This window comes from Procambarus clarkii, chromosome 10 (assembly GCF_040958095.1).
Source record: "Procambarus clarkii isolate CNS0578487 chromosome 10, FALCON_Pclarkii_2.0, whole genome shotgun sequence".
Classification (NCBI taxonomy): domain Eukaryota; kingdom Metazoa; phylum Arthropoda; class Malacostraca; order Decapoda; family Cambaridae; genus Procambarus; species Procambarus clarkii.
In genome coordinates this window covers 3414510-3558688 of record NC_091159.1, presented here as the reverse complement: position 1 = coordinate 3558688, position 144179 = coordinate 3414510, and positions in this window count along the sequence as shown.

The window sequence follows — 144179 nt, the reverse complement described above, 5'->3', positions numbered from 1 at the left end:
ATTTGTCCCAAACCCCCCCCCCCCTTGTAGTTTTCAAAATATCCCAAACATCACTATTTCGAGGTCTAAACCAAATTTTGGAGCCAAATTCTGGCTCTATGCACGTATTCGCGGTTTGAAATTACGAGATTATATACCCAACATATGCCAAGTCCTGAAAGCGGCAGTGTGTCACATTTCGCACAAACTCCCCTGCAGTTTTCGAAATATCCCAAATATCCCAATTTTGAGGCCTGAGCTATATTTTGGAGCCAAATTTTGGCTTTCTGCACGTATTCGCAGTTTAAAATTACGACTTTTTATACCCAACATATGCCAAGTACTGAAAGTGGTGTTTGGTCACATTTGTCCCAAACCTCCCTGCAGTTTTCAAAATATCCCAAACATCCCAATTTCGAGGCATGAGCCATATTTTGGAGCCAAATTCTGGCTCTCTGCACGTATTCGCAGTTTGAATGTATTAATTTATATACCAAACATATGCCAAGTACTGAAAGCGGCGTTTGGTCACATTTGTCTCAATCCCCCCTGCAGTTTTCAAAAAATCCCAAACATCCCAATTTCGAGGCCTGAGCTATATTTTGGAGCCAAGTTCTGGCTCTCTGCACGTATTCGCAGTTTGAAATTATGACTTTTAATACCCAACATATGCCAAGTACTGAATGCAGCAGTGAGTCACATTTTGCACAAACTCCCCTGCAGTTTTCGAAATATCCCAAATATCCCAATTTCGACGCCTGAGCCATATTTTTTAGCCAAATTCTGGCTCTCTGCACATATTCGCAGTTTGAAATTACGACTTTTTATACCCAATATATGCCAAGTACTGAAAGTAGCAGTGAGTCACATTTTGCACAAACTCCCCTGCAGTTTTCGAAATATCCCAAATATCCCAATTTCGAGGCCTGAGCAATATTTTGGAGCCAAATTCTGGCTCTCTGCACGTATTCGCAGTTTGAAATTACCACTTTTTTATACCCAACATATGCCAGGGACTGAAAGCGGCGTTTGGTCACATTTGTCTCAAAACTCCCTGCAATTTTCAAAATATCCCAAACATCCCAATATCGAGACCTGAGCCATATTTTGGAGCCAACGTTAGGCTCTCTGCACGAATTCACAGTTTGATATTACGACTTTTTATACCCAACATATGCCAAATACTGAAAGTGGCACTGAGTCACATTTTGCGCAAACTCTCCTGCAGTTTTCAAAATATCCAAAACATCCCAATATCGAGACCTGAGCCAAATTTTGTAGCCAAATTCTGGCTCTCTGCACGTATTCGCAGTGTGAAATTACGACTTTTTATACTCAACATATGCCAAGTACTGAAAGCAGCAGTGAGTCACATTTAGCAAAAACTCCCCTACAGGTTTCAAAATATCCCAAATATCCCAAATTCGACGCTTGAGCCATATTTTGGAGCCAAATTCTGGCTCTCTGCACTTATTCGCAGTTTGATATTACGACTTTTTATACTCAACATATGCCAAGTACTGAAAGCAGCAGTGAGTCACATTTAGCAAAAACTCCCCTACAGGTTTCAAAATATCCCAAATATCCCAAATTCGACGCCTGAGCCATATTTTGGAACCAAATTCAAGCTCTCTGCACATATTAGCAATTTGAAATTACGACTTTTTATACCAAACATGTGCCAAGTTCTGAAAGCGGAATTTGGTCATATTTGTCCGAAACCCCCCTGCAGTTTTCAAAATATCCTAAATATCGCAATTTCGAGGCCTGAGCCATATTTTGGAGCCAAATTCTGGCTCTCTGTAGGTATTCGCAGTTTGAAATTACGAATTTTTTATACCCAACATATGCCAAGTACTGAATGCGGCGTTTGGTTACATTTGTACCAAACCTTCTTGCAGTTTTCAAAATATCCCAAACATCTCAATATCGAGGCCTGAGCCATATTTTGGAGCCAAATTCTGGCTCTCTGCACGTATTCGCATTTTGATATTACGATTTTTATACCCAACATATGCCAAGTACTGAAAGAAGCAGTGAGTCACATTTTGCACAAACTCCCCTGCAGTTTTCGAAATATCCCAAACATCCGAATTTCGAGGCCTGAGCCATATTTTGGAGCCAATTTCTGGCTCTCTGCACGTATTCGCAGTTAGAAATTACGAATTTTATATACCCAATATATGCCAAGTACTGAAAGCGGCGTTTGGTAATATTTGTCCCAAACCCCCCCTGCAGTTTTCAAAATATCCCAAACATCCCAATTTCGAGGTCTGAGCCATATTTTGGAGCCAAATTCTGGCTCTATGCACGTATTCGTGGTTTGAAATTACGACATTTTATACCCAAAATATGCCAAGTCCTGAAACCGGCAGTGAGTCACATTTCGCACAAACAGCACTGCAGTTTTCGAAATATCCCAAATATCCTAATTCCGAGGCCTGAGCAATATTTGGGAGCCAAATTCTGGCTCTCTGCACGTATTCGCAGTTTGAAATTACGATTTTTTATGCCCAACATATGCCATGTACTGAAAGTGGCGTTTGGTCACATTTGTCCCAAACCCGAATGCAGTTTTCAAAATATCCCAAACATCCCAATTTCGAGGCCAGAGCCATATTTTGGAGCCAAATTCTGGCTCTCTGCATGTATTCGCAGTGTGAAATTACGACTTTTTATACTCAACATATGCCAAGTACTGAAAGCTGCGTTGGTCACATTTGCCCCCCCTGCAGTATTCAAAATATCCCAAACATCTCAATTTCGAGGCCTGAGCCATATTTTGGAGCCAAACTCTGGCTCTCTGGACGTATTCGCAGTCTGAAATAACGAATTTATATACCCAACATATGCCAAGTACTGAACGCGACGTTTGGTCATATTTGTCCCAAACCTCACTGCAGTTTTCAAATTATCCCAAAATCCCAATTTCGACGCCTGAGCCATATTTTGGAGCCAAATTCTGGCTCTCTGCACGTATTCGCAGTTTGAAATTACGACTTTTTATACCCAACATATGTCAAGTCCTGTAATCAGCAGTGAGTCACATTTAGCACAAACTCCCCGGCAGTTTTCGAAATATCCTAAATATCGCAATTTCGAGGCCTGAGCCATATTTTGGAGCCAAATTCTGGCTCTCTGCAGGTATTCGCAGTTTGAAATTACGAATTTTTTATACCCAACATATGCCAAGTACTGAATGCGTCATTTGGTTACATTTGTCCCAAACCTCCCTGCAGTTTTCAAAATATCCCAAACATCCCAATTTCGAGGCCTGAGCAATATTATGGAGCCAAATTCTGACTCAATGCACGTATTCGCGGTTTGAAATTACGATATTTTATACGCAACATATGCCAAGTACTGAAAGCGACGTTTGGTAATATATGTCCCAAACCTCACTGCAGTTTTCAAAATATCCCAAACATCCCAATTTCGACGCCTGAGCCATATTTTTGAGCCAAATTCTGGCTCTCTGCACGTATTCGCAGTTTGAAATTACTACTTCTTATACCCAACATATGCCAAGTACTGAAAGCAGCAGTGAGTCACATTTTGCACAAACTCCCCTGCAGTTTTCAAAATATCCCAAATATCCAAATTTCGACAACTGAGCCATAGTTTGGAGCCAAATTCTGGCTCTCTGCACGTATTCGCAGTTTGAAATTACTACTTCTTATACCCAACATATGCCAAGTACTGAAAGCAGCAGTGAGTCACATTTCACACAAACTCACCTGCAGTTTTCGAAATATCCCAAATATCCCAATTTTGAGACCTGATCCATATTTTGGAGCCAAATTCTGGCTCTCACACGTATTATAAGTTTGATATTACCTCTATTTTATACCCAACATATGCCAGGTACTGAAAGCTGCGTTTGGTCACATGTGTCCCAAACCCCCTGCAGTTTTCAAAATATTCCAAACATCCCAATTTCGAGTCCTGAGCCTTATTTTGGAGCCAAATTCTGGCTCTATGCACGTATTCGCGGTTTGAAATTACGACATTTTATACCCAACATATGCCAAGTCTTGAAAGCGGCAGTGAGTCACATTTTGCACAAACTCCCCTGCAGTTTTCGAAATATCCCAAATATCCCAATTTCGAGGCATGAGCCATATTTTGGAGCCAAATGCTGGCTCTCTGCACGGATTCGCAGTTTGAAATTACGAATTTTTATACCCAACATATGCCAAGTACTGAAAGCGGTGTTTGGTCACATGTGTCCCAAATCTCCCTGCAGTTTTCAAAATATCCCAAACATCCTAATTTCGTGGCCTGAGCCGTATTTTGGAGCCAAATTCTGGCTCTCTGCACGTATTCACAGTTTGAAATTACGACTTTTTATACCCAACATATGCCAAGTACTGAAAGCAGCAGTGAGTCACATTTTGCACAAACTCCCCTGCAGTTTTCAAAATATCCCAAATATCCAAATTTCGACAACTGAGCCATAGCTTGGAGCCAAATTCAAGCTCTCTGCACGTATTAGCAGTTTGAAATTACGACTTTTATACCCAACATATGCCAAGTTCTGAAAGCCGCGTTTGGTCATATTTGTCCCAAACCCCCCTGCAGTTTTCAAAATATCCCAAACATCCCAATTTCGTGGACTGAGCAATAATTTGGAGCCAAATTCTGGCTCTATGCACGTATTCCCAGTTTGAAATTACGACTTTTTATACCCAACATATGACAAGTCCTGAAAGCGGCAGTGAGTCACATTTTGAACAAACTCCCTTGCAGTTTTCGAAATATCCTAAATATCGCAATTTCGAGGCCTGAGCCATATTTTGGAGCCAAATTCTGGCTCTCTGCAGGTAATCTCAGTTTGAAATTACGAATTTTTTATACCCAACATATGCCAAGTACTGAATGCGTCGTTTGGTTACATTTGTCCCAAACCTCCCTGCAGATTTCAAAATAATAAAAACATCCCAATTTCGAGGCCTGAGCAATATTATGGAGCCAAATTCAAGCTCTATGCACGTATTCTCAGTTTGAAATTTCCTCTATTTTATACCCAACATATGCCAAGTACTGAATGCGTCGTTTGGTCACATTTGTCTCAATCCCCCCTGCAGTTTTCAAAATATCCCAAACATACCAATTTCGATGCCTGACCTATATTTTGGAACCAAATTCTGGCTCTCTGCACGTATTCGCAGTTTGAAATTACGACATTTTTATACCCAACATATACTAAGTAATGAAAGTGGCGTTTGGTCACATTTGTCCCAACCCCCCCCCCCCGCAATTTTCAAAATATCCCAAACATCCCAATTTCGAGTCCTGAGCCTTATTTTGGAGCCAAATTCTGGCTCTATGCACGTATTCGCGGTTTGAAATTACGACATTTTATGCCCAACATATGCCAAGTCTTGCAAGCGGCAGTGAGTCACATTTTGCACAAACTCCCCTGCAGATTTCGAAATATCCCAAATATCCCAATTTCGAGGCCTGAGCCATATTTTGGAGCCAAATTCTGGCTCTCTGCACGTATTCGCAGTTTGAAATTACGACTTTTTTATGCCAAACATATGCCATGTACTGAAAGTGGCGTTTGGTCACATTTGTCCCAAACCCGCCTGCAGTTTTCAAAATATCCCAAACATCCCAATTTCGAGGCCTGAGCCATATTTTGGAGCCAAATTCTGGCTCTCTGCACGTATTCGCAGTGTGAAATTACGACTTTTTATACTCAACATATGCCAAGTACTGAAAGCTGCGTTGGTCACATTTGCCCCCCCTGCAGTATTCAAAATATCCCAAACATCTCAATTTCGAGGCCTGAGCCATATTTTGGAGCCAAACTCTGGCTCTATGCACGTATTCGCAGTCTGAAATTACGACTTTATATACCCAACATATGCCAAGTACTGAACGCGACGTTTGGTCATATTTGTCCCAAACCTCACTGCAGTTTTCAAAATATTCCAAAATCCCAATTTCGACGCCTGAGCCATATTTTGGAGCCAAATTCTGGCTCTCTGCACGTATTGCCTGTTTGAAATTACGACTTTTTATACCCAACATATGTCAAGTCCTGTAAGCAGCAGTGAGTCACATTTTGCACAATCTCCCTTCCAGTTTTTGAAATACCCCAAATATCCAAATTTCGACAACTGAGCCATAGTTTGGAGCCAAATTCTGGCTGTCTGCACGTATTCGCAGTTTGATATTACGACTTTTTATACCCAACATATGTCAAGTCCTGTAAGCAGCAGTGAGTCGTATTTAGCACAAACTCCCCTGCAGTTTTCGAAATATCATAAATATCGCAATTTCGAGGCCTGAGCAATATTATGGAGCCAAATTCTGACTCTATGCACGTATTCGCGGTTTGAAATTACGACATTTTATACGCAACATATGCCAAGTACTGAAAGCGACGTTTGGTAATGTATGTCCCAAAACCTCACTGCAGTTTTCAAAATATCTCAAATATCCCAATTTTGAGGCCTGATCCATATGTTGGAGCCAAATTCTGGCTCTCTGCACATATTCTCAGTTTGAAATTACGACTTTATATACCCAACATATGCCAAGTACTGCAAGCGACGTTTGGTCATATTTGTCCCAAAACCTCACTGCAGTTTTCAAAATATCTCAAACATCCTAATTTCGACGCCTGAGCCATATTCTAGAGCCAAATTCTGGCTCTCTGCACGTATTCGCAGTTTGAAATTATAAATTTATATACCTAACATATGCCAAGTACTGAAAGCGGCGTTTCGTCACATTTGTCCCAAACCTCCCTGCAGTTTTCAAAATATCCCAAATATCCCAATTTCGAGGCCTGAGCCGCATTTTGGAGCCAAATTCTGGCTCTATGCACGTATTCGCAGTTTGAAATTACGAATTTTTATACCCAACATATGCCAAGACCTGAGAGCGGCATTGAGTCACATTTTGCACAAACCCCCCTGCAGTTTTCAAAATATCCAAAACATCCCAATTTTGCGGCCTGAGCCATATTTTGGAGCCAAATTCTGGCTCTATGCACGTATTCGCAGATTGAATTTACCACTTTTTATACCCAACATATGCCTAGTCCTGAAAGCAGCAGAGTCACATTTTGCACAAACTCCCTTGCAGTTTTCGAAATATCCCAAATATCCCAATTTCGACGCCTGAGCCATATTTTGGCGCCAAATTTTGGCTCTCTGCAAGTATTCGAAAATTGATATTACGATATTTACACCCAACATATGCGATGTACTGAAAGCGGCGTTTGGTCACATTTGTCCCAAACCTCCCTTCAGTTTACAAAATATCCCAAATATCCGAATTTCGAGGCCTGAGCCATATTTTGAAGCCAAATTCTGTCTCTCTGCACGTATTCGCAGTTTGAAATTACGACTTTTTTATACCTAACATATGCCAAGTACTGAAAGAGACGTTTGGTCACATTTGTCCCAAACCTCCCTGCAGTTTTCAAAATATCCCAAACATCCCAATATAGAGGCCTGAGCCATATTTTAGAGCCATATTCTGGCTCTCTAAACGTATTCGCAGTTTGATATTCCGATTTTTATACCTAACATATACCAAGTATTGAAAGCTGCAGTGAGTCACATTTTGCACAAACTCCCCTGCAGTTTTCGAAATATCCCAATTTCGAGGCCTGAGCCATATTTTGAAGCCAAATTCTGGCTCTCTGCACGTATTCGCAGTTTAAAATTACGACTTTGTTATACCCAACATATGCCAAGTACTGGAAGCGGCGTTTGGTAACATTTGTCCCAAACCCCCTCCCTGCAGTTTTCAAAATATCCCAAACATCCCAATTTCGAGGACTGAGCCATATTTTGAAGCCATATTCTGGCTCTATGCTCGTATTCGCGGTATGAAATTACGACATTTTATACCCAACATATCCCAAGTCCTGATAACGGCAGTGAGTCACATTTCGCACAAACTCCCCTGCAGTTTTCGAAATATCCCAATTTCGAGGCCTGAGCCATAATTTGGAGCCAAATTCTGGCTTTCTGCACGTATTCGCAGTTTGAAATTACGACTTTTTTATACCCAACATATGCGAAGTACTGAAAGCGGCGTTTTGTCACATTTGTCCCAAACCTCCCTGCAGTTTTCAAAATATCCCAAACATCCCAATATCGAGGGCTGAGCCATATTTTGGAGCCAACGTCTGGCTCTCTGCACGTATTCATATTTTGATATTACGACTTTTTATACCCAACATATGCCAAGTACTGAAAGTGGCAGTGAGTCACATTTTGCGCAAACTCCCCTGTACTTTTCAAAATATCCCAAACATCCCAATTTCGAGTCCTTAGCCATATTTTGGAGGCAAATTTTGGCTCTATGCACGTATTCGCGGTTTGAAATTACGACATTTTATAACCAACATATGCCAAGTCCTGAAAGCGACAGTGAGTCACATTTCGCACAAACTCCCCTGCAGTTTTCGAAATATCCCAAATATCCCAATTTTGAGGCCTGAGCTATATTTTGGAGCCAAATTCTATCTCTTTGCAGGTATTCACAGTTTGAAATTACGACTTTTTTATACCCAACATATGCCAAGTACTGATAATAGCGTTTGGTGACATTTGTCGCAAACCCCCCTGCAGTTTTCAAAATATCCCAAACATCCCAATTTCGAGGCCTGAGCCATATTTTGGAGCCAAATTCTGGCTCTATGCACGTACTCGCAGTTGAAGTTATGACTTTTTATACCCAACATATGCCAATTCCTGAGAGCGGCATTGAGTCACATTTGGCACAAACTCCCCTGCAGTTTTCAAAAATATCACAAATATCCCAATTTCGAGTCCTGAGCCATATTTTGGAGGCAAATTCTGGCTCCCAGCACGTATTTACAGTTTGAAATTACGACTTTTTAAACCCAACAAATGCCAAGTACTGAAAGCGGCGTTTGGTCACATTTGTCCTAAACTTCCCTGCAGTTTTCAAAATATCCCAAACATGCTAATTTCGAGGCCTGAGCCATAGTTTGGAGCAAAACTCTGGCTCTCTGCACGTATTGGCACTTTGAAATTACGACTTTATTTACCAAACATATGCCAAGTACTGAAAGCGGCGTTTGGTCACATTTGTCCGAAACCTCCCTGCAGTTTTCAAAATATCCCAAATATCCAAATTTCGAGGCCTGAGGCATATTTTGGAGCCAAATTCTGGCTCTCTGCACGAATTCGCAGATTGAAATTACGACTTTTTATGCCCAACATATGCCAAGTACTGAAAGCGGCGTTTGGTAACATTTGTCCCAAACCTCCCTGCAGTTTTCAAAATATCCCAAACATCCCAATTTCGACGCCTGAGCCATATTTTGGAGCCAAATTCTGGCTCTCTGCACGTATTCGCAGATTGAAATTACGACTTTTTATGCCCAACATATGCCAAGTACTGAAAGCGGCGTTTGGTAACATTTGTCCCAAACCTCCCTGCAGTTTTCAAAATATCCCAAATATCCCAAAATCGAGGCCTGAGCCATATTTTGGAGCCAAATTCTGGCTCTATGCACTTATTCGCAGATTGAATTTTTGACTTTTTATATCCAACATATGCCAAGTCCTGAAAGTGGCAGTGAGTCACATTTTGAACAAACTCCCCTGCAGTTTTCGAAATATCCCAAATATCCCATTTTCGAGGCCTGAGCCATATTTTGGCTCTCTGCATGTATTCGCTGTTTGAAATTACGAATTTTTATACCCAATATATGCCTAGTACTGAAAGCAGCAGTGAGTCACATTTTGCACAAACTCACCTGCAGTTTTTAAAATATCACAAATATCCATATTTCGAGGCCTTAGCCATGTTTTGGAGCCAAATTCTGGCTCTCTGCACGTATTCGCAGTTTGAAATTACGACTTTTTATACCCAACATATGTCAAGTCCTGTAAGCAGCAGTGAGTCACATTTTGCACAATCTCCCTTCCAGTTTTTGAAATACCCCAAATATCCAAATTTCGACAACTGAGCCATAGTTTGGAGCCAAATTCTGGCGGTCTGCACGTATTCGCAGTTTGATATTACGACTTTTTATACCCAACATATGTCAAGTCCTGTAAGCAGCAGTGAGTCGTATTTAGCACAAACTCCCCTGCAGTTTTCGAAATATCCTAAATATCGCAATTTCGAGGCCTGAGACATATTTTGGAGCCAAATTCTGGCTCTCTGCAGGTAATCGCAGTTTGAAATTACGAATTTTTTATACCCAACATATGCCAAGTACTGAATGCGTCGTTTGGTTACATTTGTCCCAAACCTCCCTGCAGTTTTCAAAATATCCAAAACATCCCAATTTCGAGGCCTGAGCAATATTATGGAGCCAAATTCTGACTCTATGCACGTATTCGCGGTTTGAAATTACGACATTTTATACGCAACATATGCCAAGTACTGAAAGCGACGTTTGGTAATGTATGTCCCAAACCTCACTGCAGTTTTCAAAATATCCCAAACATCCCAATTTCGACGCCTGAGCCATATTTTGGAGCCAAATTCTGGCTCTCTGCACGTATTCGCAGTTTGAAATTACTACTTTTTATACCCAACATATGCCAATTACTGAAAGCAGCATTGAGTCACATTTCACACAAACTCCCCTGCAGTTTTCGAAATATCCCAAATATCCCAATTTTGAGGGCTGATCCATATTTTGGAGCCAAATTCTGGCTCTCGCACGTATTCTCAGTTTGAAATTACTTCTATTTTATACCCAACATATGCCAGGTACTGAATGCGGCGTTTGGTCACATTTGTCTCAATCCCCCCTGCAGTTTTCAAAATATCCCAAACATACCAATTTTGATACCTGAGCTATATTTTGGAACCAAATTCTGGCTCTCTGCACGTATTCGCAGTTTGAAATTACGACATTTTTATACCCAACATATACTAAGTAATGAAAGTGGCGTTTGGTCACATTTGTCCCAAACCCCCCCCGCAGTTTTCAAAATATCCCAAACATCCCAATTTCGAGTCCTGAGCCTTATTTTGGAGCCAAATTCTGGCTCTATGCACGTATTCGCGGTTTGAAATTACGACATTTTATGCCCAACATATGCCAAGTCTTGAAAGCGGCAGTGAGTCACATTTTGCACAAACTCCCCTGCAGTTTTCGAAATATCATAAATATCCCAATTTCGATGCCTGAGCCATATTTTGGAGCCAAATTCTGGCTCTTTGCACGTATTCGCATTTTGATATTACGATTTTTATACCCAACATATGACAAGTACTGAAAGCAGCAGTGAGTCACATTTTGCACAAACTCCCCTGCAGTTTTCGAAATATCCCAAACATCCCAATTTCGAGGCCTGAGCCATATTTTGGAGCCAAATTCTGGCTCTCTGCACGTATTCGCATTTTGATATTACGATTTTTATACCAAACATATGTTAAGTACTGAAAGCAGCAGTGAGTCACATTTTGCACAAACTCCCCTTCAGTTTTCGAATTATCCCAAACATCCCAATTTCGAGGCCGGAGCCATATTTTGGAGGCAAATTCTGGCTCTCTGCACGTATTCGCAGTGTGAAATTACGACTTTTTATACTCAACATATGCCAAGTACTAAAAGCTGAGTTGGTCACATTTGCCCACGCTGCAGTTTTCAAAATATCCCAAACATCTCAATTTCGAGGCCTGAGCCATATTTTGGAGCCAAATTCTGGCTCTATGCACGTATTCGCAGTTTGAAATTACGACTTTATATACCCAACATATGCCAAGTACTGAAAGCGGCGTTTGGTCATATTTGTCCCAAACCTCCCTGCAGTTTTCAAAATATCCCAAACATCCTAATTTCGTGGCCTGAGCCATATTTTGGAGCCAAATTCTGGCTCTATGCACGTATTCCCAGTTTGAAATTACGACTTTTTATACCCAACATATGCCAAGACCTGAAAGCAGCAGTGAGTCACATTTTGCACAAACTCCCCTGCAGTTTTCGAAATATCCTAAATATCGCAATTTCGAGGCCTGAGCCATATTTTGGAGCCAAATTCTGGCTCTTTGCAGGTATTCGCAGTTTGAAATTGCGAATTTTTTACACCCAACATATGCCAAGTACTGAATGCGGCGTTTGGTTTCATTTGTCCCAAACCTCCCTGCAGTTTTCAAAATATCCCAAACAACACAATATCGAGGCCTGAGCCACATTTTGGAGCCAAATTCTGACTCTATGCACGTATTCGCGGTTTGAAATTACGAGATTTTATACCCAACATATGCCGTGTCCTGAAAGCGGCAGTGAGTCACATTTCGCACAAACTGCACTGCAGTTTTCAAAATATCCCAAATATCCCAATTTCGAGGCCTGAGCAATATTTGGGAGCCAAATTCTGGCTCTCTGCACGTATTCGCAGTTTGAAATAACGACTTTTTTATGCCCAATATATGCCAAGTATTGAAAGAGGCGTTTGGTCACATTTGTCCCAAACCCCCCCTGCAGTTTTCAAAATATCCCAAACATCCTAATTTCGAGGCCTGAGCAATATTATGGAGCCAAATTCTGGCTCCATGCACGTATTCGCGGTTTGAAATTACGACATTTTATACGCAACATATGCCAAGTCCTGAAAGCGGCAGTGAGTCACATTTCGAACAAACTACACTGCAGTTTTCAAAATATTCCAAATATCCCAATTTCGACGCCTGAGCCATATTCTAGAGCCAAATTCTGGCTCTCTGCACGTATTCGCAGTTTGAAATTATAAATTTATATACCTAACATATGCCAAGTACTGAAAGCGGCGTTTCGTCACATTTGTCCCAAACCTCCCTGCAGTTTTCAAAATATCCCAAATATCCCAATTTCGAGGCCTGAGCCGCATTTTGGAGCCAAATTCTGGCTCTATGCACGTATTCGCAGTTTGAAATTACGAATTTTTATACCCAACATATGCCAAGACCTGAGAGCGGCATTGAGTCACATTTTGCACAAACCCCCCTGCAGTTTTCAAAATATCCAAAACATCCCAATTTCGCGGCCTGAGCCATATTTTGGAGCCAAATTCTGGCTCTATGCACGTATTCGCAGATTGAATTTACCACTTTTTATACCCAACATATGCCTAGTCCTGAAAGCAGCAGAGTCACATTTTGCACAAACTCCCTTGCAGTTTTCGAAATATCCCAAATATCCCAATTTCGACGCCTGAGCCATATTTTGGCGCCAAATTTTGGCTCTCTGCAAGTATTCGAAAATTGATATTACGATATTTACACCCAACATATGCGATGTACTGAAAGCGGCGTTTGGTCACATTTGTCCCAAACCTCCCTGCAGTTTTCAAAATATCCCAAACATCCCAATATCGAGGCCTGAGCCATATTTTAGAGCCATATTCTGGCTCTCTAAACGTATTCACAGTTTGATATTCCGATTTTTATACCTAACATATACCAAGTATTGAAAGCTGCAGTGAGTCACATTTTGCACAAACTCCCCTGCAGTTTTCGAAATATCCCAATTTCGAGGCCTGAGCCATATTTTGAAGCCAAATTCTGGCTCTCTGCACGTATTCGCAGTTTAAAATTACGACTTTGTTATACCCAACATATGCCAAGTACTGGAAGCGGCGTTTGGTAACATTTGTCCCAAACCCCCTCCCTGCAGTTTTCAAAATATCCCAAACATCCCAATTTCGAGGACTGAGCCATATTTTGAAGCCATATTCTGGCTCTATGCTCGTATTCGCGGTATGAAATTACGACATTTTATACCCAACATATCCCATGTCCTGATAACGGCAGTGAGTCACATTTCGCACAAACTCCCCTGCAGTTTTCGAAATATCCCAATTTCGAGGCCTGAGCCATAATTTGGAGCCAAATTCTGGCTTTCTGCACGTATTCGCAGTTTGAAATTACGACTTTTTTATACCCAACATATGCGAAGTACTGAAAGCGGCGTTTTGTCACATTTGTCCCAAACCTCCCTGCAGTTTTCAAAATATCCCAAACATCCCCATTTCGAGGCCTGAGCCATATTTTGGAGCCAACGTCTGGCTCTCTGCACGTATTCATATTTTGATATTACGACTTTTTATACCCAACATATGCCAAGTACTGAAAGTGGCAGTGAGTCACATTTTGCGCAAACTCCCCTGTACTTTTCAAAATATCCCAAACATCCCAATTTCGAGTCCTTAGCCATATTTTGGAGGCAAATTTTGGCTCTATGCACGTATTCGCGGTTTGAAATTACGACATTTTATAACCAACATATGCCAAGTCCTGAAAGCGACAGTGAGTCACATTTCGCACAAACTCCCCTGCAGTTTTCGAAATATCCCAAATATCCCAATTTTGAGGCCTGAGCTATATTTTGGAGCCAAATTCTCTCTCTTTGCAGGTATTCACAGTTTGAAATTACGACTTTTTTATACCCAACATATGCCAAGTACTGATAATAGCGTTTGGTGACATTTGTCGCAAACCCCCCTGCAGTTTTCAAAATATCCCAAACATCCCAATTTCGAGGCCTGAGCCATATTTTGGAACCAAATTCTGTCTCTATGCACGTATTCGCAGATTGAATTTATGACTTTTTATACCCAATATATGCCTAGTCCTGAAAGTGGCAGTGAGTCACATTTTGCACAAACTCCCCTGCAGTTTTCGAAATATCCCAAATATCCCAATTTCGAGGCCTGAGCCATTTTTTGGAGCCAAATTCTGGCTCTCTGCACGTATTCGCAGTTTGAAATTACGACTTTTTCTACCCAATATATGCCTAGTACTGAAAGCAGCAGTGAGTCACATTTTGAACAAACTCCCCTGCAGTTTTTAAAATATCCTATATATCCCAATTTCGAGGCCTTAGCCATGTTTTACAGCCAAATTCTGGCTCCTTACACGTATTCGCAGTTTGAAATTGCGACTTTTTTATACCCAACATATGCCAAGTACTGAAAGCGGCGTTTGGTCACATTTGTCCCAATCCTCCCTGCAATTTTCTAAATATCCCAAACATCCCAATATCGAGGCCTGAGTCATAATTTGGAGCCAACGTCTGGCTCTCTGCACGTATTCATATTTTGATATTACGACTTTTTATACCCAACATATGCCAAGTACTGAAAGTGGCAGTGAGTCACAATTTGCGCAAACTCCCCTGCAGTTTTCAAAATATCCCAAACATCCCAATTTCGAGGCCTGAGCCATATTTTGTAGCCAAATTCTGGCTCTCTGCACGTATTCGCATTTTGAAATTACGAATTTTTTATACCCAACATATGCCAATGCGTTTGGTCACATTTGTCTCAATACCCCCTGCAGTTTTCAAAATATCCCAAACATCCCAATTTCGAGGCCTGAGCCATATTTTGGAGCCAAATTCTGGCTCTCTGCATGTATTCGCAGTTTTAAATTATGGCTTTATATACCCAACATATGCCAAGTACTGAAAGCGGCGTTTGGTCATATATGTCCCAAACCTCCCTGCAGTTTTCAAAATATCCTAAACATCCCAATTTCGAGGCCTGAGCCATATTTTGGAGCAAAATTCTTGCTCTATGCACGTATTCGCAGTTTGAAAACACGACTTTTTTATACCCAACATATGCCAAGTACTAAAAGCGGCAGTGAGTCACATTTTGCACAAACTCCCCTGCATATTTTGGTGCCAAATTCTGGCTCTCTGCACGTATTCGCAGTTTGAAATTACGACTTTTTTATACCAAACATATGCCATTGCGTTTGGTCACATTTGTCTCCTTCCCCCCTGCGGTTTTGAAAATATAAAAAACATCCCAATTTCGAGGCCTGAGCCATATTTTGGAGCCAAATTCTGGCTCTCTGCACGTATTCGCAGTTTGAAATTACGACTTTTTATACCCAACTTATGCCAAGTACTGAAAGCGGCGTTTGGTCACATTTGTCCCAAAGCTCCCTGCAGTTTTCAAAATATCCCAAACATGCTAATTTCAAGGCCCGAGCCATATTTTGGAGCCAAATTCTGGCTCTCTGCACGTATTCGCAGTTTGATATTACGGTTTTATATACCCAACATATGCCAAGTACTGAAAGCGACGTTTGGTCATATTTGTCCCAAACCTCCCTGCAGTTTTCAAAATATTGCGAACATCCCAATTTCGAGGCCTGAGCCATATTTTGGAGCCAATTTCTGGCTCTATGCACGTATTCGCACATAGAATTTATGACTTTTTATACCCAACATATGCCAAGTCCTGAAAGTGGCAGTGTGTCACATTTTGCACAAACTCCCCTGCAGTTTTCGAAATATCCCAAATATCCCAATTTCGAGGCCTTAGCCATGTTTTGGAGCCAAATTCTGGCTCTTTGCACGTATTCGCAGTTGGAAATTGCGACTTTTTTATGCCCAACATATGCCAAGTACTGAAAGCGACGTTTGGTAACATTTGTCCCAAACCTCCCTGCAATTTTCGAAACATCATCGAGGCCTGAGTCATATTTTGGAGCCAACGTCTGGCTCTCTGCACGTATTCATATATTGATATTACGACTTTTTATACCCAACATATGCCAAGTACTGAAAGTGCAGTGAGTCACATTTTGCGCAAACTCCCCTGCAGTTTTCAAAATATCCCAAACATCCCAATTTCGAGGCCTGAGCCATATTTTGTAGCAAAATTCTGGCTCTCTGCACGTATTCGCAGTTTGAAAATGCGACTTTTTATACCCAACATATGACAAGTACTAAAAGTGGCGTTTGGTCACATCTGTCCCAATCCCCCCTGAAGTTTTCAAAATATCCCAAACATCTCAATTTCAAGGCCTGAGCCATATTTTGGAGCCAAATTCTGGCTCTGTGCACGTATTTGCAGATTGAAATTACGACTTTTTATACCCAACTTATGCCAAGTACTGAAAGCAGCGTTTGGTCACATTTGTCCCAAAGCTCCCTGTAGTTTTCAAAATATCCCAAACATCCCAATTTCGATGCCTGAGCCATATTTTGTAGCCAAATTCTGGCTCTCTGCACGTATTCGCAGTATGAAATTACGGTGTTATATACCCAACATATGCGAAGTACTGAAAGCGACGTTTGGTCATATTTGTCCCAAACCTCCCTGCAGTTTTCAAAATATCCCAAACATCCCAATTTCGAGGCCTGAGCCATATTTTGTAGCCAAATTCTGGCTCTCTGCACGTATTCGCAGTTTGAAATTACGACTTTTAATACCCAACATATGCAAAGTACTAAAAGCGGCGTTTGGTCACATCTGTCCCAATCCTCCCTGCAGTTTTCAAAATATCCTAAACATCTCAATTTCGAGGCCTGAGCCATATTTTGGAGCCAAATTCTGGCTCTCTGCACGTATTCGTAGTTTGAAATTACGACTTTTTATACCCAACATATGCCAAGTCCTGAAAGCGGCAGTGAGTCACATTTTGCACAAACTCCCCTGCAGTTTTCGAAATATTCCAAATATCCCAATTTCGAGGCCTGAGCCATATTTTGGAGCCAAATTCTGGCTCTCTGCATGTATTCGCAGTTTGAAATTGCGACTTTTTTATGCCCAACATATGCCAAGTACTGAAAGCGGCGTTTGGTCACATTTGTCCCAAACCTCCCTGCAGTTTTCTAAATATCCCAAACATCCCAATATCGAGGCCTGAGTCTTATTTTGGAGCCAACGTCTGGCTCTCTGCACGTATTCATATTTTGATATTACGACTTTTTATACCCAACATATGCCAAGTACTGAAAGTGGCAGTGAGTCACATTTTGCGCAAACTCCCCTGCAGTTTTCAAAATATCCCAAACATCCCAATTTCGAGGCCTGAGCCATATTTTGTAGCCAAATTCTGGCTCTCTGCACGTATTCATATTTTGATATTACGACTTTTCATACCAAACATATGACAAGTACTGAAAGTGGCAGTGAGGCACATTTTGCGCAAACTCCCCTGCAGTTTTCAAAATATCCCAAACATCCCAATTTCGAGGCCTGAGCCATATTTTGTAGCCAAATTCTGGCTCTCTGCACGTATTCGCATTTTGAAATTACGACTTTTTTATACCCAACATATGCCAATGCGTTTGGTCACATTTGTCTCAATCCCCCCTGCAGTTTTCAAAATATCCCAAACATCCCAATTTCGAGGCCTGAGCCATATTTTGGAGCCAAATTCTGGCTCTCTGCACGTATTCGCAGTTTGAAATTACGGCTTTGTATACCCAACATATGCCAAGTATTGAAAGCGGCGTTTGGTCATATTTGTCCCAAACCTCCCTGCAGTTTTCAAAATATCCTAAACATCCCAATTTCGAGGCCTGAGCCATATTTTGCAGCCAAATTCTTGCTCTATGCACGTATTCGCAGTTTGAAAACACGACTTTTAAATACCCAACATATGCCAAGTGCTGAAAGAAGCAGTGAGTCACATTTTGCACAAACTCCCCTGCAGTTTTCGAAATATTCCAAATATCCCAATTTCGAGGCCTGAGCAATATTTTGGAGCCAAATTCTTGCTCTATGCACGTATTCGAAGTTTGAAAACACGACTTTTTATACCCAACATATGCCAAGTACTGAAAGCAGCAGTGAGTCACATTTTGCACAAACTCCCCTGCAGCTTTCAAAATATCCCAAATATCCCAATTTCGAGGCCTGAGCCATATTTTGGAGCCAAATTCTGGCTCTCTGCACGTATTCGCAGTTTGACATTACGACTTTTTTATACCCAACATATGCCAATGCATTTGGTCACATTTGTCTCCTTTACCCCTGCAGTTTTGAAAATATTCCAAACATCCCAATTTCGAGGCCAGAGCCATATTTTGGAACCAAATTCTGGCTCTCTGCCCGTATTCGCAGTTTGAAATTACGACTTTTTATACCCAACATATGCCAAGTCTTGAAAGCGGCAGTGAGTCACATTTTGCACAAACTCCCCTACAGTTTTCGAAATATTCCAATTATCCCAATTTCGAGGCCTGAGCCATATTTTGGAGCAAAATTCTGGCTCTCTGCACGTATTCGCAGTTTGAAATTTCGACTTTTTTATACCCAACATATGCCAAGTACTGAAAGCGGCGTTTGGTCACATTTGTCCCAAACCTCCCTGCAGTTTTCTAAATATCCCAAACATTCCAATATCGAGGCCTGAGTCATATTTTGGAGCCAACGTCTGGCTCTCTGCACGTATTCATATTTTGATATTACGACTTTTTATACCCAACATATGCCAAGCACTGAAAGTGGCAGTGAGTCACATTTTGCGCAATCTCCCCTGCAGTTTTCAAAATATCCCAAACATCCCAATTTCGAGGCCTGAGCCATATTTTGTAGCCGAATTCTGGCTCTCTGCACGTATTCATATTTTGATATTACGACTTTTTATACCCAACATATGCCAAGTACTGAAAGTGGCTGTGAATCACATTTTGCGCAAACTCCCCTGCAGTTTTCAAAATATCCCAAACATCCCAATTTCGAGGCCTGAGCCATATTTTGTAGCCAAATTCTGGCTTTCTGCACGTATTCGCAGTTTGAAAATGCGACTTTTTATACCCAACATATGCCAAGTACTAAAAGCAGCGTTTGGTCACATCTGTCCCAATCCCCCCTGCAGTTTTCAAAATATCCCAAAAATCTCAATTTCAAGGCCTGAGGCATATTTTGGAGCCAAATTCTGGCTCTGTGCATGTACTCGCAGTTTGAAATTACGACTTTTTATACCCAACATATGCCAAGTACTGAAAGCGACGTTTGGTCATATTTGTCCCAAACCTCCCTGCAGTTTTCAAAATATCCCGAACATCCCAATTTCGAGGCCTGAGCCATATTTTGGAGCCAAATTCTGTCTCTATGCACGTATTCGCAGATTGAATTTATGACTTTTTATACCCAATATATGCCAAGTCCTGAAAGTGGCAGTGAGTCACATTTTGCACAAACTCCCCTGCAGTTTTCGAAATATCCCAAATATCCCAATTTCGAGGCCTGAGCCATATTTTGTAGCCAAATTCTGGCTCTCTGCACGTAGTCGCAGTTTAACATTACGACTTTTTATACCCAACATATGCCAAGTACTGAAAGTGGCAGTGAGTCACATTTTGCGCAAACTCCCCTGCAGTTTTCAAAATATCCCAAACATCCCAATTTTGAGGCCTGAGCCATATTTTGGAGCCAAATTCTGGCTCTCTGCACGTATTCGCATTTTGAAATTACGACTTTTTTATACCCAACATATGCCAATGCGTTTGGTCACATTTGTCTCAATCCCCCCTGCAGTTTTCAAAATATCCCAAACATCCCAATTTCGAGGCCTGAGCCATATTTTGGAGCCAAATTCTGGCTCTCTGCACGTATTCGCAGTTTGAAATTACGGCTTTGAATACCCAACATATGCCAAGTTCTGAAAGCGGCGTTTGATCATATTTGTCCAAAACCCTCCCTGCAGTTTTCAAAATATCCTAAACATCCCAATTTCGAGGCCTGAGCCATATTTTGGAGCCAAATTCTTGCTCTATGCACGTATTCGCAGTTTGAAAACACGACTTTTTAATACCCAACATATGCCAAGTACTGAAAGAGGCAGTGAGTCACATTTTGCACAAACTCCCCTGCAGTTTTCGAAATATTCCAAATATCCCAATTTCGAGGCCTGAGCTATATTTTGGAGCCAAATTCTTGCTCTATGCACGTATTCGCAGTTTGAAAACACGACTTTTTATACCCAACATATGCCAAGTACTGAAAGCAGCAGTGAGTCACATTGTGCACAAACTCCCCTGCAGCTTTCAAAATATCCCAAATATCCCAATTTCGAGGCCTGAGCCATATTTTGGAGCCAAATTCTGGCTCTCTGCACGTATTCGCAGTTTGAAATTACGACTTTTTTATACCCAACATATGCCAATGCATTTGGTCACATTTGTCTCCTTCCCCCCCCTGAAGTTTTCAAAATATCCCAAATATCCCAATTTCGAGGCCTGAGCCATATTTTGGAGCCAAATTCTGGCTCTCTGCACGTATTCGCAGTTTGAAATTACGACTTTTTTATACCCAACATATGCCAATGCATTTGGTCACATTTGTCTCCTTCCCCCCCTGCAGTTTTCAAAATATCCCAAACATCTCAATTTCGAGGCCTGAGCCATATTTTGGAGCCAAATTCTGGCTCTCTGCACGTATTCGCAGTTTGAAATTACGACTTTTTATACCCAACATATGCCAAGTCCTGAAAGCGGCAGTGAGTCACATTTTGCACAAACTCCCCTGCAGTTTTCGAAATATTCCAAAAATCCCAATTTCGAGGCCTGAGCCATATTTTGGAGCAAAATTCTGGCTCTCTGCACGTAGTCGCAGTTTGAAATTATGACTTTTTATACCCAACATATGCCAAGTACTGAAAGCAGCAGTGAGTCACATTTTGCACAAACTCCCCTGCAGTTTTCAAAATATACAAAATTTCAAAATTTCGAGGCCTTAGCTATGTTTTGGAGCCAAATTCTGGCTCTCTGCACGTAATCGCAGTTTGAAATTGCGACTTTTTTATGCCCAACATATGCCAAGTACTGAAAGCGGCGTTTGGTCACATTTGTCCCAAACCTCCCTGCAGTTTTCTAAATATCCCAAACATCCCAATATCGAGGCCTGAGTCTTATTTTGGAGCCAACGTCTGGCTCTCTGCACGTATTCATATTTTGATATTACGACTTTTTATACCCAACATATGCCAAGTACTGAAAGTGGCAGTGAGTCACATTTTGAGCAAACTCCCCTGCAGTTTTCAAAATATCCCAAACATCCCAATTTCGAGGCCTGAGCCATATTTTGTAGCCAAATTCTGGCTCTCTGCACGTATTCATATTTTGATATTACGACTTTTTATACCCAACATATGACAAGTACTGAAAGTGGCAGTGAGTCACATTTTGCGCAAACTCCCCTGCAGTTTTCAAAATATCCCAAACATCCCAATTTCGAGGCCTGAGCCATATTTTGTAGCCAAATTCTGGCTCTCTGCACGTATTCGCATTTTGAAATTACGACTTTTTTATACCCAACATATGCCAATGCGTTTGGTCACATTTGTCTCAATCCCCCCTGCAGTTTTCAAAATATCCCAAACATCCCAATTTCGAGGCCTGAGCCATATTTTGGAGCCAAATTCTGGCTCTCTGCACGTATTCGCAGTTTGAAATTACGGCTTTGTATACCCAACATATGCCAAGTACTGAAAGCGGCGTCTCAAACCTCCCTGCAGTTTTCAAAATATCCTAAACATCCCAATTTCGAGGCCTGAGCCATATTTTGGAGCCAAATTCTTGCTCTATGCACGTATTCGCAGTTTGAAAACACGACTTTTTAACACCCAACATATGCCAAGTACTGAAAGCGGCAGTGAGTCACATTTTGCACAAACTCCCCTGCAGTTTTCGAAATATTCCAAATATCCCAATTTCGAGGCCTGAGCCATATTTTGGAGCCAAATTCTTGCTCTATGCACGTATTCGCAGTTTGAAAACACGACTTTTTAACACCCAACATATGCCAAGTACTGAAAGCGGCAGTGAGTCACATTTTGCACAAACTCCCCTACAGTTTTCGAAATATTCCAATTATCCCAATTTCGAGGCCTGAGCCATATTTTGGAGCAAAATTCTGGCTCTCTGCACGTATTCGCAGTTTGAAATTTCGACTTTTTTTTACCCAACATATGCCAAGTACTGAAAGCGGCGTTTGGTCACATTTGTCCTAAACCTCCCTGCAGTTTTCTAAATATCCCAAACATTCCAATATCGAGGCCTGAGTCATATTTTGGAGCCAACGTCTGGCTCTCTGCACGTATTCATATTTTGATATTACGACTTTTTATACCCAACATATGCCAAGTACTGAAAGTGGCAGTGAGTCACATTTTGCGCAATCTCCCCTGCAGTTTTCAAAATATCCCAAACATCCCAATTTCGAGGCCTGAGCCATATTTTGTAGCCAAATTCTGGCTCTCTGCACGTATTCATATTTTGATATTACGACTTTTTATACCCAACATATGCCAAGTACTGAAAGTGGCTGTGAATCACATTTTGCGCAAACTCCCCTGCAGTTTTCAAAATATCCCAAACATCCCAATTTCGAGGCCTGAGCCATATTTTGTAGCCAAATTCTGGCTTTCTGCACGTATTCGCAGTTTGAAAATGCGACTTTTTATACCCAACATATGCCAAGTACTAAAAGCAGCGTTTGGTCACATCTGTCCCAATCCCCCCTGCAGTTTTCAAAATATCCCAAAAATCTCAATTTCAAGGCCTGAGGCATATTTTGGAGCCAAATTCTGGCTCTGTGCATGTACTCGCAGTTTGAAATTACGACTTTTTATACCCAACATATGCCAAGTACTGAAAGCGACGTTTGGTCATATTTGTCCCAAACCTCCCTGCAGTTTTCAAAATATCCCGAACATCCCAATTTCGAGGCCTGAGCCATATTTTGGAGCCAAATTCTGTCTCTATGCACGTATTCGCAGATTGAATTTATGACTTTTTATACCCAATATATGCCAAGTCCTGAAAGTGGCAGTGAGTCACATTTTGCCCAAACTCCCCTGCAGTTTTCGAAATATCCCAAATATCCCAATTTCGAGGCCTGAGCCATATTTTGGAGCCAAATTCTGGCTCTCTGCACGTAGTCGCAGTTTAACATTACGACTTTTTATACCCAACATATGCCAAGTACTGAAAGTGGCAGTGAGTCACATTTTGCGCAAACTCCCCTGCAGTTTTCAAAATATCCCAAACATCCCAATATCGAGGCCTGAGCCATATTTTGGAGCCAAATTCTGGCTCTCTGCACGTATTCGCATTTTGAAATTACGACTTTTTTATACCCAACATATGCCAATGCGTTTGGTCACATTTGTCTCAATCCCCCCTGCAGTTTTCAAAATATCCCAAACATCCCAATTTCGAGGCCTGAGCCATATTTTGGAGCCAAATTCTGGCTCTCTGCACGTATTCGCAGTTTGAAATTACGGCTTTGTATACCCAACATATGCCAAGTTCTGAAAGCGGCGTTTGATCATATTTGTCCAAAACCCTCCCTGCAGTTTTCAAAATATCCTAAACATCCCAATTTCGAGGCCTGAGCCATATTTTGGAGCCAAATTCTTGCTCTATGCACGTATTCGCAGTTTGAAAACACGACTTTTTAATACCCAACATATGCCAAGTACTGAAAGAGGCAGTGAGTCACATTTTGCACAAACTCCCTTGCAGTTTCCGAAATATTCCAAATATCCCAATTTCGAGGCCTGAGCCATATTTTGGAGCCAAATTCTTGCTCTATGCACGTATTCGCAGTTTGAAAACACGACTTTTTATACCCAACATATGCCAAGTACTGAAAGCAGCAGTGAGTCACATTTTGCACAAACTCCCCCTGCAGCTTTCAAAATATCCCAAATATCCCAATTTCGAGGCCTGAGCCATATTTTGGAGCCAAATTCTGGCTCTCTGCACGTATTCGCAGTTTGAAATTACGACTTTTTATACCCAACATATGCCAAGTCCTGAAAGCGGCAGTGAGTCACATTTTGCACAAACTCCCCTGCAGTTTTCGAAATATTCCAAATATCCCAATTTCGAGGCCTGAGCCATATTTTGGAGCAAAATTCTGGCTCTCTGCACGTAGTCGCAGTTTGAAATTATGACTTTTTATACCCAACATATGCCAAGTACTGAAAGCAGCAGTGAGTCACATTTTGCACAAACTCCCCTGCAGTTTTCAATATATACAAAATTTCAAAATTTCGAGGCCTTAGCTATGTTTTGGAGCCAAATTCTGGCTCTCTGCACGTATTCGCAGTTTGAAATTGCGACTTTTTTATGCCCAACATATGCCAAGTACTGAAAGCGGCGTTTGGTCACATTTGTCTCAAACCTCCCTGCAGTTTTCTAAATATCCCAAACATCCCAATATCGAGGCCTGAGTCTTATTTTGGAGCCAACGTCTGGCTCTCTGCACGTATTCATATTTTGATATTACGACTTTTTATACCCAACATATGCCAAGTACTGAAAGTGGCAGTGAGTCACATTTTGAGCAAACTCCCCTGCAGTTTTCCAAATATCCCAAACATCCCAATTTCGAGGCCTGAGCCATATTTTGTAGCCAAATTCTGGCTCTCTGCACGTATTCATATTTTGATATTACGACTTTTTATACCCAACATATGACAAGTACTGAAAGTGGCAGTGAGTCACATTTTGCGCAAACTCCCCTGCAGTTTTCAAAATATCCCAAACATCCCAATTTCGAGGCCTGAGCCATATTTTGTAGCCAAATTCTGGCTCTCTGCACGTATTCGCATTTTGAAATTACGACTTTTTTATACCCAACATATGCCAATGCGTTTGGTCACATTTGTCTCAATCCCCCCTGCAGTTTTCAAAATATCCCAAACATCCCAATTTCGAGGCCTGAGCCATATTTTGGAGCCAAATTCTGGCTCTCTGCACGTATTCGCAGTTTGAAATTACGGCTTTGTATACCCAACATATGCCAAGTACTGAAAGCAGCGTTTGATCATATTTGTCTCAAACCTCCCTGCAGTTTTCAAAATATCCTAAACATCCCAATTTCGAGGCCTGAGCCATATTTTGGAGCCAAATTCTTGCTCTATGCACGTATTCGCAGTTTGAAAACACGAATTTTTAACACCCAACATATGCCAAGTACTGAAAGCGGCAGTGAGTCACATTTTGCACAAACTCCCCTGCAGTTTTCGAAATATTCCAAATATCCCAATTTCGAGGCCTGAGCCATATTTTGGAGCCAAATTCTTGCTCTATGCACGTATTCGCAGTTTGAAAACACGACTTTTTAACACCCAACATATGCCAAGTACTGAAAGCGGCAGTGAGTCACATTTTGCACAAACTCCCCTGCAGTTTTCTTAATATTCTAAATATCCCAATTTCGAGGCCTGAGCCATATTTTGGAGCCAAATTCTGGCTCTCTGCACGTATTCGCAGTTTGAAATTACGACTTTTTTATACCCAACATATGCCAAGTACTGAAAGCGGCGTTTGGTCACATTTGTCCCAATCCTCCCTGCAATTTTCTAAATATCCCAAACATCCCAATATCGAGGCCTGAGTCATAATTTGCAGCCAACGTCTGGCTCTCTGCACGTATTCATATTTTGATATTACGACTTTTTATACCCAACATATGCCAAGTACTGAAAGTGGCAGTGAGTCACAATTTACGCAAACTCCCCTGCAGATTTCAAAATATTCCAAACATCCCTATTTCGAGGCCTGAGCCATATTTTGGAGCCAAATTCTGGCTCTCTGCACGTATTCGCATTTTGAAATTACGACTTTTTTATACCCAACATATGCCAATGCGTTTGGTCACATTTGTCTCAATCCCCCCTGCAGTTTTCAAAATATCCCAAACATCCCAATTTCGAGGCCTGAGCCATATTTTTGAGCCAAATTCTGGCTCTCTGCACGTATTCGCAGTTTGAATTTACGGCTTTGTATACCCAACATATGCCAAGTACTGAAAGCGGCTTTTGGTCATATTTGTCCCAAACCTCCTTGCAGTTTTCAAAATATCCTAAACATCCCAATTTCGAGGCCTGAGCCATATTTTGGAGCCAAATTCTTGCTCTATGCACGTATTCGCAGTTTGAAAACACGACTTTTTAATACCCAACATATGCCAAGTACTGAAAGCGGCAGTGAGTCACATTTTGCACAAACTCCCCTGCAGTTTTCGAAATATTCCAAGTATCCCAATTTCGAGGCCTGAGCAATATTTGGAGCAAAATTCTGGCTCTCTGCACGTATTCGCAGTTTGAAAACACGACTTTTTATACCCAACATATGCCAACAGCAGTGAGTCACATTTTGCACAAACTCCCCTGCAGTTTTCAAAATATCCCAAATATCCCAATTTCGAGGCCTGAGCCATATTTTGGAGCCAAATTCTGGCTCTCTGCACGTAGTCGCAGTTTAACATTACGACTTTTTATACCCAACATATGCAAAGTACTGAAAGCAGCAGTGAGTCACATTTTGCACAAACTCCCCTGCAGTTTTCAAAATATACAAAATTTCCCATATTCGAGGCCTTAGCCATGTTTTGGAGCCAAATTCTGGCTCTCTGCACGTATTCGCAGTTTGAAATTGCGACTTTTTTATGCCCAATATATGCCAAGTATTGAAAGCGGCGTTTGGTCACATTTGTCCCAAACCTCCCTGCAGTTTTCTAAATATCCCAAACATCCCAATATCGAGGCCTGAGTCTTATTTTGGAGCCAACGTCTGGCTCTCTGCACGTATTCATATTTTGATATTACGACTTTTTATACCCAACATATGCCAAGTACTGAAAGTGGCAGTGAGTCACATTTTGCGCAAACTCCCCTGCAGTTTTCAAAATATCCCAAACATCCCAATTTCGAGGCCTGAGCCATATTTTGGAGCCAAATTCTTGCTCTATGCAAGTATTCGCAGTTTGAAAACACGACTTTTTATACCCAACATATGCCAAGTACTGAAAGCAGCAGTGAGTCACATTTTGCACAAACTCCCCACCAGTTTTCAAAATATCCCAAATATCCCAATTTCGAGGCCTGAGCCATATTTTGGAGCCAAATTCTGGCTCTCTGCACGTATTCGCAGTTTGAAATTACGACTTTTTTATACCCAACATATGCCAATGCGTTTGGTCACATTTGTCTCCTTCCCCCCCCCCCTGCAGTTTTCAAAATATCCCAAACATCCCAATTTCGAGGCCTGAGCCATATTTTGTAGCCAAATTCTGGCTCTCTGCACGTATTCGCAGTTTGATATTATGATATTTATACCCAACATATGCCAAGTACTGAAAGCGGAAGTGAGTCGCATTTTGCACTAACTCCCCTGCAGTTTTCAAAATATCCCAAACATCCCAATTTCGAGGCCTGAGCCATATTTTGGAGCCAAATTCTGTCTCTCTGCACGTATTCGCAGTTAAAGTCGCTCCAAAATATAGTTCAGGCCTCGAAATTGGGATGTTTGGGATATTTCGAAAATGGCTGGGAGGTTTAGGACAAATCTGACCAAACGCCGCTTTCAGTACTTGGCATATGTTGGGTGTAAAAAAGTCGCAATTTCAAACTGCGAATACGTGCAGAGAGCCAGAATTTGGCTCAAAAATATGGCTCAGGCCTCGAAATTGGGAAGTTTAGGATATTATGAAAACTGCAGGGGGGATTGGGACAAATGTGACCAAACGCCGCTTTCAGCACTTGGCATATGTTTGGTATAAAAAAGTCGCAATTTCAGACTGCGAATACGTGCAGTGAGCCAGAATTTGGCTCCAAAATATGGCTCAGGCCTCGAAATTGGGATGTTTGGGATATTTTAAAAACTGCAGGGGGGTTTGGGACAAATATGACCAAACACAGCTTTCATTACTTGGCATATGTTCCGTATAAAAATTCGTAATTTCAAACTGCGAAAACGTGCAGAGAGCCAGAATTTGGCTCCAAAATATGGCTCAGGCCTCGGTATTGGGATGTTTGGGATATTTTAAAAAACTGCAGGGAGGTTTGAGACAAATGTGACCAAACACCGCTTTCAGTACTTCGCATATGTTGGGTATAAAAAAGTCGTAATTTCAAACTGCGAATACGTGCAGATAGCCAGAATTTGGCTCCAAAATATGGCTCAAGCCTCGAAATTGGGATGTTTGTTATATTTTGAATATTGCAGGGAGGTTTGGAACAAATGTGACGAAACGCCGCTTTCACTACTTGGCATATGTTGGGTATAAAAAAGTCGCAATTTCAAACTGTAAATACGTGCAGAGAGCTTGAATTTGGCTCCAAAATATGGCTCAGGCCACAAAATTGGAATGTTTGGGAATTTTTGAAAACTGCAGAGGAGTTTGTGCAAAATGTGACTCATTGCTGCTTTCAGTACTTGGCATATGTTGGGTATAATAAGTCGTATTTTCAAACTGCGAATATTTGCAGAGAGCAAGAATTTGGCTCCAAAATATGGCTCAAGCCTCGAAATTGGGATGTTTGGGATATTTTGAAAACTACAGGGGGGTTTGGGACAAATATGACCAAACGCTGCTTTCATTACTTGGCATATGTTCCGTATAAATATTCGAAATTTTAAACTGCGAATACGTGCAGAGAACCAGAATTTGGCTCCAAAATATGGCTCAAGCCTCAAAATTGGGCTGTTTGGGATATTTTGAAAATTGCTGGGAGGTTTGGGACAAATGTGACCAAACGCCGCTTTCAGTACTTGGCATTTGTTGGGTATAAAAAAGTCGTAATTTCAAACTGCGAATACGTGCAGAGAGCCAGAATTTGGCTCCAAAATATGGTTCAGGCCTCGAAATTGGGAAGTTTGGGATATTTTGAAAACTGCAGGGGAGTTCGTGCAAAATGTGACTCACTGCCGCTTTCAATACTTGGCACATGTTCGGTATAAAAATTCAAAATTTCAAACTGCGAATACGTGCAGAGAGCCTGAATTTGGCATCAAAATATGGCTCAGGACACAAAATTGGGATGTTTGGGATTTTTTGAAAACTGCAGGGGAGTTTGGGCAAAATGTGACTCATTGCCGCTTTCAGTAATAGGGATATTTTGGGTAAAATAGGTCGTAATTTCAAACTGCGAATACGTGCAGAGAGCCAGAATTTGGCTCCAAAATATGGCTCAGGCTTCGAAATTGGGATGTTTGGGATATTTTGAAAACTGCAGGGAGGTTTGGGACAAATGTGACCAAACGCCGCTTTCAGTACTTGGCATATGTTGGGTATAAAAAGTCGCAATTTCAAACTGCGAATACGTGCAGAAAGCCAGAATTTGGCTCCAAAATATGGCTCAGGCCTCGAAATTGGGATATTTGGGATATTTCGAAAACTGCAGGGGAGTTTGTGCAAAATGTAACTCACTGCCGCTTTAAGGACTTGGCATATGTTGGGTATAAAAAGTCGTAATATCAAACTGCGAATACGTGCATAGAGCCCGAATTTTTCTCCAAAATATGGCTCAGGCCTCGAAATTGGGATGTTTGGAATATTTTGAAAACTGCAGGGAGGTTTGGGACAAATCTGACCAAATGCCGCTTTTAGTACTTGGCATATGTTGGGTATAAAAAGTCGCAATTTCAAACTGCGAATACGTGCAGAGAGCCAGAATTTGGCTCCAAAATATGGCTCAGGCCTCGAAATTGGGATATTTGGGACATTTCGAAAACTGCAGGGGAGTTTGTGCAAAATGTGACTCACTGCCACTTTCAGGACTTTGCATATTTTGGGTATAATAATTCGTAATTTCAAACTGCGAATACGTGTATAAAGCCAGAATTTGGCTCCAAAATATGGCTCAGGCCTCGAAATTTGGATGTTTGGGATGTTTTGAAAACTGCAGGGAGGTTTGGGACAAATGTGACTAAACGCCGTTTTCCTCTCTGGGACTTGTTGTCAACGTACATTTGCGCCCCTGCTCGGGGAGGCGTCCATTAGGGAGGCTCTCGCCTCCCCCGATGCTGTGAGTCCCTGGGTAGCTGCAGTGAGCACAGACTGGCCCAAAAAAGCCAGCTGAATTCAAAGATGAGCTCCAGGCGAGGTGTGGAAAGAAAGTCCTGCCTGGAGCGTTCAAACTGCGCGTCTAGATGGCCGACCTTTCGGGCGGGAATCTCCTCCACAACGAAATCTTTTATTGTAGAGCTGTTGACAACATACTTATATCTCAACTTAAGTTTTCGCCACGCATATTTTTTTCTCATATGGAAAATACATTATCATCTTCACTATAAATGACTACTGTAGCGTGTCATTTCTGCTCACACTCATCTCTAAATGAAATGATTACAAATATTTCCCAAGACATGAACTGCCTCCTCCAGCCCGCCTCTTCCCTCATTCCAAATCCACAAACCCACCAACAATCCTCCAACTTCATGGGAAGGTCAAGCTTCCCATGACCTTGGAGTCATTGGATATGGGTTTGTGGATGACCTATCCTTGCAGTTTATGCCTTTGGGGAGATCTCCCCCCCCCTGGCATATGCATTAATGATATATAATGCATATGCCAGCCAGTCCAAGTCTAATCTTAAGATTATTCTCCTATCTCTCAATTTATTCTTTACCTACTCTTCACAGCAAGTCTTTGTCACCCACATTGAACAATATTCTAAGTCTTCACTACCCCAAAACTTGCCTCGCCACCCAGCTTTTACCTTATCATACATTTTTGCTACCCATCATTTGGTTTGTATTAAACATTCAAGGTTAAATGTTTGCCCTTGATCACCTAGCAGCAATTGAGGATACAGATGTAAGCTGATTGGATAGTCGCGTTCTGAGTGTAAACTAGTAGAAAGTAAGTCAAGAAACTGCAGATGGCCTATTGTCCGGCACGTGGCACTTCCTATTTATACGTGATCCAGTAGTATGATCCACAATCGATTTGAGAATGGTCCAGGCCGGACCGAAACGTCGTTGTCCCTTCACGTTCTAGTGTGTGGTCTGGTCAACATACTTCAGCCACGTTAATGTGACTCGTCGTCTGCACATGATCCAGTAATTTGTTCCACAAATCCACAACCCAGTTACCAAACCAGTATTTACCCAGGTATTTCCTAAATCTGAACTTATCTTCATTTAAAGCCTTATCAATAGCTTCATTGTTATGCCAGTCATCCACTTGTTTTTCATTCAGTTAAGGTTTTTCCAACATCTCTTCATACGGAAGCTTTCTAATTTGCGGGATTAACTTTGTCATCCTAACTGACGTGTTCTAGTGAATTATGTCCATTCTTTAGCATGGCGATCAAAACTGAACGGCATAATCTAAATGGGACCTAAAAACCATACGTTAATAAACCCAGCCGACTTATTGCTAACTCTTCTATAAATAAATCTATGGGAAAGAAAAGCTCTCAGCCTGCTAACAAGAGTGTACAAATCCACAAGGGCCGGGACGAGGATTCAAACCTGCATCCGAGAGCATCCCAGACGCTGCCGTAATCGACTGAGCTACGGCATGGTCAAAAGGAGTTGAAACCGAAGTTCTACTGAAATTACTGGATCCTGCAGCCTCTCCGTGGCACAAACCAAGTGTTAGTGTAACAAGAATGTGAAGTTTTCTACGTCCATCTAGTTCCACCCGCTCCTCCCCAGAACTAGTTGTTAACTTTACCTTGACTCCTCTGATCCAATACTTGTCCACACGTGCCACACTCCTGAAAAAATATTTTTTACATATACTAAGGGCAAGTATAAGTAATTATCAAAAGAATGCACCAAACCAGTTAGACTATGTAGCACCAGGGTAAGTATAAACAGTTTATTTCAAATACAATCGAGTAGGAAAATACAATTATGAATTTCAAGAACACTGGAACCAATCACTGGAATAGGTGAAATTGCAATGGAGATTAATTACAGATTGTATCAACAATAGCGAGTAGGCAAGACTGATAAGACTGCAATAGCCTAACGGAATACATTTTGGTCTCCGACTCATGAGGCTATGGTAAATCATCAATGTTCTTTTAAAGTTACATAGAAACACATTACCTTATTAGGGTCTTCCACTAAAACAAACCTTTAGCTAACCTTAGATAAAAGTACTGTGTATTATTAATTTATATAGCTGTCTATTGGCCTAAATTATATAAATAACATGTTTAAACCTCTTAAGTACAGTGTATGGTCTCTGAGCACTAAACTAACGCTAGAAGCCAAGTAATTACATTGTCAAAAATGACCATTTACAGGTGAATTCATTTTACATCGCAGTGTAAACAAGATGCAAACAATTAACATCTTCCATCTATTAGATAAACAATTATCTAGTCGTCCCTTCACTTTCTAGTGTGTGGTTTGGTCAACATATTTCAGCCCCCGTTATTGTGACTCCTCGTCTGCAATTATCTTCCCCATTTATCTGCACAATTGCTATCCTGCTATGACCACTCCATCGCCCTAGTCGTTAACACTAAACAATCTAGGGCGACTTGTTGCTGAACATTATATGCCACCTTTAGCTTAGCTACAAGACACCGTGTACATATTATGAAACTACCTTTAATGTCATAATGCAGCAGTTTGCGCGCTCAAAATACAGATTGACAAACTCCTCAGGAACCGTAGGGGAACTTTTGACAAACCGCCGGTTTCCTGTTGCCGTAGATGGCACCATGGAGAAATGGTGGCCCTCTGGTAAATTTAAGTAAATATTACCTAGGAGTTATGATGTACCAGCCATTAAACATCTGGGACTCACAGTTAATATGAAAACAATCCTTAAGAATAGTTAAACGAATCATTGACTTAAACGAACAACATTCAATATTGAACTGTAAGAGTCTCTTGAGTCTCTTGAATCTCTTGAGTCTCTTGAATCTGGCCTACTGTGTCCTAATATGGAAACCTCACTTCAAAAACACATCAATGATTTTCGGCTTTGGATAAAGTTCAAGACAGCAACAACAATCATACCAGAACTTGTTCAACTGTCACTACCTCGAATCTTTGAAGGACTAACACTATAAAAGTTTAAATTGTTATAGATTTAGATAGATTAGCCAATAAATTTTCCTAGAAATTACCTACTTAATATTATCTGTTAAATTAAGGACCTGCCCGAAGTCCTATGCGTACTAGTTGCTTTACAAGAATTTAAACACTTAGGGCTATGTACTCCTTGTCACCTGTCCTCTTAAAAATAGCGTCGCTTTTGGCCGTTTACCCGTATGGCCGAATATGGACATAATTTGAAAATGAAAACAAAATGAAAATAAATTTGGGATTTTTTTTGTCAACAACAATAAGTTAAGGGTCCTCTGATAGGCTAGGTGGGCAGGAAAATCTCATAAAGTTTCAAAACGTTATGAAAAATGTTAATGGAAAGAATCCTCTTCTAAGTTTGCCGAGTAAGCCGGACAACTCAAACAGAAAACGGAACAGTGCGTCACTTTTGTGAGTCGATTTAATTTCAAATTACGTCCAAATTTGGCCATAGCGCCGCGCATACCAGCTAAAAGTGACGTTAGTTTTAAGAGGACGGGTTGATCAGAAACCCAATATAACTTGTAGTTATATAAATAAATAAATAACAGCCGAGGCCTTTGTAATACTGACCAAGTTGGAGGTCATTAATACAGACCACTTCTCAAAAATGTCATATTTGACACAGACAGGCTGGGCAACAGCTTCAAGCTCAATAAGCCACAATGTAACACAGACAATAGGGGTGTTGTTTCCCTCAAAGGATTATTAACCAATGAACCCGCTTAACCACTCAAGTCTGAAATGCCGAGTCATTCCTCTTGTTCCCAATATACACAAGACAAATCCTCAATAAAATAAAGGGGAGGGGGGGGGGGTAGGATGGCTGAACTTTGACAAGGCGCCGTCGTCTTGTCCCCGTCGAGGCCACTGTAGGTGGTGGCCCTTAGGTCAATTCATCATAGGAGCCCTTCTCCTTCCATCATGCTGAATCATGCTCATCATATTAACCTGCACCCCCTCAATCCCCCCCCCCCCCCTCCACCATCTTCACACAATCTGTGGCCAACATTTTCCGTTTCATTCAGATTTTCATCAAAATATGTCGAAGATTTCTCTGTGGGTTGTTTTAAGGGCATGACAGCCGAGTGGACAGCGCTTCGGATTCATAATCCTGAGGTTCCGGGTTCGATCCCCCGTTGGAGGCTGAAACAAATGGGCACTTTCTTTCACCCTGATGACCCTGTTTACCTATCAGTAAATAAGTACCTGGGAGTTAGACAGCTGCTATGGGCTGCTTCCTGGGGATGTGTAAGAAAAAGAAGGCCTGGTCGAGGACAGGGCCGTGGGGGACGCTAAGCCCCGAAGTCATCTCAAGATAACCTTAAGATTGCTGGCTAACTACTGGCATGGCTATTAAGGCCACCACAAACGCACTAATGACTTAACTAGCGGGTACACCTATGGCTGCCACCTGACAGTCACCTCTATATTTTGTCTAAATACATATAATATACGAAATAATACGAAGTGGGATTCCCAGACGCGCAACTCACCCTTACTTCACCATAATATCTAAACTGTCAACCTCTAATACAGTTAAGCATGTGACCACCAGAGGCGCTAATGCTCCCCTATTATTACGCCATCCATATAATGATTGTTCTCATTATTCATTGTTGCAACGTGTAAATACATTCATGTTCTGTAGTGACAGTGTCAGACCTCGAAGGAAGAATTGAAACACCCTTCTGAAGATGTATTATTAATTACGAAAATACTTAAGGAAATTCCTGTTTCAATTCTTCCTTCGTGGTCTGACACTGTCACATTTTCATCACGTGTTAATTGTCGTGATTTACACGCAGATTTTGTAGTGTATATACGACAACTTCAGGAAAGTAATGAGTAGCGGATTTAGTCTAAACAATAATATATGCGTTTTGTTTTAAGTGCCAAATTATCTGGCAAATATAAATTTGGAGATGTAGCTCAATCCTTCCTGTAGCCCAATCTTTCCTGTAGCCCAATCCTTCTTGTAGCCCAATCCTTCCTGTAGACCAATCCTTCCTGTAGCCCAATCCTTGCTGTAGCCCAATCCTTCCTTCCAAATCCGATTTGTAATATAATATTATTGGAGGTGTTGTGGTTTCTGTTCTAGGCTCAGGATTGTACCTGGTCCAGGTGTCATCTTATGTCGCGTTTATTTCTTTGTTGCTATATCCATTGTTCACCAACACTTCAGTTAACTTTCAAACTTCCTACTCACGTTGCTCCATTCTGAACAGTGGGTAAGGACTCGACGAATATATGTGTTTAGAACACTGGCTTTGTGTCTTTGGGGGCACTCACTCCTACTGTTTAGGCATAATCCGATGTTTGTAGGCTTAGTATATACGCTACTGCTTAGAGATGCTCCTGTTAAATTGTGTGTTTATTTGTCTACTTATACTGAATCCTTTTAAAGTTTGTCCTTATCTGTCATTTGCATCAAACCTCATCCCTCCCACTTACCTGTTTGGCAGTGAGTTCTGCTAATCGTGGATTGCTGTTACGTAGCTCATTTGGCTTCATAATAGTTGGATGGCTGAAATAAAAAGGCTTCAATTAAACAGAGCAGAAATTTATGAGAATGATGTTCAAAAATACCAAATAGTTATTATTTTTTCTGTAGAAAACAATGTCTTATAGACAGGGTAAAAAAAAAATGAATGTAATGAAACATCATTTACTTGGCGAGAGCCAGAGGCTCCCTGGAGCTATCCAGGCTGATATGGATGTACTAGATTTTGGCATCAGTCAGTGTGAATGGAGTTCTACTGAATTGCAATCTCTCAGCAAATTAATTTTTTTTCACCCTCATTGTTTGGCGTGATCGCCAACATGGTATTTAGAAAAAGTTGATCTGCTGCTGACCTCTTGCTAAATCTCTCCACTAAGTGACATTAAACACTGGATGAATCATAGATCAGCAGTGTTGTTGATATAAATATAGCAGGTGCATCTGAGTGGGTTTGGATTAGTAGGAAAGCATCACGCACTAGCCCCAGTCACCATTCTGCAATATAAAAAAAATCCCCCATGCTTTCCACATCACTTTATTATACCCAACATATGCCAAGTACTGAAAGCGGCGTTTGGTCATATTTGTCCCAAACCTCCCTGCAGTTTTCAAAATATCCCAAACATCCTAATTTCGTGGCCTGAGCCATATTTTGGAGCCAAATTCTGGCTCTCTGCACGTATTCGCAGTTTGAAATTACGACTTTTTATACCAAACATATGCCAAGTACTGATAGCAGCAGTGAGACACATTTAGCACAAACTCCCCTGCAGTTTTCAAAATATCCCAAATATCCCAATTTCGACGCCTGAGCCATATTTTGGAGCCAAATTCTGGCTCTCTGCACGTATTCGCAGTTTGAAATTACGAATTTTTTTATACCCAATATATGCCAAGTACTGAAAGCGGCGTTTGGTAACATTTGTCCCAAACCCCTCCTGCAGATTTCAAAATATCCCAAACATCCCAATTTCGAGGCCTTAGCCATATTTTGGAGCCAAAATCTGGCTCTATGCACGTATTCGCAGTTTGAAATTACGACATTTTTTACCCAACATATGCCAAGTACTGAGCGTGGCAGTGAGTCACATTTCGCACAAACTCCCCTGCAGTTTACGAAATATCCCAAATATCCCAATTTCGAGGCCTGAGCAATATTTTGGAGCCAAATTCTGGCTCTGCACGTATTCGCAGTTTGAAATTACGAATTTTATGCCCAACATATGCCAAGTACTGAGAGCGGCGTTTGGTCACATTTGTCCCAAACCCCCACTGCAGTTTTCAAAATATCCCAAACATCCCAATTTCGAGGCATGAGCAATATTTTGGATCCAAATTCTGGCTCTATGCACGTATTCGCGGTTTGAAATTTCGACATTTTATACACAACATATGCCAAGTCCTGAAAGCGGCAGTGAGTCACATTTCGCACAAACTCCCCTGCAGTTTTCGAAATATCCCAAATATCCCAATTTTGAGGCCTGATCCATATTTTGGAGCCAAATTCTAGCTCTCTGCACTTATTCGCAGTTTGAAATTATGATTTTTATACCCAACATATGCCAAGTCCTGAAAGTGGCCTTGAGTCACATTTTGAACAAACTCCCCTGCAGTTTTCAAAATATCCCAAACATCCCACTTTCGAGGCCTGAGCCATATTTTGGAGACAAATTCTGGCTCTCTGCACGTATTCGCAGTTTGAAATTACGACTAATTATACCCAACATATGCCAAGTACTGATAGCAGCAGTGAGTCACATTTAGCACAAACTCCCCTGCCGTTTTCAAAATATCCCAAATATCCCAATTTCGACGCCTGAGCCATATTTTGTAGCCAAATTCTGGCTCTCTGTACGTATTCGCAGTTTGAAATTACGACTTTTTATACCCAAAATATGCCAAGTACTGAAAGCAGCAGTGAGTCACAATTTGCACAAACTCCCCTGCAGTTTTCGAAATATCCCAAACATCCCAATTTCGAGGCCTGAGCCATATTTTGCAGCCAAACTCTGGCTCTCTGCACGTATTCGCAGTTTGAAATTACGATTTTTTTATACCCAATATATGCCAAGTACTGAAAGCGGTATTTGGTAACATTTTTCCCAAACCCCCCCTGCAGATTTCAAAATATCCCAAACATCCCAATTTCGAGGCCTTAGCCATATTTTGGAGCCAAAATCTGGCTCTATGCACGTATTCGCAGTTTGAAATTACGACATTTTTTACCCAATATATGCCAATTACTGAGAGTGGCAGTGAGTCACATTTCGCACAAACTCCCCTGCAGTTTACGAAATATCCCAAATATCCCAATTTCGAGGCCTGAGCAATATTTTGGAGCCAAATTCTGGCTCTCTGCACGTATTTGCAGTTTGAAATTACGACTTTTTTATGCCCAACATATGCCAAGTACTGAGAGCGGCGTTTGGTCACATTTGTCCCAAACCCCCACTGCAGTTTTCAAAATATCCCAATCATCCCAATCTCGAGGCATGAGCAATATTTTAGATCCAAATTCTGGCTCTATGCACGTATTCGCGGTTTGAAATTTCGACATTTTATACATAACATATGCCAAGTCCTGAAAGCGGCAGTGAGTCACATTTCGCACCAATTCCCCTGCAGTTTTCGAAATATCCCAAATATCCCAATTTCGAGGCCTGTGCCATAATTTGGAGCCAAATTCTGGGTCTCTGAACGTATTCGCAGTTTGAAATTACGACTTTTTATACCCAACATATGCCAAGTACTGAAAGCGGCGTTTAGTCACATGTGTCCCAAATCTCCCTGCAGTTTTCAAAATATCCCAAACATCCTAATTTCGTGGCCTGAGCCATATTTTGGAGCCAAATTCTGGCTCTCTGCACGTATTCGCAGTTTGAAATTACGACTTTTTATACCCAACATATGCCAAGTAATGAGAGCAGCAGTGAGACACATTTAGCACAAACTCCCCTGCAGTGTTCGAAATCTCCCAAATATCCCAATTTCGAGGCCTGAGCCATATTTTAGATCACATTCTGGCTCTCTGCACGTATTCGCAGTTTGAAATTACGACTTTTTTATACCCAACATATGCCAAGTACTGAAAGCGGCATTTGGTCACATTTGTCTGAATCCCTCCTGCAGTTTTCAAAATATCCCAAACATCCCAATTTCGAGGACTGAGTCATTGTTTGGAGCCAAATTCTGGCTCTATGCACGTATTCGCAGTTTGAAATTACGATTTTTATACCCAACATATGCCAAGTCCTGAAAGCAGCAGTGAGTCACATTTTGAACAAACTCCCCTGCAGTTTTCGAAATATCCCAAATATCCTAATTTCGACGCCTGAGCCATATTTTGGAGCCAAATTCTGGCTCTCTGCACGTATTCGTAGTTTGAAATTACGACTTTTTATACCCAACATATGCCAAGTACTGAAAGCAGCAGTGAGTCACATTTTGCACAAACTCCACTGCAGTTTTCAAAATATCCCAAACATCCCACTTTCGAGGCCTGAGCTATATTTTGGAGTCAAATTCTGGCTCTCTGCACGTATTCGCAGTTGAAAATTACGACTTTTTATACCCAACATATGCCAAGTACTGATAGCAGCAATGAGTCACATTTAGCACAAACTCCCCTGCAGTTTTCAAAATATCCCAAATATCCGAATTTCGACGCCTGAGTCATATTTTGGAGCCAAATTCTCTCTCTCTGCACGTATTCGCAGTTTGAAATTACGACTTTTTATGCCCAACATATGCCAAGTACTGAAAGCAGCAGTGAGTCACATTTTGCACAAACTCCCCTGCAGTTTTCAAAATATCCCAAACATCCCACTTTCGAGGCCTGAGCCATATTTTGGAGCCAAATTCAAGCTCTCTGCACGTATTCGCAGTTTGAAATTACGACTTTTTATACCAAACATATGCCAAGTTCTTAAAGCGGCGTTTGGTCGTATTTGTCCCAAACCCTCCTGCAGTTTTAAAAATATCCCAAACATCCCAATTTCAAGGACTGAGCAATATTTTGGAGCCAAATTCTGGCTCTATGCACGTATTCGCATTTTGATATTACGATTTTTATGCCCAACATATGATAAGTACTGAAAGCATCAGTGAGTCACATTTTGCACAAACTCCCCTGCAGTTTTCGAAATATCCCAAACCTCCTAATTTCGAGGCCTGAGCCATATTTTGCAGCCAAACTCTGGCTCTCTGCACGTATTCGCAGTTTGAAATTACGAATTTTTTATACCCAATATATGCCAAGTACTGAAAGCGGCGTTTGGTAACATTTGTCACAAACCCCCCCCTGCAGATTTCAAAATATCCCAAACATCCCAATTTCGAGGCCTTAGCCATATTTTGGAGCCAAAATCTGGCTCTATGCACGTATTCGCAGTTTGAAATTACGACATTTTTTACCCAACATATGCCAAGTACTGAGAGTGGCAGTGAGTCACATTTCGCACAAACTCCCCTGCAGTTTACGAAATATCCAAATATCCCAATTTCGAGGCCTGAGCAATATTTTGGAGCCAAATTCTGGCTCTCTGCACGTATTCGCAGTTCGAAATTACGACTTTTTTATGCCCAACATATGCCAAGTACTGAGAGCGGCGTTTGGTCACAGTTGTCCCAAACCCCCACTGCAGTTTTCAAAATATCCCAAACATCCCAATCTCGAGGCATGAGCAATATTTTGGATCCAAATTCTGGCTCTCTGCACGTATTCGCGGTTTGAAATTTCGACATTTTATATATAACATATGCCAAGTCGTGAAAGTGGCAGTGAGTCACATTTCGAACAAATTCCCCTGCAGTTTTCGAAATATCCCAAATATCCCAATTTTGAGGCCTGATCCATATTTTGGAGCTAAATTCTGGCTCTCTGCCCGTATTCACAGTTTGAAATTACCACTTTTTTATACCCAACATATGCCAGTTACTGAAAGCGGCAGTGAGTCACATATTGCACAAACTCACCTGCAGTGTTCGAAATCTCCCAAATATCCCAATTTCGAGGCCTGAGCCATATTTTGGAGCCAAATTCTGGCTCTCTGCACGTATTCGCAGTTTGAAATTACGACTTTTTACACCCAACATATGCCAAGTACTGAAAGCATCAGTGAGTCACATTTAGCACAAACTCCCCTGCAGTTTTCAAAATATCCCAAATATCCGAATTTCGACGCCTGAGCCATATTTTGGAGCCAAATTCTGGCTCTCTGCACGTATTCGCAGTTTGAAATTACGACTTTTTATACCCAACATATGCCAAGTACTGAAAGCAGCAGTGAGTCACATTTTGCACAAACTCTCCTGCAGTTTTCAAAATATCCCAAACATCCCACTTTCGAGGCCTGAGCCATAGTTTGGAGCCAAATTCAAGCTCTCTGCACGTATTCGCAGTTTGAAATTACGACTTTTTATACCCAACATATGCCAAGTACTGAAAGCAGCAGTGAGTCACATTTCGCACAAACTCCCCTGCAGTTTACGAAATATCCCAAAAATCCCAATTTCGAGGCATGAGCAATATTTTGGAGCCAAATTCTGGCTCGCTGGACGTATTCGCAGTTTGAAATTACGAATTTTTTATGCCCAACATATGCCATGTACTGAGAGCAGCGTTTGGTCACATTTGTCCCAAACCCCCACTGCAGTTTTCAAAATATCCCAAACATCCCAATCTCGAGGCATGAGCAATATTTTGGATCCAAATTCTGGCTCTATGCACGTATTCGCGGTTTGAAATTTCGAAATTTTATACATAACATATGCCAAGTCCTGAAAGCGGCAGAGAGTCACATTTCGCACAAACTCCCCTGCAGTTTTCGAAATATCCCAAATATCCCAATTTTGAGGCCTGATCCATATTTTGGAGCCAAATTCTGGCTCTCTGCACGTATTCGCAGTTTGAAATTACCACTTTTTTATACCCAACATATGCCAGGTACTGAAAGCGGCAGTGAGTCACATATTGCACAAACTCCCCTGCAGTGTTCGAAATCTCCCAAATATCCCAATTTCGAGGCCTGAGCCATATTTTGGATCAAATTCTGGCTCTCTGCACGTATTCGCAGTTTGAAATTACGATATTTTTATACCCAACATATGCCAAGTACTGAAAGCGGCATTAGGTCACATTTGTCTCAATCCCTCCTGCAGTTTTCGAAATATCCCAAATATCCCAATTTCGACGCCTGAGCCATATTTTGGAGCCAAATTTTGGCTCTCTGCACGTATTCGCAGTTTGAAATTACGACTTTTTATACCCAACATATGCCAAGTACTGAAAGCAGCAGTGAGTCACATTTTGCACAAACTCGCCCTGCAGTTTTCAAAATATCCCAAACATCCCACTTTGGAGGCCTGAGCCATAATTTGGAGCCAAATTCTGGCTCTCTGCACGTATTCGCAGTTAGAAATTACGACTTTTTATACCCAACATATGCCAAGTACTGATAGCAGCACTGAGTCACATTTAGCACAAACTCCCCTGCAGTTTTCAAAATATCCCTAATATTCCAATTTCGACGCCTGAGCCATATTTTGGAGCCAAATTCTGGCTCTCTGCACGTATTCGCAGTTTGAAATTACGTCTTTTTGTACCCAACATATGCCAAGTACTGAAAGCAGCAGTGAGTCACATTTTGCACAAACTCCTCTGCAGTTTTCGAAATATCCCAAACATCCCAATTTCGAAGCCTGAGCCATATTTTGCAGCCAAACTCTGGTTCTGCACGTATTCGCAGTTTGAAATTACGAATTTTTTATACCCAATATATGCCAAGTACTGAAAGCGGCGTTTGGTAACATTTGTCCCAAACCCCCCCTGCAGATTTCAAAATATCCCAAACATTCTAATTACGAGGACATAGCCATATTTTGGAGCCAAAATCTGGCTCTATGCACGTATTCGCAGTTTGAAATTACGACATTTTTTACCCAACATATGCCAAGTTCTTAAAGCGGCGTTTGGTCATATTTGTCCCAAACCCTCCTGCAGTTTTCAAAATATCCCTAACATCCCAATTTCGAGGACTGAGCAATATTTTGGAGCCAAACTCTGGCTCTATGCACGTATTCGCATTTTGATATTACGATTTTTATACCCAACATATGCCAAGTACTGAAAGCATCAGTGAGTCATATTTTGCACAAACTCCTCTGCAGTTTTCGAAATATCCCAAACATCCCAATTTCGAGGCCTGAGCCATATTTTGCAGCCAAACTCTGGCTCTGCACGTATTCGCAGTTTGAAATTACGAATTTTTTATACCCAATATATGCCAAGTACTGAAAGCGGCGTTTGGTAACATTTGTCCCAAACCCCCCTGCAGATTTCAAAATATCCCAAACATCCTAATTTCGAGGGCTTAGCCATATTTTGGAGCCAAAATCTGGCTCTATGCACGTATTCGCAGTTTGAAATTACGACATTTTTTACCCAACATATGCCAAGTACTGAGAGTGGCAGTGAGTCACATTTCGCACAAACTCCCCTGCAGTTTACGAAATATCCCAAATATCCCAATTTCGAGGCATGAGCAATATTTTGGAGCCAAATTCTGGCTCTCTGCACGTATTCGCAGTTTGAAATTACGACTTTTTTATGCCCAACATATGATAAGTACCGAGAGCGGCGTTTGGTCACATTGGTCCCAAACCCCCACTGCAGTTTTCAAAATATCCCAACCATATCAATCTCGAGGCATGAGCAATATTTTGGATCCAAATTCTGGCTCTATGCACGTATTCGCGGTTTGAAATTTCGACATTTTATACATAACATATGCCAAGTCCTGAAAGCGGCAGTGAGTCACATTTCGCACAAACTCCCCTGCAGTTTTCGATATATCACAAATATCCCAATTTTGAGGCCTGATCCATATTTTGGAGCCAAATTCTGGCTCTCTGCACGTATTCGCAGTGTGAAATTACCACTTTTTTATACCCAACATATGCCAGGTACTGAAAGCTGCATTTGGTTACATTTGTCTCAATCCCTCCTGCAGTTTTCAAAATATCCCAAACATCCCAATTTCGAGGACTGAGTCATATTTTGGAGCCAAAACTCTGGCTCTATGCACGTATTCGCAGTTTGAAATTACGATTTTTATACCCAACATATGCCAAGTACTGAAAGCGGCGTTTGGTCACATGTGTCCCAAATCTCCCTGCAGTTTTCAAAATATGCCAAACAACCTAATTTCGAGGCCTGAGCCATATTTTGGAGCCAAATTCTGGCTCTCTGCACGTATTCGCAGTTTGAAATTACGACTTTATATACCCAACATATGCCAAGTACTGAAAGCGGCGTTTGGTCATATTTGAACCAAACCTCCCTGCAGTTTTCAAAATATCCCAAACAATCTAATTTTGTGGCCTGAGCCATATTTTGGAGCCAAATTCTGACTCTCTGCACGTATTCGCAGTTTGAAATTACGACTTTTTATACCCAACATATGCCAAGTACTGAGAGCAGCAGTGAGACACATTTAGCACAAACTCGCCTGCAGTTTTCAAAATATCCCAAATATCCCAATTTTGACCCCTGAGCCATATTTTGGAGCCAAATTCTGGCTCTCTGCACGTATTCGCAGTTTGAAATTGCGACTTTTTATACCCAACATATGCCAAGTACTGAAAGCAGCAGTGAGTCACATTTTGCACAAACTCCCCTGCAGTTTTCAAAATATCCCAAACATCCCACTTTCGAGTCCTGAGCCATATTTTGGAGCCAAATTCAAGGTCTCTGCACGTATTCGCAGTTTGAAATTACGACTTTTTATACCAAACATATGCCAAGTTCTTAAAGCGGCGTTTGGTGGTATTTGTCCCAAACCCTCCTGCAGTTTTAAAAATATCCCAAACATCCCAATTTCAAGGACTGAGCAATATTTTGGAGCCAAATTCTGGCTCTATGCACGTATTCGCATTTTGATATTACGATTTTTATGCCCAACATATGATAAGTACTGAAAGCATCAGTGAGTCACATTTTGCACAAACTCCCCTGCAGTTTTCGAAATATCCCAAACCTCCCAATTTCGAGGCCTGAGCCATATTTTGCAGCCAAACTCTGGCTCTCTGCACGTATTCGCAGTTTGAAATTACGAATTTTTTATACCCATTATATGCCAAGTACTGAAAGCGGCGTTTGGTAACATTTGTCACAAACCCCCCCTGCAGATTTCAAAATATCCCAAACATCCCAATTTCGAGGCCTTAGCCATATTTTGGAGCCAAAATCTGGCTCTATGCACGTATTCGCAGTTTGAAATTACGACATTTTTTACCCAACATATGCCAAGTACTGAGAGTGGCAGTGAGTCACATTTCGCACAAACTCCCCGGCAGTTTACGAAATATCCAAATATCCCAATTTCGAGGCCTGAGCAATATTTTGGAGCCAAATTCTGGCTCTCCTCACGTATTCGCAGTTCGAAATTACGACTTTTTTATGCCCAACATATGCCAAGTACTGAGAGCGGCGTTTGGTCACAGTTGTTCCAAACCCCCACTGCAGTTTTCAAAATATCCCAAACATCCCAATCTCGAGGCATGAGCAATATTTTGGATCCAAATTCTGGCTCTCTGCACGTATTCGCGGTTTGAAATTTCGACATTTTATATATAACATATGCCATGTCGTGAAAGTGGCAGTGAGTCACATTTCGCACAAACTCCCCTGCAGTTTTCGAAATATCCCAAATATCCCAATTTTGAGGCCTGATCCATATTTTGGAGCTAAATTCTGGCTCTCTGCACGTATTCACAGTTTGAAATTACCACTTTTTTATACCCAACATATGCCAGTTACTGAAAGCGGCACTGAGTCACATATTGCACAAACTCCCCTGCAGTGTTCGAAATCTCCCAAATATCCCAATTTCGAGGCCTGAGCCATATTTTGGAGCCAAATTCTGGCTCTCTGCACGTATTCGCAGTTTGAAATTACGACTTTTTACACCCAACATATGCCAAGTACTGAAAGTAGCAGTGAGTCACATTTTGCACAAACTCCACTGCTGTTTTCAAAATATCCCAAACATCCCACTTTCGAGGCCTGAGCCATAATTTGGAGCCAAATTCTGGCTATCTGCACGTATTCGCAGTTAGAAATTACGACTTTTTATACCCAACAAATGCAAAGTACTGATAGCATCAGTGAGTCACATTTAGCACAAACTCCCCTGCAGTTTTCAAAATATCCCAAACATCCGAATTTCGACGCCTGAGCCATATTTTGGAGCCAAATTCTGGCTCTCTGCACGTATTCGCAGTTTGAAATTACGACTTTTTATACCCAACATATGCCAAGTACTGAAAGCAGCAGTGAGTCACATTTTGCACAAACTCTCCTGCAGTTTTCAAAATATCCCAAACATCCCAATTTCGAGGCCTGAGCCATAGTTTGGAGCCAAATTCAAGCTCTCTGCACGTATTCGCAGTTTGAAATTACGACTTTTTATACCCAACATATGCCAAGTACTGAAAGCAGCAGTGAGTCACATTTCGCACAAACTCCCCTGCAGTTTACGAAATATCCCAAATATCCCAATTTCGAGGCATGAGCAATATTTTGGAGCCAAATTCTGGCTCGCTGGACGTATTCGCAGTTTGAAATTACGAATTTTTTATGCCCAACATATGCCATGTACTGAGAGCAGCGTTTGGTCACATTTGTCCCAAACCCCCACTGCAGTTTTCAAAATATCCCAAACATCCCAATCTCGAGGCATGAGCAATATTTTGGATCCAAATTCTGGCTCTATGCACGTATTCGCGGTTTGAAATTTCGAAATTTTATACATAACATATGCCAAGTCCTGAAAGCGGCAGAGAGTCACATTTCGCACAAACTCCCCTGCAGTTTTCGAAATATCCCAAATATCCCAATTTTGAGGCCTGATCCATATTTTGGAGCCAAATTCTGGCTCTCTGCACGTATTCGCAGTTTGAAATTACCACTTTTTTATACCCAACATATGCCAGGTACTGAAAGCGGCAGTGAGTCACATATTGCACAAACTCCCCTGCAGTGTTCGAAATCTCCCAAATATCCCAATTTCGAGGCCTGAGCCATATTTTGGATCAAATTCTGGCTCTCTGCACGTATTCGCAGTTTGAAATTACGACATTTTTATACCCAACATATGCCAAGTACTGAAAGCGGCATTTGGTCACATTTGTCTCAATCCCTCCTGCAGTTTTCGAAATATCCCAAATATCCCAATTTCGACGCCTGAGCCATATTTTGGAGCCAAATTTTGGCTCTCTGCACGTATTCGCAGTTTGAAATTACGACTTTTTATACCCAACATATGCCAAGTACTGAAAGCAGCAGTGAGTCACATTTTGCACAAACTCGCCCTGCAGTTTTCAAAATATCCCAAACATCCCACTTTGGAGGCCTGAGCCATAATTTGGAGCCAAATTCTGGCTCTCTGCACGTATTCGCAGTTAGAAATTACGACTTTTTATACCCAACATATGCCAAGTACTGATAGCAGCACTGAGTCACATTTAGCACAAACTCCCCTGCAGTTTTCAAAATATCCCTAGTATTCCAATTTCGACGCCTGAGCCATATTTTGGAGCCAAATTCTGGCTCTCTGCACGTATTCGCAGTTTGAAATTATGTCTTTTTGTACCCAACATATGCCAAGTACTGAAAGCAGCAGTGAGTCACATTTTGCACAAACTCCTCTGCAGTTTTCGAAATATCCCAAACATCCCAATTTCGAAGCCTGAGCCATATTTTGCAGCCAAACTCTGGTTCTGCACGTATTCGCAGTTTGAAATTACGAATTTTTTATACCCAATATATGCCAAGTACTGAAAGCGGCGTTTGGTAACATTTGTCCCAAACCCCCCCTGCAGATTTCAAAATATCCCAAACATCCTAATTTCGAGGCCTTAGCCATATTTTGGAGCCAAAATCTGGCTCTTTGCACGTATTCGCAGTTTGAAATTATGACTTTTTATACCCAACTTATGCCAAGTACTGAAAGCGGCGTTTGGTCACATTTGTCCCAAAGCTCCTTGCAGTTTTCAAAATATCCCAAACATGCTAATTTCGAGGCCTGATCCATATTTTGGAGCCAAATTCTGGCTCTCTGCACGTATTCGCAGTTTGAAATTCCGGTGTTATATACCCAACATATGCGAAGTACTGAAAGCGACGATTGGTCATATTTGTCCCAAACCTCCCTGCAGTTTTCAAAATATCCCGAACATCCCAATTTCGAGGCCTGAGCCATATTTTGGAGCCAAATTCTGTCTCTATGCACGTATTCGCAGATTGAATTTATGACTTTTTATACCCAATATATGCCTAGTCCTGAAAGTGGCAGTGAGTCACATTTTGCACAAACTCCCCTGCAGTTTTCGAAATATTCCAAATATCCCAATTTCGAGGCCTGAACCATATTTTGGAGCCAAATTCTGGCTCTCTGCACGTATTCGCAGTTTGAAATTACGACTTTTTATTCCCAATATATGCCTAGTACTGAAAGCAGCAGTGAGTCACATTTTGAACAAACTCCCCTGCAATTTTTAAAATATCCCATATATCCCAATTTCGAGGCCTTAGCCATGTTTTGGAGCAAAATTCTGGCTCCTTACACGTATTCGCAGTTTGAAATTGCGACTTTTTTATACCCAACATATGCCAAGTACTGAAAGTGGCGTTTGGTCACATTTGTCCCAATCCTCCCTGCAATTTTCTAAATATCATAAACATCCCAATATCGAGGCCTGAGTCATAATTTGGAGCCAACGTCTGGCTCTCTGCACGTATTCATATTTTGATATTACGACTTTTATACCCAACATATGCCAATTACTGAAAGTGGCAGTGAGTCACAATTTGCGCAAACTCCCCTGCAGTTTTCAAAATATCCCAAACATCCCAATTTCGAGGCCTGAGCCATATTCTGTAGCCAAATTCTGGCTCTCTGCACATATTCGCATTTTGAAATTACGACTTTTTTATACCCAACATATGCCAATGCGTTTGGTCACATTTGTCTCAATACCCCCTGCAGTTTTCAAAATATCCCAAACATCCCAATTTCGAGGCCTGAGCCATATTTTGGAGCCAAATTCTGGCTCTCTGCATGTATTCGCAGTTTGAAATTATGGCTTTATATACCCAACATATGCCAAGTACTTAAAGCGGCGTTTGGTCATATTTGTCCCAAACCTCCATGCAGTTTTCAAAATATCCTAAACATCCCAATTTCGAGGCATGAGCCATTTTTTGGAGCAAAATTCTTGCTCTATGCACGTATTCGCAGTTTGAAAACACGACTTTTTTATACCCAATATATGCCAAGTACTAAAAACAGCAGTGAGTCACATTTTGCACAAACTCCCCTGCAGTTTTCGAAATACTCCAAATATTCCAATTTCGAGGCCTGATCCATATTTTGGTGCCAAATTCTGGCTCTCTGCACGTATTCGCAGTTTGAAATTACGACTTTTTTATACCAAACATATGCCATTTCGTTTGGTCACATTTGTCTCCTTCCCCCCTGCGGTTTTCAAAATATCAAAAACATCCCAATTTCGAGGCCTGAGCCATATTTTGGAGCCAAATTCTGGCTCTCTGCACGTATTCGCAGTTTGAAATTACGACTTTTTATACCCAACTTATGCCAAGTACTGAAAGCGGCGTTTGGTCACATTTGTCCCAAAGCTCCCTGCAGTTTTCAAAATATCCCAAACATGCTAATTTCGAGGCCCGAGCCATATTTTGGAGCCAAATTCTGGCTCTCTGCACGTATTCGCAGTTTGAAATTACGGTTTTATATACCCAACTTATGCCAAGAACTGAAAGCGACGTTTGGTCATATTTGTCCCAAACCTCCCTGCAGTTTTCAAAATATTGCGAACATCCCAATTTCGAGGCCTGAGCCATATTTTGGAGCCAAATTCTGGCTCTATGCATGTATTCGCACATAGAATTTATAACTTTTTATACCCAATATATGCCTAGTACTGAAAGCAGCAGTGAGTCACAATTTGCACAAACTCACCTGCAGTTTTTAAAATATCCCAAATATCCCAATTTCGAGGCCTTAGCCATGTTTTGGAGCCAAATTCTGGCTCTTTGCACGTATTCGCAGTTTGAAATTGCGACTTTTTTATACCCAACATATGCCAAGTACTGAAAGCGGCGTTTGGTCACATTTGTCCCAATCCTCCCTGCAATTTTCTAAATATCCCAAACATCCCAATATCGAGGCCTGAGTCATAATTTGGAGCCAACGTCTGGCTCTCTGCACGTATTCATATTTTGATATTACGACTTTTTATACCCAACATATGCCAAGTACTGAAAGTGGCAGTGAGTCACAATTTGCGCACACTTCCCTGCAGTTTTTTAAAATATCCCAAACATCCCAATTTCGAGGCCTGAGCCATATTTTGTAGCCAAATTCTGGCTCTCTGTACGTATTCGCAGATTGAATTTACGACTTTTTATACTGAACATATGCCAAGTCCTGGAAGCGGCAGTGAGTCTCATTTTGCACAAACTCCCCTGCAGTTTTCGAAATATTCCAAATATCCCAATTTTGAGACCAGAGCCATATTTTGTAGCCAAATTCTGGCTCTCTGCACGTATTCGCAGTTTGAAATTACGACTTTTTATACCCACCATATGCCAATTACTGAAAGCAGCAGTGAGTCACATTTTGCACAAACTCCCCTGCAGTTTTCAAAATATCCCAAATATCCCAACTTCGAGGCCTTGAGCCATATTTTGGAGACAAATTCTGGCTCTCTGCACGTATTCGCAGTTTGAAATTACGACTTTTTTATTCCCAACATATGCCAATGCGTTTGGTCACAATTGTCTCAATCCCCCCTGCAGTTTTCAAAATATCCCAAACATCCCAATTTCGAGGCCTGAGCCATATTTTGTAGCCAAATTCTGGCTCTCTGCACGTATTCGCAGTTTGAAATTACGACTTTTTATTCCCAACATTTGCCATGTATTAAAAGCGGCGATTGGTCACATCTGTCCCTATCCCCCCTGCAGTTTTCAAAATATCCCAAACATCTCAATTTCGAGGCCTGAGCCATATTTTGGAGCCAAATTCTGGCTCTCTCCACGTATCCGCAGTTTGAAATTACGAGTTTTATACCCAACATATGCCAAGTACTGAAAGTGGCAGTGAGTCACATTTTGCGCAAACTCCCCTGCAGTTTTCAAAATATCCCTAACATCCCAATTTCGAGGCCTGAGCCATATTTTGTAGCCAAATTCTGGCTCTCTGCACGTATTCGCAGTTTGAAATTACTACTTTTTATACCCAACATATTCCAAGTCCTGAAAGCGGCAGTGAGTCACATTTTGCACAAACTCCCCTGCAGTTTTCGAAATATTTCAAATATCCCAATTTCGAGGCCTGAGCCATATTTTGGAGCCAAATTCTGGCTCTCTCCACGTATCCGCAGTTTGAAATTACGAGTTTTATACCCAACATATGCCAAGTACTGAAAGCAGCAGTGAGTCACATTTTGCACAAACTCCCCTGCTTTTTCAAAATATCCCAAATATCCCAATTTCGAGGCCTTAGTCATGTTTTGGAGCCAAATTGTGGCTCTCTGCACGTATTCGCAGTTGGAAATTGCGACCTTTTTATGCCCAACATATGCCAAGTCCTGAAAGCGGCAGTGAGTCACATTTTGCACAAACTCCCCTGCAGTTTTCGAAATATTCCAAATATCCCAATTTCGAGGCCTGAGCCATATTTTGGAGCAAAATTCTGGCTCTCTGCACGTAGTCGCAGTTTGAAATTACGACTTTTTATACCCAACATATGCAAAGTACTGATAGCAGCAGTGAGTCACATTTTGCATAAACTCCCTTGCAGTTTTCAAAATATACAAAATTTCCCAATTTCGAGGCCTTAGCCATGTTTTGGAGCCAAATTCTGGCTCTCTGCACGTATTCGCAGTTTGAAATTGCGACTTTTTTATGCCCAACAAATGCCAAGTACTGAAAGCGGCGTTTGGTCACATTTGTCCCAATCCTCCCTGCAATTTTCTAAATATCCCAAACATCCCAATATCGAGGCCTGAGTCATAATTTGGAGCCAACGTCTGGCTCTCTGCACGTATTCATATTTTGATATAACGACTTTTTATACCCAACATATGCCAAGTACTGAAAGTGGCAGTGAGTCACAATTTGAGCAAACTCCCCTGCAGATCTCAAAATATTCCAAACATCCCTATTTCGAGGCCTGAGCCATATTTTGTAGCCAAATTCTGGCTCTCTGCACTTATTCGCAGTTTGAAATTACGACTTTTATACCCAACATCTTCCAAGTACTGAAAGCAGCAGTGAGTCACATTTTGCACAAACTCCCCTGCAGTTTTCAAAATATCCCAAATATTCTAATTTCGATGCCCGCGCCATATTTTGGAGCCAAATTCTGGCTCTCTGCACGTATTCGCATTTTGAAATTACGACTTTTTTAAACCCAACATATGCCATGCGTTTGGTCACATTTGTCTCAATCCCCCCTGCAGTTTTCAAAATATCCCAAACATCCCAATTTCGAGGCCTGAGCCATATTTTGGAGCCAAATTCTGGCTATCTGCACGTATTCGCAGTTTGAAATTACGGCTTTGTATACCCAACATATGCCATGTACTGAAAGCGGCTTTTGGTCATATTTGTCCCAAACCTCCCTGCAGTTTTCAAAATATCCTAAACATCCCAATTTCGAGGCTTGAGCCATATTTTGGAGCCAAATTCTTGCTCTATGCACGTATTCGCAGTTTGAAAACACGAATTTTTAATACCCAACATATGCCAAGTACTGAAAGCGGCAGTGAGTCACATTTTGCACAAACTCCCCTACAGTTTTCGAAATATTCCAAATATCCCAATTTCGAGGCCTGAGCCTATTTTGGAGCAAAATTCTGGCTCTCTGCACGTATTCGCAGTATGAAAAAACGACTTTTTATACCCAACATATGCCAACAGCAGTGAGTCACATTTTGCACAAACTCCCCTGCAGTTTTCAAAATATCCCAAATATCCCAATTTCGAGGCCTGAGCCATATTTTGGAGCCAAATTCTGGCTCTCTGCACGTAGTCGCAGTTTAACATTACGACTTTTTATACCCAACATAAGCAAAGTACTGAAAGCCGCAGTGAGTCACATTTTGCACAAACTCCCCTGCAGTTTTCAAAATATACAAAATTTCCCAATTTCGAGGCCTTAGCCATGTTTTGGAGCCAAATTCTGCTCTCTGCACGTATTCGCAGTTTGAAATTGCGACTTTTTTATGCCCAACATATGCCAAGTACTGAAAGCGGCGTTTGGTCACATTTGTCCCAAACCTCCCTGCAGTTTTCTAAATATCCCAAACATCCCAATATCGAGGCCTGAGTCTTATTTTGGAGCCAACGTCTGGCTCTCTGCACGTATTCATATTTTGATATTACGACTTTTTATACCCAACATATGCCAAATACTGAAAGTGGCAGTGAGTCACATTTTGCGCAAACTCCCCTGCAGTTTTCAAAATATCCCAAACATCCCAATTTCGAGGCCTGAGCCATATTTTGTTGCCAATTCTGGCTCTCTGCACGTATTCGCATTTTGAAATTACGACTTTTTTATACCCAACATATGCCAAGTTCTGAAAGCGGCGTTTGGTCATATTTGTCCAAAACCCTCCCTGCAGTTTTCAAAATATCCTAAACATTCCAATTTCGAGGCCTGAGCCATATTTTGGAGCCAAATTCTTGCTCTATGCACGTATTCGCAGTTTGAAAACACGACTTTTTAATACCCAACATATGCCAAGTACTGAAAGAGGCAGTGAGTCACATTTTGCACAAACTCCCCTGCAGTTTTCGAAATATTCCAAATATCCCAATTTCGAGGCCTGAGCCATATTTTGGAGCCAAATTCTTGCTCTATGCACGTATTCGCAGTTTGAAAACACGACTTTTTATACCCAACATATGCCAAGTACTGAAAGCAGCAGTGAGTCACATTTTGCACAAACTCCCCTGCAGCTTTCAAAATATCCCAAATATCCCAATTTCGAGGCCTGAGTCATATTTTGGAGCCAAATTCTGGCTCTCTGCACGTATTCGCAGTTTGAAATTACGACTTTTTTATACCCAACATATGCCAATGCATTTGGTCACATTTGTCTCCTTCCCCCCCTGAAGTTTTCAAAATATCCCAAATATCCCAATTTCGAGCCCTGAGCCATATTTTGGAGCCAAATTCTCTCTCTCTGCACGTATTCGCTGTTTGAAATTACAACTTTTTTATACCCAACATATGCCAATGCATTTGGTCACATTTGTCTCCTTCCCCCCCTGCAGTTTTCAAAATATCCCAAACATCTCAATTTCGAGGCCTGAGCCATATTTTGGAGCCAAATTCTGGCTCTCTGCACGTATTCGCAGTTTGAAATTACGACTTTTTATACCCAACATATGCCAAGTCCTGAAAGCGGCAGTGAGTCACATTTTGCACAAACTCCCCTGCAGTTTTCGAAATATTCCAAATATCCCAATTTCGAGGCCTGAGCCATATTTTGGAGCAAAATTCTGGCTCTCTGCACGTAGTCGCAGTTTGAAATTACGACTTTTTATACCCAACATATGCCAAGTACTGAAACAGCAGTGAGTCACATTTTGCACAAACTCCCCTGCAGTTTTCAAAATTTTCAAAATTTCAAAATTTCGAGGCCTTAGCTATGTTTTGGAGCCAAATTCTGGCTCTCTGCACGTATTCGCAGTTTGAAATTGCGACTTTTTTATGCCCAACATATGCCAAGTACTGAAAGCGGCGTTTGGTCACATTTGTCCCAAACCTCCCTGCAGTTTTCTAAATATCCCAAACATCCCAATATCGAGGCCTGAGTCATATTTTTGGAGCCAACGTCTGGCTCTCTGCACGTATTCATATTTTGATATTACGATTTTTATACCCAACATATGCCAAGTACTGAAAGTGGCAGTGAGTCACATTTTGCGCAAACTCCCCTGCAGTTTTCAAAATATCCCAAACATCCCAATTTCGAGGCCTGAGCCATATTTTGTAGCCAAATTCTGGCTCTCTGCACGTATTCATATTTTGATATTACGACTTTTTATACCCAACATATGCCAAGTACTGAAAGTGGCAGTGAATCACATTTTACGCAAACTCCCCTGCAGTTTTCAAAATATCCCAAACATCCCAATTTCGACGCCTGAGCCATATTTTGGAGCCAAATTCTGGCTCTCTGCACGTATTCGCAGTTTGAAATTACGGCTTTGTATACCCAACATATGCCAAGTACTGAAAGCGGCAGTGAGTCACATTTTGCACAAACTCCCCTGCAGTTTTCGAAATATTCCAAATATCCCAATTTCGAGGCCTGAGCCATATTTTGGAGACAAATTCTTGCTCTATGCACGTATTCGCAGTTTGAAAACACGACTTTTTATACCCAACATATGCCAAGTACTGAAAGCAGCAGTGAGTCACATTTTGCACAAACTCCCCTGCAGTTTTCAAAATATCCCAAATATCCCAATTTCGAGGCCTGAGCCATATTTTGGAGCCAAATTCTGGCTCTCTGCACGTATTTGCAGTTTGAAATTACGACTTTTTTATACCCAACATATGCCAAGTACTGAAAGCGGCGTTTGGTCACATTTGTCCCAATCCTCCCTGCAATTTTCTAAATATCCCAAACATCCCAATATCGAGGCCTGAGTCATAATTTGGAGCCAACGTCTGGCTCTCTGCACGTATTCATATTTTGATATTACGTCTTTTTATACCCAACATATGCCAATGCGTTTGGTCACATTTGTCTCAATCCCCCCCTGCAGTTTTCAAAATATCCCAAACATCCCAATTTCGAGGCCTGAGCCATATTTTGGAGCCAAATTCTGGCTCTCTGCACGTATTCGCAGTTTGAAATTACGGCTTTGTATACCCAACATATGCCAAGTACTGAAAGCGGCTTTTGGTCATATTTGTCCCAAACCTCCTTGCAGTTTTCAAAATATCCTAAACATCCCAATTTCGAGGCCTGAGCCATATTTTGGAGCCAAATTATTGCTCTATGCACGTATTCGCAGTTTGAAAACACGACTTTTTAATACCCAACATATGCCAAGTACTGAAACCGGTAGTGAGTCACATTTTGCACAAACTCCCCTGCAGTTTTCGAAATATTCCAAATATCCCAATTTCGAGGCCTGTGCAATATTTTGGAGTAAAATTCTGGCTCTCTGCACGTATTCGCAGTTTGAAAACACGACTTTTTATACCCAACATATGCCAACAGCAGTGAGTCACATTTTGCACAAACTCCCCTGCAGTTTTCAAAATATCCCAAATATCCCAATTTCGAGGCCTGAGCCATATTTTGGAGCCAAATTCTGGCTCTCTGCACGTAGTCGCAGTTTAACATTACGACTTTTTATACCCAACATATGCAAAGTACTGAAAGCAGCAGTGAGTCACATTTTGCACAAACTCCCCTGCAGTTTTCAAAATATACAAAATTTCCCATATTCGAGGCCTTAGCCATGTTTTGGAGCCAAATTCTGGCTCTCTGCACGTATTCGCAGTTTGAAATTGCGACTTTTTTATGCCCAACATATGCCAAGTATTGAATGCGGCGTTTGGTCACATTTGTCCCAAACCTCCCTGCAGTTTTCTAAATATCCCAAACATCCCAATATCGAGGCCTGAGTCTTATTTTGGAGCCAACGTCTGGCTCTCTGCACGTATTCATATTTTGATATTACGACTTTTTATACCCAACATATGCCAAGTACTGAAAGTGGCAGTGAGTCACATTTTGCTCTCTGCACGTATTCGCATTTTGAAATTACGACTTTTTTATACCCAACATATGCCAATGCGTTTGGTCACATTTGTCTCAATCCCCCCTGCAGTTTTCAAAATATCCCAAACATCCCAATTTCGAGGCCTGAGCCATATTTTGGAGCCAAATTCTGGCTCTCTGCACGTATTCGCAGTTTGAAATTACGGCTTTGTATACCCAACATATGCCAAGTACTGAAAGCGGCGTTTGATCATATTTGTCCCAAACCTCCCTGCAGTTTTCAAAATATCCTAAACATCCCAATTTCGAGGCCTGAGCCATATTTTGGAGCCAAATTCTTGCTCTATGCACGTATTCGCAGTTTGAAAACACGACTTTTAAACACCCAACATATGCCAAGTACTGAAAGCGGCAGTGAGTCACATTTTGCACAAACTCCCGTGCAGTTTTCGAAATATTCCAAATATCCCAATTTCGAGGCCTGAGCCATATTTTGGAGCAAAATTCTGGCTCTCTGCACGTACTCGCAGTTTGAAAACACGACTTTTTATACCCAACATATGCCAACAGCAGTGAGTCACATTTTGCACAAACTCCCCTGCAGTTTTCAAAATATCCCAAATATCCCAATTTCGAGGCCTGAGCCATATTTTGTAGCCAAATTCTGGCTCTCTGCACGTATTCGCAGTTTGAAATTACGACTTTTTATACCCATCATATGCCAAGTACTAAAAGCGGCGTTTGGTCACATCTGTCCCAATCCTCCCTGCAGTTTTCAAAATATCCTAAACATCTCAATTTCGAGGCCTGAGGCATATTTTGGAGCCAAATTCTGGCTCTCTGCACGTATTCGCAGTTTGAAATTTCGACTTTTTATACCCAACATATGCCAAGTCATGAAAGCGGCAGTGAGTCACATTTTGCACAAACTCCCCTGCAGTTTTCGAAATATTCCAAATATCCCAATTTCGAGGCCTGAGCCATATTTTGGAGCAAAATTCTGGCTCTCTGCACGTAGTCGCAGTTTGAAATTACGACTTTTTTATTCCCAACATATGCCAATGCGTTTGGTCACATTTGTCTCAATCCCCCCTGCAGTTTTCAAAATATCCCAAACATCCCAATTTCGAGGCCTGAGCCATATTTTGTAGCCAAATTCTGGCTCTCTGCACGTATTCGCAGTTTGAAATTACGACTTTTTATACCCAACATTTGCCATGTAGTAAAAGCGGCGATTGGTCACATCTGTCCCAATCCCCCCTGCAGTTTTCAAAATATCCTAAACATCCCAATTTCGAGGCATGAGCCATACTTTGTAGCAAAATTCTTGCTCAATGCACGTATTCGCAGTTTGAAAACACGACTTTTTTATACCCAACATATGCCAAGTACTAAAAACAGCAGTGAGTCACATTTTGCACAAACTCCCCTGCAGTTTTCGAAATATTCCAAATATTCCAATTTCGAGGCCTGATCCATATTTTGGTGCCAAATTCTGGCTCTCTGCACGTATTCGCAGTTTGAAATTACGACTTTTTTATACCAAACATATGCCATTTCGTTTGGTCACATTTGTCTCCTTCCCCCCTGCGGTTTTCAAAATATCAAAAACATCCCAATTTCGAGGCCTGAGCCATATTTTGGAGCCAAATTCTGGCTCTCTGCACGTATTCGCAGTTTGAAATTACGACTTTTTATACCCAACTTATGCCAAGTACTGAAAGCGGCGTTTGGTCACATTTGTCCCAAAGCTCCCTGCAGTTTTCAAAATATTCCAAACATGCTAATTTCGAGGCCCGAGCCATATTTTGGAGCCAAATTCTGGCTCTCTGCACGTATTCGCAGTTTGAAATTACGGTTTTATATACCCAACATATGCCAAGAACTGAAAGCGACGTTTGGTCATATTTGTCCCAAACCTCCCTGCAGTTTTCAAAATATTGCGAACATCCCAATTTCGAGGCCTGAGCCATATTTTGGAGCCAAATTCTGGCTCTATGCACGTATTCGCACATAGAATTTATGACTTTTTATACCCAACATATGCCAAGTCCTGAAAGTGGCAGTGTGTCACATTTTGCACAAACTCCCCTGCAGTTTTCGAAATATCCCAAATATCCCAATTTCGAGGCCTGAGCCATATTTTGGAGCCAAATTCTGGCTCTCTGCACGTATTTGCAGTTTGAAATTATGACTTTTTATACCCAATATATGCCTAGTACTGAAAGCAGCAGTGAGTCACATTTTGCACAAAATCCCCTGCAGTTTTCAAAATATCCCAAATATCCCAATTTCGAGGCCTTGAGCCATATTTTGGAGACAAATTCTAACTCTCTGCACGTATTCGCAGTTTGAAATTACGACTTTTTTATTCCCAACATATGCCAATGCGTTTGGTCACATTTGTCTCAATCCCCTCTGCAGTTTTCAAAATATCCCAAACATCCCAATTTCGAGGCCTGAGCCATATTTTGTAGCCAAATTCTGGCTCTCTGCACGTATTCGCAGTTTGAAATTACGACTTTTTATACCCAACATTTGCCATGTAGTAAAAGCGGCGATTGGTCACATCTGTCCCAATCCCCCCTGCAGTTTTCAAAATATCCCAAACATCTCAATTTCGAGGTCTGAGCCATATTTTGGAGCCAAATTCTGGCTCTCTGCACGTATTCGCAGTTTGAAATTACTACTTTTTATACCCAACATATTCCAAGTCCTGAAAGCGGCAGTGAGTCACATTTTGCACAAACTCCCCTGCAGTTTTCGAAATATTTCAAATATCCCAATTTCGAGGCCTGAGCCATATTTTGGAGCCAAATTCTGGCTCTCTCCACGTATCCGCAGTTTGAAATTACGAGTTTTATACCCAACATATGCCAAGTACTGAAAGCAGCAGTGAGTCACATTTTGCACAAACTCCCCTGCTTTTTCAAAATATCCCAAATATCCCAATTTCGAGGCCTTAGTCATGTTTTGGAGCCAAATTGTAGCTCTCTGCACGTATTCGCAGTTAGAAATTGCGACTTTTTTATGCCCAACATATGCCAAGTCCTGAAAGCGGCAGTGAGTCACATTTTGCACAAACTCCCCTGCAGTTTTCGAAATATTCCAAATATCCCAATTTCGAGGCCTGAGCCATATTTTGGAGCAAAATTCTGGCTCTCTGCACGTAGTCGCAGTTTGAAATTACGACTTTTTATACCCAACATATGCAAAGTACTGATAGCAGCAGTGAGTCACATTTTGCATAAACTCCCCTGCAGTTTTCAAAATATACTAAATTTCCCAATTTCAAGGCCTTAGCCATGTTTTGGAGCCAAATTCTGGCTCTCTGCACGTATTCGCAGTTTGAAATTGCGACTTTTTTATGCCCAACATATGCCAAGTACTGAAAGCGGCGTTTGGTCACATTTGTCCCAAACCTCCCTGCAGTTTTCTAAATATCCCAAACATCCCAATATCGAGACCTGAGTCTTATTTTGGAGCCAACGTCTGGCTCTCTGCACGTATTCATATTTTGATATTACGACTTTTTATACCCAACATATGCCAAGTACTGAAAGTGGCAGTGAGTCACATTTTGCGCAAACTCCCCTGCAGTTTTCAAAATATCCCAAACATCCCAATTTCGAGGCCTGAGCCATATTTTGTAGCCAAATTCTGGCTCTCTGCACGTATTCATATTTTGATATTACGACTTTTTATACCCAACATATGACAAGTACTGAAAGTGGCAGTGAGTCACATTTTGCGCAAACTCCCCTGCAGTTTTCAAAATATCCCAAACATCCCAATTTCGAGGCCTGAGCCATATTTTGTAGCCAAATTCTGGCTCTCTGCACGTATTCGCATTTTGAAATTACGACTTTTTTATACCCAACATATGCCAATGCGTTTGGTCACATTTGTCTCAATCCCCCCTGCAGTTTTCAAAATATCCCAAACATCCCAATTTCGAGGCCTGAGCCATATTTTGGAGCCAAATTCTGGCTCTCTGCACGTATTCGCAGTTTGAAATTACGGCTTTGTATACCCAACATATGCCAAGTACTAAAAGCGGCGTTTGGTCATATTTGTCCCAAACCTCCCTGCAGTTTTCAAAATATCCTAAACATCCCAATTTCGAGGCCTGAGCCATATTTTGGAGCCAAATTCTTGCTCTATGCACGTATTCGCAGTTTGAAAACACGACTTTTTAATACCCAACATATGCCAAGTGCTGAAAGAGGCAGTGAGTCACATTTTGCACAAACTCCCCTGCAGTTTTCGAAATATTCCAAATATCCCAATTTCGAGGCCTGAGCCATATTTTGGAGCCAAATTCTTGCTCTATGCATGTATTCGAAGTTTGAAAACACGAATTTTTATACCCAACATATGCCAAGTACTGAAAGCAGCAGTGAGTCACATTTTGCACAAACTCCCCTGCAGCTTTCAAAATATCCCAAATATCCCAATTTCGAGGCCTGAGCCATATTTTGGAGCCAAATTCTGGCTCTCTGCACGTATTCGCAGTTTGACATTACGACTTTTTTATACCCAACATATGCCAATGCATTTGGTCACATTTGTCTCCTTCCCCCCTGCAGTTTTCAAAATATTCCAAACATCCCAATTTCGAGGCCTGAGCCATATTTTGGAGCCAAATTCTGGCTCTCTGCACGTATTCGCAGTTTGAAATTACGACTTTTTATACCCAACATATGCCAAGTCTTGAAAGCGGCAGTGAGTCACATTTTGCACAAACTCCCCTGCAGTTTTCGAAATATTCCAAATATCCCAATTTCGAGGCCTGAGCCATATTTTGGAGCAAAATTCTGGCTCTCTGCACGTATTCGCAGTTTGAAATTTCGACTTTTTTTTGCCCAACATATGCCAAGTACTGAAAGCGGCGTTTGGTCACATTTGTCCCAAACCTCCCTGCAGTTTTCAAAATATCCCAAACATCCCAATTTCGAGGCCTGAGCCATATTTTGTAGCCAAATTCTGGCTCTCTGCACGTATTCATATTTTGATATTACGACTTTTTATACCCAACATATGCCAAGTACTGAAAGTGGCTGTGAATCACATTTTGCGCAAACTCCCCTGCAGTTTTCAAAATATCCCAAACATCCCAATTTCGAGGCCTGAGCCATATTTTGGAGCCAAATTCTGGCTATCTGCACGTATTCGCAGTTTGAAATTAAGGCTTTGTATACCCAACATATGCCAAGTACTGAAAGCGGCTTTTGGTCATATTTGTCCCAAACCTCCCTGCAGTTTTCAAAATATCCTAAACATCCCAATTTCGAGGCTTGAGCCATATTTTGGAGCCAAATTCTTGCTCTATGCACGTATTCGCAGTTTGAAAACACGAATTTTTAAGACCCAACATATGCCAAGTACTGAAAGCGGCAGTGAGTCACATTTTGCACAAACTCCCCTACAGTTTTCGAAATATTCCAAATATCCCAATTTCGAGGCCTGAGCCTATTTTGGAGCAAAATTCTGGCTCTCTGCACGTATTCGCAGTTTGAAAAAACGAATTTTTATACCCAACATATGCCAACAGCAGTGAGTCACATTTTGCACAAACTCCCCTGCAGTTTTCAAAATATCCCAAATATCCCAATTTCGAGGCCTGAGCCATATTTTGGAGCCAAATTCTGGCTCTCTGCACGTAGTCGCAGTTTAACATTACGACTTTTTATACCCAACATAAGCAAAGTACTGAAAGCCGCAGTGAGTCACATTTTGCAAAAACTCCCCCTGCAGTTTTCAAAATATACAAAATTTCCCAATTTCGAGGCCTTAGCCATGTTTTGGAGCCAAATTCTGCTCTCTGCACGTATTCGCAGTTTGAAATTGCGACTTTTTTATGCCCAACATATGCCAAGTACTGAAAGCGGCGTTTGGTCACATTTGTCCCAAACCTCCCTGCAGTTTTCTAAATATCCCAAACATCCCAATATCGAGGCCTGAGTCTTATTTTGGAGCCAACGTCTGGCTCTCTGCACGTATTCATATTTTGATATTACGACTTTTTATACCCAACATATGCCAAGTACTGAAAGTGGCAGTGAGTCACATTTTGCGCAAACTCCCCTGCAGTTTTCAAAATATCCCAAACATCCCAATTTCGAGGCCTGAGCCATATTTTGTAGCCAAATTCTGGCTCTCTGCACGTATTCGCATTTTGAAATTACGACTTTTTTATACCCAACATATGCCAAGTTCTGAAAGCGGCGTTTGGTCATATTTGTCCAAAACCCTCCCTGCAGTTTTCAAAATATCCTAAACATTCCAATTTCGAGGCCTGAGCCATATTTTGGAGCCAAATTCTTGCTCTATGCACGTATTCGCAGTTTGAAAACACGACTTTTTAATACCCAACATATGCCAAGTACTGAAAGAGGCAGTGAGTCACATTTTGCACAAACTCCCCTGCAGTTTTCGAAATATTCCAAATATCCCAATTTCGAGGCCTGAGCCATATTTTGGAGCCAAATTCTTGCTCTATGCACGTATTCGCAGTTTGAAAACACGACTTTTTATACCCAACATATGCCAAGTACTGAAAGCAGCAGTGAGTCACATTTTGCACAAACTTCCCTGCAGCTTTCAAAATATCCCAAATATCCCAATTTCGAGGCCTGAGCCATATTTTGGAGCCAAATTCTGGCTCTCTGCACGTATTCGCAGTTTGAAATTACGACTTTTTTATACCCAACATATGCCAATGCATTTGGTCACATTTGTCTCCTTCCCCCCCTGAAGTTTTCAAAATATCCCAAATATCCCAATTTCGAGGCCTGAGCCATATTTTGGAGCCAAATTCTCTCCCTCTGCACGTATTCGCAGTTTGAAATTACGACTTTTTTATACCCAACATATGCCAATGCATTTGGTCACATTTGTCTCCTTCCCCCCCTGCAGTTTTCAAAATATCCCAAACATCTCAATTTCGAGGCCTGAGCCATATTTTGGAGCCAAATTCTGGCTCTCTGCACGTATTCGCAGTTTGAAATTACGACTTTTTATACCCAACATATGCCAAGTCCTGAAAGCGGCAGTGAGTCACATTTTGCACAAACTCCCCTGCAGTTTTCGAAATATTCCAAATATCCCAATTTCGAGGCCTGAGCCATATTTTGGAGCAAAATTCTGGCTCTCTGCACGTAGTCGCAGTTTGAAATTACGACTTTTTATACCCAACATATGCCAAGTACTGAAACAGCAGTGAGTCACATTTTGCACAAACTCCCCTGCAGTTTTCAAAATATTCAAAATTTCAAAATTTCGAGGCCTTAGCTATGTTTTGGAGCCAAATTCTGGCTCTCTGCACGTATTCGCAGTTTGAAATTGCGACTTTTTTATGCCCAACATATGCCAAGTACTGAAAGCGGCGTTTGGTCACATTTGTCCCAAACCTCCCTGCAGTTTTCTAAATATCCCAAACATCCCAATATCGAGGCCTGAGTCATATTTTTGGAGCCAACGTCTGGCTCTCTGCACGTATTCATATTTTGATATTACGATTTTTATACCCAACATATGCCAAGTACTGAAAGTGGCAGTGAGTCACATTTTGCGCAAACTCCCCTGCAGTTTTCAAAATATCCCAAACATCCCAATTTCGAGGCCTGAGCCATATTTTGTAGCCAAATTCTGGCTCTCTGCACGTATTCATATTTTGATATTACGACTTTTTATACCCAACATATGACAAGTACTGAAAGTGGCAGTGAGTCACATTTTACGCAAACTCCCCTGCAGTTTTCAAAATATCCCAAACATCCCAATTTCGACGCCTGAGCCATATTTTGGAGCCAAATTCTGGCTCTCTGCACGTATTCGCAGTTTAAAATTACGGCTTTGTATATTCAACATATGCCAAGTCCTGAAAGCGGCAGTGAGTCACATTTTGCACAAACTCCCCTGCAGTTTTCGAAATATTCCAAATATCCCAATTTCGAGGCCTGAGCCATATTTTGGAGCCAAATTCTTGCTCTATGTACGTATTCGCAGTTTGAAAACACGACTTTTTATACCCAACATATGCCAAGTACTGAAAGCAGCAGTGAGTCACATTTTGCACAAACTCCCCTGCAGTTTTCAAAATATCCCAAATATCCCAATTTCGAGGCCTGAGCCATATTTTGGAGCCAAATTCTGGCTCTCTGCACGTATTTGCAGTTTGAAATTACGACTTTTTTATACCCAACATATGCCAAGTACTGAAAGCGGCGTTTGGTCACATTTGTCCCAATCCTCCCTGCAATTTTCTAAATATCCCAAACATCCCAATATCGAGGCCTGAGTCATAATTTGGAGCCAACGTCTGGCTCTCTGCACGTATTCATATTTTGATATTACGTCTTTTTATACCCAACATATGCCAATGCGTTTGGTCACATTTGTCTCAATCCCCCCTGCAGTTTTCAAAATATCCCAAACATCCCAATTTCGAGGCCTGAGCCATATTTTGGAGCCAAATTCTGGCTCTCTGCACGTATTCGCAGTTTGAAATTACGGCTTTGTATACCCAACATATGCCAAGTACTGAAAGCGGCTTTTGGTCATATTTGTCCCAAACCTCCTTGCAGTTTTCAAAATATCCTAAACATCCCAATTTCGAGGCCTGAGCCATATTTTGGAGCCAAATTCTTGCTCTATGTACGTATTCGCAGTTTGAAAACACGACTTTTTAATACCCAACATATGCCAAGTACTGAAACCGGTAGTGAGTCACATTTTGCACAAACTCCCCTGCAGTTTTCGAAATATTCCAAATATCCCAATTTCGAGGCCTGTGCAATATTTTGGAGTAAAATTCTGGCTCTCTGCACGTATTCGCAGTTTGAAAACACGACTTTTTATACCCAACATATGCCAACAGCAGTGAGTCACATTTTGCACAAACTCCCCTGCAGTTTTCAAAATATCCCAAATATCCCAATTTCGAGGCCTGAGCCATATTTTGGAGCCAAATTCTGGCTCTCTGCACGTAGTCGCAGTTTAACATTACGACTTTTTATACCCAACATATGCAAAGTACTGAAAGCAGCAGTGAGTCACATTTTGCACAAACTCCCCTGCAGTTTTCAAAATATACAAAATTTCCCATATTCGAGGCCTTAGCCATGTTTTGGAGCCAAATTCTGGCTCTCTGCACGTATTCGCAGTTTGAAATTGCGACTTTTTTATGCCCAACATATGCCAAGTATTGAATGCGGCGTTTGGTCACATTTGTCCCAAACCTCCCTGCAGTTTTCTAAATATCCCAAACATCCCAATATCGAGGCCTGAGTCTTATTTTGGAGCCAACGTCTGGCTCTCTGCACGTATTCATATTTTGATATTACGACTTTTTATACCCAACATATGCCAAGTACTGAAAGTGGCAGTGAGTCACATTTTGCGCAAACTCCCCTGCAGTTTTCAAAATATCCCAAACATCCCAATTTCGAGGCCTGAGCCATATTTTGTAGCCAAATTCTGGCTCTCTGCACGTATTCATATTTTGATATTACGACTTTTTATACCCAACATATGCCAAGTACTGAAAGTGGCAGTGAGTCACATTTTGCGCAAACTCCCCTGCAGTTTTCAAAATATCCCAATTTCAAGGCCTGAGCCATATTTTGTAGCCAAATTCTGGCTCTGCACGTATTCGCATTTTGAAATTACGACTTTTTTATACCCAACATATGCCAATGCGTTTGGTCACATTTGTCTCAATCCCCCCTGCAGTTTTCAAAATATCCCAAACATCCCAATTTCGAGGCCTGAGCCATATTTTGGAGCCAAATTCTGGCTCTCTGCACGTACTCGCAGTTTGAAATTGCGGCTTTGTATACCCAACATATGCCAAATACTGAAAGCGGCGTTTGATCATATTTGTCCCAAACCTCCCTGCAGTTTTCAAAATATCCTAAGCATCCCAATTTCGAGGCCTGAGCCATATTTTGGAGCCAAATTCTTGCTCTATGCACGTATTCGCAGTTTGAAAACACGACTTTTTAACACCCAACATATGCCAAGTACTGAAAGCGGCAGTGAGTCACATTTTGCACAAACTCCCGTGCAGTTTTCGAAATATTCCAAATATCCCAATTTCGAGGCCTGAGCCATATTTTGGAGCCAAATTCTTGCTCTATGCACGTATTCGCAGTTTGAAAACACGACTTTTTATACCCAACATATGCCAAGTAATGTAAGCAGCAGTGAGCCACATTTTGCACAAACTCCCCTGCAGTTTTCAAAATATCCCAAATATCCCAATTTCGAGGCCTGAGCCATATTTTGGAGCCAAATTCTGGCTCTCTGCACGTATTCGCACTTTGAAATTACGACTTTTTTATACCCAACATATGCCAATGCGTTTGGTCACATTTGTCTCCTTCCCCCCCCCCCTGCAGTTTTCAAAATATCCCAAACATCCCAATTTCGAGGCCTGAGCCATATTTTGTAGCCAAACTCTGGGTCTCTGTACGTATTCGCAGTTTGAAATTACGACTTTTTATACCCAACATATGCCAAGAACTAAAAGCGGCGTTTGGTCACATCTGTCCCAATCCCCCCTGCAGTTTTCAAAATATCCCAAACATCTCAATTACGAGGCCTGAGCCATATTTTGGAGCCAAATTCTGGCTCTCTGCACGTATTCGCAGTTTGAAATTACGACTTTTTATACCCAACATATGCCAAGTCTTGAAAGCGGCAATGAGTCACATTTTGCACAAACTCCCCTGCAGTTTTCAAAATATTCCAAATATCCCAATTTCGAGGCCTGAGCCATATTTTGGAGCAAAATTCTGGCTCTCTGCCCGTATTCGCAGTTTGAAATTTCGACTTTTTTATGCCCAACATATGCCAAGTACTGAAAGCGGCGTTTGGTCACATTTGTCCCAAACCTCCCTGCAGTTTTCTAAATATCCCAAACATTCCAATATCGAGGCCTGAGTCATATTTTGGAGCCAACGTCTGGCTCTCTGCACGTATTCATATTTTGATATTACGACTTTTTATACCCAACATATGCCAAGTACTGAAAGTGGCAGTGAGTCACATTTTGCGCAAACTCCCCTGCAGTTTTCAAAATATCCCAAACATCCCAATTTCGAGGCCTGAGCCATATTTTGTAGCCAAATTCTGGCTCTCTGCACGTATTCATATTTTGATATTACGACTTTTTATACCCAACATATGCCAAGTACTGAAAGTGGCTGTGAATCACATTTTGCGCAAACTCCCCTGCAGTTTTCAAAATATCCCAAACATCCCAATTTCGAGGCCTGAGCCATATTTTGTAGCCAAATTCTGGCTTTCTGCACGTATTCGCAGTTTGAAAATGCGACTTTTTATACCCAACATATGCCAAGTACTAAAAGCAGCGTTTGGTCACATCTGTCCCAATCCCCCCTGCAGTTTTCAAAATATCCCAAAAATCTCAATTTCAAGGCCTGAGCCATATTTTGGAGCCAAATTCTGGCTCTGTGCATGTACTCGCAGTTTGAAATTACGACTTTTTATACCCAACATATGCCAAGTACTGAAAGCGACGTTTGGTCATGTTTGTCCCAAACCTCCCTGCAGTTTTCAAAATATCCCGAACATCCCAATTTCGAGGCCTGAGCCATATTTTAGAGCCAAATTCTGTCTCTATGCACGTATTCGCAGATTGAATTTATGACTTTTTATACCCAATATATGCCAAGTCCTGAAAGTGGCAGTGAGTCACATTTTGCACAAACTCCCCTGCAGTTTTTGAAATATCCCAAATATCCCAATTTCGAGGCCTGAGCCATATTTTGGAGCCAAATTCTGGCTCTCTGTACGTATTCGCAGTTTGAAATTATGATTTTTATACCCAATATATGCCTAGTACTGAAAGCAGCAGTGAGTCACATTTTGAACAAACTCCCCTGCAGTTTTCAAAATATCCCAAATATCCCAATTTCGATGCCCGCGCCATATTTTGGAGCCAAAGTCTGGCTCTCTGCACGTATTCGCATTTTGAAATTACGACTTTTTTATACCCAACATATGCCATGCGTTTGGTCACATTTGTCTCAATCCCCCCTGCAGTTTTCAAAATATCCCAAACATCCCAATTTCGAGGCCTGAGCCATATTTTGGAGCCAAATTCTGGCTATCTGCACGTATTCGCAGTTTGAAATTACGGCTTTGTATACCCAACATATGCCAAGTACTGAAAGCGGCTTTTGGTCATATTTGTCCCAAACCTCCCTGCAGTTTTCAAAATATCCTAAACATCCCAATTTCGAGGCTTGAGCCATATTTTGAGCCAAATTCTTGCTCTATGCACGTATTCGCAGTTTGAAAAAACGACTTTTTATACCCAACATATGCCAACAGCAGTGAGTCACATTTTGCACAAACTCCCCTGCAGTTTTCAAAATATCCCAAATATCCCAATTTCGAGGCCTGAGCCATATTTTGGAGCCAAAGTCTGGCTCTCTGCACGTAGTCGCAGTTTAACATTACGACTTTTTATACCCAACATATGCAAAGTACTGAAAGCAGCAGTGAGTCACATTTTGCACAAACTCCCCTGCAGTTTTCAAAATATCCCAAACATCCCAATTTCGAGGCCTGAGCCATATTTTGGAGCCAAATTCTGGCTCTCTGTACGTATTCGCAGTTTGAAATTGCGACTTTTTTATGCCCAACATATGCCAAGTACTGAAAGCGGCGTTTGGTCACATTTGTCCCAAACCTCCCTGCAGTTTTCTCAATATCCCAAACATCCCAATATCGAGGCCTGAGTCTTATTTTGGAGCCAACGTCTGGCTCTCTGCACGTATTCATATTTTGATATTACGACTTTTTATACCCAACATATGCCAAGTACTGAAAGTGGCAGTGAGTCACATTTTGCGCAAACTCCCCTGCAGTTTTCAAAATATCCCAAACATCCCAATTTCGAGGCCTGAGCCATATTTTGTAGCCAAATTCTGGCTCTCTGCACGTATTCGCATTTTGAAATTACGACTTTTTTATACCCAACATATGCCAAGTTCTGAAAGCGGCGTTTGGTCATATTTGTCCAAAACCCTCCCTGCAGTTTTCAAAATATCCTAAACATCCCAATTTCGAGGCCTGAGCCATATTTTGGAGCCAAATTCTTGCTCTATGCACGTATTCGCAGTTTGAAAACACGACTTTTTAATACCCAACATATGCCAAGTACTGAAAGAGGCAGTGAGTCACATTTTGCACAAACTCCCCTGCAGTTTTCGAAATATTCCAAACATCCCAATTTCGAGGCCTGAGCCATATTTTGCAGCCAAACTCTGGCTCTCTGCACGTATTCGCATTTTGATATTGCGATTTTTATACCCAACATATGCCAAGTACTGAAAGCATCAGTGAGTCACATTTTGCACAAACTCCCCTGGAGTTTTCGAAATATCCCAAACATCCCAATTTCGAGGCCTTAGCCATATTTTGGAGGCAAATTCTGGCTCTCTGCACGTATCGCAGTTTTAAATTACGACTTTTTTATGCCCAACATATGCCAAGTACTGAGAGCGGCGTTTGGTCACATTTGTCCCAAACCCCCACTGCAGTTTTAAAAAAAAACAAACATCCCAATCTCGAGGCATGAGCAATATTTTGGATCCAAATTCTGGCTCTATGCACGTATTCGCGGTTTGAAATTTCGACATTTTATACATAACATATGCCAAGTCCTGAAAGCAGCAGTGAGTCACATTTCGCACAAACTCCCCTGCAGTTTTCCAAATATCCCAAATATCCCAATTTTGAGGCCTGATCCATATTTTGGAGCCAAATTCTGGCTCTCTGCACGTATTCGCAGTTTGAAATTACCACTTTTTTATACCCAACATATGCCAGGTACTGAAAGCGGCAGTGAGTCACATATTGCACAAACTCCCATGCAGTGTTCGAAATCTCCCAAATATCCCAATTTCGAGGCCTGAGCCATATTTTGGATCAAATTCTGGCTCTCTGCACGTATTCGCAGTTTGAAATTACGACTTTTTTATACCCAACATATGCCAAGTACTGAAAGCGGCATTTGGTCACATTTGTCTCAATCCCTCCTGCAGTTTTCAAAATATCCCAAATATCCCAATTTCGAGGACTGAGTCATATTTTGGAGCCAAATTCTGGCTCTATGCACGTATTCGCAGTTTGAAATTACGATTTTTATACCCAACATATGCCAAGTCCTGAAAGTGGCCTTGAGTCACATTTTGAACAAACTCCCCTGCAGTTTTCGAAATATCCCAAATATCCCAATTTCGAGGCCTGAGCCATAATTTGGAGCCAAATTCTGGGTCTCTGCACGTATTCGCAGTTTGAAATTACGACTTTTTATACCCAACATATGCCAAGTACTGAAAGCGGCGTTTGGTCACATGTGTCCCAAATCTCCCTGCAGTTTTCAAAATATCCCAAACAACCTAATTTCGAGGCCTGAGCCATATTTTGGAGCCAAATTCTTGCTCTCTGCACTTATTCGCAGTTTGAAATTATGACTTTATATACCCAACATATGCCAAGTACTGATAGCGGCGTTTGGTCATATTTGTCCCTAACCTCCCTGCAGTTTTCAAAATATCCCAAACATCCTAATTTCGTGGCCTGAGCCATATTTTGGAGCCAAATTCTGGCTCTCTGCACGTATTCGCAGTTTGAAATTACGAGTTTTTATACCCAACATATGCCAAGTACTGAGAGCAGCAGTGAGACACGTTTAGCACAAACTTGCCTGCAGTTTTCAAAATATCCCAAATATCCCAATTTCGACCCCTGAGCCATATTTTGGAGCCAAATTCTGGCTCTCTGCACGTATTCGGAGTTTGAAATTACGACTTTTTATACCCAACATATGCCAAGTACTGATAGCAGCAGTGAGTCACATATAGCACAAACTCCTCTGCAGTTTTCAAAATATCCCAAATATCCCAATTTCGACACCTGAGCCATATTTTGGAGCCAAATTCTGGCTCTCTGCACGTATTCGCAGTTTGAAATTACGACTTTTTATACCCAACATATGCCAAGTACTGAAAGCTGCAGTGAGTCACATTTTGCACAAACTCCCCTGCAGTTTTCAAAATATCCCAAACATCCCACTTTCGAGGCCTGAGCCATATTTTGGAGCCAAATTCAAGCTCTCTGCACGTATTCGCAGTTTGAAATTATGACTTTTTATACCAAACATGCCAAGTTCTTAAAGCGGCGTTTGGTCATATTTGTCCCAAACCCTCCTGCAGTTTTCAAAATATCCCAAACATCCCAATTTCGAGGACTGAGCAATATTTTGGAGCCAAATTCTGGCTCTATGCACGTATTCGCATTTTGATATTACGATTTTTATACCCAACATATGCCAAGTACTGAAAGCATCAGCGAGTCACATTTGGCACAAACTCCCCTGCAGTTTTCGAAATATCCCAAACATCTCAATTTCGAGGCCTGAGCCATATTTTGCAGCCAAACTCTGGCTCTCTGCACGTATTCGAAGTTTGAAATTACGATTTTTTTATACCCATTATATGCCAAGTACTGAGAGCGGCGTTTGGTAACATTTGTCCTAAACCCCCCCTGCAGATTTCAAAATATCCCAAACATCCCAATTTCGAGGCCTTAGCCATATTTTAGAGCCAAAATCTGGCTCTATGCACGTATTCGCGGTTTGAAATTACGACATTTTTTACCCAACATATGCCAAGTACTGAGAGTGGCAGTGAGTCACATTTCGCACAAACTCCCCTGCAGTTTACGAAATATCCCAAATATCCCAATTTCGAGGCCTGATCCATATTTTGGAGCCAAATTCTGGCTTTCTGCACGTATTCGCAGTTTGAAATTACCACTTTTTTATACCCAACATATGCCAGGTACTGAAAGCGGCGTTTGGTCACATTTGTCATAATCCCCCCTGCTGTTTTCAAAATATCCCAAATATCTCAATTTCGAGGCCTGAGCAATATTTTGGAGCCAAATTTTGGCTCTCTGCACGTATTCGCAGTTTGAAATTACGACTTTTTTATGCCCAACATATGCCAAGTACTGAGAGCGGCGTTTGGTCACATTTGTCCCAAACCCCCACTGCAGTTTTCAAAATATCCCAAACATCCCAATCTCGAGGCATGAGCAATATTTTGGATCCAAAATCTGGCTCTATGCACGTATTCGCGGTTTGAAATTTCGACATTTTATACATAACATATGCAAAGTCCTGAAAGCGGCAGTGAGTCACATTTCGCAAAAACTCCCCTTCAGTTTTCGAAATATCCCAAATATCCCAATTTTGAGGCCTGATCCATATTTTGGAGCCAAATTCTGGCTCTCTGCACGTATTCGCAGTTTGAAATTACTACTTTTTTATACCCAACATATGCCAGGTACTGAAAGTGGCGTTTGGTCACATTTGTCATAATCCCCCCAGCTGTTTTCAGAATATCCCAAATATCTCAATTTCGAGGCCTGAGCCATATTTTGGAGCCAAATTCTGTCTCTCTGCACGTATTCGCTGTTTGAAATTACGACTTTTTATACCCATCATATGCCAAGTACTGAAAGCAGCAGTGAGTCACATTTTGCACAAACTCCCCTGCAGTTTTCGAAATATCCCAAACATCCCAATTTCGAGGCCTTAGCCATATTTTGGAGCCAAAATCTGGCTCTATGCACGTATTCGCAGTTTGAAATTACGACATTTTTTACCCAACATATGCCAAGTACTGAGAGTGGCAGTGAGTCACATTTCGCACAAACTCCCCTTCAGTTTACGAAATATCCCAAATATCCCAATTTCGTGGCCTGAGCAATATTTTGGAGCCAAATTCTGGCTCTCTGCATGTATTCGCAGTTTTAAATTACGATTTTTTTATGCCCAACATATGCCAAGTACTGAGAGCGGCGTTTGGTCACATTTGTCCCAAACCCCCACTGCAGTTTTCAAAATATCCCAAACATCCCAATCTCGAGGCATGAGCAATATTTTGGATCCAAATTCTGGCTCTATGCACGTATTCGCGGTTTGAAATTTCGACATTTTATACATAACATATGCCAAGTCTTGAAAGCAGCAGTGAGTCACATTTCGCACAAACTCCCCTGCAGTTTTCCAAATATCCCAAATATCCCAATTTTGAGGCCTGATCCATATTTTGGAGCCAAATTCTGGCTCTCTGCACGTATTCGCAGTTTGAAATTACCACTTTTTTATACCCAACATATGCCAGGTACTGCAAGCGGCAGTGAGTCACATATTGCACAAACTCCCATGCAGTGTTCGAAATCTCCCAAATATCCCAATTTCGAGGCCTGAGCCATATTTTGGATCAAATTCTGGCTCTCTGCACGTATTCGCAGTTTGAAATTACGACTTTTTTATACCCAACATATGCCAAGTACTGAAAGCGGCATTTGGTCACATTTGTCTCAATCCCTCCTGCAGTTTTCAAAATATCCCAAACATCCCAATTTCGAGGACTGAGTCATATTTTGGAGCCAAATTCTAGCTCTATGCACGTATTCGCAGTTTGAAATTACGATTTTTATACCCAATATATGCCAAGTCCTGAAAGTGGCCTTGAGTCACATTTTGAACAAACTCCCCTGCAGTTTTTGATATATCCCAAATATCCCAATTTCGAGGCATGAGCCATAATTTGGAGCCAAATTCTGGGTCTCTGCACGTATTCGCAGTTTGAAATTACGACTTTTTATACCGAACATATGCCAGGTACTGAAAGCGGCGTTTGGTCATATTTGTCCCAAACCTCCCTGCAGTTTTCAAAATATCCCAAACATCTTAATTTCGTGGCCTGAGCCATATTTTGGAGCCAAATTCTGGCTCTCTGCACGTATTCGCAGTTTGAAATTACGACTTTTTATACCCAACATATGCCAAGTACTGAAAGCAGCAGTGAGACACATTTAGCACAAACTCGCCTGCAGTTTTCAAAATATCCCAAACATCCCAATTTCGACCCCTGAGCCATATTTTGGAGCCAAATTCTGGCTCTCTGCACGTATTCTGAGTTTGAAATTACGACTTTTTATACCCAACATATGCCAAGTACTGATAGCAGCAGTGAGTCACATTTAGCACAAATTCCTCTGCAGTTTTCAAAATATCCCAAATATCCCAATTTCGACACCTGAGCCATATTTTGGAGCCAAATTCTGGCTCTCTGCACGTATTCGCAGTATGAAATTACGACTTTTTAAACCCAACATATGCCAAGTACTGATAGCAGCAGTGAGTCACATTTAGCACAAACTCCTCTGCAGTTTTCAAAATATCCCAAATATCCCAATTTCGACACCTGAGCCATATCTTGGAGCCAAATTCAAGCTCTCTGCACGTATTCGCAGTTTGAAATTACGACTTTTTATACCAAACATATGCCAAGTTCTTAAAGCGGCGTTTGGTCATATTTGTCCCTAACCCTCCTGCAGTTTTCAAAATATCCCAAACATCCCAATTTCGAGGACTGAGCAATATTTTGGAGCCAAATTCTGGCTATATGCACGTATTCGCATTTTGATATTACGATTTTTATACCCAACATATGCCAAGTACTGAAAGCATCAGTGAGTCACATTTGGCACAAACTCCCCTGCAGTTTTCGAAATATCCCAAACATCTCAATTTCGAGGCCTGAGCCATATTTTGCAGCCAAACACTGGCTCTCTGCACGTATTCGAAGTTTGAAAATACGAATTTTTTATACCCAATATATGCCAAGTACTGAAAGCGACGTTTTGTAACATTTGTCCCAAACCCCCCCTGCAGATTTCAAAATATCCCAAACATCCCAATTTCGAGGCCTTAGCCATATTTTGGAGCCAAAATCTGGCTCTATGCACGTATTCGAGGTTTGAAATTACGATATTTTTTACCCTACATATGCCAAGTACTGAGAGTGGCAGTGAGTCACATTTCGCACAAACTCCCCTGCAGTTTACGAAATATCCCAAATATCCCAATTTCGAGGCCTGATCCATATTTTGGAGCCAAATTCTGGCTCCCTGCACGTATTCGCAGTTTGAAATTACCACTTTTTTATACCCAACATATGCCAGGTACTGAAAGCGGCGTTTGGTCACATTTGTCATAATCCCCCCTGCTGTTTTCAAAATATCCCAAATATCTCAATTTCGAGGCCTGAGCAATATTTTGGAGCCAAATTCTGGCTCTCTGCACGTATTCGCAGTTTGAAATTACGACTTTTTTATGCCCAACATATGCCAAGTACTGAGAGCGGCGTTTGGTCACATATGTCCCAAACCCCCACTGCAGTTTTCAAAATATCCCAAACATCCCAATCTCGAGGCATGAGCAATATTTTGGATCCAAAATCTGGCTCTATACACGTATTCGCTGTTTGAAATTTCGACATTTTATACATAACATATGCCAAGTCCTGAAAGCGGCAGCGAGTCACATTTCGCAAAAACTCCCCTGCAGTTTTCGAAATATCCCAAATATCCCAATTTTGAGGCCTGATCCAAATTTTGGAGCCAAATTCTGGCTCTCTGCACGTATTCGCAGTTTGAAATTACTACTTTTTTATACCCAACATATGCCAGGTACTGAAAGTGGCGTTTGGTCACATTTGTCATAATCCCCCCTGCTGTTTTCAAAATATCCCAAATATCTCAATTTCGAGGCCTGAGCCATATTTTGGAGCCAAATTCTGTCTCTCTGCACGTATTCGCAGTTTGAAATTACGACTTTTTATACCCATCATATGCCAAGTACTGAAAGCAGCAGTGAGTCACATTTTGCACAAACTCCCCTGCAGTTTTCAAAATATCCCAAATATCCCAATTACGATGCCTGAGCCATATTTTGGAGCCAAAATCTGGCTCTATGCACGTATTCGCAGTTTGAAATTACGACATTTTTTACCCAACATATGCCAAGTACTGAGAGTGGCAGTGAGTCACATTTCGCACAAACTCCCCTTCAGTTTACGAAATATCCCAAATATCCCAATTTCGACACCTTAGCCATATTTTGGAGCCAAATTCTGGCTTTCTGCACGTATTCGCAGTTTGAAATTACGACTTTTTATACCCAACATATGCCAAGTACTGAAAGCAGCAGTGAGTCACATTTTGCACAAACTCCCCTTCAGTTTTCAAAATGTCCCAAACATCCCACTTTCGAGGCTTGAGCCATATTTTGGAGCAAAATTCAAGCTCTCTGCACGTTTTCGCAGTTTGAAATTACGACTTTTTATAACAAACATATGCCAAGTTCTGAAAGCGGCGTTTGGTCATATTTGTCCCAAACCCTCCTGCAGTTTTCAAAATATCCCAAACATCCCAATTTCGAGGACTGAGCAATATTTTGGAGCGAAATTCTGGCTCTATGCACGTATTCGCAGTTTGAAATTACGACATTTTATACATAACATATGCCAAGTTCTGAAAGCGGCAGTGAGTCACATTTCGCACAAACTTCCCTGCAGTTTTCGAAATATCCCAATTTTGAGGCCTGATCCATATTTTGGAGCCAAATTCTGGCTCTATGCACGTATTCGCAGTTTGAAATTACGACTTTTTATACCCAACATATGCCAAGAACTGAAAGCAGCAGTGAGTCACATTTTGCACAAACTCCCCTGCAGTTTTCAAAATATCCCAAATATCCCAATTTCGACGCCTGAGCCATATTTTGGCGGCAAATTATGGCTCTCTGCACATATTCGCAGTTTGAATTTACGACTTTTTATACACAACATATTACAAGTACTGAAAGCAGCATTTAGTCACATTTTGCACAAACTCCCCTGCAGTTTTCAAAATATCCAAAACATCCCACTTTCGAAGCTTGAGCCATATTTTGGAGCAAAATTCAAGCTCTCTGCACGTATTCGCAGTTTGAAATTACGACTTTTTATACCCAACATATGCCATGTACTGAAAGCGGCGTTTGGTCACATTTGTCCCAAACCCCCCTGCAGTTTTCAAAATATCCCAAACATCCCAATATCGAGACCTGAGCCATATTTTGGAGCCACCGTTTGGCTCTCTGCACGAATTCACAGTTTGATATTACGACTTTTTATACCCAACATATGCCAAGTACTGAAAGTGGCACTGAGTCACATTTTGCGCAAACTCCCCTTCAGTTTTCAAAATATCCCAAACATCCCAATTTCAAGGCATGAGACATATTTTGTAGCCAAATTCTGGCTATCTGCACGTATTTGCAGTGTGAAATTACGACTTTTTATACTCAACATATGCCAAGTACTGAAAGCGGCGTTGGTCACATTTGTCCCAATCCCCTCTGCAGTTTTCAAAATATCCAAAACGTCCCAATTTCGAGGACTAAGCAATATTTTTGAGCCAAATTCTGGCTCTATGCACGTATTCGCAGTTTGAAATTACGACTTTTTATACCCAACATATGCCAAGAACTGAAAGCAGCAGTGAGTCACATTTTGCACAAACTCCCCTGCAGTTTTCAAAATATCACAAATATCCCAATTTCGACGCCTGAGCCATATTTTGGCGCCAAATTATGGCTCTCTGCACATATTCGCAGTTTGAATTTACGAATTTTTTTACACAACATATTACAAGTACTGAAAGCAGCAGTTAGTCACATTTTGCACAAACTCCCCTGCAGTTTTCAAAATAACCCAAACATCCCACTTTCGAGGCTTGAGCCTTATTTTGGAGCAAAATTCAAGCTCTCTGCACGTATTCGCAGTTTGAAATTACGACTTTTTATACCCAACATATGCCAAGTACTGAAAGCGGCGTTTGGTCACATTTGTCCCAAACCCCCCTGCAGTTTTCAAAATATCCCAAACATCCCAATATCGAGACCTGAGCCATATTTTGGAGCCAACGTTTGGCTCTCTGCACGAATTCACAGTTTGATATTATGACTTTTTATACCCAACATATGCCAAGTACTGAAAGCGGCGTTTGGTCACATTTGTCCCAATCCCCCCTGCAGTTTTCAAAATATCCTACACATCCCAATTTCGAGACTGAGCAATATTTTTGAGCCAAATTCTGGCTCTATGCACGTATTCGCAGTTTGAAATTACGACTTTTTATACCCAACATACGCCAAGTCCTGAAAGTGGCAGTAAGTCACATTTTGCAAAAACTCCTCTGCAGTTTTCGAAATATCCCAAACATCCCAATTTCGAGGCCTGAGCCATATTTTGCAGCCAAACTCTGGCTCTCTGCACGTATTCGAAGTTTGAAATTACGAATTTTTTATACCCAATATATGCCAAGTACTGAAGGCGACGTTTGGTAACATTTGTCCCAAACCCCCCCTGCAGATTTCAAAATATCCCAAACATCCCAATTTCGAGGCCTTAGGCATATTTTGGAGCCAAAATCTGGCTCTATGCACGTATTCGCGGTTTGAAATTACGACATTTTTTAACCAACTTATGCCAAGTACTGAGAGTGGCAGTGAGTCACATTTCGCACAAACTTCCCTGCAGTTTACGAAATATCCCAAATATCCCAATTTCGAGGCTTGATCCATATTTTGGAGCCAAATTCTGGCTCTCTGCACGTATTCGCAGTTTGAAATTACGACTTTTATACCCAACATATGCCAGGTACTGAAAGCGGCGTTTGGTCACATTTGTCATAATCCCCCCTGCTGTTTTCAAAATATCCCAAATATCTCAATTTCGAGGACTGAGCAATATTTTGTAGCCAAATTCTGGCTCTCTGCACGTATTCGCAGTTTGAAATTACGACTTTTTTATGCCCAACATATTCCAAGTACTGAGAGCGGCGTTTGGTCACATTTGTCCCAAACCCCCACTGCAGTTTTCAAAATATCCCAAACATCCCAATCTCGAGGCATGAGCAATATTTTGGATCCAAAATCTGGCTGATGCACGTATTCGCGGTTTGAAATTTCGACATTTTATACATAACATATGCCAAGTCCTGAAAGCGGCAGTGAGTCACATTTCGCAAAAACTCCCCTGCAGTTTTCGAAATATCCCAAATATCCCAATTTTGAGGCCTGATCCATATTTTGGAGCCAAATTCTGGCTCTCTGCACGTATTCGCAGTTTGAAATTACCACTTTTTTATACCCAACATATGCCAGGTACTGAAAGCGGCGTTTGGTCACATTTGTCATAATCCCCCCCTGCTGTTTTCAAAATATCCCAAATATCTCAATTTCGAGGCCTGAGCCATATTTTGGAGCCAAATTCTGTCTCTCTGCATGTATTCGCAGTTTGAAATTACGACTTTTTATACCCATCATATGCCAAGTACTGAAAGCAGCAGTGAGTCACATTTTGCACAAACTCCCCTGCAGTTTTCAAAATATCCCAAATATCCCAATTACGATGCCTGAGCCATATTTTGGAGCCAAATTCTGGCTCTCTGCACGTATTCGCAGTTTGAAATTACGACTTTTTTATACCCAACATATGCCAAGTCCTGAAAGCGGCAGTGAGTCACATTTTGCACAAACTCCCTTGAAGTTTTCGAAATATCCAAAATATCCCAATTTCGACACCTTAGCCATATTTTGGAGCCAAATTCTGGCTCTCGGCACGTATTCGCAGTTTGAAATTACGAATTTTTATACCCAACATATGCCAAGTACTGAAAGCAGCAGTGAGTCACATTTAGCACAAACTCCCCTGCAGTTTTCAAAATATCCCAAATATCCCAATTTCGACACCTGAGCCATATTTTGGAGCCAAATTCTAACTCTCTACACGTATTCGCAGTTTGAAATTACGAATTTTTATACCAATCATATGCCAAGTTCTGAAAGCGGCATTTGGTCATATTTGTCCCAAACCCTCCTGCAGTTTTCAAAATATCCCAAACATCCCAATTTCGAGGACTGAGCAATATTTTGGAGCCAAATTCTGGCTCTCTGCACGAATTCACAGTTTGATATTACGACTTTTTATACCCAACATATGCCAAGTACTGAAAGTGGCACTGAGTCACATTTTGCGCCAACTCCCCTGCAGTTTTCAAAATATCCCAAACATCCCAATTTCAAGGCATGAGACATATTTTGTAGCCAAATTCTGGCTATCTGCACATATTCGCAGTGTGAAATTACGACTTTTAATACTCAACATATGCCAAGTACTGAAAGCGGCGTTGGTCACATTTGTCCCAATCCCCCCTGCAGTTTTCAAAATATCCCAAACATCTCAATTTCGAGGCCTGAGCCATATTTTGGAGCCAAACTCTGGCTCTCTGCATGTATTCGCAGTTTGAAATTACGAATTTATATACCCAACATATGCCAAGTACTGAAAGCGACGTTTGGTCATATTTGTCCCAAACCTCACTGCAGTTTTCAAAATATCCAAACCATCCCAATTTCGGCGCCTGAGCCATATTTTGGAGCCAAATTCTGGCTCTCTGAAGGTATTCGTAGTTTGAAATTACGACTTTTTATACCCAACATATGCCAAGTCTTGAAAGCGGCAGTGAGTCACATTTTGCACAAACTCCCTTGCAGTTTTCGAAATATCCGAAATATCCCAATTTCGACACCTGAGCCATATTTTGGAGCCAAATTCTGGCTCTCTGCACGTATTCGCAGTTTGAAATTACGATTTTTTATACCCAACATATGCCAAGTCATGAAAGCAGCAGTGAATCACATTTAGCACAAACTCCCCTGCAGTTTTCGAAATATCCCAAATATCCTAGTTTCGACGCCTGAGCCATATTTTGGAGCCAAATTCTGGCTCTCTGCACGTATTCGCAGTTTGAAATTACGACTTTTTATACCGAACATATGCCCAGTTCTGAAAACGGCGTTTGGTCATATTTGTCCCAAACCCCTCTGCAGTTTTCAAAATATCCCAAACATCCCAATTTCGAGGACTGAACAATATTTTGGAGCCAAATTCTGGCTCTATGCACGTATTCCTAGTTTTAAATTACGACTTTTTATACCCAACATATGCCAAGTCCTGAAAGTGGCAGTGATTCACATTTTGCACAAACTCCCCTGCAGTTTTCGAAATATCCAAAATATCGCAATTTCGAGGCCTGAGACATATTTTGGAGGCAAATTCTGGCTCTCTGCAGGTATTCGCAGTTTGAAATTACGAATTTTTTATACCCAACATATGCCAAGTACAGAATGCGGCGTTTGGTTACATTTGTCCCAAAACCTCCCTGCAGTTTTCAAAATATCCCAAACAACACAATATCGAGGCCTGAGCCACATTTTGGAGCCAAATTCTGGCTCTATGCACGTATTCGCAGTTTGAAATTACGAGATTTTATACCCAACATATGCCGTGTCCTGAAAGCAGCAGTGAGTCACATATCGCACAAACTGCACTGCAGTTTTCAAAATATCCCAAATATCCCAATTTCGAGGCCTGAGCAATATTATGGACCCAAATTCTGGCTCTATGCACGTATTCGCGGTTTGATATTACGACATTTTATAAACAACATATGCCAAGTCCTGAAAGCGGCAGTGAGTCACATTTCAAACAAACTCCCCTGCAGTTTTCGAAACATCCCAAATATCCCAATTTCGAGGCCTGAACCATAATTTGGAGCCAAATTCTGGGTCTCTGCACGTATTCGCAGTTTGAAATTGCAAATTTTATACTCAGCATATGTGAAGTCCTGAAAGCGGCGTTTGGTCACATATGTCACAATCGCCCCTGCAGTTTTCAAAATATCCTAAACATCCCAATTTCGAGACTGAGCAATATTTTGGAGCCAAATTCTGGCTCTCTGCACGTATTCGCAATTTTAAATTAGGACTTTTTATACCCAACATATGCCAAGTACTTAAAACGGCAGTGAGTCATATTTTGCATAAACTCAACTGCAGTTTTCAAAATATCACATATATTCCAATTTCGAGGCCTGAGCCATATTTTGGAGCCAAATTCTGGCTCTCTGCACGTATTCGCAATTTTAAATTACGACTTTTTATACCCAACATATGCCAAGTACTGAAAGCGGCATTTGGTCACATTTGTTCCAATCCCCCCTGCAGTTTTCAAAATATCCCAAACATCTCAATTTCGAGGCCTGAGCCATATTTTGGAGCCAAACTCTGGCTCTATGCACATATTCGCAGGTTGAAATTACGAGTTTTTTATACCCAACATACGCCAAGTCCAGAAAGCGGCAGTGAGTCACATATTGCACAAACTCCCCTGCAGTGTTCGAAATCTCCCAAATATCCCAATTTCGAGGCCTGAGCCATATTTTGGATCAAATTCTGGCTCTCTGCACGTATTCGCAGTTTGAAATTACGACTTTTTTATACCCAACATATGCCAAGTACTGAAAGCGGCGTTTGGTCACATTAGTCTCAATCCCTCTTGCAGTTTTCAAAATATCCCAAACATCCCAATTTCGAGGACTGAGTCATATTTTGGAGCCAAATTCTGGCTCTATGCACTTATTCGCAGTTTGAAATTACGATTTTTATACCCAACATATGCCAAGTCCTGAAAGTGGCCTTGAGTCACATTCTGAACAAACTCCCCTGCAGTTTTCAAAATATCCCAAATATCCCATTAACGATGCCTGAGCCATATTTTGGAGTCAAATTCTGGCTCTCTGCAAGTATTCGCACTTTGAAATTACGAATTTTTTATACCCAACATATGCCTAGTACTGAAAGCGGCGTTTGGTCACATTTGTCCTAAACCTCCCTGCAGTTTTCAAAATATCCCAAACATCTCAATATCGAGACCTGAGCCATATTTTGGAGCCAACGTTTGGCTCTCTACACGAATTCACTGTTTGATGTTACGACTTTTTAAACCCAACATTTGCCAAGTACTGAAAGTGGCAGTGAGTCACATTTTGCGCAACTCCCCTGCAGTTTTCAAAATATCCCAAATATCTCAATTTCGAGGCCGGAGCCATATTTTGGAGCCAAATTCTGGCTCTCTGCACGTATTCACAGTTTGAAATTACGACTTTTTGTACCCAAAATATGCCAAGTCCTGAAAGCGGCAGTGAGTCACATTTTGCACAAACTCCCTAGCAGTTTTCGAAGTAACCCAAATATCCCAATTTCGGCACCTTAGCCATATTTTGGAGATAAATTCTGGCTCTCTGCACGTATTCGCTGTTTGAAATTATGACATTTTATACATAACATATGCCAAGTCATAAAAGCGGTAGTGAGTCACATTTCGTACAAACTCCCCTGCCGTTTTCGAAATATCCCAAATATCCCAATTTCGAGGCCTGAGCCATATTTTGGAGACAAATTCTGGCTCTCTGCACGTATTCGCAGTTTGAAATTACGACTTTTTTATACCCAACATATACCATGTACTGAAAGCGGCGTTTGGTCAAATTTGTCCCAAACCCCCCCTGCAGTTTTCAAAATATCCCAAACATCCCAATTTCGAGGACTGAACAATATTTTGGAGCCAAATTCTGGCTCTCTGCACGTATTCGCAGTTTGAAATTACGACTTTTTATACCCAACATATGCCAATAACTGAAAGCAGCAGTGAGTCACATATTGCACAAACTCCCCTGCAGTTTTCAAAATATCCCAAATATCCCAATTTCGACGCCTGAGCCATATTTTGGCGCCAAATTCTGGCTCTCTGCACATATTCGCAGTTTGAAATTACGACTTTTTATACACAACATATTACAAGTACTGAAAGCAGAAGTTAGTCACATTTTGCACAAACTCCCCTGCAGTTTTCAAAATATCCCAAACATCCCACTTTCGAGGCTTGAGCCATATTTTGGAGCAAAATTCAAGCTCTCTGCACATATTCGCAGTGTGAAATTACGACTTTTTATACCCAACATATTCCAAGTACTGAAAGCAGCGTTTGGTCAAATTTGTCCCAAACCCCCTCTGCAGTTTTCAAAATATCCCAAACATCCCAATTTCGAGGACTGAGCAATATTTTGGAGCCAAATTCTGGCTCTATGCACGTTTTCGCAGTTTGAAATTACGACTTTTTATACCCAACATATGCCAAGTACTGAAAGCGACGTTAGGTCATATATGTCCCAAACCTCACTGCAGTTTTCAAAATATCCAAAACATCCCAATTTCGGCGCCTGAGCCATATTTTGGAGCCAAATTCTGGCTCTCTGCACGTATTCGTAGTTTGAAATAACGATTTTTATACCCAACATATGCCAAGTCTTGAAAGCGGCAGTGAGTCACATTTTGCACAAGTTCCCTTGCAGTTTTCGAAATATCCGAAATATCCCAACTTCGACACCTGAGCCATATTTTGGAGCCAAATTCTGGCTCTCTGCACATATTCGCAGTTTGAAAAAACGATTTTTATACCCAACATATGCCAAGTCCTGAAAGCAGCAGTGAATCACATTTAGCACAAACTCCCCTGCAGTTTTCGAAATATCCCAAATATCCTAATATCGACGCCTGAGCCATATTTTGGATCCAAATTCAAGCTCTCTGCACGTATTTGCAGTTTGAAATTACGACTTTTTATACCCAACATATGCCAAGTTCTGAAAGCGGCGTTTGGTCATATTTGTCCCAAACCCCTCTGCAGTTTTCAAAATATCCCAAACATCCCAATATTGAGACCTGAGCCATATTTTGGAGCCAACGTTTGGCTCTCTGCACGAATTCACAGTTTGATATTACGACTTTTTATACCCAACATATGCCAAGTACTGAAAGTGGCACTGAGTCACATTTTGCGCCAACTCCCCTGCAGTTTTCAAAATATCCCAAACATCCCAATTTCAAGGCATGAGACATATTTTGTAGCCAAATTCTGGCTATCTGCACATATTCGCAGTGTGAAATTACGACTTTTAATACTCAACATATGCCAAGTACTGAAAGCGGCGTTGGTCACATTTGTCCCAATCCCCCCTGCAGTTTTCAAAATATCCCAAACATCTCAATTTCGAGGCCTGAGCCATATTTTGGAGCCAAACTCTGGCTCTCTGCACGTATTCGCAGTTTGAAATTACGAATTTATATACCCAACATATGCCAAGTACTGAAAGCGACGTTTGGTCATATTTGTCCCAAACCTCACTGCAGTTTTCAAAATATCCAAACCATCCCAATTTCGGCGCCTGAGCCATATTTTGGAGCCAAATTCTGGCTCTCTGAAGGTATTAGTAGTTTGAAATTACGACTTTTTATACCCAACATATGCCAAGTCTTGAAAGCGGCAGTGAGTCACATTTTGCACAAACTCCCTTGCAGTTTTCGAAATATCCGAAATATCCCAATTTCGACACCTGAGCCATATTTTGGAGCCAAATTCTGGCTCTCTGCACGTATTCGCAGTTTGAAATTACGATTTTTTATACCCAACATATGCCAAGTCATGAAAGCAGCAGTGAATCACATTTAGCACAAACTCCCCTGCAGTTTTCGAAATATCCCAAATATCCTAGTTTCGACGCCTGAGCCATATTTTGGAGCCAAATTCTGGCTCTCTGCACGTATTCGCAGTTTGAAATTACGACTTTTTATACCCAACATATGCCCAGTTCTGAAAACGGCGTTTGGTCATATTTGTCCCAAACCCCTCTGCAGTTTTCAAAATATCCCAAACATCCCAATTTCGAGGACTGAACAATATTTTGGAGCCAAATTCTGGCTCTATGCACATATTCCTAGTTTTAAATTACGACTTTTTATACCCAACATATGCCAAGTCCTGAAAGTGGCAGTGATTCACATTTTGAACAAACTCCCCTGCAGTTTTCGAAATATCCAAAATATCGCAATTTCGAGGGCTGAGCCATATTTTGGAGGCAAATTCTGGCTCTCTGCAGGTATTCGCAGTTTGAAATTACGAATTTTTTATACCCAACATATGCCAAGTACAGAATGCGGCGTTTGGTTACATTTGTCCCAAAACCTCCCTGCAGTTTTCAAAATATCCCAAACAACACAATATCGAGGCCTGAGCCACATTTTGGAGCCAAATTCTGGCTCTATGCACGTATTCGCAGTTTGAAATTACGAGATTTTATACCCAACATATGCCGTGTCCTGAAAGCAGCAGTGAGTCACATATCGCACAAACTGCACTGCAGTTTTCAAAATATCCCAAATATCCCAATTTCGAGGCCTGAGCAATATTATGGACCCAAATTCTGGCTCTATGCACGTATTCGCGGTTTGATATTACGACATTTTATAAACAACATATGCCAAGTCCTGAAAGCGGCAGTGAGTCACATTTCAAACAAACTCCCCTGCAGTTTTCGAAACATCCCAAATATCCCAATTTCGAGGCCTGAACCATAATTTGGAGCCAAATTCTGGGTCTCTGCACGTATTCGCAGTTTGAAATTGCAAATTTTATACTCAGCATATGTGAAGTCCTGAAAGCGGCGTTTGGTCACATATGTCACAATCACCCCTGCAGTTTTCAAAATATCCTAAACATCCCAATTTCGAGACTGAGCAATATTTTGGAGCCAAATTCTGGCTCTCTGCACGTATTCGCAATTTTAAATTAGGACTTTTTATACCCAACATATGCCAAGTACTTAAAACGGCAGTGAGTCATATTTTGCATAAACTCAACTGCAGTTTTCAAAATATCACATATATTCCAATTTCGAGGCCTGAGCCATATTTTGGAGCCAAATTCTGGCTCTCTGCACGTATTCGCAATTTTAAATTACGACTTTTTATACCCAACATACGCCAAGTCCAGAAAGCGGCAGTGAGTCACATATTGCACAAACTCTCCTGCAGAGTTCGAAATCTCCCAAATATCCCAATTTCGAGGCCTGAGCCATATTTTGGATCAAATTCTGGCTCTCTGCACGTATTCGCAGTTTGAAATTACGACTTTTTTATACCCAACATATGCCAAGTACTGAAAGCGGCGTTTGGTCACATTAGTCTCAATCCCTCTTGCAGTTTTCAAAATATCCCAAACATCCCAATTTCGAGGACTGAGTCATATTTTGGAGCCAAATTCTGGCTCTATGCACTTATTCGCAGTATGAAATTACGATTTTTATACCCAACATATGCCAAGTCCTGAAAGTGGCCTTGAGTCACATTCTGAACAAACTCCCCTGCAGTTTTCAAAATATCCCAAATATCCCATTAACGATGCCTGAGCCATATTTTGGAGTCAAATTCTGGCTCTCTGCAAGTATTCGCACTTTGAAATTACGAATTTTTTATACCCAACATATGCCTAGTACTGAAAGCGGCGTTTGGTCACATTTGTCCTAAACCTCCCTGCAGTTTTCAAAATATCCCAAACATCTCAATATCGAGACCTGAGCCATATTTTGGAGCCAACGTTTGGCTCTCTACACGAATTCACTGTTTGATGTTACGACTTTTTAAACCCAACATTTGCCAAGTACTGAAAGTGGCAGTGAGTCACATTTTGCGCAACTCCCCTGCAGTTTTCAAAATATCCCAAATATCTCAATTTCGAGGCCGGAGCCATATTTTGGAGCCAAATTCTGGCTCTCTGCACGTATTCACAGTTTGAAATTACGACTTTTTGCACCCAAAATATGCCAAGTCCTGAAAGCGGCAGTGAGTCACATTTTGCACAAACTCCCTAGCAGTTTTCGAAGTAACCCAAATATCCCAATTTCGGCACCTTAGCCATATTTTGGAGATAAATTCTGGCTCTCTGCACGTATTCGCTGTTTGAAATTATGACATTTTATACATAACATATGCCAAGTCATAAAAGCGGCAGTGAGTCACATTTCGCACAAACTCCCCTGCAGTTTTCGAAATATCCCAAATATCCCAATTTTGAGGCCTGATCCATATTTTGGAGCCAAATTCTGGCTCTCTGCACGTATTCGCAGATTGAAATTACGACTTTTTTATACCCAACATATACCATGTACTGAAAGCGGCGTTTGGTCAAATTTGTCCCAAACCCCCCCTGCAGTTTTCAAAATATCCCAAACATCCCAATTTCGAGGACTGAACAATATTTTGGAGCCAAATTCTGGCTCTCTGCACGTATTCGCAGTTTGAAATTACGACTTTTTATACCCAACATATGCCAATAACTGAAAGCAGCAGTGAGTCACATATTGCACAAACTCCCCTGCAGTTTTCAAAATATCCCAAATATCCCAATTTCGACGCCTGAGCCATATTTTGGCGCCAAATTCTGGCTCTCTGCACATATTCGCAGTTTGAAATTACGACTTTTTATACACAACATATTACAAGTACTGAAAGCAGAAGTTAGTCACATTTTGCACAAACTCCCCTGCAGTTTTCAAAATATCCCAAACATCCCACTTTCGAGGCTTGAGCCATATTTTGGAGCAAAATTCAAGCTCTCTGCACATATTCGCAGTGTGAAATTACGACTTTTTATACCCAACATATTCCAAGTACTGAAAGCAGCGTTTGGTCAAATTTGTCCCAAACCCCCTCTGCAGTTTTCAAAATATCCCAAACATCCCAATTTCGAGGACTGAGCAATATTTTGGAGCCAAATTCTGGCTCTATGCACGTTTTCGCAGTTTGAAATTACGACTTTTTATACCCAACATATGCCAAGTACTGAAAGCGACGTTAGGTCATATATGTCCCAAACCTCACTGCAGTTTTCAAAATATCCAAAACATCCCAATTTCGGCGCCTGAGCCATATTTTGGAGCCAAATTCTGGCTCTCTGCACGTATTCGTAGTTTGAAATAACGATTTTTATACCCAACATATGCCAAGTCTTGAAAGCGGCAGTGAGTCACATTTTGCACAAGTTCCCTTGCAGTTTTCGAAATATCCGAAATATCCCAACTTCGACACCTGAGCCATATTTTGGAGCCAAATTCTGGCTCTCTGCACATATTCGCAGTTTGAAATAACGATTTTTATACCCAACATATGCCAAGTCCTGAAAGCAGCAGTGAATCACATTTAGCACAAACTCCCCTGCAGTTTTCGAAATATCCCAAATATCCTAATATCGACGCCTGAGCCATATTTTGGATCCAAATTCAAGCTCTCTGCACGTATTCGCAGTTTGAAATTACGACTTTTTATACCCAACATATGCCAAGTTCTGAAAGCGGCGTTTGGTCATATTTGTCCCAAACCCCTCTGCAGTTTTCAAAATATCCCAAACATCCCAATATTGAGACCTGAGCCATATTTTGGAGCCAACGTTTGGCTCTCTGCACGAATTCACAGTTTGATATTACGACTTTTTATACCCAACATATGCCAAGTACTGAAAGTGGCACTGAGTCACATTTTGCGCCAACTCCCCTGCAGTTTTCAAAATATCCCAAACATCCCAATTTCAAGGCATGAGACATATTTTGTAGCCAAATTCTGGCTATCTGCACATATTCGCAGTGTGAAATTACGACTTTTAATACTCAACATATGCCAAGTACTGAAAGCGGCGTTGGTCACATTTGTCCCAATCCCCCCTGCAGTTTTCAAAATATCCCAAACATCTCAATTTCGAGGCCTGAGCCATATTTTGGAGCCAAACTCTGGCTCTCTGCACGTATTCGCAGTTTGAAATTACGAATTTATATACCCAACATATGCCAAGTACTGAAAGCGACGTTTGGTCATATTTGTCCCAAACCTCACTGCAGTTTTCAAAATATCCAAACCATCCCAATTTCGGCGCCTGAGCCATATTTTGGAGCCAAATTCTGGCTCTCTGAAGGTATTCGTAGTTTGAAATTACGACTTTTTATACCCAACATATGCCAAGTCTTGAAAGCGGCAGTGAGTCACATTCTGCACAAACTCCCTTGCAGTTTTCGAAATATCCGAAATATCCCAATTTCGACACCTGAGCCATATTTTGGAGCCAAATTCTGGCTCTCTGCACGTATTCGCAGTTTGAAATTACGATTTTTTATACCCAACATATGCCAATTCATGAAAGCAGCAGTGAATCACATTTAGCACAAACTCCCCTGCAGTTTTCGAAATATCCCAAATATCCTAGTTTCGACGCCTGAGCCATATTTTGGAGCCAAATTCTGGCTCTCTGCACGTATTCGCAGTTTGAAATTACGACTTTTTATACCCAACATATGCCCAGTTCTGAAAACGGCGTTTGGTCATATTTGTCCCAAACCCCTCTGCAGTTTTCAAAATATCCCAAAGATCCCAATTTCGAGGACTGAACAATATTTTGGAGCCAAATACTGGCTCTATGCACGTATTCCTAGTTTTAAATTACGACTTTTTATACCCAACATATGCCAAGTCCTGAAAGTGGCAGTGATTCACATTTTGCACAAACTCCCCTGCAGTTTTCGAAATATCCAAAATATCGCAATTTCGAGGCCTGAGCCATATTTTGGAGGCAAATTCTGGCTCTCTGCAGGTATTCGCAGTTTGAAATTACGAATTTTTTATACCCAACATATGCCAAGTACAGAATGCGGCGTTTGGTTACATTTGTCCCAAAACCTCCCTGCAGTTTTCAAAATATCCCAAACAACACAATATCGAGGCCTGAGCCACATTTTGGAGCCAAATTCTGGCTCTATGCACGTATTCGCAGTTTGAAATTACGAGATTTTATACCCAACATATGCCGTGTCCTGAAAGCAGCAGTGAGTCACATATCGCACAAACTGCACTGCAGTTTTCAAAATATCCCAAATATCCCAATTTCGAGGCCTGAGCAATATTATGGACCCAAATTCTGGCTCTATGCACGTATTCGCGGTTTGATATTACGACATTTTATAAACAACATATGCCAAGTCCTGAAAGCGGCAGTGAGTCATATTTCAAACAAACTCCCCTGCAGTTTTCGAAACATCCCAAATATCCCAATTTCGAGGCCTGAACCATAATTTGGAGCCAAATTCTGGGTCTCTGCACGTATTCGCAGTTTGAAATTGCAAATTTTATACTCAGCATATGTGAAGTCCTGAAAGCGGCGTTTGGTCACATATGTCACAATCACCCCTGCAGTTTTCAAAATATCCTAAACATCCCAATTTCGAGACTGAGCAATATTTTGGAGCCAAATTCTGGCTCTCTGCACGTATTCGCAATTTTAAATTAGGACTTTTTATACCCAACATATGCCAAGTACTTAAAACGGCAGTGAGTCATATTTTGCATAAACTCAACTGCAGTTTTCAAAATATCACATATATTCCAATTTCGAGGCCTGAGCCATATTTTGGAGCCAAATTCTGGCTCTCTGCACGTATTCGCAATTTTAAATTACGACTTTTTATACCCAACATATGCCAAGTACTGAAAGCGGCATTTGGTCACATTTGTTCCAATCCCCCCTGCAGTTTTCAAAATATCCCAAACATCTCAATTTCGAGGCCTGAGCCATATTTTGGAGCCAAACTCTGCCTCTATGCACATATTCGCAGGTTGAAATTACGAGTTTTTTATACCCAACATACGCCAAGTCCAGAAAGCGGCAGTGAGTCACATATTGCACAAACTCCCCTGCAGTGTTCGAAATCTCCCAAATATCCCAATTTCGAGGCCTGAGCCATATTTTGGATCAAATTCTGGCTCTCTGCACGTATTCGCAGTTTGAAATTACGACTTTTTTATACCCAACATATGCCAAGTACTGAAAGCGGCGTTTGGTCACATTAGTCTCAATCCCTCTTGCAGTTTTCAAAATATCCCAAACATCCCAATTTCGAGGACTGAGTCATATTTTGGAGCCAAATTCTGGCTCTATGCACTTATTCGCAGTTTGAAATTACGATTTTTATACCCAACATATGCCAAGTCCTGAAAGTGGCCTTGAGTCACATTCTGAACAAACTCCCCTGCAGTTTTCAAAATATCCCAAATATCCCATTAACGATGCCTGAGCCATATTTTGGAGTCAAATTCTGGCTCTCTGCAAGTATTCGCACTGTGAAATTACGAATTTTTTATACCCAACATATGCCTAGTACTGAAAGCGGCGTTTGGTCACATTTGTCCTAAACCTCCCTGCAGTTTTCAAAATATCCCAAACATCCCAATTTCGAGGCCTGAGCCATATTTTGGAGACAAATTCTGTCTCTCTGCACGTATTCGCAGTTTGAAATTACGACTTTTTTATACCCAACATATACCATGTACTGAAAGCGGCGTTTGGTCAAATTTGTCCCAAACCCCCCCTGCAGTTTTCAAAATATCCCAAACATCCCAATTTCGAGGACTGAACAATATTTTGGAGCCAAATTCTGGCTCTCTGCACGTATTCGCAGTTTGAAATTACGACTTTTTATACCCAACATATGCCAATAACTGAAAGCAGCAGTGAGTCACATATTGCACAAACTCCCCTGCAGTTTTCAAAATATCCCAAATATCCCAATTTCGACGCCTGAGCCATATTTTGGCGCCAAATTCTGGCTCTCTGCACATATTCGCAGTTTGAAATTACGACTTTTTATACACAACATATTACAAGTACTGAAAGCAGAAGTTAGTCACATTTTGCACAAACTCCCCAGCAGTTTTCAAAATATCCCAAACATCCCACTTTCGAGGCTTGAGCCATATTTTGGAGCAAAATTCAAGCTCTCTGCACATATTCGCAGTGTGAAATTACGACTTTTTATACCCAACATATTCCAAGTACTGAAAGCAGCGTTTGGTCAAATTTGTCCCAAACCCCCCCTGCAGTTTTCAAAATATCCCAAACATCCCAATTTCGAGGACTGAGCAATATTTTGGAGCCAAATTCTGGCTCTATGCACGTTTTCGCAGTTTGAAATTACGACTTTTTATACCCAACATATGCCAAGTACTGAAAGCGACGTTAGGTCATATATGTCCCAAACCTCACTGCAGTTTTGAAAATATCCAAAACATCCCAATTTCGGCGCCTGAGCCATATTTTGGAGCCAAATTCTGGCTCTCTGCACGTATTCGTAGTTTGAAATAACGATTTTTATACCCAACATATGCCAAGTCTTGAAAGCGGCAGTGAGTCACATTTTGCACAAGTTCCCTTGCAGTTTTCGAAATATCCGAAATATCCCAACTTCGACACCTGAGCCATATTTTGGAGCCAAATTCTGGCTCTCTGCACATATTCGCAGTTTGAAATAACGATTTTTATACCCAACATATGCCAAGTCCTGAAAGCAGCAGTGAATCACATTTAGCACAAACTCCCCTGCAGTTTTCGAAATATCCCAAATATCCTAATATCGACGCCTGAGCCATATTTTGGATCCAAATTCAAGCTCTCTGCACGTATTCGCAGTTTGAAATTACGACTTTTTATACCCAACATATGCCAAGTTCTGAAAGCGGCGTTTGGTCATATTTGTCCCAAACCCCTCTGCAGTTTTCAAAATATCCTAAATATCGCAATTTCGAGGCCTGAGCCATATTTTGGAGCCAAATTCTGGCTCTCTGCAGGTATTCGCAGTTTGAAATTACGAATTTTTTATACCCAACATATGCCAAGTACTGAATTCGGCGTTTGGTTACATTTGTCCCAAACCTCCCTGCAGTTTTCAAAATATCCCAAACAACACAATATCGAGGCCTGAGCCACATTTTGGAGCCAAATTCTGGCTCTATGCACGTATTCGCGGTTTGAAATTACGAGATTTTATACCCAACATATGCCGTGTCCTGAAAGCAACAGTGAGTCACATTTCGCACAAACTGCACTGCAGTTTTCAAAATATCCCAAATATCCCAATTTCGAGGCCTGAGCAATATTTGGGAGCAATATTCTGGCTCTCTGCACGTATTCGCAGTTTGAAATTACGACTTTTTTATGCCCAATATATGCCGAGTACTGAAAGTGGCGTTTGGTCACATTTGTCCCAAACCCCCCTGCAGTTTTCAAAATATTCCAAACATCCCAATTTCGAGGTCTGAGCAATATTATGGAGCCAAATTCTGGCTCTATGCACGTATTCGCGGTTTGAAATTACGACTTTTTTATACCCAACATATGCCAAGTACTGAAAGCGGCGTTTGGTTACATTTGTCCCAAACCTTCTTGCAGTTTTCAAAATATCCCAAACATCACAATATCGAGGCCTCAGCCATATTTTGGAGCCAAATTTTGACTCTCTGCACGTATTCGCAGTTTGATATTACGATTTTTATACCCAACATGTGCCAAGTACTGAAAGCGGCAGTCAGTCACATTTTGCACAAACTCCCCTGCAGTTTTCGAAATATCCCAAATATCCCAATTTCGAGGCCTGAGCCATATTTTGGAGCCAAGTTCTGGCTCTCTGCACGTATTCGCAGTTTGAAATTACGACTTTTTTATACCCAACATATACCAAGTACTGAAAGCGGCGTTTGGTCACATTTGTCCCAAACCCTCCCTGCAGTTTTCAAAATATCCCAAACATCCCAATTTCGAGGCCTGAGCCATATTTTGGACCCAAATTCTGGCTCTATGCACGTATTCGCGGTTTAAAATTACGAGATTTTATACCAAACATATGCCAAGTTCTGAAAGCGGCAGTGAGTCACATTTCACACAAACTCCCCTGCAGTTTTCGAAATATCCCAAATATCCCAATTTTGAGGCCTGAGCCATATTTTGGAGCCAAATTCTGGCTCTCTGCACGTATTCGCAGTTTAAAATTACGACTTTTTATACCCAACATATGCCAAGTACTGAAAGTGGCGTTTGGTCACATTTGTCCCAAACCTCCCTGCAGTTTTCAAAATATCCCAAAAAACCTCAATTTCGAGGCATGAGCCATATTCTGGAGCTAAATTCTGGCTCTCTGCACGTATTCGCAGTTTGAAATTATAAATTTATATACCTAACATATGCCAAGTACTGAAAGCGGCGTTTGGTCACATTTGTCCCAAACTTCCCTTCAGTTTACAAAATATCCCAAATATCCGAATTTCGAGGCCTGAGCCATATTTTGAAGCCAAATTCTGTCTCTCTGCACGTATTCGCAGTTTGAAATTACGACTTTTTTATACTTAACATATGCCAAGTACTGAAAGAGACGTTTGGTCACATTTGTCCCAAACCTCCCTGCAGTTATCAAAATATCCCAAACATCCCAATATCGAGGCCCGAGCCATATTTTAGAGCCATATTCTGGCTCTCTAAACGTATTCGCAGTTTGATATTCCGATTTTTATACCCAACATATACCAAGTACTGAAAGCTGCAGTGAGTCACATTTTGCACAAACTCCCCTGCAGTTTTCGAAATATCCCAATTTCGAGGCCTGAGCCATATTTTGAAGCCAAATTCTGGCTCTCTGCACGTATTCGCAGTTTAAAATTACGACTTTTTTATACCCAACATATGCCAAGTACTGTAAGCGGCGTTTGGTAACATTTGTCCCAAACCCCCTCCCTGCAGTTTTCAAAATATCCCAAACATCCCAATTTCGAGGACTGAGCCATATTTTGAAGCCATATTCTGGCTCTATGCTCGTATTCGCGGTTTGAAATTACGACATTTTATACCCAACATATGCCAAGTCCTGATAACGGCAGTGAGTCACATTTCGCACAAACTCCCCTGCAGTTTTCGAAATATCCCAATTTCGAGGCCTGAGCCATAATTTGGAGCAAAATTCTGGCTCTCTGCACGTATTGGCACTTTGAAATTACGACTTTATTTACCCAAATTATGCCAAGTACTGAAAGCGCCGTTTGGTCACATTTGTCCGAAACCTCCCTGCAGTTTTCAAAATATCCCAAATATCCCAATTTCGAGGCCTGAGGCATATTTTGGAGCCAAATTCTGGCTCTCTGCACGTATTCGCAGATTGAAATTACGACTTTTTATGCCCAACATATGCCAAGTACTGAAAGCGGCGTTTGGTAACATTTGTCCCAAACCTCCCTGCAGTTTTCTAAATATCCCAAACATCCCAATATCGCGGCCTGAGTCATATTTTCGAGCCAACGTCTGGTTCTCTGCACGTATTCATATTTTGATATTACGACTTTTTATACCCAACTTATGCCAAGTACTGAAAGCTGCGTTTGGTCACATTTGTCCCAAAGCTCCCTGCAGTTTTCAAAATATCCCAAACATGCTAATTTCGAGGCCCGAGCCATATTTTGGAGCCAAATTCTGACTCTCTGCACGTATTCGCAGTTTAAAATTATGGTTTATATACCCAACATATGCCAAGTACTGAAAGCGACGTTTGGTCATATTTGTCCCAAACCTCCCTGCAGTTTTCAAAATATCCCGAACATCCCAATTTCGAGTCCTGAGCCATATTTTGGAGCCAAATTCTGGCTCTATGCACTTATTCGCAGATTGAATTTATGACTTTTTATACCCAACATATGCCAAGTCCTGAAAGTGGCAGTGAGTCACATTTTGCACAAACTCTCCTGCAGTTTTCGAAATATCCCAAATATCCCATTTTCGAGGCCTGAGCCATATTTTGGAGCCAAATTTTGGCTCTCTGCAAGTATTCGAAGTTTAATATTACGATATTTACACCCAACATATGCGATGTACTGAAAGCGGCGTTTGGTCACATTTGTCCCAAACCTCCCTTCAGTTTATAAAATATCCCAAATATCCCAATTTCGAGGCCTGAGCCTTATTTTGAAGCCAAATTCTGTCTCTCTGCACGTATTCGCAGTTTGAAATTACGACTTTTTTATACCTAACATATGCCAAGTACTGAAAGAGACGTTTGGTCACATTTGTCCAAAACCTCCCTGCAGTTTTCAACATATCCCAAACATCCCAATATCGATGCCTGAGTCATATTTTGGAGCCAACGTCTGGCTCTCTGCACGTATTCGCAGTTTGAAATTACGACTTTTTATACCCAACATATGCCAAGTACTAAAAGCGGCGTTTGGTCACATCTGTCCCAATCCCCTCTGCAGTTTTCAAAATATCCCAAACATCTCAATTTCAAGGCCTGAGCCATATTTTGTAGCCAAATTCTGGCTCTCTGCACGTATTCGCAGTTTGAAATTACGACTTTTTATACCCAACTTATTCCAAGTACTGAAAGCGGCGTTTGGTCACATTTGTCCCAAAGCTTCCTGCAGTTTTCAAAATATCCCAAACATGCTAATTTCGAGGCCTGAGCCATATTTTGGAGCCAAATTCTGGCTCTCTGCACGTATTCGCAGTTTGAAATTACGGTTCTATATACCCAACATATGCCAAGTACTGAAAGCGACGTTTGGTCATGTTTGTCCCAAAACTCCCTGCAGTTTTCAAAATATCCCGAACATCCCAATTTCGAGGCCTGAGCCATATTTTTGAGCCAAATTCTGGCTCTATGCACGTATTCGCTGATTGAATTTATGAATTTTATACCCAACATATGCCAAGTCCTGAAAGTGACAGTGAGTCACATTTTGCACAAACTTCCCTGCAGTTTTCGAAATATCCCAAATATCCCAATTTCGAGGCCTGAGCCATATTTTGGAGCCAAATTCTGGCTCCCTGCATGTATTCGCAGTTTGAAATTACGAATTTTTATACCCAATATATGCCTAGTACTGAAGGCAGCAGTTAATCACATTTTGCACAAACTCCCCTGCAGTTTTTAAAATATCCCAAATATCCCAATTTCGAGGCCTTAGCCATGTTTTGGAGCCAAATTCTGGCTCTTTGCACGTATTCGCAGTTTGAAATTGCGACTTTTTTATACCCAACATATGCCAAGTACTGAAAGCGGCGTTTGGTCACATTTGTCCCAAACCTCCCTGCAGTTTTCTAAATATCCCAAACATCCCAATATCGAGGCCTGAGTCATATTTTCGAACCAACGTCTGGCTCTCTGCACGTATTCATATTTTGATATTACGACTTTTTATACCCAACTTATGCCAAGTACTGAAAGCTGCGTTTGGTCACATTTGTCCCAAAGCACCCTGCAGTTTTCAAAATATCCCAAACATGCTAATTTCGAGGCCTGAGCCATATTTTGGAGCCAAATTCTGGCTCTATGCACGTATTCGCAGATTGAATTTATGACTTTTTATACCCAACATATGCCAAGTCCTGAAAGTGGCAGTGAGTCACATTTTGCACAAACTCCCCTGCAGTTTTCGAAATATCCCAAATATCCCATTTTCGAGGCCTGAGCCATATTTTGGAGCCAAATTCTGGCTCTTTGCACGTATTCGCAGTTTGAAATTACGAATTTTTATACCCAATATATGCCTAGTACTGAAAGCAGCAGTGAGTCACATTTTGCACAAACTCACCTGCAGTTTTTAAAATGTCCCAAATATCCATATTTCGAGGCCTTAGCCATGTTTTGGAGCCAAATTCTGGCTCTCTGCACGTATTCGCAGTTTGAAATTACGACTTTTATACCCAACATCTTCCAAGTACTCAAAGCAGCAGTGAGTCACATTTTGCACAAACTCCCCTGCAGTTTTCAAAATACCCCAAATATCCCAATTTCGAGGCCTGCGCCATATTTTGGAGCCAAATTCTGGCTCTCTGCACGTATTCGCATTTTGAAATTACGGCTTTTTTGCCCAACATCTTCCAAGTACTGAAAGCAGCAGTGAGTCACATTTTGCACAAACTCCCCTGCAGTTTTCAAAATATCCCAAATATCCCAATATCGAGGCCTGAGCCATATTTTGGAGCCAAATTCTGGCTCTCTGCACGTATTCGCAGTTTGAAATTACGACTTTTATACCCAACATCTTCCAAGTACTCAAAGCAGCAGTGAGTCACATTTTGCACAAACTCCCCTGCAGTTTTCAAAATACCCCAAATATCACAATTTCGAGGCCTGCGCCATATTTTGGAGCCAAATTCTGGCTCTCTGCACGTATTCGCATTTTGAAATTACGACTTTTTTATACCCAACATATGCCAATGCGTTTGGTCACATTTGTCTCAATCCCCCCTGCAGTTTTCAAAATATCCCAAACATCCCAATTTCGAGGCCCGAGCCATATTTTGGAGCCAAATTCTGGCTCTCTGCACGTATTCGCAGTTTGAAATTATGGCTTCATATACCCAACATATGCCAAGTACTGAAAGCGGCGTTTGGTCATATTTGTCCCAATCCTCCCTGCAGTTTTCAAAATATCCTAAACATCCCAATTTCGAGGCCTGAGCCATATTTTGCAGCCAAATTCTGGCTCTATGCACGTATTCGCAGATTGAATTTACGACTTTTTACACCCAACATATGCCAAGTCCTGAAAGCGGCAGTGAGTCACATTTTGCACAAACTCCCCTGCAGTTTTCGAAATATTCCAAATATCCCAATTTCGAGGCCTGAGCCATATTTTGTAGCCAAATTTTGGCTCTCTGCACGTATTCGCAGTTAGAAATTACGACTTTTTATACCCAACATATGCCAAGTACTGAAAGCAGCAGTGAGTCACATTTTGCACAAACTCCCCTGCAGTTTTCAAAATATCCCAAATATCCCAATTTCGAGGCCTGAGCCGTATTTTGGAGCCAAATTCTGGCTCTCTGCACGTATTCGCAGTTTGAAATTACGACTTTTTTATACCCAACATATGCCAATGCGTTTGGTCACATTTGTCTCAATCCCCCCTGCAGTTTTCAAAATATCCCAAACATCCCAATTTCGTGGCCTGAGCCATATTTTGTAGCCAAATTCTGGCTCTCTGCACGTATTCGCAGTTTGAAATTACGACTTTTTATACCCAACATATGCCAAGTAGTCAAAGCGGCGTTTAGTCACATCTGTCCCAATCCCCCCTGCAGTTTTCAAAATATCCCAAACATCTCAATTTCAAGGCCTGAGCCATATTTTGGAGCCAAATTCTGGCTCTCTGCACGTATTCGCAGTTTAAAATTGCGACTTTTTTATGCCCAACATATGCCAAGTACTGAAAGCGGCGTTTGGTAACATTTGTCCCAAACCTCCCTGCAGTTTTCTAAATATCCCAAACATCCCAATATCGAGGCCTGAGTCATATTTTCGAGCCAACGTCTGGCTCTCTGCACGTATTCATATTTTGATATTACGACTTTTTATACCCAACTTATGCCAAGTACTGAAAGCTGCGTTTGGTCACATTTGTCCCAAAGCACCCTGCAGTTTTCAAAATATCCCAAACATGCTAATTTCGAGGCCTGAGCCATATTTTGGAGCCAAATTCTGGCTCTATGCACGTATTCGCAGATTTATTTTATGACTTTTTATACCCAACATATGCCAAGTCCTGAAAGTGGCAGTGAGTCACATTTTGCACAAACTCCCCTGCAGTTTTCGAAATATCCCAAATATCCCATTTTCGAGGCCTGAGCCATATTTTGGAGCCAAATTCTGGCTCTTTGCACGTATTCGCAGTTTGAAATTACGAATTTTTATACCCAACATATGCCGTGTCCTGAAAGCAACAGTGAGTCACATTTCGCACAAACTGCACTGCAGTTTTCAAAATATCCCAAATATCCCAATTTCGAGGCCTGAGCAATATTTGGGAGCAATATTCTGGCTCTCTGCACGTATTCGCAGTTTGAAATTACGACTTTTTTATGCCCAATATATGCCGAGTACTGAAAGTGGCGTTTGGTCACATTTGTCCCAAACCCCCCTGCAGTTTTCAAAATATTCCAAACATCCCAATTTCGAGGTCTGAGCAATATTATGGAGCCAAATTCTGGCTCTATGCACGTATTCGCGGTTTGAAATTACGACTTTTTTATACCCAACATATGCCAAGTACTGAAAGCGGCGTTTGGTTACATTTGTCCCAAACCTTCTTGCAGTTTTCAAAATATCCCAAACATCACAATATCGAGGCCTCAGCCATATTTTGGAGCCAAATTTTGACTCTCTGCACGTATTCGCAGTTTGATATTACGATTTTTATACCCAACATGTGCCAAGTACTGAAAGCGGCAGTCAGTCACATTTTGCACAAACTCCCCTGCAGTTTTCGAAATATCCCAAATATCCCAATTTCGAGGCCTGAGCCATATTTTGGAGCCAAGTTCTGGCTCTCTGCACGTATTCGCAGTTTGAAATTACGACTTTTTTATACCCAACATATACCAAGTACTGAAAGCGGCGTTTGGTCACATTTGTCCCAAACCCTCCCTGCAGTTTTCAAAATATCCCAAACATCCCAATTTCGAGGCCTGAGCCATATTTTGGACCCAAATTCTGGCTCTATGCACGTATTCGCGGTTTAAAATTACGAGATTTTATACCAAACATATGCCAAGTTCTGAAAGCGGCAGTGAGTCACATTTCACACAAACTCCCCTGCAGTTTTCGAAATATCCCAAATATCCCAATTTTGAGGCCTGAGCCATATTTTGGAGCCAAATTCTGGCTCTCTGCACGTATTCGCAGTTTAAAATTACGACTTTTTATACCCAACATATGCCAAGTACTGAAAGTGGCGTTTGGTCACATTTGTCCCAAACCTCCCTGCAGTTTTCAAAATATCCCAAAAAACCTCAATTTCGAGGCATGAGCCATATTCTGGAGCTAAATTCTGGCTCTCTGCACGTATTCGCAGTTTGAAATTATAAATTTATATACCTAACATATGCCAAGTACTGAAAGCGGCGTTTGGTCACATTTGTCCCAAACTTCCCTTCAGTTTACAAAATATCCCAAATATCCGAATTTCGAGGCCTGAGCCATATTTTGAAGCCAAATTCTGTCTCTCTGCACGTATTCGCAGTTTGAAATTACGACTTTTTTATACTTAACATATGCCAAGTACTGAAAGAGACGTTTGGTCACATTTGTCCCAAACCTCCCTGCAGTTATCAAAATATCCCAAACATCCCAATATCGAGGCCCGAGCCATATTTTAGAGCCATATTCTGGCTCTCTAAACGTATTCGCAGTTTGATATTCCGATTTTTATACCCAACATATACCAAGTACTGAAAGCTGCAGTGAGTCACATTTTGCACAAACTCCCCTGCAGTTTTCGAAATATCCCAATTTCGAGGCCTGAGCCATATTTTGAAGCCAAATTCTGGCTCTCTGCACGTATTCGCAGTTTAAAATTACGACTTTTTTATACCCAACATATGCCAAGTACTGTAAGCGGCGTTTGGTAACATTTGTCCCAAACCCCCTCCCTGCAGTTTTCAAAATATCCCAAACATCCCAATTTCGAGGACTGAGCCATATTTTGAAGCCATATTCTGGCTCTATGCTCGTATTCGCGGTTTGAAATTACGACATTTTATACCCAACATATGCCAAGTCCTGATAACGGCAGTGAGTCACATTTCGCACAAACTCCCCTGCAGTTTTCGAAATATCCCAATTTCGAGGCCTGAGCCATAATTTGGAGCAAAATTCTGGCTCTCTGCACGTATTGGCACTTTGAAATTACGACTTTATTTACCCAAATTATGCCAAGTACTGAAAGCGCCGTTTGGTCACATTTGTCCGAAACCTCCCTGCAGTTTTCAAAATATCCCAAATATCCCAATTTCGAGGCCTGAGGCATATTTTGGAGCCAAATTCTGGCTCTCTGCACGTATTCGCAGATTGAAATTACGACTTTTTATGCCCAACATATGCCAAGTACTGAAAGCGGCGTTTGGTAACATTTGTCCCAAACCTCCCTGCAGTTTTCTAAATATCCCAAACATCCCAATATCGCGGCCTGAGTCATATTTTCGAGCCAACGTCTGGTTCTCTGCACGTATTCATATTTTGATATTACGACTTTTTATACCCAACTTATGCCAAGTACTGAAAGCTGCGTTTGGTCACATTTGTCCCAAAGCTCCCTGCAGTTTTCAAAATATCCCAAACATGCTAATTTCGAGGCCCGAGCCATATTTTGGAGCCAAATTCTGACTCTCTGCACGTATTCGCAGTTTAAAATTATGGTTTATATACCCAACATATGCCAAGTACTGAAAGCGACGTTTGGTCATATTTGTCCCAAACCTCCCTGCAGTTTTCAAAATATCCCGAACATCCCAATTTCGAGTCCTGAGCCATATTTTGGAGCCAAATTCTGGCTCTATGCACTTATTCGCAGATTGAATTTATGACTTTTTATACCCAACATATGCCAAGTCCTGAAAGTGGCAGTGAGTCACATTTTGCACAAACTCTCCTGCAGTTTTCGAAATATCCCAAATATCCCATTTTCGAGGCCTGAGCCATATTTTGGAGCCAAATTTTGGCTCTCTGCAAGTATTCGAAGTTTAATATTACGATATTTACACCCAACATATGCGATGTACTGAAAGCGGCGTTTGGTCACATTTGTCCCAAACCTCCCTTCAGTTTATAAAATATCCCAAATATCCCAATTTCGAGGCCTGAGCCTTATTTTGAAGCCAAATTCTGTCTCTCTGCACGTATTCGCAGTTTGAAATTACGACTTTTTTATACCTAACATATGCCAAGTACTGAAAGAGACGTTTGGTCACATTTGTCCAAAACCTCCCTGCAGTTTTCAACATATCCCAAACATCCCAATATCGATGCCTGAGTCATATTTTGGAGCCAACGTCTGGCTCTCTGCACGTATTCGCAGTTTGAAATTACGACTTTTTATACCCAACATATGCCAAGTACTAAAAGCGGCGTTTGGTCACATCTGTCCCAATCCCCTCTGCAGTTTTCAAAATATCCCAAACATCTCAATTTCAAGGCCTGAGCCATATTTTGTAGCCAAATTCTGGCTCTCTGCACGTATTCGCAGTTTGAAATTACGACTTTTTATACCCAACTTATTCCAAGTACTGAAAGCGGCGTTTGGTCACATTTGTCCCAAAGCTTCCTGCAGTTTTCAAAATATCCCAAACATGCTAATTTCGAGGCCTGAGCCATATTTTGGAGCCAAATTCTGGCTCTCTGCACGTATTCGCAGTTTGAAATTACGGTTCTATATACCCAACATATGCCAAGTACTGAAAGCGACGTTTGGTCATGTTTGTCCCAAAACTCCCTGCAGTTTTCAAAATATCCCGAACATCCCAATTTCGAGGCCTGAGCCATATTTTTGAGCCAAATTCTGGCTCTATGCACGTATTCGCTGATTGAATTTATGAATTTTATACCCAACATATGCCAAGTCCTGAAAGTGACAGTGAGTCACATTTTGCACAAACTTCCCTGCAGTTTTCGAAATATCCCAAATATCCCAATTTCGAGGCCTGAGCCATATTTTGGAGCCAAATTCTGGCTCCCTGCATGTATTCGCAGTTTGAAATTACGAATTTTTATACCCAATATATGCCTAGTACTGAAGGCAGCAGTTAATCACATTTTGCACAAACTCCCCTGCAGTTTTTAAAATATCCCAAATATCCCAATTTCGAGGCCTTAGCCATGTTTTGGAGCCAAATTCTGGCTCTTTGCACGTATTCGCAGTTTGAAATTGCGACTTTTTTATACCCAACATATGCCAAGTACTGAAAGCGGCGTTTGGTCACATTTGTCCCAAACCTCCCTGCAGTTTTCTAAATATCCCAAACATCCCAATATCGAGGCCTGAGTCATATTTTCGAACCAACGTCTGGCTCTCTGCACGTATTCATATTTTGATATTACGACTTTTTATACCCAACTTATGCCAAGTACTGAAAGCTGCGTTTGGTCACATTTGTCCCAAAGCACCCTGCAGTTTTCAAAATATCCCAAACATGCTAATTTCGAGGCCTGAGCCATATTTTGGAGCCAAATTCTGGCTCTATGCACGTATTCGCAGATTGAATTTATGACTTTTTATACCCAACATATGCCAAGTCCTGAAAGTGGCAGTGAGTCACATTTTGCACAAACTCCCCTGCAGTTTTCGAAATATCCCAAATATCCCATTTTCGAGGCCTGAGCCATATTTTGGAGCCAAATTCTGGCTCTTTGCACGTATTCGCAGTTTGAAATTACGAATTTTTATACCCAATATATGCCTAGTACTGAAAGCAGCAGTGAGTCACATTTTGCACAAACTCACCTGCAGTTTTTAAAATGTCCCAAATATCCATATTTCGAGGCCTTAGCCATGTTTTGGAGCCAAATTCTGGCTCTCTGCACGTATTCGCAGTTTGAAATTACGACTTTTATACCCAACATCTTCCAAGTACTCAAAGCAGCAGTGAGTCACATTTTGCACAAACTCCCCTGCAGTTTTCAAAATACCCCAAATATCCCAATTTCGAGGCCTGCGCCATATTTTGGAGCCAAATTCTGGCTCTCTGCACGTATTCGCATTTTGAAATTACGGCTTTTTTGCCCAACATCTTCCAAGTACTGAAAGCAGCAGTGAGTCACATTTTGCACAAACTCCCCTGCAGTTTTCAAAATATCCCAAATATCCCAATATCGAGGCCTGAGCCATATTTTGGAGCCAAATTCTGGCTCTCTGCACGTATTCGCAGTTTGAAATTACGACTTTTATACCCAACATCTTCCAAGTACTCAAAGCAGCAGTGAGTCACATTTTGCACAAACTCCCCTGCAGTTTTCAAAATACCCCAAATATCACAATTTCGAGGCCTGCGCCATATTTTGGAGCCAAATTCTGGCTCTCTGCACGTATTCGCATTTTGAAATTACGACTTTTTTATACCCAACATATGCCAATGCGTTTGGTCACATTTGTCTCAATCCCCCCTGCAGTTTTCAAAATATCCCAAACATCCCAATTTCGAGGCCCGAGCCATATTTTGGAGCCAAATTCTGGCTCTCTGCACGTATTCGCAGTTTGAAATTATGGCTTCATATACCCAACATATGCCAAGTACTGAAAGCGGCGTTTGGTCATATTTGTCCCAATCCTCCCTGCAGTTTTCAAAATATCCTAAACATCCCAATTTCGAGGCCTGAGCCATATTTTGCAGCCAAATTCTGGCTCTATGCACGTATTCGCAGATTGAATTTACGACTTTTTACACCCAACATATGCCAAGTCCTGAAAGCGGCAGTGAGTCACATTTTGCACAAACTCCCCTGCAGTTTTCGAAATATTCCAAATATCCCAATTTCGAGGCCTGAGCCATATTTTGTAGCCAAATTTTGGCTCTCTGCACGTATTCGCAGTTAGAAATTACGACTTTTTATACCCAACATATGCCAAGTACTGAAAGCAGCAGTGAGTCACATTTTGCACAAACTCCCCTGCAGTTTTCAAAATATCCCAAATATCCCAATTTCGAGGCCTGAGCCGTATTTTGGAGCCAAATTCTGGCTCTCTGCACGTATTCGCAGTTTGAAATTACGACTTTTTTATACCCAACATATGCCAATGCGTTTGGTCACATTTGTCTCAATCCCCCCTGCAGTTTTCAAAATATCCCAAACATCCCAATTTCGTGGCCTGAGCCATATTTTGTAGCCAAATTCTGGCTCTCTGCACGTATTCGCAGTTTGAAATTACGACTTTTTATACCCAACATATGCCAAGTAGTCAAAGCGGCGTTTAGTCACATCTGTCCCAATCCCCCCTGCAGTTTTCAAAATATCCCAAACATCTCAATTTCAAGGCCTGAGCCATATTTTGGAGCCAAATTCTGGCTCTCTGCACGTATTCGCAGTTTAAAATTGCGACTTTTTTATGCCCAACATATGCCAAGTACTGAAAGCGGCGTTTGGTAACATTTGTCCCAAACCTCCCTGCAGTTTTCTAAATATCCCAAACATCCCAATATCGAGGCCTGAGTCATATTTTCGAGCCAACGTCTGGCTCTCTGCACGTATTCATATTTTGATATTACGACTTTTTATACCCAACTTATGCCAAGTACTGAAAGCTGCGTTTGGTCACATTTGTCCCAAAGCACCCTGCAGTTTTCAAAATATCCCAAACATGCTAATTTCGAGGCCTGAGCCATATTTTGGAGCCAAATTCTGGCTCTATGCACGTATTCGCAGATTTATTTTATGACTTTTTATACCCAACATATGCCAAGTCCTGAAAGTGGCAGTGAGTCACATTTTGCACAAACTCCCCTGCAGTTTTCGAAATATCCCAAATATCCCATTTTCGAGGCCTGAGCCATATTTTGGAGCCAAATTCTGGCTCTTTGCACGTATTCGCAGTTTGAAATTACGAATTTTTATACCCAATATATGCCAAGTACTGAAAGCAGCAGTGAGTCACATTTTGCACAAACTCACCTGCAGTTTTTGAAATGTCCTAAATATCCATATTTCGAGGCCTTAGCCATGTTTTGGAGCCAAATTCTGGCTCTTTGCACGTATTCGCAGTTTGATATTGCGACTTTTTTATACCCAACATATGCCAAGTACTGAAAGCGGCGTTTGGTCACATTTGTCCCAATCCTCCCTGCAATTTTCTAAATATCCCAAACATCCCAATATCGAGGCCTGAGTCATAATTTAGAGCCAACGTCTGGCTCTCTGCACGTATTCATATTTTGATATTACAATTTTTTATACCCAACATATGCCAAGTACTGAAAGTGGCAGTGAGTCACAATTTGCACAAACTCCCCTGCAGTTTTCAAAATATCCCAAACATCCCAATTTCTAGGCCTGAGCCATATTTTGTAGCCAAATTCTGGCTCTCTGCACGTATTCGCAGTTTGAAATTCCGAATTTTATACCCAACATCTTCCAAGTACTGAAAGCAGCAGTGAGTCACATTTTGCACAAACTCCCCAGCAGTTTTCAAAATATCCCAAATATCCCAATATCGAGGCCTGAGCCATATTTTGGAGCCAAATTCTGGCTCTCTGCACGTATTCGCATTTTGAAATTACGACTTTTTTATACCCAACATATGCCAATGCGTTTGGTCACATTTGTCTCAATCCCCCCTGCAGTTTTCAAAATATCCCGAACATCCCAATTTCGAGGCCTGAGCCATATTTTGGAGCCAAATTCTGGCTCTATGCACGTATACGCTGATTGAATTTATGACTTTTTATACCCAACATAAGCCAAGTCCTGAAAGTGACAGTGAGTCACATTTTGCACAAACTCCCCTGCAGTTTTCGAAATATCTCAAATATCCCAATTTCGAGGCCTGATCCATATTTTGGAGCCAAATTCTGGCTCTCTGCACGTATTCGCAGTTTGAAATTACGACTTTTTATACCCAACATATGCCTAGTACTGAAAGCAGCAGAGTCACATTTTGCACAAACTCCCCTGCAGTTTTTAAAATATCCCAAATATCCCAATTTCGAGGCCTTAGCAGTGTTATGGAGCCAAATTCTGGCTCTTTGCGCGTATTCGCAGTTTGAAATTGCGACTTTTTTATACCCAACATATGCCAAGTACTGAAAGCGGCGTTTGGTCACATTTGTCCCAATCCTCCCTTCAATTTTCTAAATATCCCAAACATCCCAATATCGAGGCCTGAGTCGTAATTTGGAGCCAACGTCTGGCTCTCTGCACGTATTCATATTTTGATATTACGAATTTTTATACCCAACATATGCCAAGTACTGAAAGTGGCAGTGAGTCACAATTTGCGCAAACTCCCCTACAGTTTTCAAAATATCCCAAACATCCCAATTTCGAGGCCTGAGCCATATTTTGTAGCCAAATTCTGGCTCTCTGCACGTATTCGCAGTTTGAAATTACGGCTTTTTTACCCAACATCTTCCAAGTACTGAAAGCAGCAGTGAGTCACATTTTGCACAAACTCCCATGCAGTTTTCAAAATATCCCAAATATCCCAATTTCGAGGCCTGAGCCATATTTTGGAACCAAATTCTGGCTCTCTGAACGTATTCGCAGTTTGAAATTACGACTTTTATACCCAACATCTTCCAAGTACTCAAAGCAGCAGTGAGTCACACTTTGCACAAACACCCCTGCAGTTTTCAAAATACCCCAAATATCCCAATTTCGAGGTCTGAGCCATATTTTGGAGCCAAATTCTGGCTCTCTGCACGTATTCGCATTTTGAAATTACGACTTATTTATACCCAAATATGCCAATGCGTTTGGTCGCATTTGTCTCAATCCCCCCTGCAGTTTTCAAAATATCCCAAACATCCCAATTTCGAGGCCTGAGCCATATTTTGGAGCCAAATTCTGGCTCTCTGCACGTATTCGCAGTTTGAAATTATGGCTTTATATACCCAACATATGCCAAGTACTGAAAGCGCCATTTGGTCATATTTGTCCCAAACCCCCCTGCAGTTTTCAAAATATCCTAAACATCCCAATTTTGAGGCCTGAGCCATATTTTGCAGCCAAATTCTGGCTCTATGCACTTATTCGCAGTTTGAAATTACGACTTTTTATACCCAACATATGCCAAGTCCTGAAAGCGGCAGTGAGTCACATTATGCACAAACTCCCCTGCAGTTTTCGAAATATTCCAAATATCCCAATTTCGAGGCCTGAGCCATATTTTGTAGCCAAATTTTGGCTCTCTGCACGTATTCGCAGTTTGAAAATACGACTTTTTATACCCAACATATGCCAAGTCCTGAAAGCGGCAGTGAGTCACATTTTGCACAAACTCCCCTGCAGTTTTCAAAATATCCCAAATATCCCAATTTCGAGGCCTTTGTCATGTTTTGGAGCCAAATTCTGGCTCTCTGCACGTATTCGCAGTTTGAAATTGCGACTTTTTTATGCCCAACATATGCCAAGTACTGAAAGCGGCGTTTGGTAACATTTGTCCCAAACCTCCCTGCAGTTTTCTAAATATCCCAAACATCCCAATATCGAGGCCTGAGTCATAATTTGGAGCCAACGTCTGGCTCTCTGCACGTATTCTTATTTTGATATTACGACTTTTTATACCCAACATATGCCAGGTACTGAAAGTGGCAGTGAGTCACAATTTGCACAACTACCCTGCAGTTTTCGAAATATCCCAAATATCCCAATTTCTAGGCCTGAGCCAAATTTTGTAGCCAAATTCTGGCTCTCTGCACGTATTCGCAGTTTGAAATTACGACTTTTATACCCAACATCTTCCAAGTACCGAAAGCAGCAGTGAGTCACATTTTGCACAAACTCCCCTGCAGTTTTCAAAATATCCCAAATATCCCAATATCGAGGCCTGAGCCATATTTTGGAGCCAAATTCTGGCTCTCTGCACGTATTCGCATTTTGAAATTACGACTTTTTTATACCCAACATATGCCAATGCGTTTGGTCACATTTGTCTCAATCCCCCCTACAGTTTTCAAAATATCCCAAACTTCACAATTTCGAGGCCTGAGCCATATTTTGGAGCCAAATTCTGGCTCTCTGCACGTATTCGCAGTTTGAAATTATGGCTTTATATACCCAACATATGCCAAGTCAACCCGTTCTCGCAAATTTAATAAGTCAATATTGACTTATTAAATATGTGCATATGTGTCATACTTAACATAATAGATACCCTTAAAAAGATTCATAGAAAACACCGACCTTACCTAACCTTGTTAGTATCTTAAGATAAACATCTTATTGCTTCGTAATTACAATTATTACCTAACCTATAATAGGTATAGGTTAAGTAATAATTGTAATTACGAAGCAATAAGATGCTTATCTTAAGATTCTAACAAGGTTAGGTAAGGTCGGTGTTTTCTATGAATTTTTTTAAGGGTATCTATTATGTTTAGTATATCACCTATGCACGTAGTTAATAAGTCAATATTGACTTTACGAATTTGCGAGAACGGGTTGGCCAAGTACTGAAAGCGGCGTTTGGTCATATTTGTCCCAAACCTCCCTGCAGTTTTCAAAATATCCTAATCCTCCCAATTTCGAGGCCTGAGCCATATTTTGCAGCCAAATTCTGGCTCTATGCACGTATTCGCAGATTGAATTTACGGCTTTTTATACCCAACATATGCCAAGTCCTGAAAGAGGCAGTGAGTCACATTTTGCACAAACTCCCCTGCAGTTTTCGAAATATTCCAAACATCCCAATTTCGAGGCCTGAGCCATATTTTGGAACCAAATTTTGGCTCTCTGCCCGTATTCGCAGTTTGAAGTTACGAATTTTTATACCCAACATATGCCAAGTACTGAAAGCGGCAGTGTTTCACATTTTGCTAAACTCCCTTGCAGTTTTCAAAATATCCCAAACATCCCAATTTCGAGGCCTGAGCCATATTTTGTAGCCAAATTCTGGCTCTCTGCACGTATTCGCAGTTTGAAATTACGACTTTTTATACCCAACATATGCCAAGTACTGAAAACGTTGTTTGGTCACATTTGTCCCAAGCCCCCCTGCAGTTTTCAAAATATCCCAAACATCCCAATTTCGAGGCCTGAGCCATATTTTGGAGCCAAATTCTGGCTCTCTGCACGTATTCGCAGTTTGAAATTACGACTTTTTATACCCAACATATGCCAAGTACTGAAAACGTTGTTTGGTCACATTTGTCCCAAACCCCCCTGCAGTTTTCAAAATATCCCAAACATCCCAATTTCGAGGCCTGAGCCATATTTTGCAGCCAAATTCTGGCTCTATGCACGTATTCGCAGATTGAATTTACGACCTTTTATACCCAACATATGCCTAGTCCTGAAAGCAGCAGTGAGTCACATTTTGCACAAACTCCCCTGCAGTTTTCGAAATATCCCAAATATCCCAATTTCGACGCCTGAGCCATATTTTGGAGCCAAATTTTGGCTCTCTGCAAGTATTCGAAGTTTGATATTACGATATTTACACCCAACATATGCGATGTACTGAAAGCGGTGTTTGGTCACATTTGTCCACAACCTCCCTCCAGTTTACAAAATATCCCAAATATCCCAATTTCGAGGCCTGAGCCATATTTTGAAGCCAAATTCTGTCTCTCTGCACGTATTCGCAATTTGAAATTACGACTTTTTTATACCTAACATATGCCAAGTACTGAAAGAGACGTTTGGTCACATTTGTCCAAAACCTCCCTGCAGTTTTCAAAATATCCCAAATATCCCAATATCGAGGCCTGAGTCATATTTTGGAGCCAACGTCTGGCTCTCTGCACTTATTCATATTTTGATATTGCGACTTTTTATACCCAACATATGCCAAGTACTGAAAGTGGCAGTGAGTCACAATTTGCGCAAACTCCCCTGCAGTTTTCAAAATATCCCAAACATCCCAATTTCGAGGCCTGAGCCATATTTTGTAGCCAAATTCTGGCTCTCTGCACGTATTCGCAGTTTGAAATTACGACTTTTTTACCCAACATCTTCCAAGTACTGAAAGCATCAGTGAGTCACATTTTGCACAAACTCCCCTGCAGTTTTCACAATATCCCAAACATCTCAATTTCAAGGCCTGAGCCATATTTTGTAGCCAAATTCTGGCTCTCTGCACGTATTCACAGTTTGAAATTACGACTTTTTATACCCAACTTATGCCAAGTACTGAAAACGGCGTTTGGTCACATTTGTCCCAAAGCTCAATGCAGTTTTCAAAATATCCCAAACATGCTAATTTCGAGGCCTGAGCCATATTTTGGAGCCAAATTCTGGCTCTCTGCACATATTCGCAGTTTGAAATTACGACTTTTTATACCCAATATATGCCTAGTACTGAAAGCAGCAGTGAGTCACATTTTGCACAAACTCCCCTGCAGTTTTCGAAATATCCCAAATATCCCAATTTCGAGGCCTGAGCCATATTTTGGAGCCAAATTCTGGCTCTCTGCACATATTCGCAGTTTGAAATTACGACTTTTTATACCCAATATATGCCTAGTACTGAAAGCAGCAGTGAGTCACATTTTGCACAAACTCACCTGCAGTTTTGAAAATATCCCAAATATCCATATTTCGAGGCCTTAGCCATGTTTTGGAGCCAAATTCTGGCTCTTTGCACGTATTCGCAGTTTGAAATTGCGACTTTTTTATACCCAACATATGCCAAGTACTGAAAGCGGCGTTTGGTCACATTTGTCCCAATCCTCCCTGCAATTTTCTAAATATCCCAAACATCCCAATATCGAGGCCTGAGTCATTATTTGGAGCCAACGTCTGGCTCTCTGCACGTATTCATATTTTGATATTACGACTTTTTATACCCAACATATGCCAATGCGTTTGGTCACATTTGTCTCAATCCCCCCTGCAGTTTTCAAAATATCCCAAACATCCCAATTTCGAGGCCTGAGCCATATTTTGGAGCCAAATTCTGGCTCTCTGCACGTATTCGCAGTTTGAAATTATGGCTTTATATACCCAACATATGCTAAGTACTGAAAGCGGCGTTTGGTGACATTTGTCCCAAACCCCCCCTGCAGTTTTCGAAATATCCCAAACATCCCAATTTCGAGGCCTGAGCCATATTTTGGAGCCAAATTCTGGCTCTATGCACGTGTTCGCTGTTTGAAATTACGACATTTTATCCAACATAAGCCAAGTCCTGAATGCGGCAGTTAGTCACATTTCGCACAAACCCCCCTGCAGTTTTCGAAATATCCCAAAAATCCCAATTTCGAGGCCTGAGCCATATTTTGGAGCCAAATTTTGGCTCTCTGCACGTACTCACAGTTTGAAATTACGACTTTTTATATCCAACATATGCCAAGTACGTTGAAGCAGCGTTTGGTCACAAATGTCCCAAACCTCCCTGCAGTTTTTAAAATATCCCAAATATCCCAATTTCGAGGCCTGAGGCATATTTTGGAGCCAAATTCTGGTTCTTTGCACTTATTCGCAGTTTGAAATTGCGAATTTTATACTCATAATATGCTAAGTACTGAAAGCGGCGTTTGGTCACATTTGTCCCAATCTCCCCTGCAGTTTTCAAAATATCCTAAACATCTCAATTTCGAGGCCTGAACCATATTTTGGAGGCAAATTCTGGCTCTCAGCACGTATTCGCAGTTTGAAATTACGACTTTTTATACCCAACAAATGCCAAGTACTGAAAGCGTCGTTCGGTCACATTTGTCCGAAACCTCTCTGCAGTTTTCAAAATATCCCAAATATCCCAATTTCGAGGCCTGAGGCATATTTTGGAGCCAACGTCTGGCTCTCTGCACGTATTCATATTTTGATATTGCGACTTTTTATACTCAACATATGCCAAGGACTGAAAGCGGCAGTGAGTCACATTTTGCACAAACTCCCCTGCAGTTTTCGAAATATCCCAAATATCCCAATTTCGAGGCCTGAGCCATATTTTGGAGCCAAATTCAGGCTCTCTGCACGTATTCGCAGTTTGAAATTGCGAATTTTTTATGCCCAACATATGCCAAGTACTGAAAGCAGCGTTTGGTCACATTTGTCCCAAACCTCCCTGCAGTTTTCTAAATATCCCAAACATCCCAATATCGAGGCCTGAGTCATATTTTGGAGCCAACGTCTGGCTCTCTGCACGTATTCATATTTTGATATTGCGACTTTTTATACCCAACATATGCCAAGGACTGAAAGTGGCAGTGAGTCACAATTTGCGCAAACTCCCCTGCAGTTTTCAAAATATCCCAAACATCCCAATTTCGAGGCCTGAGCCATATTTTGTAGCCATATTCTGGCTCTCTGCACATATTCGCAGTTTGAAATTACGACTTTTTTACCCAACATCTTCCAAGTACTGAAAGAAGCAGTGAGTCACATTTTGCACAAACTCCCCTGCAGTTTTCAAAATATCCCAAATATACCAATTTCGAGGCCTGAGCCATATTTTGGAACCAAATTCTGGCTCTCTGCACATATTCGCAGTTTGAAATTACGACTTTTTATACCCAACATATGCCAAGTACTAAAAGCGGCGTTTGGTCACATCTGTCCCAATCCCCCCTACAGTTTTCAAAATATCCCAAACATCTCAATTTCAAGGCCTGAGCCATATTTTGTAGCCAAATTCTGGCTCTCTGCACATATTCGCAGTTTGAAATTACGACTTTTTATACCCAATATATGCCTAGCACTGAAAGCAGCAGTGAATCACATTTTGCACAAACTCCCCTGCAGTTTTTAAAATATTCCAAATATCCCAATTTCGAGGCCTTAGCCATGTTTTGGAGCCAAATTCTGGCTCTTTGCATGTATTCGCAGTTTGAAATTGCGACTTTTTTATACCCAACATATGCCAAGTACTGAAAGCGGCATTTGGTCACATTTGTCCCAATCCTCCCTGCAATTTTCTAAATATCCCAAACATCCCAATATCGAGGCCTGAGTCATAATTTGGAGCCAACGTCTGGCTCTCTGCACTTATTCATATTTTGATATTACGACTTTTTATACCCAACATATGCCAAGTACTGAAAGTGGCAGTGAGTCACAATTTGCGCAAACTCCCCTGCACTTTTCAAAATATCCCAAACATCCCAATTTCGAGGCCTGAGCTATATTTTGTAGCCAAATTCTGGCTCTCTGCACGTATTCGCAGTTTGAAATTACGACTTTTTTACCCAACATCTTCCAAGTACTGAAAGCAGCAGTGAGTCACATTTTGCGCAAACTCCCATGCAGTTTTCAAAATATCCCAAACATCCCAATTTCGAGGCCTGAGCCATATTTTGTAGTCAAATTTTGGCTCTCTGCACGTATTCATATTTTGATATTACGACTTTTTATACCCAACATATGCCAAGTACTGAAAGTGGCAGTGAGTCACATTTTGCGCAAACTCCCCTGCAGTTTTCAAAATATCCCAAACATCCCAATTTCGAGACCTGAGCCACATTTTGTAGCCAAATTCTGGCTCTCTGCACGTATTCGCAGTTTGAAATTATGGCTTTATATAACCAACATATGCCAAGTACTGAAAGCGGCGTTTGGTCATATTTGTCCCAAACCTCCCTGCAGTTTTCAAAATATCCTAAACCTCTCAATTTCGAGGCCTGAGCCATATTTTGCAGCCAAATTCTGGCTCTATGCATGTATTCGCATATTGAATTTACGACTTTTTATACCCAACATACGCCAAGTCCTGAAAGCGGCAGTGAGTCACATTTTGCACAAACTCCCCTGCAGTTTTCGAAATATTCCAAACATCCCAATTTCGAGGCCTGAGCCATATTTTGGAACCAAATTTTGGCTCTCTGCACGTATTCGCAGTTTGAAGTTACGACTTTTTATACCCAACATATGCCAAGTACTGAAATCGGCAGTGACTCACATTTTGCTAAACTCCATTGCAGTTTTCAAAATATCCCAAACATCCCAATTTCGAGGCCTGAGCCATATTTTGTAGCCAAATTCTGGCTCTCTGCACGTATTCGCAGTTTGAAATTACGACTTTTTATACCCAACATATGCCAAGTACTGAAAACGTTGTTTGGTCACATTTGTCCCAAACCCCCCCCCCCCAGTTTTCAAAATATCCCAAACATCCCAATTTCGAGGACTGAGTCATATTTTGGAGCCAAATTCTGGCTCTATGCACGTATTCGCAGTTTGAAATTACGACTTTTTATACCCAACATATGCCAAGTACTGAGAGCGGCATTGAGTCACATTTTGCACAAACCCCCCTGCAGTTTTCAAAATATCCAAAACATCCCAATTTCGCGGCCTGAGCCATATTTTGAAGCCAAATTCTGGCTCTATGCACGTATTCGCAGATTGAATTTACGACTTTTTATACCCAACATATGCCAAGTAATGAAAGCAGCAGTGAGTCACATTTTGCACAAACTCCCCTGCAGTTTTCGAAATATCCCAAATATCCCAATTTCGACGCCTGAGCCATATTTTGGAGCCAAATTTTGGCTCTCTGCAAGTATTCGAAGTTTGATATTACGATATTTACACCCAACATATGCGATGTACTGAAAGCGGCGTTTGGTCACATTTGTCCCAAACCTCCCTTCAGTTAACAAAATATCCCAAATATCCCAATTTCGAGGCCTGAGCCATATTTTGAAGCCAAATTCTGTCTCTCTGCACGTATTCGCAGTTTGAAATTACGACTTTTTTATACCTAACATATACCAAGTACTGAAAGCTGCAGTGAGTCACATTTTGCACAAACTCCCCAGCAGTTTTCGAAATATCCCAATTTCGAGGCCTGAGCCATATTTTGAAGCCAAATTCTGGCTCTCTGCACGTATTCGCAGTTTAAAATTACGACTTTTTTATACCCAACATATGCCAAGTACTGGAAGCGGCGTTTGGTAACATTTGTCCCAAACCCCCTCCCTGCAGTTTTCAAAATATCCCAAACATCCCAATTTCGAGGACTGAGCCATATTTTGAAGCAATATTCTGGCTCTATGCTCGTATTCGCGGTTTGAAATTACGACATTTTATACTCAACATATGCCAAGTCCTGATAACGGCAGTGAGTCACATTTCGCACAAAATCCCATGCAGTTTTCGAAATATCCCAATTTCGAGGCCTGAGCCATATTTTGGAGCCAAATTCTGGCTTTCTGCACGTATTCGCAGTTTGAAATTACGACTTTTTTATACCCAACATATGCGAAGTACTGAAAGCGGCGTTTTGTCACATTTGTCGCAAACCTCCCTGCAGATTTCAAAATATCCCAAACATCCCAATATCGAGGTATGAGCCATATTTTGGAGCCTACTTCTGGCTCTCTGCACGTATTCACAGTTTGCTATTACGACTTTTTATACCCAACATATGCCAAGTTTTGAAAGCGGCGTTTGGTCATATTTGTCCCAAACCCCCCTGCAGTTTTCAAAATAACCCAAACATCCCAATTTCGAGGACTGAGCCATATTTTGCAGCCAAAGTTTGGCTCTCTGCACGTATTCGCACTTTGAAATTACGACTTTTTATACCCAACATTTGCCAAGTTTTGAAAGCGGCGTTTGGTCATATTTGTCCCAAACCCCCCTGCAGTTTTCAAAATATCCTAAACATCTCAATTTCGAGCCCTGAGCCATATTTTATAGCAAAATTCTGGCTCTCTGCACGTATTCGCAGTTTGAAATTACGACTTTATATACCCAACATATGCCAAGTACTGAAAGCGGCGTTTGGTCACATTTGTCCGAAAACTCCCTGCAGTTTTCAAAATAATACAAACATCCCAATTTCGAGGCCTGAGCAATATTTTGGAGCCAAATTCTGGCTCTATGCACGTATTCGCAGATTGAAATTATGACTTTTTATACCCAACATATGCCAAGTCCTGAAAGCGGCAGTGAGTCACATTTTGCACAAACTCCCCTGCAGTTTTCGAATTATCCCAAAAATCCCAATTTCGAGGCCCGAGCCATATTTTGGAGCCAAATTCTGGCTCTCTGCACGTATTCGCAGTTTGAAAAATGCGAATTTTTATAGCCAACATATGCCAAGTACTGAAAGCAGCAGTGAGTCACATTTTGCACAAACTCTCCTGCAGTTTTGAAAATATCCCAAATATCCCAATTTCGAGGCCTTAGCCATGTTTTGGAGCAAAATGCTGGCTCTCTGCACGTATTCGCAGTTTGAAATTGCGACTTGTTTATACCCAACATATGCCAAGTACTGAAAGCGGCGTTTGGTTACCTTTGTCCCAAACCTCCCTGCAGTTTTCAAAATATCCCAAACATCCCAATATCGAGGGCTGAGCCATATTTTTGAGCCAACGTCTGGCTCTCTGCACGTATTCATATTTTGATATTACGACTTTTTATACCCAACATATGCCAAGTATTGAAAGTGGCAGTGAGTCACATTTTGCGCAAACTCCCCTGTAGTTTTCAAAATATCCCAAACATCCCAATTTCGAGGCCTTAGCCATATTTTGGAGGTAAATTTTGGCTCAATGCACGTATTCGCGGTTTGAAATTACGACATTTTATAACCAACATATGCCAAGTCCTGAAAGCGGCAGTGAGTCTCATTTCGCACAAACTCCCCTGCAGTTTTCGAAACATCCCAAATATCCCAATTTTGAGGCCTGAGCTATAATTTGAAACCAAATTCTGGCTCTCTGCACGTATTCACAGTTTGAAATTACGACTTTTTTATACCCATCATATGCCAAGTACTGAAAGTGGCATTTGGTGACATTTGTCGCAAACCCCTCTGCAGTTTTCAAAATATCCCAAACATCCCAATTTCGAGACCTGAGCCATTTTTTGGAGCCAAATTCTGGCTCTCTGCACGTATTCGCAGTTTGAAATTACGACTTTTTTATACCCAACATATGCCAAGTACTGAAAGCGGCGTTTGGTGACATTTGTCCCAAACCCCCCCTGCAGTTTTCGAAATATCCCAAACATCCCAATTTTGAGGCCTGAGCCATATTTTGGAGCCAAATTCTGGCTCTATGCACATGTTCGCTGTTTGAAATTACGACATTTTATACCCAACATAAGCCAAGTCCTGAAAGCGGCGTTTGGTCACAAATGTCCCAAACCTCCCTGCAGTTTTTAAAATATCCCAAATATCCCAATTTCGAGGCCTGAGGCATATTTTGGAGCCAAATTCTGGTTCTCTGCACGTATTCGCAGTTTGAAATTGCGAATTTTATACTCAACATATGCCAAGTACTGAAAGCGGCGTTTGGTCACATTTGTCCCAATCTCCCCTGCAGTTTTCAAAATATCCTAAACATCTCAATTTCGAGGCCTGAGCCATATTTTGGAGGCAAATTCTGGCTCTCAGCACGTATTCGCAGTTTGAAATTACGACTTTTTATACCCAACAAATGCCAAGTACTGAAAGCGGCGTTTGGTCACATTTGTCCGAAACCTCCCTGCAGTTTTCAAAATATCCTAAATATCCCAATTTCGAGGCCTGAGGCATATTTTGGATCCAAATTCTGGCTCTCTGCACGTATTCGCAGATTGAAATTACGACTTTTTATACCCAACATATGCCGAGTCCTGAAAGCGGCAGTGTGTCACATTTTGAACAAACTCCCCTGCAGTTTTCAAAATATCCCAAATATCCCAATTTCGAAGCCTTAGCCATGTTTTGGAGCAAAATGCTGGCTCTCTGCACGTATTCGCAGTTTGAAATTGCGACTTTTTTATGCCCAACATATGCCAAGTACTGAAAGCAGCGTTTGGTCACAATTGTCCCAAAGCCCCCTGCAGTTTTCAAAATATCCCGAACATCCCACTTTCGAGGCCTGAGCCATATTTTGGAGCCAAATTCTGGCTCTATGCACGTATTCGCAGATTGAATTTATGACTTTTTATACCCAACATATGCCAAGTCCTGAAAGTGGCAGTGAGTCACATTTTGCACAAACTCCCCTGCAGTTTTCGAAATATCCCAAATATCCCAATTTTGAGGCCGGAGCCATATTTTGGAGCCAATTTCTCGCTCTCTGCACGTATTCGCAGTTTGAAATTACGAATTTGTATACCCAATATATGCCAATTACTGAAAGCGGCGTTTGGTCACATTTGTCCCAATCCTCCCTGCAATTTTCTAAATATCCCAAACATCCCAATATCGAGGCCTGAGTCATAATTTGGAGCCAACGTCTGGCTCTCTGCACGTATTCATATTTTGATATTACGACTTTTTACACCCAACATATGCCAGGTACTGAAAGTGGCAGTGAGTCACAATTTGCATAACTCCCCTGCAGTTTTCGAAATATCCCAAATATCCCAATTTCGAGGCCTGAGCCATATTTTGGAGCCAAATTCTGGCTCTCTGCACGTATTCGCAGTTTGAAATTACGACTCTTTATACCCAATATATGCCTAGTACTGAAAGCAGCAGTGAGTCACATTTTGCACAAACTCACCTGCAGTTTTTAAAATATCCTAAATATCCCAATGTCGAGGCCTTAGCCATGTTTTGGAGCCAAATTCTGGCTCTTTGAACGTATTCGCAGTTTTAAATTGCGACTTTTTTATACCCAACATATGCCAAGTACTGAAAGCGGCGTTTGGTCACATTTGTCCCAATCCTCCCTGCAGTTTTCTAAATATCCCAAACATCCCAATATCAAGGCCTGAGTCATAATTTGGAGCCAACGTCTGGCTCTCTGCACGTATCCATATTTTGTATTACGATTTTTTATACCCAACATATGCCAAGTACTGAAAGTGGCAGTGAGTCACAATTTGCGCAAACTCCCCTGCAGTTTTCAAAATATCCCAAAAATCCCAATTTCTAGGCATGAGCCATATTTTGTAGCCAAATTCTGGCTCTCTTCACGTATTCGCAGTTTGAAATTACGACTTTTATACCCAACATCTTCCAAGTACTGAAAGCAGCAGTGAGTCAAATTTTGCACAAACTCCCCTGCAGTTTTCAAAATATCCCAAATATCCCAATATCAAGGCCTGAGCCATATTTTGGAGCCAAATTCTGGCTCTCTGCACGTATTCGCATTTTGAAATTACGACTTTTTTATACCCAACATATGCCAATGCGTTTGGTCACATATGTCTCAATCCCCCCTGCAGTTTTCAAAATATCCCAAACATCACAATTTCGAGGCCTAAGCCATATTTTGGAGCCAAATTGTGGCTCTCTGCACGTATTCGTAGTTTGAAATTATGGCTTTATATAACCAACATATGCCAAGCACTGAAAGCAGCGTTTGGTCATATTTGTCCCAAACCTCCCTGCAGTTTTCAAAATATCCTAAACCTCCCAATTTCGAGGCCTGAGACATATTCTGCAGCCAAATTCTGGCTCTATGCACGTATTCGCAGATTGAATTTACGACTTTTTATACCCAACATATGCCAAGTCCTGAAAGCGGCAATGAGTCACATTTTGCACAAACTCCCCTGCAGTTTTCGAAATATTCCAAACATCCCAATTTCGAGGCCTGAGCCATATTTTGAAACCAAATTTTGGCTCTTTGCACGTATTCGCAGTTTGAAGTTACGACTTTTTATACCCAACATATGCCAAGTACTGAAAGCGGCAGTGACTCACATTTTGCTAAACTCCCTTGCAGTTTTCAAAATATCCCAAACATCCCAATTTCGAGGCCTGAGCCATATTTTGTAGCCAAATTCTGGCTCTCTGCCCGTATTCGCAGTTTGAAATTACGACTTTTTATACCCAACATATGCCAAGTACTGAAAACGTTGTTTGGTCACATTTGTCCCAAACCCCCCTGCAGTTTTCAAAATATCGCAAACATCCCAATTTCGAGGCCTGAGCCATATTTTGGAGCCAAATTTTGGCTCTCTGCACGTATTCGCACTGTGAAATTACGAATTTTTAAACCAAACATTTGACAAGTTCTGAAAGCGGCGTTTGGTCATATTTGTCCCAAACCCCCCTGCAGTTTTCAAAATATCCCAAACATCCCAATTTCGAGGACTGAGGCATATTTTGGAGCCAAATTCTAACTCTATGCACGTATTCGCAGTTTGAAATTACGACTTTTTATACCCAACATATGCCAAGTACTGAGAGCGGAATTGAGTCACATTTTGCACAAACCCGCCTGCAGTTTTCAAAATATCCCAAACATCCCAATTTCGCGGCCTGAGACATATTTTGGAGCCAAATTCTGGCTCTCTGCAAGTATTCGAAGTTTGATATTACGATATTTACACCCAACATATGCGATGTACTGAAAGCGGCGTTTGGTCACATTTGTCCCAAACCTCCCTTCAGTTTACAAAATGTCCCAAATATCCCAATTTCGAGGCCTGAGCCATATTTTAGAGCCAAATTCTGGCTCACTAAACGTATTCGCAGTTTGATATTCCGATTTTTATACCCAACATCTTCCAAGTACTGAAAGCAGCAGTGAGTCACATTTTGCACAAACTCCCCTGCAGTTTTCGAAATATCCCAATTTCAAGGCCTGAGCCATATTTTGAAGCCAAATTCTGGCTCTCTGCACGTATTCGCAGTTTAAAATTACGACTTTTTTATACCTAACATATGCCAAGTACTGAAAGAGACGTTTGGTCACATTTGTCCAAAACCTCCCTGCAGTTTTCAAAATATCCCAAACATCCCAATTTCGAGGACTGAGCCATATTTTGAAGCCATATTCTGGCTCTATGCTCGTATTCGCGGTTTGAAATTACGACATTTTATACCCAACATATGCCAAGTCCTGATAACGGCAGTGAGTCATATTTCGCACAAACTCCCCTGCAGTTTTCGAAATATCCCAATTTCGAGGCCTGAGCCATATTTTGGAGCCAAATTCTGGCTTTCTGCACGTATTCGCAGTTTGAAATTACAACTTTTTTATACCCAACATAAGCGAAGTACTGAAAGCGGCGTTTTGTCACATTTGTCCCAAACCTCCTGCAGTTTTCAAAATATCCCAAACATCCCAATATCTAGGCATGAGCCATATTTTGGAGCCTAATTCTGGCTCTCTGCACGTATTCACAGTTTGCTATTATGACTTTTTATACCCAACATATGCCAAGTTTTGAAAGCGGCGTTTGGTCATATTTGTCCCAAACCCCCCTGCAGTTTTCAAAATAACCAAAACATCCCAATTTCGAGGACTGAGCCATATTTTGCAGCCAAATTTTGGCTCTCTGCACGTATTCGCACTTTGAAATTACGACTTTTTATACCCAACATTTGCCAAGTTTTGAAAGCGGCGTTTGGTCATATTTGTCCCAAACCCCCCTGCAGTTTTCAAAATAACCCAAACATCCCAATTTCAAGGACTGAGGCATATTTTGGAGCCAAATTCTGGCTCTATGCACGTATTCGCAGTTTGAAATTACGACTTTTTATACCCAACATATGCCAAGTCCTGATAGCGGCATTGAGTCACATTTGGCACAAACTCCCCTGCAGTTTTCAAAATATCCAAAACATCTCAATTTCGAGCCCTGAGCCATATTTTGTAGCAAAATTCTGGCTCTCTGCACGTATTCGCAGTTTGAAATTACGACTTTATATACCCAACATATGCCAAGTACTGAAAGCGGCGTTTGGTCACATTTGTTCGAAAACTCCCTGCAGTTTTCAAAATAATACAAACATCCCAATTTCGAGGCCTGAGCCATATTTTGGAGCCAAATTCTGGCTCTATGCACGTATTCGCAGATTGAAATTATGACTTTTTATACCCAACATATGCCAAGTCCTGAAAGCGGCATTGAGTCACATTTTGCACAAACTCCCCTGCAGTTTTCGAAATATCCCAAATATCCCAATTTCGAGGCCTGAGCCATATTTTGGAGCCAAATTCTGGCTCTCTGCACGTATTCGCAGTTTGAAATTACGAATTTTTATACCCAACATATGCCATGTACTGAAAGCAGCAGTTAGTCACATTTTGCACAAACTCCCCTGCAGTTTTCAAAATATCCCAAATATCCCAATTTCGAGGCCTTAGCCATGTTTTGGAGCAAAATGCTGGCTCTCTGCACGTATTCGCAGTTTGAAATTGCGACTTGTTAATACCCAACATATGCCAAGTACTGAAAGCAGCGTTTGGTTACATTTGTCCCAAACCACCCTGCAGTTTTCAAAATATCCCAAACATCCCAATATCGAGGGCTGAGCCATATTTTGGAGCCAACGTCTGGCTCTCTGCACGTATTTATATTAATATTACGACTTTTTATACCCAACATATGCTAAGTACTGAAAGTGGCAGTGAGTCACATTTTGCGCAAACTCCTCTGTAGTTTTCAAAATATCCCAAACATCCCAATTTCGAGGCCTTAGCCATATTTTGGAGGCAAATTTTGGCTCTATGCACGTATTCGCGGTTTGAAATTACGACATTTTATAACCAACATATGCCAAGTCCTGAAAGCGGCAGTGAGTCTCATTTCGCACAAACTCCCCTGCAGTTTTCGAAACATCTAAAATATCCAAATTTTGAGGCCTGAGCTATAATTTGGAACCAAATTCTGGCTCTCTGCACGTATTCACAGTTTGAAATTACGACTTTTTTATACCCAACATATGCCAAGTACTGAAAGTGGCGTTTGGTGACATTTGTCGCAAACACCCCTGCAGTTTTCAAAATATCCCAAACATCCCAATTTCGAGGCCTTAGCCATATTTTGGAGGCAAATTTTGGCTCTATGCACGTATTCGCGGTTTGAAATTACGACATTTTATAACCAACATATGCCAAGTCCTGAAAGCGGCAGTGAGTCTCATTTCGCACAAACTCCCCTGCAGTTTTCGAAACATCTAAAATATCCAAATTTTGAGGCCTGAGCTATAATTTGGAACCAAATTCTGGCTCTCTGCACGTATTTGCAGTTTGAAATTACGACTTTTTTATACCCAACATATGCCAAGTACTGAAAGCGGCGTTTGGTGACATTTGTCCCAAACCCCCCCCCCCCCTGCAGTTTTCGAAATATCCCAAACATCCCAATTTCGAGGCCTGAGCCATATTTTGGAGCCAAATTCTGGCTCTATGCACGTGTTCGCTGTTTGAAATTACGAATTTTATACCCAACATAAGCCAAGTCCTGAAAGCGGCAGTTAGTCACATTTCCCACAAAATCCCCTGCAGTTTTCGAAATATCCCAAATATCCCAATTTCGAGGCCTGAGCCATATTTTGGAGCCAAATTTTGGCTCTCTGCACGTACTCGCAGTTTGAAATTACGAATTTTTATATCCAACATATGGCAAGTACTGGAAGCGGCGTTTGGTCACAAATGTCCCAATCTCCCCTGCAGTTTTCAAAATATCCTTTATATCTCAATTTCGAGGCCTGAGCCATATTTTGGAGGCAAATTCTGGCTCTCAGCACGTATTCGCAGTTTGAAATTACGACTTTTTATGTCCAACAAATGCCAAGTACTGAAAGCGGCGTTTGGTCACATTTGTCCGAAACCTGCCTGCAGTTTTCAAAATATCCCAAATATCCAAATTTCGAGGCCTGAGCCATATTTTGGAGCCAAATTCAGGCTCTCTGCACGTATACGCAGTTTGAAATTACGACTTTTTATACCCAACATATGCCAAGTACTGAAAGAAGCAGTGAGTCACATTTTGCACAAACTCCCCTGCAGTTTTCAAAATATCCCAAATATCCCAATTTCGAGGCCTTAGCCATGTTTTGGAGCAAAATGCTGGCTCTCTGCACGTATTCGCAGTTTGAAATTGCGACTTTTTTATGCCCAACATATGCCAAGTACTGAAAGCGGCGTTTGGTCACATTTGTCCCAAACCTCCCTGCAGTTTTCTAAATATCCCAAACATCCCAATATCGAGGCCTGAGTCATATTTTGGAGCCAACGTCAGGCTCTCTGCACGTATTCATATTTTTATATTGCGACTTTTTATACCCAACATATGCCAAGTACTGAAAGTGGCAGTGAGTCACAATTTGCGCAAACTCCCCTGCAGTTTTCAAAATATCCCAAACATCCCAATTTCGAGGCCTGAGCCATATTTTGTAGCCAAATTCTGGCTCTCTGCACGTATTCGCAGTTTGAAATTACGACTTTTTTTATACCCATCATATGCCAATGCGTTTGGTCACATTTGTCTCAATCCCCCCTGCAGTTTTCAAAATATCCAAAACATCCCAATATCGAGGCCGGAGCTATATTTTGTAGCCAAATTCTTGCTCTCTGCACGTATTCGCAGTTTGAAATTACCACTTTTTATACCCAACATATGCCAAGTACTGAAAGCGGCAGTGAGTCACATTTTGCACAAACTCCCCTGCAGTTTTCGAAATATTCCTAATATCCCAATTTCGAGGCCTGAATCATATTTTCGAGCCAACGTCTGGCTCTCTGAACGTATTCATATTTTGATATTACGAATTTTTATACCCAACATATACCAAGTACTGAAAGCAGCTGTGAGTCACATTTTGCACAAACTCCCCTGCAGTTTTCAAAATATCCCAAATATCCCAATTTCGAGGCCTTTGTCATGTTTTGGAGCCAAATTCTGGCTCTCTGCACGTATTCGCAGTTTGAAATTGCGACTTTTTTAAGCCCAACATATGCCAAGTACTGAAAGCGGCGTTTGGTAACATTTGTCCCAAACCTCCCTGCAGTTTTCTAAATATCCCAAACATCCCAATATCGAGGCCTGAATCATATTTTCGAGCCAACGTCTGGCTCTCTGAACGTATTCATATTTTGATATTACGACTTTTTATACCCAACATATGCCAAGTACTAAAAGCGGCGTTTGGTCACATTTGTCACAATCCCCCCTGCAGTTTTCAAAATATCCCAAACATCTCAATTTCAAGGCCTGAACCAAATTTTGGAACCAAATTCTGGCTCTCTGCACGTATTCGCAGTTTGAAATTACGACTTTTTAATACCCAACTTATGCCAAGTACTAAAAGCGGCGTTTGGTCACATTTGTCCCAAAGCTCCCTGCAGTTTTCAAAATATCCCAAACATGCTAATTTCGATGCCCGAGCCATATTTTGGAGCCAAATTCTGGCTCTCTGCACGTATTCGCAGTTTGAAATTACGGTTTTATATACCCAACATATGCCAAGTACTGAAAGCGACATTTGGTCATATTTGTCCCAAACCTCCCTGCAGTTTTCAAAATATCCCGAACATCCCAATTTCGAGGCCTGAGCCATGTTTTAGAGCCAAATTCTGGCTCTATGCACGTATTCGCAGATTGAATTTATGACTTTTTATACCCAACATATGCCAAACCTTAAAGTGGCAGTGAGTCACATTTTGCACAAACTCCCCTGCAGTTTTCGAAATATCCCAAATATCCCAATTTCGAGGCCTGAGCCATATTTTGGAGCCAAATTCTGGCTCTCTGCATGTATTCGCAGTTTGAAATTACGACTTTTTATACCTAATATATGCCTAATACTGAAAGCAGCAGTGAGTCACATTTTGCATAAACTCACCTGCAGTTTTTAAAATATCCCAAATATCCCAATTTCGAGGCCTGAGTCATATTTTCGAGCCAACGTCTGGCTCTCTGAACGTATTCATATTTTGATATTACGACTTTTTATACCCAACATATGCCAAGTACTGAAAGTGGCAGTGGGTCACATTTTGCGCAAACTCCCCTGCAGTTTTCAAAATATCCCAAACTTCCCAATATCGAGGCCTGAGTCATATTTTCGAGCCAACGTCTGGCTCTCTGAACGTATTCATATTTTGATATTACGACTTTTTATACCCAACATATGCCAAGTCCTGAAAGTGGCAGTGAGTCACATTTTGCACAAACTCCCCTGCAGTTTTCAAAATATCCCAAACATCCCAATTTCGAGGCCTGAGCCATATTTTGTAGCCAAAGTCTGGCTCTCTGCACGTCTTCATATTTTGATATTACGACTTTTTATACCCAACATATGCCAAGTACTAAAAGCGGCGTTTGGTCACATCTGTCACAATCCCCCCTGCAGTTTTCAAAATATCCTAAACATCCCAATTTCGAGGCATGAGCCATATTTTGGAGCAAAATTCTTGCTCTATGCATGTATTCGCAGTTTGAAAACACGACTTTTTAATACCCAACATATGCCAAGTCCTGAAAGTGGCAGTGAGTCACATTTTGCACAAACTCCCCTGCAGTTTTCGAAATATTCCAAATATTCCAATTTCGAGGCCTGATCCATATTTTGGTGCCAAATTCTGGCTCTCTGCACGTTTTCGCAGTTTGAAATTACGACTTTTTTATACCAAACATATGCCATTTCGTTTGGTCACATTTGTCTCCTTCCCCCCTGCGGTTTTCAAAATATCAAAAACATCCCAATTTAGAGGCCTGAGCCATATTTTGGAGCCAAATTCTGGCTCTCTGCACGTATTCGCAGTTTGAAATTACGACTTTTTATACCCAACTTATGCCAAGTACTGAAAGCGGCGTTTGGTCACATTTGTCCCAAAGCTCCCTGCAGTTTTCAAAATATCCCAAACATGCTAATTTCGAGGCCCGAGCCATATTTTGGAGCCAAATTCTGGCTCTCTGCACGTATTCGCAGTTTGAAATTACGGTTTTATATACCCAACATATGCCAAGAACTGAAAGTGACGTTTGGTAATATTTGTCCCAAACCTCCCTGCAGTTTTCAAAATATTGCGAACATCCCAATTTCGAGGCCTGAGCCATATTTTGGAGCCAAATTCTGGCTCTATGCACGTATTCGCACATAGGATTTATGACTTTTTATACCCAACATATGCCAAGTCCTGAAAGTGGCAGTGTGTCACATTTTGCACAAACTCCCCTGCAGTTTTCGAAATATCCCAAATATCCCAATTTCGAGGCCTGAGCCATATTTTGGAGCCAAATTCTGGCTCTCTGCACGTATTTGCAGTTTGAAATTATGACTTTTTATACCCAATATATGCCTAGTACTGAAAGCAGCAGTGAGTCACATTTTGCACAAACTCACCTGCAGTTTTTAAAATATCCCAATTTCGAGGCCTTAGCCATGTTTTGGAGCCAAATTCTGGCTCTTTGCACGTATTCGCAGTTTGAAATTGCGACTTTTTTATACCCAACATATGCCAAGTACTGAAAGCGGCGTTTGGTCACATTTGTCCCAATCCTCCCTGCAATTTTCTAAATATCCCAAACATCCCAATATCGAGGCCTGAGTCATAATTTGGAGCCAACGTCTGGCTCTCTGCACGTATTCATATTTTGATATTACGACTTTTTATACCCAACATATGCCAAGTACTGAAAGTGGCAGTGAGTCACAATTTGCGCACACTTCCCTGCAGTTTTCAAAATATCCCAAACATCCCAATTTCGAGGCCTGAGCCATATTTTGTAGCCAAATTCTGGATCTCTGTACGTATTCGCAGATTGAATTTACGACTTTTTATACCCAACATATGCCAAGTCCTGGAAGCGGCAGTGAGTCTCATTTTGCACAAACTCCCCTGCAGTTTTCGAAATATTCCAAATATCCCAATTTTGAGACCTGAGCCATATTTTGTAGCCAAATTCTGGCTCTCTGCACGTATTCGCAGTTTGAAATTACGACTTTTTATACCCACCATATGCCAAGTACTGAAAGCAGCAGTGAGTCACATTTTGCACAAAATCCCCTGCAGTTTTCAAAATATCCCAAATATCCCAATTTCGAGGCCTTGAGCCATATTTTGGAGACAAATTCTGGCTCTCTGCACGTATTCGCAGTTTGAAATTACGACTTTTTTATTCCCAACATATGCCAATGCGTTTGGTCACATTTGTCTCAATCCCCCCTGCAGTTTTCAAAATATCCCAAACATCCCAATTTCGAGGCCTGAGCCATATTTTGTAGCCAAATTCTGGCTCTCTGCACGTATTCGCAGTTTGAAATTACGACTTTTTATACCCAACATTTGCCATGTAGTAAAAGCGGCGATTGGTCACATCTGTCCCAATCCCCCCTGCAGTTTTCTAAATATCCCAAACATCTCAATTTCGAGGCCTGAGCCATATTTTGGAGCCAAATTCTGGCTCTCTGCACGTATTCGCAGTTTGAAATTACTACTTTTTATACCCAACATATTCCAAGTCCTGAAAGCGGCAGTGAGTCACATTTTGCACAAACTCCCCTGCAGTTTTCGAAATATTTCAAATATCCCAATTTCGAGGCCTGAGCCATATTTTGGAGCCAAATTCTGGCTCTCTCCACGTATCCGCAGTTTGAAATTACGAGTTTTATACCCAACATATGCCAAGTACTGAAAGCAGCAGTGAGTCACATTTTGCACAAACTCCCCTGATTTTTCAAAATATCCCAAATATCCCAATTTCGAGGCCTTAGTCATGTTTTGGAGCCAAATTGTGGCTCTCTGCACGTATTCGCAGTTGGAAATTGCGACTTTTTTATGCCCAACATATGCCAAGTACTGAAAGCGACGTTTGGTAACATTTGTCCCAAACCTCCCTGCAGTTTTCTAAATATCCCAAACATCCCAATATCGAGGCCTGAGTCATATTTTGGAACCAACGTCTGGCTCTATGCACGTATTCATATTTTGATATTACGACTTTTTATACCCAACATATGTCAAGTACTGAAAGTGCAGTGAGTCACAATTTGCGCAAACTCCCCTGCAGTTTTCAAAATATCCCAAACATCCCAATTTCGAGGCCTGAGCCATATTTTGTAGCCAAATTCTGGCTCTCTGCACGTATTCATATTTTGATATTACGATTTTTATACCCAACATATGCCAAGTACTGAAAGTGGCAGTGAGTCACATTTTGCGCAAACTCCCCTGCAGTTTTCAAAATATCCCAAACATCCCAATTTCGAGGCCTGAGCCATATTTTGTAGCCAAATTCTGGCTCTCTGCACGTATTCGCAGTTTGAAAATGCGACTTTTTATACCCAACATATGCCAAGTACTAAAAGTGGCGTTTGGTCACATCTGTCCCAATCCCCCCTGCAGTTTTCAAAATATCCCAAACATCTCAATTTCAAGGCCTGAGCCATATTTTGGAGCCAAATTCTGGCTCTGTGCACGTATTTGCATATTGAAATTACGACTTTTTATACCCAACTTATGCCAAGTACTGAAAGCAGCGTTTGGTCACATTTGTCCCAAAGCTCCCTGCAGTTTTCAAAATATCCCAAACATCCCAATTTTGAGGCCTGAGCCATATTTTGTAGCCAAATTCTGGCTCTCTGCACGTATTCGCAGTTTGAAATTACGGTGTTATATACCCAACTTATGCGAAGTACTGAAAGCGACGTTTGGTCATATTTGTCCCAAACCTCCCTGCAGTTTTCAAAATATCCCGAACATCCCAATTTCGAGGCCTGAGCCATATTTTGGAGCCAAATTCTGTCTCTATGCACGTATTCGCAGATTGAATTTATGACTTTTTATACCCAATATATGCCAAGTCCTGAAAGTGGCAGTGAGTCACATTTTGCACAAACTCCCCTACAGTTTTCGAAATATTCCAAATATCCCAATTTCGAGGCCTGAGCCATATTTTGGAGCCAAATTCTGGCTCTCTGCACGTATTCGCAGTTTGAAGTTACGGCTTTGTATACCCAACATATGCCAAATACTGAAAGCGGCTTTTGGTCGTATTTGTCCCAAACCTCCCTGCAGTTTTCAAAATATTCCAAATATCCCAATTTCGAGGCCTGAGTCATATTTTGGAGCCAAATTCTGGCTCTCTGCACGTATTCGCAGTTTGAAATTACGACTTTTTATTCCCAATATATGCCTAGTACTGAAAGCAGCTGTGAGTCACATTTTGCACAAACTCCCCTGCAGTTTTTAAAATATCCCAAATATCCCAATTTCGAGGCCTTAGCCATGTTTTGGAGCAAAATTCTGGCTCTTTGCACGTATTCGCAGTTTGAAATTGCGACTTTTTTATACCCAACATTTGCCAAGTACTGAAAGCGGCGTTTGGTCACATTTGTCCCAATCCTCCCTTCAATTTTCTAAATATCCCAAACATCCCAATATCGAGGCCTGAGTCATAATTTGGAGCCAACGTCTGGCTCTCTGCACGTATTCATATTTTGATATTACGACTTTTTATACCCAACATATGCCAAGTACTGAAAGTGGCAGTGAGTCACAATTTGCGCAAACTCCCCTGCAGTTTTCAAAATATCCCAAACATCCAAATTTCGAGCCCTGAGCCATATTTTGTAGCCAAATTCTGGCTCTCTGCACGTATTCGCTGTTTGAAATTACGACTTTTATACCCAACATCTTTCAAGTACTGAAAGCAGCAGTGAGTCACATTTTGCACAAACTCCCCTGCAGTTTTCAAAATATCCCAAATATCCCAATTTCGATGCCCGAGCCATATTTTGGAGCCAAATTCTGGCTCTCGGCACGTATTCGCATTTTTAAATTACGATTTTTTATACCCAACATATGCCAATGCGTTTGGTCACATTTGTCTCAATCCCCCCCTGCAGTTTTCAAAATATCCCAAACATCCCAATTTCGAGGCCTAAGCCATATTTTGGAGCCAAATTCTGGCTCTCTGCACGTATTCGCAGTTTGAAATTACGGCTTTGTATACCCAACATATGCCAAATACTGAAAGCGGCTTTTGGTCATATTTGTCCCAAACCTCCCTGCAGTTTTCAAAATATCCTAAACATCCCAATTTCGAGGCCTGAGCCATATTTTGGAGCCAAATTCTTGCTCTATGCACGTATTCGCAGTTTGAAAACACGACTTTTTAATACCCAACATATGCCAAGTACTGAAAGCGGCAGTGAGTCACATTTTGCACAAACTCTTCTGCAGTTTTCGAAATATTCCAAATATCCCAATTTCGAGGCCTGAGCCATATTTTGGAGCAAAATTCTGGCTCTCTGCACGTACTCGCAGTTTGAAAACACGACTTTTTATACCCAACATATGCCAACAGCAGTGAGTCACATTTTGCACAAACTCCCCTGCAGTTTTCAAAATATCCCAAATATCCCAATTTCGAGGCCTGAGCCATATTTTGGAGCCAAATTCTGGCTCTCTGCACGTATTCGCAGTTTGAAATTACGACTTTTTTATACCCAACATATGCCAATGCGTTTGGTCACATTTGTCTCCTTCCCCCCCTGCAGTTTTCAAAATATCCCAAACATCCCAATTTCGAGGCCTGAGCCATATTTTGTAGCCAAATTCTGGCTCTCTGCACGTATTCGCAGTTTGAAATTACGACTTTTTATACCCATCATATGCCAAGTACTAAAAGCGGCGTTTGGTCACATCTGTCCCAATCCTCCCTGCAGTTTTCAAAATATCCGAAACATCTCAATTTCGAGACCTGAGGCATATTTTGGAGCCAAATTCTGGCTCTCTGCACGTATTCGCAGTTTGAAATTACGACTTTTTATACCCAACATATGCCAAGTCCTGAAAGCGGCAGTGAGTCACATTTTGCACAAACTCCCCTGCAGTTTTCGAAATATTCCAAATATCCCAATTTCGAGGCCTGAGCCATATTTTGGAGCAAAATTCTGGCTCTCTGCACGTAGTCGCAGTTTGAAATTACGACTTTTTATACCCAACATATGCAAAGTACTGATAACAGCAGTGAGTCACATTTTGCATAAACTCCCCTGCAGTTTTCAAAATATACAAAATTTCCCAATTTCGAGGCCTTAGCCATGTTTTGGAGCCAAATTCTGGCTCTGCACGTATTCGCAGTTTGAAATTGCGACTTTTTTATGCCCAACATATGCCAAGTACTGAAAGCGGCGTTTGGTCACATTTGTCCCAAACCTCCCTGCAGTTTTCTAAATATGCCAAACATCCCAATATCGAGGCCTGAGTCTTATTTTGGAGCCAACGTCTGGCTCTCTGCACGTATTCATATTTTGATATTACGACTTTTTATACCCAACATATGCCAAGTACTGAAAGTGGCAGTGAGTCACATTTTGCGCAAACTCCCCTGCAGTTTTCAAAATATCCCAAACATCCCAATTTCGAGGCCTGAGCCATATTTTGTAGCCAAATTCTGGCTCTCTGCACGTATTCATATTTTGATATTACGACTTTTTATACCCAACATATGACAAGTACTGAAAGTGAAAGTGGCAGTGAGTCACATTTTGCGCAAACTCCCCTGCAGTATTCAAAATATCCCAAACATCCCAATTTCGAGGCCTGAGCCATATTTTGTAGCCAAATTCTGGCTCTCTGCACGTATTTGCATTTTGAAATTACGACTTTTTTATACCCAACATATGCCAATGCATTTGGTCACATTTGTCTCAATCCCCCCTGCAGTTTTCAAAATATCCCAAACATCCCAATTTCGAGGCCTGAGCCATAGTTTGGAGCCAAATTCTGGCTCTCTGCACGTATTCGCAGTTTGAAATTACGGTTTTGTATACCCAACATATGCCAAGTACTAAAAGCGGCGTTTGGTCATATTTGTCCCAAACCTCCCTGCAGTTTTCAAAATATCCTAAACATCCCAATTTCGAGGCCTGAGCCATATTTTGGAGCCAAATTCTTGCTCTATGCACGTATTCGCAGTTTGAAAACACGACTTTTTAATACCCAACATATGCTAAGTGCTGAAAGAGGCAGTGAGTCACATTTTGCACAAACTCCCCTGCAGAATTCGAAATATTCCAAATATCCCAATTTCGAGGCCTGAGCCATATTTTGGAGCAAAATTCTGGCTCTCTGCACGTAGTCGCAGTTTGAAATTACGACTTTTTTATGCCCAACATATGCCAAGTACTGAAAGCGGCGTTTGGTCACATTTGTCCCAAACCTCCCTGCAGTTTTCTAAATATCCCAAACATCCCAATATCGAGGCCTGAGTCATATTTTGGAGCCAACGTCTGGCTCTCTGCAAGTATTCATATTTTGATATTACGATTTTTATACCCAACATATGCCAAGTACTGAAAGTGGCAGTGAGTCACATTTTGCGCAAACTCCCCTGCAGTTTTCAAAATATCCCAAACATCCCAATTTCGAGGCCTGAGCCATATTTTGTAGCCAAATTCTGGCTCTCTGCACGTATTCATATTTTGATATTACGACTTTTTATACCCAACATATGCCAAGTACTGAAAGTGGCAGTGAGTCACATTTTACGCAAACTCCCCTGCAGTTTTCAAAATATCCCAAACATCCCAATTTCGAGGCCTGAGCCATATTTTGGAGCCAAATTCTGGCTCTCTGCACGTATTCGCAGTTTGAAATTACGGCTTTGTATACCCAACATATGCCAAGTACTGAAAGCGGGGTTTGATCATTTTTGTCCCAATCCTCCCTGCAGTTTTCAAAATATCCTAAACATCCCAATTTCGAGGCCTGAGCCATATTTTGGAGCCAAATTCTTGCTCTATGCACGTATTCGCAGTTTGAACACACGACTTTTTAACACCCAACATATGCCAAGTACTGAAAGCGGCAGTGAGTCACATTTTGCACAAACTCCCCTGCAGTTTCCGAAATATTCCTAATATCCCAATTTCGAGGCCTGAGCCATATTTTGGAGCCAAATTCTTGCTCTATGCACGTACTCGCAGTTTGAAAACACGACTTTTTATACCCAACATATGCCAAGTAATGTAAGCAGCAGTGAGTCACATTTTGCACAAACTCCCCTGCAGTTTTCAAAATATCCCAAATATCCCAATTTCGAGGCCTGAGCCATATTTTGGAGCCAAATTCTGGCTCTCTGCACGCATTCGCAGTTTGAAATTACGACTTTTTTATACCCAACATATGCCAATGCGTTCTGTCACATTTGTCTCCTTCCCCCCCTGCAGTTTTCAAAATATCCCAACCATCCCAATTTCAAGGCCTGAGCCATATTTTGGAGCCAAATTCTGGCTCTCTGCACGTATTCGCAGTTTGAAATTACGACTTTTTATACCCAACATATGCCAAGTACTGAAAGCAGCACTGAGTCACATTTTGCAGAAACTCCCCTGCAGTTTTCAAAATATCCCAAACATCCCAATTTCGAGGCCTTAGCCATGTTTTGGAGCCAAATTCTGACTCTCTGCACGTATTCGCAGTTAAAGTCGCTCCAAAATATAGTTCAGGCCTCGAAAATGGGAAGTTTGGGATATTATGAAAACTGCAGGGGAGTTAGTGCAAAATGTGACTCACTGCCGCTTTAAGGACTTGGCATATGTTGGGTATAAAAAAGTCGTAATTTCAAACTGCGAATACGTGCAGAGAGCCAGAATTTGGCTCCAAAATATGGCTCAGGCCTCGAAATTGGAATATTTGGGATATTTTGAAAATGGCTGGGAGGTTTGGGACAAATCTGACCAAACGCCGCTTTCAGTACTTGGCATATGTTGGGTATAAAAAAGTCGCAATTTCAAACTGCGAATACGTGCAGAGAGCCAGAATTTGGCTCAAAAATATGGCTCAGGCCTCGAAATTGGGAAGTTTAGGATATTATGAAAACTGCAGGGGGGATTGGGACAAATGTGACCAAACGCCGCTTTCAGCACTTGGCATATGTTTGGTATAAAAAAGTCGCAATTTCAGACTGCGAATACGTGCAGTGAGCCAGAATTTGGCTCCAAAATATGGCTCAGGCCTCGAAATTGGGTTGTTTGGGATATTTTAAAAACTGCAGGGGGGTTTGGGACAAATATGACCAAACACAGCTTTCATTACTTGGCATATGTTCCGTATAAAAATTCGCAATTTCAAACTGCGAAAACGTGCAGAGAGCCAGAATTTGGCTCCAAAATATGGCTCAGGCCTCGGTATTGGGATGTTTGGGATATTTTAAAAAACTGCAGGGAGGTTTGAGACAAATGTGACCAAACACCGCTTTCAGTACTTCGCATATGTTGGGTATAAAAAAGTCGTAATTTCAAACTGCGAATACGTGCAGAGAGCCAGAATTTGGCTCCAAAATATGGTTCAGGCCTCGAAATTGGGAAGTTTGGGATATTTTGAAAACTGCAGGGGAGTTTGTGCACAATGTGACTCACTGCCGCTTTCAGTACTTGGCACATGTTGGGTATAAAAAGCCGTAATTTCAAACTGCGAATACGTGCAGAGAGCCTGAATTTGGCTCCAAAATATGGCTCAGGCCACAAAATTGGGATGTTTGGGATTTTTTGAAAACTGCAGGGGAGTTTGTGAAAAATGTGACTCATTGCCTCTTTCAGTACTTGGCATATGTTGGGTATAATAAGTCGTAATTTCAAACTGCGAATACGTGCAGAGAGCCAGAATTTGGCTCCAAAATATGGCTTAGGCCTCGAAATTGGGATATTTGGAATATTTTGAAAAATGCAGGGGGTTTGAGACAAATGTGACCAAACGCCACTTTCAGTACTTGGCATATGTTGGGTATAAAATAGTCGCCATTTCAAACTGCGAATACGTGCAGATAGCCAGAATTTGGCTCCAAAATATGGCTCAGGCCTCGAAATTGGGATATTTGGGATATATTGAAAACTGCAGGGGAGTTTGTGCAAAATTTGAGTCACTGCCGCTTTCAGTACTTGGCATATGTTGGGTATAAAAAGTCGTAATATCAAACTGCGAATACGTGCAGAGAGCCTGAATTTGGCCCCAAAATATGGCTCAGGTAAAAAAATTGGGATGTTTGGGATTTTTTGAAAACTGCAGGGGAGTTTGTGAAAATTGTGACTCATTGCCGCTTTCAGTACTTGGCATATGTTGGGTATAAAAGTCGTAATATCAAACTGCGAATACGTGCAGAGCCAGAATTTGGCTCCAAAATATGGCTCAAGCCTCAAAATTGGGCTGTTTGGGATATTTTGAAAATTGCTGGGAGATTTGGGACAAATGTGACCAAATTCCGCTTTCAGTACTTGGCATATGTTGGGTATAAAAAAGTCGCAATTTCAAACTGCGATTACGTGCAGAGAGCCAGAATTTGGCTCCAAAATATGGCTCAGGCCTCGAAATTGGGAAGTTTGGGATATTTTGAAAACTGCAGGGGAGTTTGTGCAAAATGTGACTCACTGCCGCTTTCAGTACTTGGCACATGTTGGGTTTAAAAAGTCATAATTTCAAACTGCGAATACGTGCAGAGAGCCAGAATTTGGCTCCAAAATATGGCTCAAGCCTCGAAATTGGGATGTTTGGGATATTTTGAAAACTGCAGGGGGGTTTGGGACAAATATGACCAAACGCTGCTTTCATTACTTGGCATATGTTCCGTATAAAAATTCGAAATTTTAAACTGCGAATACGTGCAGAGAACCAGAATTTGGCTCCAAAATATGGCTCAGGCCTCGATATTGGGATGTTTGGGATACTTTGAAAACTGCAAGGAGGTTTGGGACAAATGTGACCAAACGCTGCTTTCAGTACTTGAAATATGTTGGGTATAAAAAAGTCGTAATTTCAAACTGCGAATATGTGCAGAGAGCCAGAATTTGGCTCCAAAATATGGTTCAGGCCTCGAAATTCGGAAGTTTGGGATATTTTGAAAACTGCAGGGGAGTTCGTGCAAAATGTGACTCACTGCCGCTTTCAATACTTGGCACATGTTCGGTATAAAAATTCAAAATTTCAAACTGTGAATACGTGCAGAGAGCCTGAATTTGGCATCAAAATATGGCTCAGGACACAAAATTGGGATGTTTGGGATTTTTTGAAAACTGCAGGGGAGTTTGTGCAAAATGTGACTCATTGCCGCTTTCAGTAATAGGGATATGTTGGGTAAAATAGGTCGTAATTTCAAACTGCGAATACGTGCAGAGAGCCAGAATTTGGCTCCAAAATATGGCTCAGGCTTCGAAATTGGGATGTTTGGGATATTTTGAAAACTGCAGGGCGGTTTGGGACAAATGTGACCAAACGCCGCTTTCAGTACTTGGCATATGTTGGGTATATAAAGTCGCAATTTCAAACTGCGAATACGTGCAGAAAGCCGGAATTTGGCTCCAAAATATGGCTCAGGCCTCGAAATTGGGATATTTGGGATATTTCGAAAACTGCAGGGGAGTTTGAGCAAAATGTAACTCTCTGCCGCTTTAAGGACTTGGCATATGTTGGGTATAAAAAGTCGTAATATCAAACTGCGAATACGTGCAGAGAGCCAGAATTTAGCTCCAAAATATGGCTCAGGCCTCGAAATTAGGATATTTGGGACATTTCGAAAACTGCAGGGGAGTTTGTGCAAAATGTGACTCACTGCCACTTTCAGGACTTTGCATATATTGGGTATAATAATTCGTAATTTCAAACTGCGAATACGTGTATAAAGCCAGAATTTGGCTCCAAAATATGGCTCAGGCCTCGAAATTTGGATGTTTGGGATATTTTGAAAACTGCAGGCGGGTTTGGGACAAATGTGACCAAACGCCGCTTTCAGTACTTGGCATATGTTGGGTATAAAATTCGTAATTTCAAACTGCGAATACGTGCAGAGAGCCTGAATTTGACTCCAAAATATGGCTCAGGCCTTGAAATTGGGATGTTTAGGATATTTTGTAAACTGCAGGGGAGTTTGTGCAAAATGTGACTCACTGCCGCTTTCAGTACTTGGCATATGTTGGGTATAAAAATTCATAATATCAAACTGCGAATACGTGCAGAGAGCCAGAATTTGGCTCCAAAATAATGCTCAGGCCTCGAAATTTGGATGTTTGGGATGTTTTGAAAACTGCAGGGAGGTTTGGGACAAATGTGACTAAACGCCGTTTTCCTCTCTGGGACTTGTTGTCAACGTACATTTGCGCCCCTGCTCGGGGAGGCGTTCATTAGGGAGGCTCTCGCCTCCCCCGATGCTGTGAGTCCCTGGGTAGCTGCAGTGAGCACAGACTGGCCCAAAAAAAGCCAGCTGAATTCAAAGATGAGCTCCAGGCGAGGTGTGGAAAGAAAGTCCTGCCTGGAGCGTTCAAACTGCGCGACTAGATGGCCGACCTTTCGGGCGGGAATCTCCTCCACAACGAAATCTTTTATTGTAGAGCTGTTGACAACATACTTATATCTCAACTTAAGTTTTCGCCACGCATATTTTTTTCTCATATGGAAAATACATTATCATCTTCACTATAAATGACTACTGTAGCGTGTCATTTCTGCTCACACTCATCTCTAAATGAAATGATTACAAATATTTCCCAAGACATGAACTGCCTCCTCCAGCCCGCCTCTTCCCTCATTCCAAATCCACAAACCCACCAACAATCCTCCAACTTCATGGGAAGGTCAAGCTTCCCATGACCTTGGAGTCATTGGATATGGGTTTGTGGATGACCTAACCTAGCAGTTTATGCCTTTGGGGAGATCTCCCCCCCCCCTGGCATATGCATTAATGATATATAATGCATATGCCAGCCAGTCCAAGTCTAATCTTAAGATTATTCTCCTATCTCTCAATTTATTCTTTACCTACTCTTCACAGCAAGTCTTTGTCACCCACATTGAACAATATTCTAAGTCTTCACTACCCCAAAACTTGCCTCGCCACCCAGCTTTTACCTTATCATACATTTTTGCTACCCATCATTTGGTTTGTATTAAACATTCAAGGTTAAATGTTTGCCCTTGATCACCTAGCAGCAATTGAGGATACAGATGTAAGCTGATTGGATAGTCGCGTTCTGAGTGTAAACTAGTAGAAAGTAAGTCAAGAAACTGCAGATGACCTATTGTCCGGCACGTAGCACTTCCTATTTATACGTGATCCAGTAGTATGATCCACAATCGATTTGAGAATGGTCCAGGCCGGACCGAAACGTCGTTGTCCCTTCACGTTCTAGTGTGTGGTCTGGTCAACATACTTCAGCCACGTTAATGTGACTCGTCGTCTGCACATGATCCAGTAATTTGTTCCACAAATCCACAACCCAGTTACCAAACCAGTATTTACCCAGGTATTTCCTAAATCTGAACTTATCTTCATTTAAAGCCTTATCAATAGCTTCATTGTTATGCCAGTCATCCACTTGTTTTTCATTCAGTTTAGGTTTTTCCAACATCTCTTCATACGGAAGCTTTCTAATTTGCGGGATTAACTTTGTCATCCTAACTGACGTGTTCTAGTGAATTATGTCCATTCTTTAGCATGGCGATCAAAACTGAACGGCATAATCTAAATGGGACCTAAAAACCATACGTTAATAAACCCAGCCGACTTATTGCTAACTCTTCTATAAATAAATCTATGGGAAAGAAAAGCTCTCAGCCTGCTAACAAGAGTGTACAAATCCACAAGGGCCGGGACGAGGATTCAAACCTGCATCCGAGAGCATCCCAGACGCTGCCGTAATCGACTGAGCTACGGCATGGTCAAAAGGAGTTGAAACCGAAGTTCTACTGAAATTACTGGATCCTGCAGCCTCTCCGTGGCACAAACCAAGTGTTAGTGTAACAAGAATGTGAAGTTTTCTACGTCCATCTAGTTCCACCCGCTCCTCCCCAGAACTAGTTGTTAACTTTACCTTGACTCCTCTGATCCAATACTTGTCCACACGTGCCACACTCCTGAAAAAATATTTTTTACATATACTAAGGGCAAGTATAAGTAATTATCAAAAGAATGCACCAAACCAGTTAGACTATGTAGCACCAGGGTAAGTATAAACAGTTTATTTCAAATACAATCGAGTAGGAAAATACAATTATGAATTTCAAGAACACTGGAACCAATCACTGGAATAGGTGAAATTGCAATGAAGATTAATTACAGATTGTATCAACAATAGCGAGTAGGCAAGACTGATAAGACTGCAATAGCCTAACGGAATACATTTTGGTCTCCGACTCATGAGGCTATGGTAAATCATCAATGTTCTTTTAAAGTTACATAGAAACACATTACCTTATTAGGGTCTTCCACTAAAACAAACCTTTAGCTAACCTTAGATAAAAGTACTGTGTATTATTAATTCATATAGCTGTCTATTGGCCTAAATTATATAAATAACATGTTTAAACCTCTTAAGTACAGTGTATGGTCTCTGAGCACTAAACTAACGCTAGAAGCCAAGTAATTACATTGTCAAAAATGACCATTTACAGGTGAATTCATTTTACATCGCAGAGTAAACAAGATGCAAACAATTAACATCTTCCATCTATTAGATAAACAATTATCTAGTCGTCCCTTCACTTTCTAGTGTGTGGTTTGGTCAACATATTTCAGCCCCCGTTATTGTGACTCCTCGTCTGCAATTATCTTCCCCATTTATCTGCACAATTGCTATCCTGCTATGACCACTCCATCGCCCTAGTCGTTAACACTAAACAATCTAGGGCGACTTGTTGCTGAACATTATATGCCACCTTTAGCTTAGCTACAAGACACCGTGTACATATTATGAAACTACCTTTAATGTCATAATGCAGCAGTTTGCGCGCTCAAAATACAGATTGACAAACTCCTCAGGAACCGTAGGGGAACTTTTGACAAACCGCCGGCTTCCTGTTGCCGTAGATGGCACCATGGAGAAATGGTGGCCCTCTGGTAAATTTAAGTAAATATTACCTAGGAGTTATGATGTACCAGCCATTAAACATCTGGGACTCACAGTTAATATGAAAACAATCCTTAAGAATAGTTAAACGAATCATTGACTTAAACGAACAACATTGAATATTGAACTGTAAGAGTCTCTTGTGGCCCCATCTGGCCTACTGTGTCCTAATATGGAAACCTCACTTCAAAAACACATCAATGATTTTCGGCTTTGGATAAAGTTCAAGACAGCAACAACAATCATACCAGAACTTGTTCAACTGTCACTACCTCGAATCTTTGAAGGACTAACACTATAAAAGTTTAAATTGTTATAGATTTAGATAGATTAGCCAATAAATTTTCCTAGAAATTACCTACTTAATATTATCTGTTAAATTAAGGACCTGCCCGAAGTCCTATGTGTACTAGTTGCTTTACAAGAATGTAAACACAAAGGGCTATGTACTCCTTGTCACCTGTCCTCTTAAAAATAGCGTCGCTTTTGGCCGTTTACCCGTATGGCCGAATATGGACATAATTTGTAAATGAAAACAAAATGAAAATATATTTGGGATTTTTTTTGTCAACAACAATAAGTTAAGGGTCCTCTGATAGGTTAGGTGGGCAGGAAAATCTCATAAAGTTTCAAAACGTTATGAAAAATGTTATTGGAAAGAATCCTCTTCTAAGTTTGCCGAGTAAGCCGGACAACTCAAACAGAAAACGTAACAGTGCGTCACTTTTGTGAGTCGATTTAATTTCAAATTACGTCCAAATTTGGCCATAGCGCCGCGCATACCAGCTAAAAGTGACGTTAGTTTTAAGAGGACGGTTGATCAGAAACCCAATATAACTTGTAGTTATATAAATAAATTAATAACAGCCGAGGCCTTTGTAATACTGACCAAGTTG